Raw genomic sequence first — 104,043 nt, forward strand, 5'->3', positions numbered from 1 at the left:
GAGGGATTTTCACATTGGACAAGGGATGTGGTTACCAGGGAGAGGGGGTTGGGTTATACATTGATATCTATGATTACATGCGCTTTTGCCTCAGATCTTGCTTTGCTTAGCTGCTATCTTTTCATAACCAGTAAAAGTACTCTTAATTCTGGAACATGGAGTTAAGTGTTTTCTTCCTTGGTTACTGATGAAGGCTGCTGTGACATTAACCAAGATCTCAATTTTGCCCTCATCCCAGAGCTAACAACGTCCGAGGGGAGTGTAAGAAAAACCAAAATCTTCTAAAGAATATCCTACCCAGGCAGCAACCAAGAGGACGACATGGGTGCGGCTGCATCCTCCTGCCCCTTGGAGATGGAGCGAATGGGGAACTGAATTTGGAGGAATGATCCGTCCGCCCCAGGTGGTCATTGGGAGTGGGACAAAAATATGACCCTGAGGAAATTCCAGCTGGAGTTGCCACAAGGCGATATCAGTGGCCAGCAGCTGCTTGGCAGGATACCGATGAGGAGGATATGATGATGTCCCAAGCTATGAAAGAGGCTTGGGAGAAACGACGCTTACGTGAGAGCGGTTTCGAACGAGAAGCTGATCTCCCAGAACCAGAGGAGAGAATGGCAGAGGCTCTGTTCCAGCCAAGGGGGGCCCTGGGGGCTGACAGTGGAGCTCACCAGGATGAAGAAGCCCAGACACAGGCAGCAGCAGCAGTGGCCAGAGCCCTTCCAAGAGGGGGAGGGGCCCCCCGCAGACACTGGGCAGCTAAAGTTCCTCCACTTGGTGTAAAATTTGGTGGAGACTCAAAAGACTTAGGATTTTTCCTGGTCCAGGTCTGGAATTTAATGCAACAGTTTGGAGAGGATCTCCCCATGGAGGAAGCCAAGGTAAGAGTTGTTACCATGGCGCTGGACAATAAAGCAGCGGCTTGAATGGTTGCCCTGCATAACAATGATTCCCCCCTACTGAGAGACTATAATAGATTTATGGCCGCCCTGAGAAAATACTTTGATGATCCCATCATAGAGAGGAAAGCTAGAACCAGAATGAAAACCCTTACCCAGGGGAAAAGCCCAGTGGCTGAGTATATACAAGAGTTTCATGAATTATCTGTGTACATGCGGGAAGAGGCTTTAATCGACAACTTCATGGATGGCTTAAACAAAGATATATACCAGAACTGTGTAAACAGGGGTGCAACGCTGATACGAACTGGCAGCAGATGTGGAGATAGATCTAGCCAGAGACAAGTACCGTGAAGACAGTGAGAAAGAGAAAGCTACCCTTCCCAACCCCCCCAAGGAGTTCCCTAAAGAGGGAAAAGGTGGTCTACAAGCAAGCCCCGAACAATCACTTGCTTCTGCTGCAGAAGGGAGGGGCACCGGGCAGCAGATTGCCGTTCCAAGGTAGGCCCAAAAGCCCCTACTGGGGGGGAGGGAAAGAGAAAACCAGACAAACAATCCAGGAAGAGAAGGGACACTGCAATGAAAGGGGTGGAGCCTGCGGTGCAATTCCCTCCCAATCCAAGAGAAGAAGAACCATCTTCTTCATCGGAGGAAAGTGAAACCGAATCTGATGACGACCATCTGGTAAGTTCCCGATCGGGCCCCATGACCATCCCAGTTGAGCTTAAAGTGCCCTCTACTGGAGCCCAAGCAAAAATGCTGGTCCTTTTAGATTCAGGATGCACACGCTGCATTGTTAGCCCAGAAGTAGTGGAAAAACTGGGCTTAAAACTAAGAACTTTGAAAGTCCCCATTGCTTTTTGCCAACTAAACAGGTCTATAGCTGGGGGGGGGGGGAGGCTGCCCATTTTGTGACTGAACCAGTAGACATGTGGATGGGAGATCACCAAGAGACATTACGTTTTATTGTGGCGCCAGGAATGGACCGGCCTCTCATACTGGGCTTACCCTGGTTACGTAAATGGAACCCACACATCAACTGGAAGCAAGGGTGGTTGCGCATCCGATCTACAAAACCCCCTTGGGGAGAAGGGGGAGTTCCCAATATTGCCAACGCTGAACCTAACTTGGCAGCCACAGTGCAGGAAAAAATTGAGGGGGAGGAGAAAATCCCAAAAGAATATTGGGACCTAAGGGACGTTTTCAGTGAAAAATCTTCTGATAAATTACCCCCTCACCGAGCTACAGATTGCAGCATTGATATCCTCCCTGGGGTAAAACTTCCAAAACCCCAGATTTACTCAATGACCACACGCGAAATGGAAGAATTATGGAAGTTTATTGACAAAAATTTAAAAGGGGGGTTTATTGAACCTGCTAGGCCACGGGTGGCTGCCCCAGTGTTGTTCAGAGAAAAGAAAGATGTCTCCTTTCGTCTCTGTGAATTATAAGAACCTCAACACTGTATGCATGCAGAACGTTTATCCCCTCCCTCTAATGAAAGATATGTTGGCACAATTGGGTAAAGGAAGATCTTCACAAAATTGGACCTGAGAGAGGCCTACTACAGAGTTAGAATCAAGGAGGGTGTGGCCCGTCCGGAAGCGCCGTAGAAGGAGTTATCTATGGATTACATTGTTGAATTGCCAGAGAGTCTGAGGAATACCATGATTTGGGTTATCACCGACCTGTTTTCCAAACAAGTTCATTTTGTACCCTGTTCCAATATCCCTTTGGCTAAGGCTTTGGCCAAAATGTTTATTTCACATGTCTACCGGCTGCATGGAGTCCCTGAACACATAATTTTGGATAAGGGGGTCCAGTTCACCTCCCTCTTCTGTGTCAGGGGAAATTTTACCCTGAGCTAATGAGGTCTTAGACCTACAGCTTTTCCAAACAGCATATCTTCAAGAAAGCGAAAGTAAGATCCAGTAACAAGTTCTAATTAAAACAAACTTTTAATATGAAAATAAGAAAATAAACAAATCTATATAATTGTTATATTTTGGTAAGAGCAGTTTGTCGCCCACTTTCTTGGCAGACGAACAGAAGATCAAAAGTAAAGAAGTCTCTGGAATGTGTGTGAACAGGTGCAGTACATCATTTGCTGATAAGGCCTATGACCTGCCTATGACCTGCGCAATAACTCATCAGTTCGGCTAGCAAGCAATTAACGCAGTGACATTCTGGAAAGAATTTCTCAAGTTAATTGGGTCCATCCAGGGACTAAGCTCCACCCACCATCCTCAACTAACAGAGCTTGCGAACGGACTAATTCTGTTTTGGAACAGTACCTTCGGTGTTTCATTAATTATCAGCAAGATAACTGGGCTGAACTGTTACCACATGCTGAAGTAGCAAACAACTCTGTGCGCAGCAGTACCAGCTTGACCCCTTTTAGAGTTGTGTATGGACAGGACTTTGTACCGATTCCTGAATTACCTCAGGAAAAACCGAAAATATTGTCCCTCTCCGAGTGAAGTGACCGGCTCAGCAAAATTTGGCCCCTGACCCGCAAAGCGTTGGAGGCTGCTGACTGGGCACACAAGAAACAGGTTGACAAGAAAAGGGCGACACAGAGAGACTACAAAATAGGAGATCAAGTGTTTTTGTCCACCAAATTTCTCCACACTACCCAGAAATCAAAGAAGTTAGGGCCGAAGTACGTCAGTCCATTCCCTATAGTAAAAAATATTAACCCTGATTCTGTTCGATTGGAGTTACCGAAGCATCTTAACCGGATTTATCCGGTATTTGATGTAAACCTCTTGAAACCAGAACTTCTTTCTGTGTGCCCCTACCTCCACCCCCTGCCCCTCTTCTGATTGAGGGGGAGCAACATTTTGAGGTTAAGAAAATTTTGGATTCCAGGAAACATAGGAATCGAATCCAGTATCTTGTCTCCTGGAAGCATTTCCCCCTCTCCCATGTTGAATGGGTTGATAAATCCCATGTCAGGGCTCCTAGACTCTTGCGGAAGTTCTACGCTGCATACCCTGATAAGCCTTGAGCACAATGGAATTTTGCATTTCTTATGTTGTCTTGTTTTATTATTCTGTTTTCTTGCAGGGATGATTTCCTTTCCTGAAGGAGGGCTGGATGTCAGCCTCTGTATCGCTATTGCTTTCGGCTGCCGTTGAAACGGGGGGGGGGGGGAAGCATGGCATTTGGAAAGGGAAGTTTTAAGTACAGGAGGGAGTTTTGTTCTCACCATCTACTGAGCATGCTGGAGATAGTGGACGAGCCCGCCAAGGCCAGCTGTCCTGCATACCAACTTGATGATGTTTTTTGAAGATGGATCCCACATGACACCTGAGGGATTTTCACATTGGACAAGGGATGGGGTTACCAGGGGGAGGGGGTTGGGTTATACATTGATATCTATGATTACGTGCACTTTTGCCTCAGATCTTGCTTTGCTTAGCTGCTATCTTTTCATGACATTGCTCTTCAGGAGATTCAAGACGAAGCTGTGGAGTTGTAGTGCTTCGATTGTGGCCTGCAAATTCTGTCTCGCCATGTCTGGGGAAGACGATAGGATCAAGATGTCATCTAAATAACAGTTGATCCTTATTGGGATTGATCTGAGGGAGGCCACAATCACCGCTAGTAACTTCGTGAAGGTCTGCAGGGCCGATGAAAGGCCGAATGGAAATGGCGCCCGGCAAGCTGGAATTGCAGGAACCAGATATTGTTCCAGAATCCCAATCACCTTCTCCATTCCCCCATTGGTTTTGGGATGGTGCACCGAGGATAAACAAACCTGGACATCTAGAGCGGCCATCAGCCCTTTCCAGAACTGGGCCGTGAATTGTGTCCCACGATCTGATATGACCTGGTCAGGTAGGCCGTGCAGCCGGAACACATGCTGGATGAACATGTGGGCCGTGGCACGGGCTGTCGGCAACCTCCGACAGGGGATGAAATGCGCCATCTTGATGAGCATGTCCACCACCACAAGGACCGTGGTAAAACCTGATGACGGAGGCAGTTCCATCAAGAAGTCCATGGACACAGCCCCCCAGGGTCTGTCCGGGGTCGCCAATGGCTGCAACAAGGCTGGAGGAGCTCCCGTTACTGATTTGGCCTGTCGACACTGCACACACGACGTGACGTACGTCTGCACGTCATGTCGCAAGCGGGGCCACCAGAAAGTACGGGAGACCAGGTGCAATGTTTTGAAAAGGCCAAAATGTCCTGCTGCTGGAGTGTCATGACACTGGGAGAGAACCAGTCCACGGAGGGGCCCTGCAGGCACATAGAGACGGTCCCGATACCTCAAAAGGTCATCGTCAAAGGTCCACGTGGATGTCGGCCCTACCTCTGCCTGCCATTGTTCCACCCACTCGTTGTTCCACTGCGCATCCTATATCAGAGACTGTAAATCCACGGGTTCCTGAACTGCAGTGAACGACTCGACGGGTAGAACAGTCTGGGGTGGAAGTGAGTCTGCAGCGTCAGAGTACTCCGGTTTCCTAGACAGGGCCTCCGCCCTTTGATTCAACACAGTGGGGATGTACGTTACTTTGAAATTGAACCGGGCAAAGAACAGAGACCACCAGATTTGGCGTTGGTTCAGCTTACGCGCTGTCGTCAAAAACTCCAAATTCCGATGGTCCATCCGGACCCCAACCTGATGCCTGGCCCCCTCCAGGTGATGTCTCCAGGCCTCAAATGCCTCCTTGATAGCCAACAACTCCTTCTCCCAGATGGTGTAATTGCACTCGGAAGGATTGAGTTTCCGAGAGTAGTAAGCGCAAGGGAAAAGGGTACCATCAGGGGCGTGAGCCTGCAGTAACACCGCCCCCACCGTGATGTCAGACGCATCCGCCTCCACAACAAATGGATGATGGGGATCAGGGTGCTTCAGGATCAGCTCCCTCATAAAAGCGTGCTTCAGGGCCACGAACGCCTGTTGCTCCGTGGGCCCCCAACAAAATGGCACTTTCTTTTGCAGGAGCCGAGTGAGGGGCGTGGTCAAGAAAGCAAAGCTGGGGATGAAGGTCCGGTAATAGTTGGCAAACCTGAGGAGTCTCTGAACATCCTTCATATGTCGAGAAGGTTGCCAACTACGTAACGCCTCCACCTTGCCTGGCTCCATTGCAATTCCTTCAGGGGAGATATGGTGCCCCAGGAACTCGATGGTAGTCTGCCAGAACTGACACTTCTCCAGCTTGGCAAATAAACAATGTTCTCGGAATCGCTGCAAGACCAGATGCAAGTGATGTTGATGATCCCTCCGGGACGTCTAGTAGATCAAAATGTCATCCAGGTAAATGACGACAAACTGATCCAAAATGTCCCGGAAGATGTCATTTATGAAGCGTTGGAAGACTGCCGGGGCATTGGTCAACCCGAACGGCATGACCGTGTACTCAAAATGTCCGTACCGGGTGCCAAAGGCCATCTTCCATTCGTCCCCCGCCCTGACTCGGACCAGGTTGTAAGCCCCATGCAAGTCCAGTTTTGAGAACACCGTTGCCTCCCGGAGCCGCTCCAACAACTCAGGAATCAGGGGCAGCGGGTAACGGTTCCGTACCGTGATGGCATTCAGGCACCGGTAATTGCAACAGAGTCTCAGATCCCCAGTCTTCTTTTTTATGAACAAAACTGGGGCAGACAAGGGCGAGGACGAAGGCCGGATAAAGCCCCGGGCGAGGTTCTGGTCAAGAAAGTCCCGCAATGCCGCCAACTCCGGCTCAGACATGGAGTACAGACGACCCATTGGGAGTTTTGCATCAGGTACCAGGTCAATGGGACAGTCATAAGGCCGGTGCGGAGGCAGTTGATCCGCCTCCTGTTCGCTGAAGACATCCGCAAACTCCGCTAAATCCGGCGGCATGGTCACTTTGGGCGAGCTGGGTACCTGGGCCGCACAGACCTGCCGGGTGTGGTCAACGCATTGCAGGGATGGGAATGTGATCAGGTTCTGCGACCAGTAGATCTGAGGGTCGTGTGCCCGCAGCCAAGCCAAGCCCAACATCACGGGGAAATGCAGGCCCGAAGCCACGTAAAATTGGATGGCCTCCTCATGCTCCCCGAGGATCAGGCGCAAAGGCTGCGTGGTGGCCTTGATAGGCCCAGACAGAAGCACCCGGCCGTCAATGGTCTCAACACACATTGGTGGGTCCACCGGACACAGAGGGACATTGTATTTTGTAGCAAATGCCGCATCCATAAAGTTCGTGGTAACCCCGGAATTGAGCAAGGCATGGGCTGGAATTCCCTGCAGACTACCCAACAAGAGAATGTGCGCTGCTAAAATCATGTACTGTGGAGGCCCCTCCACCTCTGTTCCGGCCTAAAGTCTCCCTCAGATCGGGCTCACCCCGTTTCCCGACACGGTGGTCTGTCGCGGAGGGGAGGCTGCAGACCATGCAGCCCCCCTACCCTTTGGGGGACAAACCAAAGTCGGTGTCCAAGATCCCCACAGAAAAAAAAAACCCTGCATGCCGTCTGTCCATCTCCGTGCATGACAATCGGGGTTTGGCGGCACCCAACTCCATGGGCTCCTCCCGTGCAACTGTAGTCTCCTGAGAGACCGGCACCCTAGTAGTCTCCTGGGATGCTCGGTGAGGCCTCCGCCTCTGCAGCCGGCCGTCTATCCGGAGGCACAAGTGAACCAATGCGTCAAACGTCGGAGGCCTGTCCACCCTCACCAGCTCATCCTGCAGGTCATCTGACAGCCCATCCTGAAAAGTGTCTATGAGGGATGGCTCATTCCAAGCTGAGTCCTGACTAAGCAGCCGGAATTCGCTGACATAATCCTGCAAAGAGCCACGACCCTGCCGCAACAACTTGAGTAGTCTGGTGGCTGTTTCCCCCTTAATGGGATCCTCAAACATCAGCCTGAGATGGTTACATCCAGCAGAGGGCTCGGCTGAGAGAGCAACGGAGCGGCCCACCTAGCTGCTGTGCCTGAGAGCAAGCTGATAATAAATCCCACCTTCGTCCAGTCGGTGGGAAAGTCCTCCGCTCTCAAGCTGATAAACAGCTGGCATTGGCCCAAGAATGCTGCAAAGTTTTTAATTCCCATCAAACTTATCTGGTGTAGCCACTGGGCATTTCCTCCGTTGCTGGGGGGGGGGGGTGTTTAGCGGGTCCGTGAAGCTGAGAAACCTGAGCAGCCAGTAAAGCAAGCTGGTGAGCTAACTGAGCGTTCTCAGCCTGGAGCTGCTCCATTGTAGCTCGATGGAGTTTCGTGTGGGGCAGAAGTCAATCTGTTCTGACCGCCCTCTTCCACTGCAATCACAGACACACTTCGAGCCAAAGATACTTCACAAGGTTTATTGCATAGACAGACAGATCCTTGGCAGCAATCCAACACAACTTGACCTTCAGAACCCTCCGGCACTGATACGCAATAGCAGCTATCCAGCCTGCCACGCTCACAAGACTGTACTCCCACAATAGTTCCTGCGTTGACTTCTGCAAAGGGCGTGTGCACAAGCAGTCCTTTTATAGTCTGGAGAGGAGTCTAATTATCATCAGCTGAGAGCAATTACCTCCAGTAACTGCGCAATTGCTCCTGACACCGCTTAGCGTGCCGGTAACGAGCATTTAATAACTCACTGCTGATGTCTGACTCGCTGTCCTGTGACTCCTCCCCACTGCTCCAAGGTATGACATCAGGAGCACCCTCCCTTTGGCTTTCACCACTGCTCCATGCCTCAGGCGCCTCCTGGTGGCCGACCAGCCTCTCTGATCCCTGCTCGGGGTCAGAACCCTGCCCAGGGTCCTCCACATCCTCCAGAGCCGACTCATAGGGACCCTCGCTGTCGGAGTCTGGTGGCAGCTCTAACGGCTCCTGCTGGGCCACAACAGAGATGTATGAAGAATTAATAGTTATGGTAAAAAATATGTGTGACTCTTTACTAGATGATAAGGGGACAAAGGGATTGTTTAAAGATACAGAAAACAACTGCGGGGGGGGGGGGAGAAGAACATGACATACAAGAAATAGATGAGGAACTGGAAAAAACAGTGGAAAAGAAAAATCAAAATGAGTTGCAAAAAGTCAGGGAGAAAGAGGACAAAGGATTAATAAGTAGAAGACAATCATATATGTTTTAAAGATCTATAACAGAGCTGAGGAAAAAAGGGAAATATCTTCAAAAAAGAGAAAGTTTTGTGGGTGGGTGTTCAAGTAGAACAGCAGAAAGTGATAAAAGTTACTCAGAAGAGAAAATTTAGTAGGTATAAAAATCAAAGAGATACAAGATTTTAAGAAAGAAAAAAGCTGACTAAAAAGTTGATAAATGATGGAATTTCAAAGAGATTAAGAGATGATAGATAATAAGAAAATGTATTAATAAAAGGAGAAGATATACAAAGGTAAAATAGTAGTATATACATTAATAATATATATTTATTATAACCCAAATAAGTAATGATTAGTAGGTGGTAATTTAGGATTAGATAATGTAATTGTATTAATAATATTAATAATGTGTTAAAGTATATTGAGAATTTAAAATAGTAAGGAATAGAAATTATGGGGTGTTCAAAATATATTCCCAGGATTCATTAAATATTGTTAATTGGCATTATTAGTAACTCTACACATTCAGGACATTGAAGTTATGGTGGAATAATAAATAATTTTTAAAACTATTAAATGATATTACTTAGTAGGAGATAATAAATATAGGGCAAAAAGAAATGTTATTTATGTTTAAATGGACTATTGGAAAAATGGTAAAGGATTATTGAAAGAAACTAATATTGTTGAAGTTGGAAGATTTGAAGTTATATATTTATTTGCATTACTATTGTTTAAGTGGCTTAAAAAAGACTTGACCCAGTCAATGTACTGTCCATAAAATATGAATGTTTAATTTTTTATTATATATATATAATAAAAAGAAGTAATTGAACTTGGTCCTTGCCATTTTTGGAGACAGCCAGATCAGTCTGGCTAGCAACAGTGCTCAAAGTGCAGATCTTACCCATGGGGGGAATTGACCTGCAGCAAGCTCGCACACACTTGGATCCTTCATACAGCTCTACCCTTTCCAGCCCTCGCTGTGGCCCCAGGTCCTCTAGCAAGCCTTGCCTGCAGAGAGCTGCTTCTGCCTATGCCCACCAGCGACATGCAGCCCCCGCACTCCAAAGACTAGGGGTTGGGCTGGTCTCAGAAAGGACCATTTTGCAGGCAGCCAGAACTTGGCTCCTTGTCAGCCACATTGGTGAAGGAGCAGGGCAGGGTTCACAAGGCAAATCCTTCCAGCAGACACCCATACACAAAGGAGCCAAATGAACTGATGGCCACCCATGAAAGAGGGAAGGGGCGGGCAAGTGGGTCTGGGTGTAGCAGCCCTGACTCTGAGAAGACCTGAGGTCAGGGCTTAACCCCGACTTCTTTTGTGCCCCCACTCTGTTTCCACATTGCAGTACAATGCAATGCAGAGCTTGCCCCACCCACCACCGCCCAGATGCCATTTGCTTCCCCCAAGCATTTCTTTGCCTATCTGATTTCCAGCTCTGTTGCATTTCTACATCGCGTTTCTCACCATCATGTGCAAGGAAACAAGTTTGTGGGACTAAAAAAATTGTTCAATCAATTCCAACTTCTCGTGAGATCTTTTCTTGCGAAAAGTTGGAATTGATTGATTGAACTTTTTTTAAAAATCACTACCGTCACTGCCCATCACTGCTACCACCTATTGCCACCTCTGCACTCCCATTTTTGGCCTCTGTGCATCCTGTTTTTGGCCTCTGCAAGCCCCGTTTTCAGCCTCCGCATGCCCCATTTTGGCCCGCTGGGAACAGGCCAAAATGGGACATGTGGAGGTTGAAAATGGGCATGTAGAGGCCAAAAATGGGATGAACAGAAGCAAAAAAATGAGGTACATGGAGGCGGTGATGGCCGGTGGCAATCCTTGCAGCCTGGAACAGCTGCTAGGCGGTATTCCGGGAGGCAGATCCAACTGCCAATCAGCTGCTTGTGCTAAATCACTGAAGCTGACCAGGCTGTTTGCTGTTTGCTGCAAGGAGGCAAATTTCTTGGAGGCAGAGGAAGAATTTTTTTCTTGCTTTCCTCCCCAAAAGCTATGTGTGTCTTATAGTCTGGAGTGTCTCATAGTCCAAAAAATGCAGTAGGTTACAGGAAAGGTTTTTCAAAATGGATCTTCTTTACATACTCACCTTAAAGATATATTTTAAATAATCACAGAACAACAGATGTACTATTGTTTATGCCTGAGGCTTAAAAGTAATTACAGTGCTTTTAGACATACCAAAAAAAAATAAAAAAAAAATAGATGAGGCAATTGATTTTTGTCATCAAATCATACTCCCTGCTGAGTGCAAGTTTTCAGATTAAAGTGCCCTTGGCAGATGGTTGTGTAGTTTCTGCTTGAACACATCACATAAAAAGAAGCTTCTCAGTAATTGGTTCCACTATTGAATGGATCCCACCATTAGGAATGTTTACTAACATTCAATCGGTCCTGGAATTTAAAATCACTATTTTATATCCTGCTGCCTACATTGACAGAGAATAGGCCTTGAGCCTCTTCTATGCTATAATCTACTTCTTGAAGACCACAACCTACTTCTTGGTAAGTAGACCACAACCTACTTCTTGGTAAGTTAGAAAAAAGTGAGATAGACAGCATCACCATCAGATGGATTTGTAACTGGCTACCAAACTGTACTCAATGAGTAGTCCTTAATGGTATTACATCTACATGGAGGAAGCAGTGGGGTACCATAAGGTCCCATCTTAGGCCCAGTGTGTCAGAGTTCCAAGTAACAGCCCATAGGAAATCATGACTCCAAGGCAGGGTTCCTCAAAGTACAGATTTATTAGGCATGTCATATTGGCACAGCTGGTGAAACCCCAAATCTGAAGAAAACCCGGTTTTCTCCACGCAGATCAAATCCGAAATTCTTCCCCACATTACACATAACCATCACATGCCCCAATCAGATCTCTCTCCTCATCCTAGATGCCTCTCATTCACCCTCCACCAGGTGCTGGTGAGACTGTCGTTGGTTCCCAGGAGAATGTTATTTTGGCTAGATATCACCCTCTGCTATCTCTACTCCCCTCCCTTTCCCACAGCTCCAGTGAACCTCACTGTGGCAAACCTGAATGCTCTTCAAAGATGGCTCCAGGATTGACAGGCTGCCCCTCCTCATACAAAGAGGACATCCTAAAAAATGGAACACCATAGAGAATTAAACTGACCTCCCCCCTCAGCTTTCCCGACCTCCCCCAGACAGCTCCTTAGATTTCCGTGGGTACTTACCATGAAACTGCTTGACTAACCTGTCTGCTTTCACATCCCAGCTCTTAACCCAGGTGGCCTCAGACAGGGGGTAGCCCTTCCAGTGGACTAAATACTGTTGCCGACCCTTATGTAGGTGTGAATCCAAAGTTTTCTTCACTTCATAGTGGGTCTCTCCCTGTACTACCATAGGCTTTAGTGCTGCCTGGTCAACTGGCCTCAGCTGGGATCCTACTGCCAGCTTTAACAAGCTGTTATGAAAGACCAGATGCACTTTCCCTAGCAAGCATGGGAGACTAAGCTGAATGGTTACAGAGTTTATCACTTTCACAATCAGAAACGGCCCCAGGAATTTAGGTCCTAGCTTACTACTTGGCAACCTCAGCCTCAAGAACTTCATTGACAGGTACACTTTGTCACCAACTCGGAAAGGAGGTTGGAGGGAACAGCGCTTGTCAGCTTGTGTTTTATAGGTTTTCACTGCTTCCACTAGAGCTCATTTGGTATTCTCTCCCACCCTTCTTCAGGGATTCCATCCAGTCACTCAGGGACATGGATGTTGGTGGCTCCGTGGGTAGCTCTGGCATGGGGACAAACTCCATGCGGCTGTTAATCTGCGATGGGGTCAGGCTGTTGCTGCTATGCACCACATTATTGTAAGCCACATCCAAAAATGGCAGCACCTCTGCCCATTTAGATTGCTGGTAATCCACCTAGCACCTCAGGTATTGTTCTACCAGGGCATTTGTCTGTTCTGCCGCCCCATTTGTGCTCAGATGAAAAGCCAAGCTGAGATCCTGGGTGGACCCTATGGCTCTCAGGAACTCCCTCCAGAACTTCACGATGAATTGGATGCCCCTGTCAGAGATAACCCTGCGGGGGACCCCATGCAGCCAACAGATCTGTTTTATAAGCATCCAAGCAAACTTCTTGGCCAAGGGCAAGCCTTTGTAGGTGGTGAAATGGGCTTGCTTCAAGAATAAGTCAATCACAATCCAAATGACTCTGTTCTCGGGAGTTTGCCTATAAATTCCATGACAATTTATTCGCACAGCCGGGTTGGCTCTGCCACTTGTTGAAGGAGGCCAGGGGGTTTCCCTGGCTTCTTCATGGCAGTACAAGTAGCACAACTTTTTGTATAGTCCTCAATGTCCTTTTTCATTTTCGGCCACCAAAACTGCCACCTAGTTGGTGTAGAGTTTTTAGATAGCCGAAATGTCCCGCCTGTTTGGGGTCATGGCTGCGCTGCAGAATTTGGAATCTCAGGGCAGTGGGGATGTACAGCTTAGTCCCCTTCCAAGGCAAGCCATATTTCAGGGTTAGGACATCTTGTTGTCATTGAACCAAGGGTCCGTGGAGAGGGCCGCCTTCAGTGCCGCTGTTATCTGGTCTCCTCCAGTGGGTGGCTGTTGGACCCACCTGACTTGCTTGGAGGAGAGTTTGGGGGGCACCTTTAGTGACTCTAGGTTTTTGTGATCAGTCCAGACCTCAAATGGCACTTTGCTCCCTTCTGGGAAATGTCACTAGGTGAGGAGAGCCCAGCAGATGGCGTGGGCTTCTTTCTCCCACACCACCCATTGTCTCTCAGTGTCAATGAGTTTTTGGGAGGTGTAAGCACAGGGTTGTAGCTGTCACTGGGGGTTTACTTGGAATAGCACAGTTGCTAAGGCCACATCTCTGGCATCCTTTTGGATCACAAATGGGTGCTCTGGCTCTGGGTGCCTGAAATTGGTTCCTCGGCGAATCATTTCTTTAGGGTCTTGAAAGCTCATTGGCAATTTAGGGTCCAGGACAAGGGCTGACTGGGCTTCAACCTGGTACCCCCTCCTGTTTTTAACAGTTCCATGAGGGGGGAGTGTCACCTCAGAAAAAACAGGGATGAACTCTCAGTAGAAGTTGACAAACTAAAGGAAGCTCTGGTGCTGCTTGCGGGTGTATGGGAGTTGCCAGTCTAAGACGCTCTTTACTTTCCCTGGGTCCATCTCGATCCCTTCATTTGACACTCGGTAGCCTAAGTGGTCTAGGTACGTCTTGTGGAACTCGCATTTTAACAGCTTCGCGTAGAGCTTAGCTGTGAGGAGTTTCTTAAAGGCATGGCACAGTAGTTTGACATGTTCCTGTATGGTCTCACTGAAAATGAGAATGTCATCCAAATAGATGAGGACTCCTTTGTAGAGGTGATCATGCAGCACCTCATTGATTAGCTGCATGAAGACTGGGGGTTGGGGGCCCCTTGTAATCCAAATGACATTACTTTAAACTGGAAGCTGTCCACTCATCTTTTTCTTTAATGTGGACTCTGTAGTATGCCTCCTGTAGGTCAAGTTTGGTGAACACCTTCTCCTTCGCTAGGTGGGCTACCATGTACTTCATTAAGGTGTTTTCCATGCACACAGCATTAATTCCATGGAAGTCCACGCAGACCCTCATTGAGCCATCTTTTTTCTCCTTAAACAGCACCAGGGCTGCAACCCGGGACTTGGCTGGATTGATGAAACTGCTTGCTAAATTGGTGTCAATATAGCTCTGTAGCTCACCCATCTCCTTAGGGATCATGGAGTACATCTTGAGCTTAGGGAGCTTAGCCCGTGGCACCAACTCTATTGCACAGTCGGTCAGTTGGTGAGGGGGAAGGTCAGTGGTGTCTGTTGCCAGCAACACTATTCGGGATTTGATGGCAAGGGGGCGGATGGCTTCACTCACCACTGGGTTATCACAAGTCATTGGTGCTGTCCCCATTGGCTACAGGGGGGCTCCGGCAACTGGAGCCTCCTCGCTTCTGGCCAGGGGAGGGGACACTTTGACAGCTTGCTGGGTGAACTTCCCCTTCTTGGTGGGGTTCTCTTGGCACTCGCTGTTGCTGGGGTTCTGGTTTGCGGAACTGGAGCCAGGGCTAGACACTTGGATGCCTGGTCCCCTTGCTGGCCATACTTGAAGCACTTGATGGTTATGGTTTGCTCCTCCAGAGGCCATGAACTGGACCGACGGCCCAACATTTTATTCTGCTTTTTGGGGGAGCGGGCTTCCGGGGAGGGTGGACCTCTGGGTCAATGGCCATCACTATTTGGTACCACTCCTGTAGGGGGTCTGGGGTGCCTCAATAGGTGCACGGCCTTCTTGAAGTAATGGACAAAGAAGCGCTCCGCCCAGTCTCACAGTTTTTCCGCCCATTTCTGGAACTCCCAGACCAACTCTTTTATGGGGTGACCTCTTTGCTTTAGTTTATCTATCTCAGCCTCAGCTTCTTGCCCCTGGCTAATGTCTCCGAACTGGGCCTTCAGTTCTTCCACGAATTCGTCAGCATCATCTAGCTCAGGGGCTGGTCAGGTAGCTGGGCTACCCAATCGGCTGCGTTGTCTCCCCTGTTGTCAGCTACGGCTGAGACCATGTCATAATCAGATTGGTAGTGGTCCCCATAATGGTCAAGGTGGGACTGGATCCTCTTAAGAAAATATGCCAGCTTTCCTGGGGTTCCATCAGAGGTCATTCTGAAACATGGGTTTGCAACTGGTGGCGCTGGCAGCAAGTTGAGCCACTGCAGAAGGGATCGGGGCTGGCATCCATTGGCACTGCATCCACCACTGGCTGGGGTAGAAGGCCCAGCCAGGGGGAATCTGGCTAGCAGGTGGGAGCCTGGGGAGTGGCTGGCGTGGCTGCCCAATCGACCTCAGTAGTCCGGAAATTTCTCTTTGCAAAGGCAGGCTGGATTGGCTTACCGACCCAATCGCAGAGTTGATAGCTGTCAATCTGGTAGATTGGACCCATCGCGGGAAGCCTTGGTACAGTCTGCTCTGAGCTGAATGGAATGAAGGGGAAGTTCCCCTGGGGGTGTCAAGGTCCCCTGGCTTGGGAAGGTGAATATTGGCTGGGTCAGTACCATGAGCCCCTGGCCAGCCTGAGGTTGCTGACCCAGGCTGCTGACATGGAGTTGGGCGAATATCTCCAGTAGGCCCTCCAAGGTTCGGCTTCTCAGCAGTGGCTGAACTCCCCATTCCCAGGATTCATTGGAGTCAACTGGTGTCATAGACTTCCACTCGAATATGGCGGTGCACTTAGCCCACGCTGCAGCGACCTGACGCTCCTGGAGCACTTGCTGGCCAGCAAATTGCCCCTCTGCCTTTGCCTTCCAGTATGTCAGGATTGTGAATGTGCTGCCGGTGCCACACCAATGAAGTTTTCAGGTTGGCTCCCAAAGCCCGGGCTCCATGGGCCCAGCTGACACTTGAGTTCAGCGGCTGCTTTCTTGGCCGCTGAGGGCAATCCGAGGGTCCCAGAACTATCTGGTGAGCCCACTGGCTCCGACAGCTCCACCGGCAGTCGCTAGGTCATCCTCTAGCTGTTTCTTCTCTTCCATCTTCCCCGAGTCTTCTCGCTGCCCAGTAGACTGGGTAAGCAGCTGGAGCTCAGGACCCTGGACAAGCAGGGAACTGCGGTTTCTTTTTAAAAGGAGATTTGGGTTAATATCAGAGTTCCAAGTAACAGCCCATAGGAAATCACGACTCCAAGGCAGGGTTCCTCAAAGTACAGATTTATTAGGCATGTCATATTGGCACAGCTGGTGAAACCCCAAATCTGAAGAAAACCCAGTTTTCTCTATGCAGATCAAATCCTAAGTTTTTCCCCACATTACACACAACAATCACAGGCCCCAATCAGATCTCTCTCCTCATCCCGGATGCCTCCCATCCACACCCTACCAGGTGCTGGTGAGAGTGCCCTTGGTTCCCAGGAGAAAGAGTGTTATTTTGAATACATATCCCCCTCTGCTATCTCTACTCCCCCCTCCCTTTCCCACAGCTCCAGCAAGCCTCGCTGTGGCAACCCTGAAGACTCTTCAAAGATAGCTGCAGTACTCTTCGATATCTTCCTAAGTGACTTAGTTGAGGGAATAGAAGGGGAATTTATTAAATTTGCAGATGATACTAAGCTGGCAGGAATAGCTAACACCCTAGATGATAGGCTCAAGATCCAGAAAGATTTTGAGAGACTTGAACACTTGGCCCTAACTAAAATGAAATTCAATATAGAGAAAAGTAAAGTCTTACACTTAGACAAGAAAAACCAAAAGTACACATATAGACTGGGTGAAACCAGGGTTAATAGCAGTAACTGTGAGAGGGATCTTGGAGTCTTAGTGGACAACCAATTAAATATGAGCCAACAGTGGGTAGCAGCAGCCAAAAAAACCAATGCAATCCTAAATTGCATTAACAGAGGGATACAATCAAGATCAAGTGAGTACTAATACCACTATATAAAGCCTTAGTAAGGCCACACCTAGAATACTGCAACCAGTTTCGGTCACCACACTATAAAAAGATGTTGAAACTCTAGAAAGAGTGCAGATGATTAGGAGTGCACCAAGATGATTAGGAGACTGGAGGCTAAAACATATGATGAACAGTTGCAGAAACCGGGCATGGCTAGTCTAGTGAAGCGAAGGGTCAGGGGAGATGTGATAGCAGTGTTCCAATATTTGAGGGGCTGCCACAGAGAGGAAGAGGTCAAGCTATTTTCCAAAGCACCTGAAGGCCAAACAAGGAATAATGGATGGAAATTGAACAAGGAGAGGTTCAACCTGGAAATAAGGAGAAATTTCTGACAGTGAGAACAAACAACCAATGGAACAGCTTGCCTTCAGAAGCTGTGTGAACTTCATCAATGGAAACTTTCAAGAAAAGACTGGACTGCTATTTGTCAGAAATGATATAGCCTCCTGCTTGGGGGGGTGTTGTACTAGAATCACTAGATGACCTACAAAGTCCCTTCCAAGTCTTAATCTGTTAAAGTTGGATCTGTTATGCAATGTCTTTTTAAGTATTAGAAGTGTGTTATCATATCCTGATCAGTTATCAGCTAAGACCAACCCTCTCTTCCTAAGATATAGTTTTAAATTATTTTATACACTTCATTAGCCTAATTTAGAAGTATTACAATTTCTATGAATTCTTCTGGGCCCAGAATTATACAGTAGTTGAGATGGAGTCTGGCCAAAGCAGAATAGGGTGCAATGATTGTTTCATATAATTAAAAAATATGCTGATTCGATATATCCCTAAGTAGCATTTGCATTCTTTCAGCCACAAGAAATTCCTATTTGGAATCAGAACTATTCTAAGAGGTTTTTTTTTAAACAAATATTAATAACAGGTCAGGTATCCTCTATCCCCGTGATGGCGAACCTATGGCACGCGTGCCACAAGTGGCACGCGGAGCCATTTGTAAGGGCACGCGAGGCGCTGCCCTGTCAGCTGGCCAGCGCGCATGTGCGCGCTGGCCAGCTGAGTTCACCTTTTTAAAAGCTATTTTTCGCCTTCCCCAGGCTCCAGAGGCTTTATAGGAGCCTGGGGAGGGCGAAAAGAGCCTCCCCCGCCCCCCTGGGAGGCTTCAGGGACCGTCCCTGAAGACTTTGGAACGCTTAAAACCACCCTCTGAGCAAACCGGAAGTGACTTCCGGATTGCTCGGAGGGTGGTTTTAAGCGCTCCGAAGGCTTCATGGAAGCCTCCGGACAGTTCCTGAAGCCTCCGGAGGGCCTCCAGGGGGTCGGGGGAGGCTCTTTTCGCCCTCCCCAGGCTCCTATAAAGCCCCTGGAGCCTGGGGAGGGCAAAAAAAAAAGTAAAAATGGGGGGGGTTTCGCGCGTTGTGCGCGCATGCGCACTGGGGGGGGTTCGCGTGTTGCATTATGGGTGCGGCACGCCCACACTCGACCCCCCTGCGCTTCCCCCACTTGTGGCACGCGAGCCAAAAAAGGTTCGCCATCACTGCTCTATCCCAATGGTTTTCAACCAATGGTCTGCGGTCCGCAGGTTCACAGGACATCTACGGAGGCTTGAAGAAATGTTATGATTTAAATCTTGAGTTAAGTCTTGGTCTGTGGCCATTAAATACCTTTTAAAAGGTATTTAAAGGAGGTCTGTGAGGAAGAAAAGGTTAAGAATCCTTCTCTATCCCATATTTAAACATTCAGTAATGGTTTTCCAGAGGAAGAACTTTGAATACGTCAATGCTGAATTTGTTAATTTCATGCCATTTCTCTCGCCTGCTGAGATTATTTTGAATTCTATTTCTGCTTCCCGGCTACCCTACCCAATTACATCTGAAAATTTGATAAGGATGCTTTCCAATTTTGCATTCAAATAATTAATTAAAATATCCATTGTTATGCCATTCAGCCAACATTTAGCAAGCTTGATAATCAGTGTGTCAAGTAGTACATCAAAATCTTTATTGAAGATGGTACTAAATATACAGCATTCTCATACTTACACACCTCTTGTCCAAATATTTAGTATGATAGTTTAGTTTAGTGTAGTGTAGTGTTAAATCTGTTCTAGCTAAACTAAAACCGGGCACCAACACTTAACTATCTGAGAAGATAAAATAATTTTAAAAGTTGTGAATATTAGCCTCCTCTTAATTAAGAGCCTTGAGGTAACATGTAGTACACTTAAAACATATTCTTTTTTTCAAAATAAGAGGGTGCATAGTAAGCCTAAAGGACCAGCAGCTGCATTCAAAAGACAGAAATAAATGCCAAAAATGGGTGAAGCAATTTCAAGCAATCCCAAAGTGTTCTTTCAAATGTGGTGAACTTTGTCAACTTCTGCACTTATTCTTGCTTTTTGTGTTTTCATTGGTGGGATGAAAAGCACTTGCCCAAGTTTCTTTGCTGCTTTATGAATCTTCTGCCTATCTCCCTCTTGTCGCTGCTTTAACTGTGCCTTCAATCTTGCTTCTTTCTTTTTTAGAAAACTGATCAGATCACTGGCAGTGATTCCTTCACTGGCTTTGGTAGGTGCTGCTGTTCCAATAGCATCCATTTTACTGTTCTTTAAACACTTTTTTTTATAAACAAGTCTATATGGACCATGCAACATATTGCTTCCACAGGTATTATTATTGCACTTAAGGTCAGAGAATTTCAGCTCCACAATTTCTTGTACTTTCCTTACAGCCATGCAGACATCTTCCACTCCTTTTTCTTGCCTTGTTCTGACCTATAAAAAGGAAATTATAATTAGATTGGTAAATGTAGACTGTACAAGTGCAAAGATGGCATAGACACATCATGACTACCCAAGTGGTGGGTTCCAGGTGGTACGCCCCGATACAGGTGTACCAGTGCCTGTTGGGAGCAGCAGGCACCGTTCCTTTATGGTGCTTCGGAGGGCCCACCCGCCCACCTGTGTTCTTTAGCTGTATTTGACACAACTGGGCCATTTGTGCACACGCACGCAGCATATAGCGCCTGCATGATGCTCTGCCAAGCAGCTGGAGCATCAAGGGCAGTGGGTGCACATGCGTGCATGCATGTGGTGGACACCCGGCCCCGTTGTAGTGTACCAGTTGCGATGGGATCTGGAACCCACCACTGGACCCCACGAATCCTGATTAATGGAATAGTGCTATTCTGATTCTATTTATATGCAGTAATTTTTTGCTATCTGAAATTTTTAGATATTCAGGTGGCTGTTACACCTGAATAGAAGTCCCTCTATGAGGAAAATGGGTTGTTTCTAAATTTTAGAAATAAATATAAAAATAATCTAAAGATGCACAAAATATACATTATGAAGTTGTCATAATTTCCTATTATCATATTAGAACAAAGGTAACATATTTTTGTTAGTAATATGCACTGTTTGCCACTTCAGGGTTTAAAGCAAAAATAGGATATGCAGAGTTGAATATTTTTGAAGCTGAAATAAATTACTTTTTTGTTTTGATTTGTTTTAAGACCCTATTTTGAACATTGCATTAGGACAGCTATTGAGTTCTTTTCCTTTTTTCCAACCTAACCATGATGTCCCTACTATTATTATTGCTTTAAATAGGATGGAGGGTATGATAGTGGGAACAACAGAGGGAACAACATGATTGTGTGTGGGGAGAGGAGAGATTTACAGCTGAAAAATTGCTGTTCTGTTTGGTTAGTTACTACTGCTTTAGAAATTCATTGCCATAGGAAAGTTAAGAATTTATGCTGAGCTATATTATGTACTGTTCTTATTTTGGAAGTAAAGGATGCCTCCCACAAACATGGAGGTATGTTTATGTGTACAGCAGTATTTAACACAGAAATCTTGTATAGCTATTGAGATTGCATAAAGGAAAATATGATGTTTATTTACTTAGTTTAGTAAGATTTGAGTCTATGTGCATTATATCTGCATCTCTTGTGTCCTGTTGAACTTCCAGAGTGCATTTTAAAACTTAAAAGATTTAAAAGTTATTCAAATTATTTATTAAAGATATTTCTGCACCCCAAATGATATACTTCTGGGTGGTAGACAGAAGAATTCCAAAAAGCAATCTCCCAAATATATTAATTCATAACAATAAGGCAATCTGGAAGAAGTATACGATCTACAATCCATCTATGATCCATTTCAGTTAGGTTTAAGGATGGATCATAACACTGAAATGGCTTTGTTCACAATGGTGGATGATCTTTAATTGCCTCAAGATGGGTGCAATGCATCTACTCTACTCTAGCTTTCTTTGACCTCTCAACTGCCTTTGATTTCATTGGCTATGGTATTCTTCTCAACCAGCTTAGGACGATGGGAGTGGAGGGACCTTTTTGCAGTGGTTCTCCTCTTTTCATCATGCTGGCCTCCAGTTGATGTTTGTCGGGGTGATAAGTCTAGTCCATGATGCAGAGTACTTCAAAAATCTACTTTCTCTGCGCTTTTCTTTAACAGCTAAATAAAACCATTGGGAAAGGCCATCTGCCAGCATAGAGTACAATATCATCAGCAGGTTGATGATACTCAATTGTACATCTTTTTAAAATATATATATATTTATTATTTTTACATTTAAAAACAATACAATACCGTGGAGTCGGAGTGACCATACATTCACGTTATATACAGCTAGTTTCAACCATTAACAGTTAAACTACTTGATACATTGTCTATTCTTCTGTTCAATCACAATATATACATTTGTTCCAGTCTTGTCATCTTGTCTTATACCAATCATAAAATCTATTCCATACCACAAAATATTCTGATTCCTCTTTATTTTTAAGTTCAAGAGTGAGCCTATCTGCTTCTGCACAGGCCAACACTTTTCTGATTATATCTAGCTCTGATGGTGTATTTTCTTTTTTTCAATACTGTGCATAGGTTATGCACGCTGCAGTTAGTATATGTATAATTAGATAAAGTGTATCTTTCTTAAACCCCTCCAGTATTAGGAGAACTAGGAGAAAAGTTTCTGGTTTAAACATAATTTGTTCTCCCACCATTTGTTCTAACCATGATTGAATCATTTTCCAATATTTTTTTGCCTCATTGCACGTTCACCACATATGATAGAAAGTGCCTGGTGTTTTTTTACACTTCCAACAGTTTGGGACCAGATTTTTGAACATTTTGGAAAGCCGTGCTGGGGGGAGATGCCATCTGTAGAACATCTTATAAAGATTTTCTTTATACGCCGTAGCCAATGTTAGTTTCTGATTAAGTATCCAAAGTTTTTCCCACTTAGCCAATTCCACATTGTAACCGAAATTTTTCGCCCAAGCGACCATGGTTTCTTTGACATGTTCCTCCTCTAGCTTATATTCCAACAAGAATCTATACAGCACTTTGATCAGTCTATTTTCTGACTGTATCAAAAGTTTATCTAATATTGTGTAGTCTTTGGCAATACCTTTGTTCTTCCTATCCTGTGCATACCTTGATTGTATCTGTAAATAAGACCACCATTCTACTTGTACTCCTAGTGATGTCAATTCTGATCTAGTTTTGAGCTCCCCCTGTCTGTTCAATAACTCTTTATATGTGACTATATTTTCCATATTGATTAAATTTGGGTGTATGTGTATGCTGAGTACACAGAGGAATTCCATGACCTGGCATGTCACCTGGACTGGCCATAAAAAATTATTGTGAGCTACTTCAAAGATGGGGTCAACGACGTATATACCCCTGCATTGCGAGGGTCCCCCAGCCCGTCTCCATGACTGGTAAATGGTGGCTGAAGAATTGGAAATCGACCAGACCCGAAACAAGAATTGCTTAGCCCAGGCATGGAAGAAGTCATTCCTGGAGAGAAATTGAGAGGCGACCACAGCACAAGCCCAGCCAGCGTGATCCACCGCCTGCCCTCAAGTGTGGCAAAGAAGGTCACTGAGCTGCAGACTGCCACACCAACTGCCCAGCGAAGAAAGCAGAACAGAACCAAGGGGAAAAGCCCATGAAGCTGCCACACCACACAAGGGAAACGGCACTGAAAGGGGATGTCATATATTCACCCCCTCGCCCAAGAGGAAGGAGAGAATTCTGACCCTGCTGGACAATGACCCAGGGCTAACTGATACTAACTCCGATGAGGACTCTTTGGTAAGTGATCCAATTGTGCCTGTGACTATGCCCGCAGAACTCCACCCCCTGGGGTCAGAGCAGAAAGCAACCCTAAGGGCCCTTTTACACTCGGGCTGCACCAGGTGCCTAGTGAATCTGACACTGGTGGAGAAGCTAGGCATCTGGCTAAGAAGATTAAAAGTTCCAATCACATTCTGTCAGCTAGACTGTTCCGCCGCAGGAGGCATTCCTGCAATCTTTGCCACCGTACCCATAGATGCAGAGGGGAACCCACACTGAAACTTTAAGCTTTATAGTCATACTGGGGATGCAAACACTAGTTCTGAGGCTAGCCTGGTTGAAAAAGTGGAACCCATGTGTGAAGTTCCCAGAAGATTAATTTATTTATGAGCCTCGAGGCAAAGTTCAAAAGAAATCCATTCATTTATTAGGATCAATATTATGGCATGTCCTTCTGTGGAGCCGAAACTGATTTTCACTTAATGGCATCTGAACTTTACCCCCGTGTCCCCTCCCCTCTGCCTTGGTCATAAACCCCAAGAACTCATCATTGCTAATGTCAGAATTTAGGAAACTCAGTTGCTCACAATTACTGATATCACTTTCTTTGCTATCTTCATATATGATACTGGTACTATCTTCAGTTCCATCTAAGGAATTGCTAATGCCACATTTTTTGAATGACTGTGCAATGATTTTGTCCTTCACTGAGTGCCATGATGTTTTAACCCAGTGATGGCTAAACTTTTTTGCATTGAGTGCCCAAACGTGTACGCATACGTCGTAGCACCGGAAACCCGAAGACCAGTTGGTCAGCACGCATGTGTGCACTGGAAACCAGAAGAGCAGCTGGCAAAGGCACGGTTGCCCAGAGAGGGCTCTGCGTGCCACCTTTGGCACGCATGCCATAGGTTCACCCTCATCGTTTTAACCCATTCACAAACTTGAGTGATAGTGTACCTCTTCATTTGTCCAGTAGGTGTCAGGTCATGATTACCAGCAGCCATCCAGTTGTTCCACTCTTCTTGCATATAGACTTTAAATGGTTTGTTGATGGAAACGTCAAGAGGTTGCAACGGGCTGGTAAGACCCCTAGGAATTACAGCTAGATGAGTCTTTGCTTCTTTAAATCTCTTTTTTGTGGTTTTGCTAATATGTTCTCTAAACTGGTCGAGCACTAATAAAGCAGTTAGGACCACACTTTTTCAACCCATACTCTCATTCCAATTTTGTCCATGCACCGTTTCTCATGAATATGCATAACTCCTGATAGAATCACTTCTTTTGGAAAGGTTTTCCTTTTGAAAATTAACATCAGTGGCAATTTGGTGCTGTCTGCACAGCAGGACAACACAACCATGTAAAGTATTTTCTCATGTCCTGAGGTTTTATGTTATGGTTTTGGCACCTTTCAGATTAACAGTCTTATTTGATGGCACATCAAAGCTTAGCAGGTCTTAATCCACATTCCCAATCTGGCCAATTTCAAAATTATTTTTCTTTCTAGTGTCTATTACAAATTTATGAAAAACAGAATCTTAGATTCATATTATTTTTGCATTTTTATGCAATTCTAGTTTTGGTGCACATAGCAATGCTATATTGCCTCTTAAATCTGTAGCACCTAACTGTGGCCACTTTACATCAAGCCCACAAAAATTGTGCTTACTTTTATCTTTTACTTTTTGCAGCTGATCCACCTGTTGGAGGTGGCCCAAAATGTCTCTGCTGCTCTGTTTCCATGTTCCTCAGCATATTTCACTACTTCCAGTTTAAAAAAATGTTATATGCTAATCTTTTCTGGTTTGACATTCTTGTATGTAGCGCGAGGAGGTACCATAGTATTTTTCTGCAAGAAAGAACTGTCAGTGGTGCACTTTATTGTTATGAGTGCACTGTAGCTGAAAACATCAAGGAATTACACACTATTATAGGGCATCTGCTCCAGACATACTGTTATGGGGAACATGTTTAAAGTTTTACCTTTCTAGGGGAAAGTTTATAAAGAGAACACTTTATTAGAGGATACTTTCCTAGGTACTATTCATAGGACCGTATTTTGTTTCTGCAGTGCCCCTTACATCGCCATGTACCAGTATGCGTGTATGTGTGAAAGTAAAAACAAAGGAATGGTAGTCAGATTTCAGATTTTAACCGTGCCAGGTGAGCAGATGAGACTTTCCCCAATGGACGCTTGCTTAAATGGATGCTTGCTCCGATGATCCAGGCAGCTTGGATGGCCATTCTCCCTCCTCCGAGTGTCTCTGCCTTCCATTGCTGCCAGAGGTACCACAAAAGTGTCCAGCAAGCCTCCCGCAAGCCTCCCATGAGTCAGGCAGCTGGGATCGTCAACTCGCCTCCTTGGCTCGTGCATTATTGCACAAGGCTACCCTGCCTCACCCTGCTTCGACTGCTTGCCCTTGGCTAGTGGATCCTGGGCATTGTGCTGCAATAGAGAGGCAGGCATGAGGGAGAAACAAGGAGCAGGAAAAAGGAGAATGTGGCCTCCTTCCCTCAAGCTGGCTGCTCCGTTGCCCATTTCTCCATTACAGCGCAGTTCTTCTGTCCACAAAAGCCTCGTCTTTGATGACCAACGCTGAAAGACAGAGAAAGAGCTGCCAGGAAGAAGCCAGTCGGTGTTAGGTACTCTTCCTCCCCTGTACCATGCCACCTGCCACCCCCAAACTGCATCAATGACTAAGTGAGGGGCAGAAAGCCATGCCATGCCCAGCGATGGGGGATGAAAAAGGACAGCAAGAGGAGACCTGTCTCGCTACATGCACCCCAATGAAAGGCAGCAGCAATGCTGCCACTTGCAACCTCTTGATGTAGAGTATGCCCAGACCCACCAGTGGTGGGATCAACCAGTTCTCCAATCTGCAAACAAAGTTAAAAAACTGATTGGGCCGAACTGGCTGAATCCCTCTGCAATGCTACCTCAGCTGGGGAACATTGGAGCCTTTGCAGCCAATTGGCAGTTGGATGTACTCTTTCATTGATAAGAACCTAGCCCCGTGATGGCGAACCTATGGAACGCGTGCCACAAGTGGCACACGGAGCCATTTGTCAGGGCACGCGAGGCGCTGCGCTGTCAGCTGGCCAGCACGCATGTGCGCGCTGGCCAGCTGAGTTCACCTTTTAAAAAGTGACTTCCGGGTTGCTCGGAGGGTCGTTTTAAGCGTTCCGAAGGCTTCAGGGACCATCTGGACGGCGGAGGGAGGGGGGACTCTATAGCCTTCCTGCCATGCGTCCAGCACAGGAATCCGTCCCTCGGGGCTTTGCGCGGGCGTCGCAAGGATTAAGTCGAAAGGGAGGAGGACGGGGAAAGCGAAGGGGGCTTTGTTGTCTTCCTTCTCCTTCTCCTTCTCCTCCTTTCCCCCTCCGGCTCGAACACGGCACCGGGGCCCGGCAGGCAGCGAACGAGTCGGAACCTGCCGACCGGAGGAAGAGGGTGAGAGGCGGGTCCTGTGAACGGCGGCAGCAGCGGCGGCAATAGTCGCAACTCAGCGGCGGGCCGCCCCGTCTGGGAGGCAGGAGGGGAAAGGCAGCAGGCAGCCGACTTGCGACTATTGAGCACGATGCGGCACGGCGCCGCCCGAGGCCAGGATCGAGGCGGCTGCACGGCCTGCCTGGCGTGGCGCGGCTAGAGGAGGAGGAGGAGGAGGAGGAGGAGGCGAGGGTGGCGCGGCCGAGGCCTGACGGACTTCCCTTCGGCCGAGCCCGTCCTGGTGGCGGCGGCGGCAGCGATGTGAAGGCCGGGCCCTGGCGAGCGCGCCAAGGCTGGGCGGAGCGGTGCAAGGACGCCGGGCCTAAGGCGCCATGCGGCGGAGGCGATCCGGGCCCGGGCGATGGAGACGCACGTCTCGTCCCTGTGCAGGGACCATCCCGAGGCTCCCCTGAACCTTCGGAGCGCTTAAAACGACCCTCCGAGCAACCCGGAAGTCACTTCTGGGTTGCTCGGAGGGTGGTTTTAAGCGTTCCGAAGGCTTCAGGGAAGCCTCTGGACGTTCCCTGAAGCCTCCGGGGGCCGGGGGAGGCTCTTTTCGCCCTCCCCAGGTTCCTATAAAGCCTCTGGAGCCTGGGGAGGGCTAAAAAAGCATGCAAAAATGGGCGTGTTGTGCGCGCATGCGCACTGGGGGGGCGCGTTGCATTATCGGTGCGGCATGCCCGCACACGACCCCCCCGCGCTCCCCCCACATGTGGCACGCGAGCCAAAAAAGGTTCGCCATCGCTGACCTAGCCCATGAGTTCATCCAACCAGCATGACTCTGAGTAGCAGCCCGAGCTCTCTTCATAGAAAAAAAAAGATGGGTCTTTGGATGGGCTAAACACGGTCTGTTTGGAGAATATGTACCCCTTGCCCCTGATGAAGGACATGTTAACTCACCTAGAGAAGGGGAGGTCCTTTACTAAGCTTGACTTGCAAGAGGCATATTACAATGTCAGAATCAAGGAAAGGGAGAAGTGGAAGACCACATTTAGCTGCCTGCTCAGCTGCTTCCAATTTAGGGTACTTCCCTTTGGACTAAGGGGGCTCCCGTAGTTTCATGCAATTAATAAACAAAGTGATACACGAACATTTGTACAAAGGAGTGCTGGTTTACTTGGTGACATTTTAATCTACACCAAAACAAGGCAGAGCATGTGAAATTGGTTAGAGCAGTTCTCAAAAAACTGTGCACTACTAAACTTTATGCCAAGCTTTCCATCAAGATAAAATAAACTACTTGGGTTGCTTTTGTTGGCCCTCTGTAGTGGCAACATGAGCCACTGGAGTTCTCTTGCGTGGAGCCTCGCCCAGGGAACCACTGATATGCAGGAAATTATCTTGCCTAATAACTGGGACAGATGAAGTACTGGAACTCGCCTTTTCCCCTGTACCTTGAGAACTAGGGCCCTTAAGCTGTCTGACCTGTCCTGTGACAGGAAGATCCTGCAAGTTAAGATGTCTATTTCTGTGCCTAGGTGAAGGAGCCTGGTGGTTCAAACCAGGCTGGCTTTTCTCCAGGTTCACTGAAAACCCATGGGCTTGGAGACTGTTCATAGTGGTACGGAGCTCGCAGACCGCCTGTCACCTGGACGATGGCTGAATGAGGATGTCGTCCAGGTAACATACTAGTCTCACCGGCTCACCGGTGAGAGAATTTTAGTAAAGGTCCTGGGTGCTGACGACAGGCTGAAAGGCATGTCTCTGTACTGATAATGTCGGCCTGTGTACCTCAGGAACCTTCGATGATGAGGCCGAATTGGTATGAGTAGGTATGCCTCTCTGAGGTCTACCGATGTGAGTAGGTCCCCCTACCTTATCCTGGTGAGGATGGTTTGCAGGGATTGCCTTTTGAACCTCCTGTAAGTCACGTGGCAGTTGAGGTTCTTTAGGTCTAATATTGCTCACACACCCCCCCCCCCCCGAGCTCTTCGGTACCAGGAATAGGATGGAATAGAATCCCCTTCTTTCCTGATCTATGGGTACCAGTTCTATTGCATTGATTTCCAGGAGATATTGAATCTCCTTGTGCATGAGCTCTCTCTTGGATGGGCAAAAGGAAGTGGGACAGCAAATAAAGTTCTTTGGAGGAAGGGAGGTGAACTCCAGGGCGAGACCCTGCCTCACCGTCTGTAGAACCCAAGAGTCTGACATGGTGAGTTCCCACTGGTCAGCGAACTGCTGGAGCCATCCCCTGATGGAAGACAGAGTGTTGGTCACTTGGACTTGCGGAAGGGCCTCTGGGAGGCTCCTCCTCAGCTTGGCCTGCAGTACGGTACTGCTGCCTGCCACTATTTCGAAAGGACTGCCTGTCCTGAGGCCAGTCGGAAGGCTGGGAAAATGGTCTGTGGAAAGATGTGGTTTGAAAGGAAGAATCAGATGCCCGAAAGGGCTGCCTCCTGAAGTAAGACTGGTTCTTCCTCTCCTGCTTTTTGCTACTAGTGGGAAGAACCTTCCTCTTGTCCTTGGATTCGACCAGGACTGAATCCAAGGCCTCCCCAAACAACTTATCCCCTTTAAAGGGAGAAGTGGCCAATTTCCATTTTGATTTCTTATCAACTTGCCAGTGGCAAAGCCAGAGGTGTCGTCGAGACGTCACATTGGACGCCAGCACTCTGGAAGAAACTTCACCGCATTTAAGGAGATGTCAGCCCAATACTGGGCTGCTGCAATGATCTTATTCACGTCCTGTTAGAGACGTGTATCATCTGCTGGCAACTTGGCCTGAAGGTCCTTTAACCAAAGGATGGAAGCCCTGTTAAAGAAGGAGGCAGAAGTGGAAGCCTTAATGGCCCAGGTGGCCGCTTGGTGAGTTTTGTGACAAGCCTTCTCTGCCTTCCTATCTTCTGCCTTGAGACTCCCCATGAAGTCTGCTGGAAGAACCGAATTAGATGTTAAAGAAGCTACTGGAAGGTCTACAGGGGGTAATTTGAGAACATTCTCTAAGTTCGCCTCTACTGAATAGAGACTCTTATCACCTCCACTACGGGGAGCCAAGGAGCCAGGCTGGGACCACTGGCGTTGCACCACTTCCATAAACAATTCAGGCACAGGAACCAGTTCCTGAGCCAGAGCCTGTGCTTTGAACATACTGTCCCTGGGATTGGGAGCAGTCGCTCCAGGTGCCCCCTGTGCTTCCTGAGAGGCCGTGCCAAGTTGCATGATGGCTTTCGCCTTATGCAAAATGGACTTGAAAGTAGTGGGTTTGAACAACCCCGAAAAAGCCGGGCTGTCTAGAGGAAGGTCTTCATCCTCAGACAATTCCTGGTCATCTTGATCCTGCTCATCTCCTACAGAAACCTCACTGACAGCAGAGGATGCAAGAGATGGATGTTTCACCCTGCACGAGGAGCCCCCAGGATTCTCCCTGCATCTGCCTTCTGAGTGACTGCCCCTGTGCTGGAGTCCCTCAGCTATGCCCTGTGAGATGGCTCGTGCAATCACCTCCTGCACCTCAGAAGAAAGCATGAGGCCCCTATCCTCCCTAGGGCAATGCTTAGCCTGAAGAGGTGGGGAGGAAGGCTCAGGGCCTGAAAGCCTAGGGGGAGACTCAGGAGGTGGGTCCGGCTCTGAATGAAAGGAGCGGCCTGGGGAACTGGGGCCCACCACTGAGTTATCAAGGGATAACTCAAGAGGTTCGACCTCCTCCTCCAATGACTGCAGGGGAGTTGGGTGATGAACAGTGGAGGGAGGCCCCTCTGCCTGGATCCCAGGTGCTCTGCTCTATGGCTGGGCAGGTTGAGCAACCTCCCCTGAGGCCTTGTCTTTGCCTGCCATCCTGCTCCTCCCCTTGACTTTTCTCCTGGTATTGACCCCAGGCCGTCTCCGTCTACCGTCTCCGAGGGCCCAGGCTGCTCCGATGCAGAGGACGACTGTTTGTCATCCTGCCAGGCTCAGCCAATGTAGAGGGGAACAAAAGGGCCAATAAGGCTGTAAACAACCCTCGCCGAAGATAAAGCGAAAGGAGAGCAAACGTGCTAGGAAGCACTGCTGAGTCACCCAGCTAAAAGAGGCCAGCCGCGTATCTCGGACCGTTGCAGCCACATGACTCTGCTGCACTCATGCGGGAGGCAGGGACTGCATAGAAAGCAGCAGGCGAGTGGTAGAGGATCTGAGGAATGACCACGTAGTGGCCAAAACAATGAGGCTGCCTCATCAGTAAAGTGGGTGGAGGCGGTGTTGCCGGGGACCCAGACAAAGCCCACACACCACCAGGCGGCAATCTTCCCAGCAAATGAGCAGTGTGGCTGAAAAAGGCCAATAGCGCATGAAGCAGGGGCTTAAAAAGGCCACTGCACGCAGGGGGGGGGGTAATAGGGTGATTTGATTCTCTGCTGTTCTCACCAAAATCGCAAGCAGCAAAAAGGGGAAAGGAAAAAAAAACCCAGTTTCAAACGATGAATGGGGGGAACGGTGCGATACCGCCACTCCCCCCATGGCTCTATGCCTCTTAAGGCAGACCAACTAGCCAGTCCAGTCTCCAACCGGCAGTACAGAAGGCAGGGAGGCATCCCCCACTAGCTCACTCCTCTCTTCAGCAGGCAAGAAACAAAGAGGAAAATTGCAAAATCTTCCCCAACAAAAAAACCCAAAAGAGAAGGAAAATAAAAAGCTAAAATAACAAGCTTGTGCACAATTTGGAGTCCAAGCCTAATTATTCCAAAAACATAGCTGGAACTCCCTCAGTTTGCATCCTTTATGGGCCAGACTGAATTAAAAAACAGACTTTAAGGAGGAACAGGAGGCGTGGCTAAAGTATTTCAATTCAGTCCTAGGGCAACCAAACTAATTTAACCCATGCTTGGACTCTCCAAGCAGCATGCAGGGAAATGAATATACCTCTCTACATACTACCTCCAATCCTTACAGCCTTCCAAGAAGCTTGGACCAAAGTTTGTAGGACTGTTTCCCATCAAACGCATTATTAATCTAATCACAGTAGAACTAGACATGCCCAAATCCTTGTGGGAAATCTACCCAATTTTCTATTACAGTTTGTTAAAGCATGAAGTAGGATTGACAGGGAGATGTAGCTCCATAAAGGAGGACAACTATGTTCACCTTTACAAACAGATGGTCCAAGATTTCGGCAGATGGAAGAACCTACAACTCTCCCTTATGGGGAGAATAGCAGTTATTAAAATGTGTACTCTCCCCAAATGGCTATTTTTATTTCAATCGGCTCCTGTAAGATTGGAAAAGAAATTCTTTAATGAAATGAATAGAGCCGTCTCAAAATTTATTTGGCAAGGTAAAAAACCTAGAATTAAACTGAAAATGATGCAGGAACCTAGAATTAGAGGGGAATTTGGTCTGCCCAATTGGCAGCTTTATTATCAGGCGGCTTTATTAATTTGGATTAAAGAATGGATGACCCTGAGAACACGGCTCCTGACTATTGAAGGCTGGGGCCTACAGTATGGTTGGCACTATTATATTTGGCCCGGTTCAGAGCGACCCAAACACTTTAACGACCATCTGGTGCGTAGGACCTTGAGCCACTCTTGGGAGAAGTTGAGGAGGAAGTTATACTTGAAGGGGCCATGCTGGATCTCTACTCAGGAAGCCCTTGTTTATCCAACACGATATAGAGGGGAGAAGATCTTGACATATGAAGAGATCTTAGACCCACAGGGGAATTTGAAGACCAGGGAATCACTAGCTTCGCAAGGGTACCATATCGACTGGTGGCCATATTCCCAGATACTCTCAAGGTATAAAAAAGATCAGAAGACTGAAGGTATATATCCCTATAAACAAGAACTGGACAAGGTTCTTTTTGGAACAGAGAAAGGGATGCTTTCCAAGTGTTACGGATATCTATTGCTATTGGACGTAGGGGAAGAAGTGGTCAAAGACTGCATGATTGCTTGGGGATGGAATATAGGACGCACATTGGACTTTCAAAGTTGGGAAGAAATTTGGTTTAAAAATATGAAATTGACTATGGCAGCCTCGTATAAGGAAAATACATATAAAATGATATATCGGTGGCATCTACCACTGGCAAGACTTGCCAGAATGTTCCCTGGGATCATGCCTAATTGCTGGAAATGTGGTCACAGAGAGGGGACCTATTTCCATCAGTGGTGGACCTGCCCAATGGCGATTAAATACTGGAAAAAAATTAGGCGGTGGTTAATAGAAATCACCCAACATCAATTAGATTTGAAACCTGAAACCTTCCTGTTAGGACTCAAACCCCCAGATATCAACATCGAGATATGGTTCTTGGTGTTGCACATAATCATTGCAGCAAGATTGGCATTTGCCCAGGAATGGAAGAGCGAACAAATACCAATGGATAGGGCAGTAATAAATAAAATTAATGAATGCGCAGAATCGGATAGACTAACAAAATTAATTAAAGGAAAAAAGGACTCAGAATTCTATAACTCGTGGAAGAGGTGGTACGGGAACGACCGAATAATAACAACTGAAGCAATAATATATGTTTAAATCAGATACTGGTAAATAATATTAATCAGAAATTAAAGGACAAATAAGAATTGATGATGTAGGTACGCTGACTAGTTGGGCTGCATATAGTGTAAATGTTGGTGCTAAATATTAGGCCTATTATTAGGACGGTAATGTCAAGTTTAGTTATTTAAACGTTATGATTTCTTGCGCTGTGACGGCAATATGTTTGAAATTATGTTTTTATGACTTTATTTTTATAAGAATAAATAAAAATAATATTTTTTTAAAAAAAAGTAGTTTCATCTTTAACACCACTTCCCCCTCCTCTCCCTCAGCCATTCATAGTGGAAGGGAAACAGCACTTTGAAGGACAAGGGTGCTATCCAATACTTGGTAGCTTGGAAAGATTTTCCAGCCGCCCAAAACGAATGGGTAAAAAACTGACATGTTAGAGCCCCTAAGTTGCTCAAGCAGTTTCATAATCAATATCTTGTTAAACCTAAATAAGTCTAACATTCTATTTCTGTCTCCTGTTTGTTCTGTTTACCCTTGCAGGTGTGATGTCTCCTTTTTCAGGGGAGGGTGGCAGCATGTCAGGGCCCCATAGCAGTCACTGCCATTCTGGAGGAGGGGGGAGCAGGTTGCTAGAGCCGGATACTTTACATGCTTTCACTTTTGCTGTAGCACATGAGATCTAGGGGGAGGGGGAAGGTCTATGCGATGGATGGGCTTCCTCCCAGCCAGTTCCAACCTGCAACCTAGGTTGCAGCACCCTGAGAGTGAACTGCTATCAAACTGATGTGTCTAGGAATTATCATAACATCTTTGTGGCATATTATTGGCTACTGGTGGATTGGAGATCAGGTGGGGGTTGAAGAGGGAAAAATAGCTTAACGCTTTCAGCAGGAACTTCAAATTCCACCTGACTTTTCTGCAATCACTTTCTCTCAATAAAAGTTTCCTTTGAACTACCACTGTTTCAAGAGTCATGCTTTCCTGAGAAGATAGCTGAGGAAAGCATGACTCTTGAAACAGTACTATTTCCCTTCCACTATGAATGGCTGAGAGACAGGAGGGATAGCTAGTCTTAAACTACCTTAGGCTTTAACAAACTTCAATGGAAAATGGGGTAGACTTTCCACAAGGAAAGCTTCTTGGAAGGCTGTAAAGATTGGATGTAATGTGTAGAAAGGTATACTCAATGTCCCACATTAAACTTTTTATATTCAGACTGTTTTTTGTCAGCTTGCCTTTTGTAGGCATCTTTGGCTTTTTGAAGCGCCTTGTGCATTACTGGCCAGGTGTTTTGTAGCTGGCCAATCCATTCCTTCTGTTGCATAGAAAAAGGCATTAATATCAAATGACAACTTTTTGTTTTTTTCATGATAATATGAACAAGCCATTTCTATAAAGATCTATCAAGTACTTATGTTCTTTTCTTTAATCAAAATAGACAATTTTGCCATTTCAACCAACTCCATCAAAGTTTGCAACCATTCGTCCATGTTAGGAATCGAAGTGTCCTTCCATTTTTGTGCATATAATAGTAATGCTGCTGTCAACATATATCGTAACAAAATTTCATTTTTTTTCTCCAGGCCTTTTTCCATTAGACCCAAAATAAAGAATTGTGGTTTCAGCTTTATCGCCATTTTCAAAATTTTATGTATTAAAATATGAATCATATTCTACTTTCTTTGCCTTCTCGTATATTAACCATAGATGATAAAAAGTCCCTTCTTTACTTTTACACTTCCAATGTTCATTTGACATACCTTTATACATCTTAGATAGCTTATTTAGTGTTAAATACCAATGATACATCATCTTAGAATTTTTCTTTTACATTATAATTGAATGTAAATTTTAAACCCTTCACCCATATATTTCCCCATTGTTCAAGCATCACATTATATCCAAAAGTCCTTGCTCACTGAATTATACAATGTTTTATATATTCATTTTCCAAATTCAATTTCAATAACATTTCATAGATCCTAGCAATAATATGTCCATCATTTCCACATAATAAAATTTACAATTCATTTTTAACAAAGTTACATCCATAGCACTTTTTATCCAGTTTAAATCTTTCTTTCAGCTGTTGATAAATAAACCAATGGCAAACATAACCTTTTGATTCAAGTTCTTCCCTCAGCTCTAATATTGTGTCACCTGCGTTAAAAGATAAGATTTTGCCATATGTATAGTGGTTGTCAACCTTTCTATGTGCTCTGATGTGATGGTCTGTTCTAGTTGTTCCTTGAGAGTTGACATAGTGTGCTAATATTTGTTTAGTCTAAGATGTGCAGCTGTGCTCATGAGCCATATTGTTTTTTGCCCATTTTCTAGAGCTATTTTCTATCCAGCTGTGTAGTTTATTGAAGGTTTGTATTGGAACTAATAAGTGTCAAAATATTGGAATTTTGTAAATTCATTTTCAACATTTATACTATATATGTATACTGTATCAATTGTGTGCGTGTGTTTCAGTGGTGGGTTCCTCCCGGATCGCACCGGATCACGCGCGCTCCCTTTCAGCGCTCCACCTGGCTTGCGCGCTCCCTTTCAGCGCTCCACCTGGCTTGCGCGCTCCCTTTCAGCGCTCCACCTGGCTTGCGCGCTTCCTTTCAGCGCTCCACCTGGCTCTCGCGCTCCCTTCCGGCGCTGAAACCGGAAGTACAGTTTTGCCCGGCCCTGGCGAAGCAACGACGCCTGTCTGCGCTCCACCAGCTCGGCTGGGAACGGAGATGTTTCCTCAGCGGAGCGGAGCGCCTGAAAAGTCTTTTCAGGCGCTCCGCTCCGCTGAGGAAACATCTCCGTTCCCAGCCGAGCTGGTGGAGCGCAGGCAGGCGTCGTTGCTTCGCCAGGGGCGGGGCAAGACTGTACTTCCGGTTTCAGCGCCGGAAGGGAGCGTGAGAGCCAGGTGGAGCGCTGAAAGGGAGCGCGCAAGCCAGGTGGAGCGCTGAAAGGGAGCGCGCAAGCCAGGTGGAGCGCTGAAAGGGAGCGCGCGCGATCCGGTGCGATCCAGCAGGAACCCACCACTGGTGTGTTTGATACACACATTTGGTAATGCCAGTAAGTCACAATCTTAAATATATGCAAATGTATTCCTTCATTAGCAAAAAACGTAACTTAAACTTCCCACCCAGAAGGTTAAAAACAAATTAACATTAGAAGTTGAAAAAGAGGAAGTCTTAATCCCAACTGGATTTCTAACAGGTCTTACCTTTCCATAGCAAGCCTGTTTCCTGAGGGTTATATGCTCACACAACTCCTGGCACAGACTCAGAAGGTCTTTCTTACATTTGTCAACTTCTTCCATAATTCTGGTAACACCATGGCATCCCAGATCAGAACCTGGCAAAAGACAGTCCTTGTAACACATAGTCTGGTTCTGGGTATCTTCTATTACCATATCCAAAACAGTCTCCTGTGAGGGAGGAGGAAAGTTCCAAAGCTCTATTAATTTTTCATAACTATAATCTGCAACAGAAATTCAATGCCTCATTTACTCTACAAAATGTAAAGTACACCTAGTTCTACCTGAAGATTATACTGGACAAACATATATAAATTACAGTGTATGGTATTCTTAAATAAAATAGATTCAACTAGAAAATACTGAAAAATGAACATTACTAGAACAAAGATGTCCCCAGCAAGTAATATTACAATTAATTTTATTAGATTATAGTTCAAAACATAGATGTGTATCATATCCAGAATTTGATTTTCTTCCTGCAAAAAGTCTTTATTTAGTTTTACAGGATTTCAAAATTAGAACAGTTTTATCCATATGGATAGAATTTATGTAGTTAAGAATTTCATTCTGTGATTTATGATTTGCTTAAAGCTTAATCATGATTTTCAGGTTTTTAAAACAATATAATTATATGTCACACAATTGATATCAAGAGCAAGTACAGGTAGTCCTCAATTTACAACAGTTCATTTAATGACTGTTCAAAGTTACAACTTCACTGAAAAAAGAAACTTGGCAACTGATTCAGTGGTGAGATTCAATTTTTTTTTATTACCGGTTCTGTGGGCATGGTTTGGTGGGTGTGGCATGGTTTGGTGGGTATGGCTTCGTGGGCATGGCAGGGAAAGGATATTGTAAAATCTCCATTTCCTCCCAACCAGCTGGGACTTGGGAGGCAGAGAATAGATGGGGGTAGGGCCAGTCAGAGGTGGTATTTACCGGTTCTCAAAACTACTCAAAATTTCCACTACCGGTTCTCTAGAACTGGTCAGAACCTGTTGAAAACCACCTCTGAACTGATTTCTATTTATGACCTTTGCAGTGTCTTGGGATCATGTGATCAGCTTTTACGATCTTCTGACAAGCAAAATCAATAAGGGAAGTCAGACTCACTTAACAACTGTGCTACTAACTTAACAACTGCCATGATCAACTTAATAATTGGGGCAAGGAAAGTTGTAAAATAGGGCAAAACTCACTTAACAAATATCTCACTCAACAACATAAATGTTGGGCTCAGCTGTGGTGGTAAGTCAAGGACTATCTATAATCCAATCCTCTGTACATCTCTGTCTTAGCGTAATATATGTAAAGTATATAATATATGCTAACTCTGTTATGGGAAGTACTTGACACGCATCTCTGTCTTAGAGTCTTCAGACTAGTTTACTCTAAAACTTAAACCAAATATTTGATTAATTTGACTGTGGTCTCCATGACTCACCAACTACAACCAAGTACAGAACAGGAAGGTAGATCGGCAGGCAAATAAGAACTATCCTTACAGCACATGCAAACACCCAGAAATCTGATTTCCGTATTCCAACTGGAGCTCCTATGGTCCTTCCATTTATACACAAATCCAATACTAATTACCTAGAAAATTTCCATTTTAGCAACCAAATTTAAGATGCTTAAAAACATTCTGTATAGATAGCAAATTACCAATTCCTTTTAACCTCAACAAGAGCTCAAACTTAAATATAGTATATTGACAAGCATTAAAGAAGCACTTGACAAACACCTAACTGGTAGCTATACCGATAATTTTGTTCAATTTTGTAGGGGGAATTTTTATAAACAAATCTTGGCTGAAAAGGGAAATTTAAAAAAAATATGTAACTTTTTATAACCACATTATTGAGCCATACCATCCAATGCCAATAAAGGGATTCCATAGGCTTCCATTTCAAAAATGCTTCTAGACGGGAGCAATCAGATTCCACAAAATGCACCAACTGTAGAAATGAAGAACAAACTATATTTAATTATTGCAATATAATAGAAAGTAATATGGCTTCTGTAAGGTAATAGGCATGTCTAGCAGTGCAAGCTTTTAGATGAGCAACATACCCCCAATTGATTTGTAGACAAAACAATTCTACATGTATTGTAAAACTACAGCATAATCTCTGAGCAAGAATTCTCCCCTGCCTCCCAAATCCCTGTGTGAAATAGCCACAGAAGAGTTGCAGAAGACTTTTATTCTAAATTTCCTTGGCTATGGTAAAAGCAAAAAAGAAATAAGCCCCACACTCACCTCTGTTCTCATATCACAATATGAGGTTAAACATTCAAGGACTCAGAAAGAGATACAAGTCATACAAACCTATAAGTGCAATGAGCATTGAGACTCAAAGGATGTTTGAGGATTGATTTTAGTTAGTGTATATTCAAACCCCAGTTTTCTTTAAGGTAGCTTTTTCTTGAGAACTAATCACTATTTTTTTTTAAAGCAAAAACCCATTCATGTATGTCAGGAGTGAAATCAACTTATCTTCACTACCTTTTCACAAATGGGCAGACGTTGCACAGAGTGTCAAAAAGGGGACGTGATGACGTCCAGGTGGTTGGGCGGAACCTTCTGCTGCCACCAGTACCGGTTCACCCGAACCGATAGAACCGGTTGAATTTCACCTCTGATGTATCTTAATATTCTAAATTGTATAGGTGGTACCTGGTTCAACAAAGTAATTGAGAGAGGGATCTAACAGTCCTAGTGGACAATCACTTAAATATGAGCCATTAGTGCGGTACAGCTGCCAAAAAGGCCAACACAGTCCTAGGCTACATCAACTGATAGTATCAAGATTACATAAAGTGTTAGTATAGCTTTATATTGCAATAGTAAGACCATACTTGGAATACTGCATCCAGTTTTGATCATCACAATACAAAAAAGATGTTGAGAGTGTAGAAAGAGTGCAAGAAAGAGCAATAAAGATGATTAAGGAGACTGGAGGATAAAATATAAGATGAATGGTTGCAATAGTTGGGTATGTCTAGTCTAATGAAGAGAAGGAAAAGAGGTGACTTGACAGCAGTCTTCCAACATTTGAGGGGCTGCCACAGAGGAGAGGGTTGACCTATTCTCCAAAGCACCCGAGGGCAGGACAAGAAAGAATACAGGTAGTCCTCGAGTTATGAATGGAATGGAGCCTGCCCATTCCATTCATAACCTGAAGATTTGTGGGAGTGAATGTTGTAGCTTGAATGTGATCACTCCCTCCTTTTGCCCATGCATTTGATAATAATATGTGCGGATTGTTAAGTGCACATGAGATATCTCGGAGTGGAGAAGGTGTAGTGATGGAGGTCACCTGAAGGCCACCTGCTTCAGACCACATGCGGTCTTCCCGGCCTTCTTTTTCATCACCGAAGGCCTCGTCAAGCAGATCGCCAAAGAGAAAGGAGGCCTGGAATCCACGTGTGGCCCTCTGGGCCTCCTTTCTCATCGCCAAAGCGCTTGAGGATTGCATTCCTTTAGGCTTCAGCAGCCCTTTTCAAAAAGCTTTTGCCGATAGGAACAGAGCTTCAGAGGGACGCACCTGCTTCTCCCAAGCTCCGCTAGTGCCAACAAAAGCTTTTTGCAAAGAGCTGCCAAAGCCTACAGGAACACAATCCCCCTACATGCTTCGGCAAGGAAACAGCAAACGGAGGGAAGGTTTAAAGGACTAAAGCCTTCCATCTGTTTGCAGATGGACAGGCCTCAATTCGCAGAGAATAGAGGTCTAAAGTGCAATGTCACGCAAGATCAGTAGCAAGAGATATCATGCTACTGATCTGTTAGGTCTCTGTTCTCCGAGACGCACTGAAAGCCTGAAGTAATGAAGAAAGCACGACAGAGAGGAGATCTTCACAAGGTGAGTCTCCACAGGCAAAGTGCCTGTGAAGACCCGTCTGGGAGAGGGGAGGAATAGGAGGGGCGAATGTTGCAGAGCCTCTGCAGTCATTCATAAGTTTAACAACTGCCATGGTGCTACAATATTCATAATTTTGGGACTTGTTTGTAAACGCTAGGGGGCACTAATCACGTAACTTTGAATGTACACTAAGGGAAAGTTTGTAACCCAGAGATTACCTGTAATTGGAAACTTAGCAAAGAGTGAGCCAACCTACAACTAAAAATAAATGTCCTGACAGTGAGAACAATTAATCAATGGAATGGCTTGTCTCCAGAAGTTGTGGGTACTCCCATCATTGGAGGTTTTAAAAAGAGATTGGACAGCCATTTGTCCAGAATGCTATTGGTCTTCGGCTTGGGTAGAGGACCTCCAAGTTCCCTGCCAAATGTTATATTGTTACTGAATTTTAAGCTGTTATTTCTAGTGGTCGCTGTTATGATGGGCCTGTAACCTGATAACATACCTCAGAAGGTGCAAACATCTCCAGACTGACTTACTAGAATAAATTTAGGGTGTGTCATTTAATGGGGTGAAAATTAATTTTTGAATTTTTTTTTCAGTAAGGTATTCTAAAAATGTGTGTTTTTACACCAAGAACTCAAATCTGCTGTTATTTTTGCAATTGCACAATGTTTAGCTTGGTAAATCCACATCTGATCATATACCCCATAAAAGTCTGCTGTAATCCAAATGCTATTAACTTTATCTTCTCAAAATTACACCTTTTGCTACAAAAATTAAAGTTTTTTTCTGCATGAATCTTATCTAGCTAAGCAAAAAAATAATCCAGGCAATCCATAAACTAACATCAGAAAGCAATTATCTGAGTTACAAAAATGTTTAAGTGAGTTTCATCAAGCCTTGCTTTGATTCGTTCTTGCCGCAAGTTTGATTCAACTTGCTTCTTGGCCTATGATATGACCTTCATATTTCTCATGTGTATACACTCTGCTTGCTGCCTCTGGGACCTTTTTCACACATCTCATTGGGCCGTGATAGGGCCACTGTGATACTTGCATTGGTTTCTCAATGTAGTCAGTTTGCACATCAAAGGTGGCTCATGTATACCTTCAGACCATTCAAACACCTCCAGCAGAGTGGATGCTCTGGCATTGATTAAAAGCATTTTTCTTGCATGTAAAGAAAATTCTCCCAGTGTATCATCATCTGCAGAAGAGTACCTGGCTTATCATTTTAGTGAAAGCATACCATGCTGAGTGCTGAATGGTTAGCAAACAGCATCTACTACAGCCTTCTTTTGCAGTCTGACTTGCTGCAGCTGGAACAACACATGAAGGCAGGCCTTCAATCCAGAAATGTTTACTTTGATGCTGAACCAGCAAGAGTAGTGCACACCAACAATGTATTCCACTATCATTCTTACATTTTGGAGCGTTTTGCCTTTAAAGCCACGTATTGAAACCCATATTTGACAAAGCCTATTTGCAGTTGTCAACCAGCGTGAATGGCTTATGGGGCCAATTTCCAGAAGAGCCAGATCTGTGGGAAGTTCTCCTGTCCTTATTGCCTGAGTGATCCTATATCCATATGTTTGATCAGTAGAGGGATCATTTACAACAATGTGTCTCAGTAAAATGAGAGGCTCACCGATTGAAAATCTGGTGAATGAAGGATCAATGTCAAGTTCTGTTGCAGTGTCTACCATGTTGCCAATTTTATCTGCCCATTTGTTGTTAGACAAGATCTTCCCATCCAATTTTGTGATCAAGTGTCATAGGTGTAACTCATTTGTGTGGAATGCACACACCAACCAGATCAACTTCCGGTCAAGCTTGATCTCTACCCAGTGCATGGCACCACCTTCACAGCCAGTATTAACATTTATAGAATCTTCATCAATTGTCTTCAAGCTTTTGTCAATGCCTTTCTTCTTCATGAAATAAACGAGAAACCTGCTCAAGTGATTGCTGATAATCACCCGAGCAGGTTTCCTTGTTTTTGAGACTTTCTTTGGAGTGAAATGATAAAGATATTTTTTTTCACCCTGCTCACTGCACACAGAATAAAGTTCTTCTTTGATGGTACTGGGGAGTTTGCTGGTCTGAATTGTTTTTGCTTTCAGCATAACTTTAGCTGTATCTATACGGCCATTGAAGATGTATTCTATTTCACTCTTCTTACAGACAGAGCTCATCAAATTCTTGATCTAGGGACTTCATAATTTTTTTCCTGGGTTGTCTTGACTTTATTGTGGTCAACTACAAGTCTCTTGTCTTCTCTGGAGACCAAGCCAGCATCTATGAAGTTGGGTGTGGTAATGGCAGCAGTGGCACGTAGACCAACACCATAACTTATGGTCTGCATAGCGACATTTGTTATTTCTAATCTATTGTATTTTATCTTTTCTTTTGAAGTAGAGGATACGTGTGTTTGGTCTAAGGCCTCTTCATAACTTCCATCACATTCCTCTTAATCTTCATCATCAGTCTGTCCTTCATTTTCGTCATAAGTGATAATTACTTCATTTGTCAGTATCAAAATGTATGAAATATTTTTCTGCTTATATTTAGCAAGCTTCAGTCTCTAATCATCTTGCCACATTTGCCTTTTGACTAGTCGTTTCTCCTTGGGACATCTAGCAAAACAATCTGGTGCAATCCAAAAGAACCAATCTTGTCTCTCTGACCTTTAATGACAGCAAGTTCCTTCAATGGTATCTTCATCTCCTTAGGGCAAGTATAGTTAATGTGAGCTTCTTTTTTGCAGCTAGCAGGGCAGCCGAATTCGGCACACAGAACAATTTGACACTTGTAGTTGAGGATGCCAAACAGTTTGTGAAGTTTCACAGAGAAAGTTTCTTTGACCTCTAGCTTTCCTCTACCAAGAGATATGTTTTTGGCTTGATCCCAGCTCTCTTGGACTTGTTCAAGACTGTCACTCTTGAATTTACAACAGGGATCACAAAAGAACTGTTTGCTTGTTCCCACTTTTCAAGTACTTTTGGATATATGTCTCCTGCAACACTGGCTGCTGGTTAGTTTCTAGCATCATTACTACTTTGTTCTCTTAACAGTAGGCCATATCTGAGAATGTCTTGCACTGTTGGGAGTTCAGACAGCAACAAGTCTCTGCCAGTCCCAATTAGGTTGCTCAAATTAGTAACGTTCCCAGACTTGTTCTTTTTTAAGAAGCCATTACAGATCAGTTATCACATTCACAGGAAATAAGGCCAGCAGTATTAACATTCTCAGACAAAATATCATTTAGCAGAAAGAAAATTACTGTGAAATGAAACAAACAAAATGTTAAGTTATGATATTTATGTAGTTATTTACCAAGCACTTCTAAATTATATTAAAATAACCAATATATCTTTACAATTCCCAAGGCATGTCACAACTTTTGAGCACCCCTAATGTTTGCAACCTGAAAGTTGAAAAATTTGACATGACCTAGATCCTTGCTTAAGAATATTTATTTCAAACCTGCAACTTCTCCATACGCCTCAATTTCTCCTATCAATTTAGGTGCAGATTGAAATGGCTCCTCAAGAATGAAGACTAAATCGTCACCAAATGCTTGCAGCTTATATTCTTCCTTTTTAATAGTCATTCCCTTTATTTCTTCCTCTTCTCTAATCTTTCTATTTAGTACTTCTACTGTTACAACAAAAAGCAGTGGTGATAGTGGACAGCCTTGTCTCGTACCTCTTTTAATTTCGATTGGATCCGTCAGTTCTCCATTTATCATTATCTTGGCTGTTTGCTTGTAGTATATCATTTGTATGGCTTGAATAAAGTTCTTACCAAAGTTCATTTGTTCCATTTGTTGTATCATAAACATCCAATTCACATTATCGAAGGCTTTCTGCACATCCAGAAACATCAAGGCCATTTGCTTCCCAGAGTGGACCATATAATATTCCAAGGTATCCAAAATTGTCCTTATGTTGTCTCTAATTTGCCTCTTTGGTAAAAAGCCATTTTGGTCCGGGTGAATGAACCCATTTATAGCTCCCAGAACTCCCTCCGCGAACTAGGCCAGGACCTAATGGTGGGGATGACCGCTGTCTCCACCTGCCTCGAGAAGGGGCGTATCAGGTAAGAACCAACGCCCCAGTCTCCAACGTTGGTGGAGACAGCAGTCATGCATGGGATTTACCAAAGCTGGGCATGTCCCCTGGTGGGAATGAGACTGGGCTAGGAGCTTGAAGAGGGAAGAACCTGTTGAAGGACCCGCCGTCCGAATGCCGCAACCACCAACGCGTATCTATCCACCTTATAATGGCGGATAAAGGAAGTAGGAGTTGCCCAGGTGGCCGCCTCTCTTCCACTGAGGCCTGCCTTGTCCATGCTGCTGACGTAGCCGCGCTGTGTGTGGAATGCGCTGTGATATTGGATGGAGGCGTGAGGTGATGTGCCAGGTAAGCTCTAGTTATGGTTGACTGGATCCAGCGCCCAACCATAGACAGAGAGGCCTTCAGACCCTTGTTTGTGGGATGGAAAGACACAAAGAGCGCTTCGGTGCACCTGAAGACAGCCGTCTTGGCAATATAGATCGTCTAACCTGTGCCATTTGCACTCGAGACTTGTGAGAAGGATTAGGGCAAACGTTCGGTAGAGTGAGATCTAGAGATCGATGAAAAGCCAAATTGACCTTTGGAACAAAGGTGGGATCAAGTTGAAGGACCATGTGGTCTGAGCAAAAGGTACACAAGTCGGAATGGATGGAAAGGATGAGACCCGTCGTGCAGATGTGATGGCCACCAGAAAGGTTGTTTTCATTGTGAGGTGATGCAGGGAGGCCGACCTAAGAGGCTTGAAGGGTGGTCCAATGAGAAAGTCAAGGACCTTGGTTAGATTCCACGAGGGGAAGCGGTGAATGACAGGAGGTTAGAGATTAGACATGCCCTTAATGAAGCAGTGCAAGGAGAGGGTGCAAGGAGAGACTCATCCCGGTGAAGAGAGAGAACCGAAGAGAGAGCCGACACCTGCCTCTGTAAGGTGCTAGGTGCGAGTCCTTTATCTAGTCCCTGTTGCAGGAACTCCAAAACCTGGGGGACCAAAGCCTCCAGGGGCAAAACCTCTCTAGAAAGGCACCAAGTGCTGAAAGTCTGCCACGTTGATTCGTAGATTCTATTAGTGGCTGGGCATTGAGAAGCCTGAATAGTTTGAATTACAGTCTCAGAAAGGTTTGCCGCCTTCAAGACCGCCCGCTCAGCCTCCATGCGGTTAGGCGGAGCCAAGATAGGTCGGGATGGTGAATAGATCCCTGGTGAAGAAGGGACGGTGTCAGGGGGAGACACCACGCTGGGCCCACTGAGAGGTTGACTAGGTCCGCGAACCATGGCGGCGCGGCCAATGGGGGGCGAGTAGAATGAGTTCGGCCTCTTCTATCATTTTCTGAATGACCCTCTGCATCAGGGGGAAGGGAGGGAAGGCGTACAGGAGACAGTGGGGTCACCTGCACCTTAAGGTATCCGTCCCTTCCGCGCCTGGTGTCATGTAGTGAGACAGGCACCTGGGCAGCTGATTGTTGGATGCCGTTGCGAAGAGATCTAGCACCGGGGTCCCGTACCTCGTCGACAGCTGTTTGAAGATGCGACGGTTGAGGGTCCACTCCACAGGATCGATTGTTGTGCAGCTCAACCAATCTGCTCTGGTGTTGTCAGAGCCCGAGATGTGTTCGGCGTGGAGAGAGAGAAAGTTGGCTTCCGCCCAGATCCCTAGGTGAAAAGCAGATTCAATGAGGGATACTGCTCTTGTCCCCCCCTGGCGGTTGACATGCGCCTTGGCTGTTATGTTGTCTGTCCAAATTAGCACATGTGTATTGCGGATTGAAGATTGGAACTGAAGGACAGCTAGATGGATGGCCCTCAACTCTAGCCAATTCATACTGTGGGAAAGGTCGGAGTCGGACCAGAGACCCTGAGCTATCTGATCTTCCAGGTGAGCGCCCCAACCCATCAAACTCGCATTTGTCATAACTACGAGATGACGGGATCCCTGAAAAGGGACTCCTGAGAGATGGCCAGGGAGATCCACCAGTCCAGAGAGCATAAGACCTCTGGAGTCAACCTGACCTTCACTAGGGAACAGCTGCTGTTGGTCTTCTGGAATGGCAGAATAAACCACTGGAGGCAGCGACTATGAAGCCGCGCCCAAGGAATGATGGAAAAGCAAGAGACCATCTTCCCCAGCAGTTGAGGCAGCCAGAGAAGAGGGACCTGCTGTCTCCTCCGTACCTTGAAAGCTAATTCCCTGAGGCTGATCTGTCGTTCCCGAGACAGGAAAACTTTCCCCTGAGCGAAGACGATGAGGGCTCCCAAGTACACTAGACGAGAGGTGGGAACAAGGTGACTTTTCTCCTGATTGATGAAGAATCCCACCTCCCGAAGCACCTGCAAGGTGTCCTGGAGATCCCGAAGGGCCTGGTTGTGTGACCTGGACAACAGGAGAATGTCGTCCAGGTAGCATAAGATCCGAATGGGTCTGGCACGTAAGTGGGCTGCTACAACTGACAGGAGCTTGGTGAAGACCCTTGGGGCTGATGATAGCCCGAAGGGGAGGGCCCGATACTGAAAGTGACGGCCCGCATAGACAAAGCAGAGGAACCGTCTGTGTTGCTTGTGAATGGGTACGTGGAGGTAAGCCTCCGTGAGGTCCACTGAAGTGAGGAGATCGTGTCTGTGCACGCCCTCTAGGATTGATAGGAGAGAGTACATTTTGAACCTCCTGTACCTGATGAATCAATTTAGGAATTTGAGATCAAGGATTGCTCTCCAGCCCCCCGAAGACTTTGGCACGATAAAGAGATGAGAGTAGAACCCCCGTCACACCTGGCCTGAAGGCACAGGTTGAATGGCCTGAATGAGGAGCAGATGATGGATGGCCTGCTGTAGGAGCCTCTTTTGAGGGTCCTCTTTTGAGGGTCCCTGGAGATGGGGCACGGGACAAAGTGGTTCGGAGGGCTGGACGCAAGTCCAAGAGAAGGCCGAATCTGATCGTGGACCTGACACACACGTCGTTGGTGATGTCGTCCCAACGATCCGCGAAGGTTGACAGACATCCCCCTATGGGGAGATCCTCCAAGCAGTCACTTCTGCCTCTTGTAGGAACGGTTGTTATTGTCCCTGAATGACTTTCTGTGCTGGAATCTCTGGTTGTTTCTGCCTGATCTGTTGGAAAAGGAAGGGCCCTGTCTGGGGGGAGCCTGACATTGCGGACCGGAGCTGGAGGAACCCCCGTCCTGACCATGAAAGGGCTGCCTGCAATAAAAGGATTGACTGTGGCCCTCTTGCTTCTTAGTGCTGGCTGCAAGACCTTCCGCTTATCCTTGGACTCTACCAATAAAGGATCAAATGGGGGGCCAAAGAGAAGGGAGGAAGAATAGGGAGAGGAGGCTCCACTTGGCTCGGGCTTCCTCCTGCCACTGCTTTAGCCAAAGCAGACGACGGGTGGAGATGGAGGATGCTATGGCCTTGGACGCAAAATGGGCCGCATCCAAGGAGGCATCTGGAGCGTATTCTAGGGCCACCTTTATTTTGTTAATATCCCTGCAAGCCCTAGAATCCCTGGCAGGGAGCCTCGCTTGAAGTTGCCTTAGCCATAAGAGAGCAGAGCGACTAAAGAACGAAGCAGAGATACCCGCCCTAATGGCCCAAGCTGAGGCCTGGTGACTCTTGACCAGAGTTTGTTCTATCCTCTTGTCATCGGAGCGAAGAGCCTTCTCAGGAGCTGCTGAGGCTGCGTTAGGAGAAGAAAGGACAATTATAGGTAAGTCGATAGAAGATACCTCTAAAGCCTTGGTGAGTTCTGGTCCCACGTTATACAGGCGCTTGTCCAAGGTTTTGGGGAGGGGACCTGTATCTGGTGATGCCTATTGGTTTTGGACCACATCTATGAAGAGTCTGGGAGACAGAATCACCTCCTTTTCCACCTTAGGCTGGATGAAGAGGGGGTCAGTAGTGTCTGCCTTGTCCGCTTCCGTTCCTTGAGGTGCTTTAGGGGAAGGGATGCCAGCGATCCTCTTGGCCTTAAAAAGGAGAGAGCGAAAGACAGCAGGTTTGAACAAACCGACAAAAGGCAGGTGGGTGAGGGGGAAGACCCTCATCTTCCGAGATATCTGAATCTCTTGCCGGACGTTTTCTCCAAAAACCAAAGGTTGAGTGGACCTGCCAGGGAGCTCATGTGACGAAGAAGCCGAGAGATCACCATCCCTGCGTCTGGAACCAGAAGAAGAAGCAGACCTACATGGAGTAGAGTGGTTAGAAGAACTATGTTTAAGGGATGCTGCTACGCCACGTTCAATGGCCTCAGATATCATATCAGCCATGCCAGGTAAGAGCGGCGGGGTAGGGGAGAAATTTCCTCCTGGTAGAGGGGCTCCTCATCCAGAGTGATGCTCCTGCCACCCTCAGATTCATCCCCATTGCAGGCCAGATCGCCTGGCATCCTCAGGTTGAATGATGGATGCAGCAGGGGAGAGATCATCCTCCGAATCAGAAGATAGGTCTGGAGGAGGACTAGGAGGAGTAGGCCTCTGGGCCTGAAATAGATGGGATTCAGTATGGTTGGTCTTGGCCTTGGCCTTGCTGGGAGGAGCCTGGGTGGCACTATCTTTTGCCTGTGGATTGGCTTTACCCCTATGGGACGCCCTGGGCGTCTTGGAAGAGGGCTCAATGGGGGAGGCTTCTCGGGCAGGCCTGTGCTTGTGGGTCCCAGAAGAAGGGGTTTCGTTGGTGGGTGGAGGCACCTGTGGCTCAGGGGCAGGAGATGAGGCCATGGTCTGTACTCACGACTCCTTGAAGTACCCAAAATGGCCGCTGGAGATCTTCGTGCCAAAACAAAATGGCCACTGAGGCTACAGAGCCTATAGGCCGGACGCACAAGGTAGCCGAAACTGCAGAACGAGGGAGGGCGTCGAAGGCCCTGAAGAGAGGCTGCGGAGGCTGAAGAGAGCAGCAGCGGCGATCCAGTGGAGGCGGGAGCGCTGAGGGGCGGCGGAGTGTGGCAGTGTCACTTCCCAGTGGCGGCGGTGACTGCTGGCGGCATTTTAGTGGCTGCTGGCAGCTTTTGGTGGCACTAGGAGGCGGCTGAGGGCTTGGCGGCAAGAGGAAAGGCCCAGAGGCCAGCAGAGGCGGCAGCGCTGAGCAGAGCCTCCAACGGCCATGCTAGGAGGCGCTGCTTGCAGGAGAGCATCTGAAATTGCCGCTAAGCTCAGGAGGCAGAAGCCTCGAGCAAGCCCTGGTGAGTCTCTTCAAGAAGCCCCGGGGGCTAATTGAGAGAACTAGCTCTGAAGAGCTATACAGTAATTCTTCCCAATTTGGATGTAATTTAGGTAAAATTTAGGAAAAAATCAATTAAAGGTAATTATAATATCTTTGAAAGTTGAGGAGAAAGCAGTTAGCACAGCCAGTTCGGATCAAACCAAGTCTAAAAAAGGGGGAGGACACTCCTCAGAGGCAATGACATCACTTTGGTATACTCCAGTGCTTCTCAATTATTTTCTGTCATGCCCCCCCTAGGAAGAAGAAAACATTTCGCGCCCCCCCCCGCGCGACTGTAAATAGTATAATTTGTCTATAAAATTGTTATAAGTACACTTCTGCATAACATAGCACACCAGTCTTTCCTCGTCTCCCACCGTAGTCACATGCTTTCTTTCCTCTTTCCCTCTTACTTGTCTATCCTTCCTTCCACCCTCCCTTCCTCCTTCCCTTCCTTCCTGCCTCCCTTCCAGTTCCCTCCTTCCTCTTTCCCCCTGCCTGCCTGCCTTCTTTCCTCTTTCCCTATCCTCCTATCCTTCCTTTCTCCCTCCCTCCTTCCCTGCCTCCCTTCCAGTTCCATTCTTCCCTCCTTCCTTCTGCCTCCTTCCTGCCTGCTTGCCTTCTTTCCTCTTTCCCTCTTGCTTGTCTATCCTTCCTTCCACCCTCCCTTCCTCCTTCCCTTCCTTCCTGCCTCCCTTCCAGTTCCCTCCTTCCTCTTTCCCCCTGCCTGCCTGCCTTCTTTCCTCTTTCCCTATCCTCCTATCCTTCCTTTCTCTCTCCCTCCTTCCCTGCCTCCCTTCCAGTTCCATTCTTCCCTCCTTCCTTCTGCCTCCTTCCTGCCTGCTTGCCTTCTTTCCTCTTTCCCTCTTGCTTGTCTATCCTTCCTTCCACCCTCCCTTCCTCCTTCCCTTCCTTCCTGCCTCCCTTCCAGTTCCCTCCTTCCTCTTTCCCCCTGCCTGCCTGCCTTCTTTCCTCTTTCCCTATCCTCCTATCCTTCCTTTCTCCCTCCCTCTTTCCCTGCCTCCCTTCCAGTTCCATTCTTCCCTCCTTCCTTCTGCCTCCTTCCTGCCTGCTTGCCTTCTTTCCTCTTTCCCTCTTGCTTGTCTATCCTTCCTTCCACCCTCCCTTCCTCCTTCCCTTCCTTCCTGCCTCCCTTCCAGTTCCCTCCTTCCTCTTTCCCCCTGCCTGCCTGCCTTCTTTCCTCTTTCCCTATCCTCCTATCCTTCCTTTCTCCCTCCCTCCTTCCTGCCTCCCTTCCAGTTCCATTCTTCCCTCCTTCCTTCTGCCTCCTTCCTGCCTGCTTGCCTTCTTTCCTCTTTCCCTCTTGCTTGTCTATCCTTCCTTCCACCCTCCCTTCCTCCTTCCCTTCCTTCCTGCCTCCCTTCCAGTTCCCTCCTTCCTCTTTCCCCCTGCCTGCCTGCCTTCTTTCCTCTTTCCCTATCCTCCTATCCTTCCTTTCTCCCTCCCTCCTTCCCTGCCTCCCTTCCAGTTCCATTCTTCCCTCCTTCCTTCTGCCTCCTTCCTCGCTGCTTGCCTTCTTTCCTCTTTCCCTCTTGCTTGTCTATCCTTCCTTCCACCCTCCCTTCCTCCTTCCCTTCCTTCCTGCCTCCCTTCCAGTTCCCTCCTTCCTCTTTCCCCCTGCCTGCCTGCCTTCTTTCCTCTTTCCCTATCCTCCTATCCTTCCTTTCTCCCTCCCTCTTTCCCTGCCTCCCTTCCAGTTCCATTCTTCCCTCCTTCCTTCTGCCTCCTTCCTGCCTGCTTGCCTTCTTTCCTCTTTCCCTCTTGCTTGTCTATCCTTCCTTCCACCCTCCCTTCCTCCTTCCCTTCCTTCCTGCCTCCCTTCCAGTTCCCTCCTTCCTCTTTCCCCCTGCCTGCCTGCCTTCTTTCCTCTTTCCCTATCCTCCTATCCTTCCTTTCTCCCTCCCTCTTTCCCTGCCTCCCTTCCAGTTCCATTCTTCCCTCCTTCCTTCTGCCTCCTTCCTGCCTGCTTGCCTTCTTTCCTCTTTCCCTCTTGCTTGTCTATCCTTCCTTCCACCCTCCCTTCCTCCTTCCCTTCCTTCCTGCCTCCCTTCCAGTTCCCTCCTTCCTCTTTCCCCCTGCCCGCCTGCCTTCTTTCCTCTTTCCCTATCCTCCTATCCTTCCTTTCTCCCTCCCTCCTTCCCTGCCTCCCTTCCAGTTCCATTCTTCCCTCCTTCCTTCTGCCTCCTTCCTGCCTGCTTGCCTTCTTTCCTCTTTCCCTCTTGCTTGTCTATCCTTACTCCCTCCTCCCTTTCTTCCCTCCCTCCCTGCCAGCAGCTCCTCCAGCATCCCAGCTGGAAGCAGCAGCACAACAGTCGCCGTTACCAGGGGCGAAGGGGTGGCGGTGGCAAGATCGGGCGACCGCCGCCCCTTTGTCCCTTCCCCAACAGCGGCTGTTGCGCTTCCGCTTCCAGACGGAATGCTGGCGGTGGAGCTGCTGGCGGGGAGGCGAGCTACCTGCATAAAGACGCCGCCGAGGGCATGGCAGAATATATCCCGGCTTGAAGTGGCAGCGCTGGGGACTGCTCAGAGACTCATCAGAGCCGCAGGCTGGAGCTGTGCAAAAAGTCTGCTTGGGCTGGGGGGGGGAAGGGAGGGAAGCCTGGGACAGCCATGCTTCCCTCCCTCCCACCCCCGCCCGAGCAGGCTTCTTGCACAGCTCCAGCCCGCGGCTCCAATGAAAATCCACAGTCAGAAGTGCTGCCACTTCCAGGTGGGATATATTATGCCTCGCCCACGCCGCCGCCGTTGCACCCAGATGGAAAGGGAGCCTTCGCGCCCCCCTTTATGGAGCCTCGCGCCCCCCCAGGGGAGCGCGCCCCACTATTTGAGAACCGCTGGTATACTCAGTTCTATTGGTTACTGAGTTAACCAATGCTTGACCGCTGTCTCCACCAACGTTGGAGAAGGTATGGGTTCTCCACTCACATGGCATTAATTCCACAAAAATCCACACAAAGCCTCACCCCACCGTCCTTTTTCTCCTTAAATAGCACAGGTGACGCCACTTTGGACTTTGTCGGCTGGATAAATACAGATTGGCATCCACGTATTTCCTTAGTTCTTTCATTTCTTTTGGGGTCATGGAGTACATCTTTGGCTTAGGCAGCTTAGCCCCCAATACGAATTCAATCATGCAGTCTGTTGGGCAGTGAGGAGGGAGGAAGTTACAGACTTCCTTGCTGAAGACCTCCGACAGGTCCCGGTATTCCCTTGGCACTTGTGGGCTGCCAGGTGTGGCAGGGGCTGCAGTTTTGGGCTTGCTGGCGCCGCCGGGGTGCATGGCTTTTTAACAACTGTCCGGCTTAACTGGTGGTAGTGACCCTATGCCTATTCTTAGCTTCAGCTAGCTTTCACATGATGGTGGGTCCCCATTTGTCCAGCCATGTGAGGCTCAATATAACTGATTCAGTCATTTTTTAGCAATGACGAATAGGATGAGTTCTCGGTGCCGGTCGATTTCTAGCCTTACAAGTTCTATCACTAGCGTGGCTGGGACTCCACCTATTAGTGTTCCATCGACTTGCTCAAAGCGGATGGAGTGCACCAGGGGCCTCATGCTTATGCCTAGCTGTTTGACTATGTGGAGTATCATTAGACATCTGATGCAGCCATTGTCTATGACGGCTTCTATTTACCCCTGGGCTCCCATTTCTGGTACTACTATCCGGGTCTTGATAGTAAAAGGGTGGATGGGTGCACTTACCATCGGGTTGTCATCTCCACGGTCTTGCTAGTTTCTTTATAGTCGGCTTCCTATGGGGGTTGATCTCCAGAACCATGGCCACTGCTGTGCTGTACCATGCTTGTAGGTGTTCTGGGACCCCTTGGATCCTCAAGCTTTTCGGAGTTCTAGGTAGAGGGCCTCTTTGAAATGGTGAATGAGGAGGCGTTCTGGCCAGTCCCTCAGTTTCCCGGCCAGTCTTCGAAACTCCCAAACCAACTCCTTGGGAGGTCATCCCGCTTGATTCAACGCCTTGATTTGGGCCTCGGCTTCAACTCGATGGGCCATGTCCTCGAATTGGCTTCGGAGCAGTTGAACAAATTAGCCCGCGTTGTCTAGCTCAGAGGATAACTCATCATGGAGCTCAGCTATCCACTCCGTCACTTCTCCCTCATTCATGCCACCCACAATCACCAAAATCAGCTCCCTATTGGTTGGGTATTGGTCCCCATACTGATCAGTGTGCACCCAGATTCGATTGAGGAAATAGGCTAGCCACCCCAGTGTCCCATCAAAGGTCATTCTAAATCATGGAGGAAGAGGGGCTGGCAGGGCCAGTTGCTGAGCCGGCACGGGCTGCTGGGCTGACACAGGCTCTTGGGCTGTTATTGGCGGTGGGGCAGCGACTGGTGGTGGGAGTTGCACTGGTTGCTGGACAGGCACTTGTGGCGGGGGCCAGACCTATGGCTGGACCAGCACTGGCTGCTGGACCGGTATCTGTGGGGGGACCATGGCTGGTGGCTGGAATTGCACTAGTTGCTGGATTTCTATAGGCTGCAGAATTGGAGCGGGTGTCCATTAGTACTGCACTCATCCCTGGCCGGGGTAAATTATAAGACCAGGTCTTATTTTCAGGAAAATATGGGTAGGATGTAGCTGAAGCTTGGAAATTCTACAGAAAGCAGGTTTCTCTGAATTACTAATATACCATTATGCTATAGAAAGAGGATTACCTGCTTATATCTTTCTGATTGTCTTCCAACATCAACTTCTATGACTGAGAAATGGTCAATAACAGGGTCAATATGAGAACCTATTGTGTAGGAATGTACCTAGTAGAGAAACATATGGTTAGAAACAGTATCTAAAACTAAATGTATTGTCTATAAAAGCAACCATGTAACACATTGTTGCTTGTAAAGGTAATGCACTTAAATGTGTAGTTTTAGGTATTAGATTACAGGTAGTCCTCGAATTAACCACCACAATTGGGACTGGAATTTCAATTCTGAGTCATGGCCTCACACTACTGGACTAGATTTTATGTGTTTTATGATTATTGTTAAGTGACTCACTGAAATCATTAAGCAAACGACATGGTAGTATGAAACCATTTTATCCAAAGGGCATTTTTGCTTGAAAATCTTCATAAAGAAACCAAATCCCAAGGCTATTAGGCAAGAGAACTTCCTGCATGCTTCCCACCACTAAATCAGTGGAGAAGTTGGCAGGAAGTTCCAAGTGGCTCGAAACCAGGACAGCAGGCAGGAAAATGGTTGTTGCCTGTTGGTGGTTAGAATTAGGGTTTCATAGAGCTACAGTACATGAGATAAAACTAGCATACTTCAGTAGGCCAGACAGATATCATGCTGCCTATAGATAAAAATTCAAAAACAATGTATTCTAATTCTCAGTAAAAAAGCAGTAAGTGGGAAAAGGTTTACCACAAAAACCAAAAGTTGCTTTCCATGTTTTGCCCATGTATCTTTGCTTGGAAGATTTAATTGCTTACACTAATAACAATTTTCTGTCTCAGAAGGCGAAGTGATACTAATAGACATTTTGTCTACCATTTTGCTCCATTTTGTACCTCTCACTGAAAATCAATTGTGAAACATTAAGTTGGAGCTCTACTGATCCTTACCATATACAGGTGAAACTCAAAAAATTAGAATATCGTGCAAAAGTTCATTTATTTCAGTAATGCAACTTAAAAGGTGAAACTAATATATGAGATAAGATTCATTACATGCAAAGCAAGATAGTTCAAGCCGTGATTTGTCATAATTGCGATGATTATGGCTCACAGCTCATGAAAACCCCAAATCCACAATCTCAGAAAATAGAATATTATGAAAAGGTGCAATATTCTAGGCTCAAAGTGTCAAACTCTAATCAGCTAATTAAGCCATAACATCTGTAAAGGGTTCCTGAGCCTTTAAATGGTCTCTCAGTCTGGTTCGGTAGGAATCACAATCATGGGAAAGACTGCTGACCTGAAAGTTGTGCAGAAAACCATTATTGACACCCTCCATAAGGAGGGAAAGCCTCAAAAGGTAATTGCAAAAGAAGTTGGATGTTCCCAAAGTGCTGTATCAAAGCACATTAATACCGTGTTGTCCTGACAATAAAGCCATGCCACATTTTTCTGGTGGGCAAAAATATAAGCCCTCCCCCGCAAATAAGCCCCCTGGACAGCCCCCACTTCCAGCCAGGCAAAGTGCCGCTCACCAACCTAGCGGTATCCCAAAGGTGCCAAGCCGCAGGAACCAGGGGGGAGGCAAAGGTGATCGCGTTGCTTAGCACCTTCGGGATACCGCTAGGTTGGTGAGTGGCTCTGTGCCCAGTTGAAGAGGGGGGTTGCCGGTCGGTTGCTCTCTTGCGAGCGGGCTCCCAAAGAGCCGGGCACATCCTCATGGGCGAATGGCTGTGTTGCGCTGTCGTAGCAGCGCAGCACAGCAGTCATGAAGTGACCACACTCATGAGCAGCCACCCGGCAAACCCCCTTTCCAGCCGGTCACAGCACCATTCACTAACCTAGAGGTATCGCCAAGCCGCGTGAGCGCCTGTTCACCACCATCCGGCTCCCGCGGGTTGGCGCCTTCGAAATGGCAGTGAATGGTGCTCTGCATGGCTGGAGGGGGGGTTGCACGAGTGGCTGTTCCACTCTCGCTCACACACCTGCCAGCCTCACAATGCCCTTGCCCAGCTCTCTCCACAGATCCAGGGCACCTCCGCCGCCGCATGGCTTTTTCTGCGGCTTCCAAACCGAGTCTTCCGGCAATGGCCGCTCTGGGTGTACGCTCTATGGTTGTATGCTCTGCTGGCAGCTGACCACAACCATAGAGCCTACACCCAGAGCAGCCATTGTCGGAAGACTCAGTTTGGAAGCCGCAGAAAAAGCTATGTGGCAGCGGCAGCAACGGCGGTCCCCTGGCTCTGTGGAGAGAGCTGGGCCAGGGCATCGTGAGGCTGGCAGGTGCGTGAGCAAGAGCAGAACAGCCGCTCGCACAACCCCCCCTCCAGCCGTGCAGAGCGCTATTCACTGCCATTTCGAAGACGCCAAGTCCCGGGAGCCAGACAGCGGCGAACAGGCGCTCACGCGGATTGGCAATACCCCTAGGTGAATGAATGGCGCTGTGCCTGGTTAGAAAGGGGGTTTGCCAGGTGGCTGCTCATGAGTGTGGTCGCTTCATGGCTGCTGTGTTGCGCTGTCACAGCAGCTCTTTGGGAGTCTGCTCGCAAGAGAGCAGCCGCCCGGCAACCCCAAAACAATAAACCCTCCCTCATAATAAGGCCCAAGCCATATTTTGTGTGTAAAAAGAAAATAAGACCCTGTTGTCAGGCCTGTAGTTATGTTTTTTTTAGGATCTTTGGCCTGCCATACTTTCTTATAATTTTCTATGCTGTTTCAATAGTGTAGTAGTTGGGAGGGGGGAATAGAAAGGAGTAGGATTGTAGAATGTATTGTTGACATTCTTTTATAGAAGCCAAGGTCATCTTTTGTCTCCGCACCTCGACACCTGACTGGAACCAGAGGGGTGTAGATGCCAGCGTGGAAGATGATGATTGGAACATGTGATGGATTTGTGGGTGTGGGGATAGATCATGAACTTTCAACTGGGTGGAATTTCAGGATGTAATTCAGAGTTGGAATTTTTCCATAGAGGTGCTAAATTGCCTGTAGAATAAATTGGACCTTTAAGGATGTTTTGTCTTGGACAATGATTTATTTCTGCATGGTATTTAGAACCCTAACATTATTCCAACTCTCCCCTTTAAAATAATTCACTAGCACCCTCCCCCTCTCAAGGGGGAAGAGCTGGTGATGGGGGTTGCGGCATTCCCAACACTGACCGGGACACCGTAAATATCAGCGAAGAATTTATGAGAAGCTTTTGGTGATAAGAAGCTGAGTGCCGGAACTTCAAAGGCAATGGAATGCTGCTTCCAGTTTAATTGCATCTGGAGGAATGCAGGAGGAGACATGACAAGACGAAGAAAAGTCTCAGACCAAACTTCTTCAGCAAAACGTGAGTGCATGCTCCCCCTCCTTCCCCCCAGCTTGGAAGCAAGGCTTGGAGAAAAAAAAAACCTAGAACGGAGGTTTGGGCTCCTTCCAGACGGCAATAAATGAAATGGCTTATTACCCTGCAACTAACTGGGAGAAAGATTCCCTTTCAAAATGGGAATTTCAACCGAGGCAGGAAGAAGGGATTTCGCCAGCATCTTTCACTTGCAAGCCACCACAAATGGGGCTGCAACCAGTAAATGAAGCAAAACCAGATTGGGTTTTCTTCCCAGATTTTGGATGGATGAGATGCCACTGGCCACCTCCTTTGCCATCAGCATGGGAAAATGATCCAAGCCAGCAGAGGGCACCTACTTGGCCCATAACTCCTCCAAGCCAGCAGAGGGCACCTACTTGGCCCATAACTCCTCCAAGCCAGCAGGAGGGTCCTTGGCACAATCACCCCCCTAGCTAGCCATCATTGGTTGAGCTGCAACCTGTGAAGCAGGCAACCCCGGGATGGGTCTTAGCCCCAAGTCATGGATGGAAGGGATGCCAGTGGGCACCTGCCCTTCCTCAGCAGATGGCACCATGGCAGAAAGCTGGGCAGTGGCCAACCGAGGGATTGACCTCCCCACCGGTTCCAGTCTTCCCTGCAAGGCCCAAAAAGGTTCTTACCAGACCTTCCTACAGAGAAGAAATCTCCATGGAAGAAGGGATTACCAAACAGAGGCCTGCAGTGTGGATGGCGGGAAAATATGCACCTGCAAGGCCCCAAGTGGTTCTTACCCCACCTTCCTACAGAGTAGCAATCACCAACATGGAAGAAGGGATTACCAAAGCCAGGCCTGCAAGATGGGAAGCGGGACAAGGTGCATCTGCAAATGCCCAAAAGGTTCTTACCCCACATTCCTACAGAGAAGCAATCTCCACCATGGAAGAAGGGTTTACCAAGGGGGAAGCTGCAAGTTGGAGAGCAGGGCAGTGTGATGAAACGGTTCCTAAGTTTAGAGATGTAACTAGGTTCCATTCCTCGTGGGGGCCAATTAAATGCCACCATTGTTGTCAACTTGGCCACAGAGCGTCAGAGTGCTTGGCTCCAGCCCCAATGCCACAAATGTGTGTACCAATCGCCATGGTGGTAAAGAGAGGGCCCCAGATGCCAGCACAGAAAAGTCATCTGGGCCAACAGCCTCTGGAAGAGGATCCCCAACTTAAGGTGACAAAGTGTCCTACCAAGGGGGAGGCCTCGGAAGAGGAAAAGGGCAAACAATCTCCGGAGGAGGATCCCCAACTGAATGTGACAAAGAGTCCAACTAAGGGGGAGGCCTCGGAGGGGGAAATGCCCAACTGACCTCTGGAAGAGGATCCCCAACTTCAGGTGGCGAAGAGTCCTACCAAGGGGGAGGCCTCGGAGGAGGAAAAATGCCAGCCGTGAATGATTGAATCCAAGAGCCCAGAACCTACAGCACCTGCAGCAGAGAGCCCTAAACGGCCATGGGAAGAGGTCGCAATGGACTTCATCGTGGAACTCCCAGACAGCAGTGGGCATAAAGTAATTTGGACTGTTATTGATTTGTTTTCTAAGCAGGCATACTTCATTGCTTGCTCAGGATTGCCATCTGCAAACGAATTAGCGAAAATGTTTGTGAAACACATTTATCGCCTGCACGGAGTACCCAAGAAGATCATTTCAGACCACGGAGTCCAGTTCACAGCCAAGTTCTGGAGAGAGGTCCTGAGATCCATTGGGTCCACACAAGAACTAAGCTCAGAGGTTCATCCCAGCATGAACGGCGCAGCAGAGGAAGTCAATGCGGTGGTGGAACAATACATCCGGTGTTTTGTGGACTATCAGCGAGACAACTGGTCGGACTTGCTACCCTTCGCCGAAGTGGCGTACAATGATGCGGTCCACAGCAGCACAGGATTAGCGGGTTTCCAGATTACCAGTGGCATGGAAGTTGTTGCCATGCCTGAGTTGCCTAGAGAACCTCCTTCCTTCATGTCTTTGAGTGAATGGATGGACATGCTAAAGAAAGGATGGGAGAATACGAAGAAGGGTCTAGCAGTTGCGGCCGAAGCCTACCAGAAGCAAGATGATCAACATCGCTCGCTCCAAAACCCCTACCGTGTGGGGGACAATGTTTTTGTATCTACCAAATACATAAGATTAGAAATGCTTAGCAAGGAATTGGGTCCAAAATTTCTAGGTCCATTCCCAATAGTGAAGATAGTTAACCCAGTTACAGTTCAACTCAGTCTACCCAGAAGTCTAGGGGAAATTGACCCAGAATTTCATTGTAGCTTGTTGAAACCAGTAATTGGTTCTAACAGAAGAGCATCCAGCCAAGTTCAATCTCCTCCTGTAGTGATAGAAGGGGAAACACAATCTGAGGTGGGAAAAATTGTAGACTCCAGGCTGAATAGGGGTCGCTTACAGTACTTAGTGCATTGGAGAGGTTACCCTTGGTCTGAAGATAATTGGGTGAACAATGGGAACCTAAAAGTGGAGAAGTTAGTAAAGCAATTCAATGGGAAGTTTCCTGAGAAGTCAAAGGGTTCCCCTGGGTGGAGAAGAGGTGGTTAATTTTGTTATGTTAACTTTTATGTTATTCTCTTTGCAGGAAACGTTTTTCTTTTGAGGAGAGGCCGCCTGTCAGGCCTGTAGTTATGTTCTTTTTAGGATCTTTGGCCTGCCACACTTTCTTATAATTTTCTATGCTGTTTCAATAGTGTAGTAGTTGGGAGGGGGGAATAGAAAGGAGTAGGATTGTAGAATGTATTGTTGACATTCTTTTATAGAAGCCAAGGTCATCTTTTGTCTCCGCACCTCGACACCTGACCGGAACCAGAGGGGTGTAGATGCCAGCGTGGAAGATGATGATTGGAACATGTGATGGATTTGTGGGTGTGGGGATAGATCATGAACTTTCAACTGGGTGGAATTTCAGGATGTAATTCAGAGTTGGAATTTTTCCATAGAGGTGCTAAATTGCCTGTAGAATAAATTGGACCTTTAAGGATGTTTTGCCTTGGACAATGATTTATTTCTGCATGGTATTTAGAACCCTAACACCTGTCTTATTTTCGGGAAACACAGTAGAAAGTTATGTGGAAGGGAAAATTGTGGAAGAAAAAGGTGCAAAAGCAGCAGGGATGACCGCAGCCTGGAGAGGATTGTCAGGAAAAGGCCATTCAAAGTGTTGGGGACTTTCACAAGGAGTGGACTGAGGCTGGAGTCAGTGCCACCACACACAGACGGAACCTGGACATGGGCTTCAAATGTCGTATTCCTCTTGTCAAGCCGCTCCTGAACAAACAACGTCAGAAGCGGCTTACCTGGGCTAAAGAAAAACAGACCTGATCTGTTGCTCAGTGGTCCAAAATCCTCTTCTCTGATGAGAGCAACGTTTGCATCTCATTTGGAAACCAAGGAACCAGAGTATGGAGGAAGAATGGAGAGACACACACTGCAAGATGCTTGAAGTCCAGTGTGAAGTTTCCACAGTCTGTGTTGATTTGGGGAGCCATGTCATCTGCTGGTATTGGTCCACTGTGCTTCACTAAGTCCAGGGTCAACGCAGCCATCTACCAGGAGATTTTGGAGCACTTCATGCTTCCTTCCGCAGACGAGCTTTATGGGGGTGCTGATTTCATTTTCCAGCAGGACTTGGCACCTGCCCACACTGCCAAAGCACCAAAACCTGGTTCAATGACCGTGGGATTACTGTGCTTGATTGGCCAGCAAACTCACCTGACCTGAATCCCATAGAGAATCTATGGGGCATTGCCAAGAGAAAGATGAGAGACATGAGACCGAACAATGCAGAAGAGCTGTAGGCCGCTATTGAAGCATCCTGGTCTTCCATAACACCTCAGCACTGCCACAGGCTGATAGCTTCCGTGCCACGCCGCATTGAGGCAGTAATTGCTGCAAAAGGGGCCCAAACCAAGTTCTAAGTATATATGCATGCTTATACTTTTCAGAGGTCCGATATTGTTCTATGCACAATCCTTGTTTTATTGATTGCATGTAATATTCTAATTTTCTGAGATTGTGGATTTGGGGTTTTTATGAGCTGTATGCCATAATCATCACAATTATGACAAATCCCAGCTTGAACTATCTTGCTTTGCTTGTAATGAGTCTATTATTATAAATAATATTTATTTATTATAAATAAGCCTACTAAGCCTACACCGCCCCGAGTCCCTACGGAGAGAGGGGGCGGTTTATAAATTAAATAAACCTTAAATAAACCTTAAACTATGGCCTCTTGCAGCAGAAGTCTAAATTTCAATTATAGCTTGGCTGCAAACTAACTCCCAGTTCAGCTCAATGGCTAAACTATGAACTAAAACCTGGAACTATGGCACGAGTGGGAGGTAATATCCAAGCTGGAGCCTCTTCAGAACTCATAATGTCAAACCACAATTAACTGTTATAAGCAGAATAAACTGAATATGAATCTACAGTGGTTTCAGGCTTATGAACTTTCCATTCATTTTAATACCTAATAACCTTGGAACTAGAAAATAAAAAAATATCATCACCATGTAAAGAAAATATATCCATTCTTCTTGCTACAAACATTGGCTTAAAAAAATTAGATAAAGACACAATCTTAAGCCCTATTTTGTTTTGAAACCGCTTCTGAAACTTATAGAATCAAGACCAGAGAAGGATAATGTCACAAAATATAAACTTCTGCAGCCCAAGTTCTACTTACCTTATGAAGTAACTTGCATTGCTCTTCCTGGTCAGAGTGGTAACTCCGCCACTGGAGTTTCAGGCGGCCATTCAACCACTGAAGGTATTGGACATCTTTTTGGCCTTTAATGTGAGGTTTTGAAAAAAGGCTTTTCCCATCTTGCGGACATTTTAGAGGATTGCACTAAGAAGGAAAATAATAACAAAATATCTAAAAATGATTTTTGCTCTGTACCAACTCAGTTTTTCACAGTATTCAAGGTTTATTACGTGAGCTTAGAGAGTATTTCTGTAGATGTTTAGTATTCGTTGTTGCCTAGAAATTTTAGCAGAATTTCTAAAGATGCTATTGATAGAAAAATGTCTCATTACTCAAGTTTGATGAAATGCATTCCTCTAGGAACAGTCATATATGTAGAGCTCTTTTTTATTATTCTCTTTCTTTCTTGATTGTATTCTATCTCTATATCATAACTTGAAAGGAAGTTCTCATAAACAGAATTTTTCCCTTTTCTGCTCTGGGTTATCACATTCAAGCAACAACATACATATTTTCATAAAAAGGCATCAAAGATTCTCCAAAAATATACATATTAAAGATATCAAATTCAAGAAATATCAAGAATGTTAAAATAAATGAAGCTCTCCGGAAAAACAATTGACTTTATCAGACTATCTAAATTTCCTGAATATTTCATGAAAAATACCTGCAAAAAAGATTGATATAGGGAATGTAACTGGGAGCCTAAACACTGAGATTCATTATCTAAAATGGCTGCAAGACATCAAGCTTAACTGCTCCTAACATATTCAAATATTCTAGTCTTTGAAAATGTGCCACTTTGATCAACATCCCCTTATCAACAGCGCTAATGCTTTATTCTATCCAATACAGTGGAATATTGGAAAGAAATTGTGTAAAGTGTAAAGTGATTTGGGAATGTACCATCAGGTTAAGTATCCAAACATTGAACAGAACCAAATGTTGTATGGTGGAGAAAAAAATCTTGTAATTCATCATAGAAAGAGGAAATTGCTCTTCTCTCCTTCTAGGCTTTATGCCTGGCAGCTTTAGGATTAGGTTGGCTTATGTAGGCATTATGCAGACCAGATTTTTGCCCTTAAAGAGATCTGTAAAAAATGCATGAATGTGACAAAGCAAATTTATGATATATTTTTTTATTGAAAGAAAGTATGTTAAAGTAAACAGCCTTGAATTGTAAAATGTTTGGAGCAGAATCCAAAATTAGTTGCTGAATGCAGTAACAGCAGTGTGCAATAAATCTAAACCATAGCTGAGAATAAATGAAAAGGTTGGCAAATGTTTCATATTAGCAGGAGTAGGAGAAGGATTAAGATGGTGCATTGGGTGTTTTAATATAAAAGTAAAGGTAAATGTTCCCCCCGCACATATGTGCTAGTCGTTCCTGACTCTAGGGGGCAGTGCTCATTTCCATTTGAAAGCTGAAGAGCCAGCCCTGTCTGAAGATGTCTCCGTGGTCATGTGGCTAACATGACTAAACGCCAAAGATGCACAAAATGCTATTACCTTCCAATCAAAGGTAGTCCCTATTTTTCTACTTGCATTTTTTACGTGCTTTTGAATTGCTAGATTGGCAAAAGCTGGGACAAGTAACAGGAGCTGACTGCATTACGCAGCACTAGGGATTCGAACTGCTGAACTGCTGACCTTTTGATCGACAAGCTCAGTGTCTTAGCCATTGAGCCAACCCGTCCCTTTAGTTTCAATATATACCTTTTCCAGTGACGTGCGGTGAGGTTTATGACTGGTGAGGCACTGACACAGTGCTGGGTTTCAAATATTTTTAGACTTGTGGACTTCAACTCCCAGAATTCCACAGCCAGGCATGCTCAGTTCCAATCTAAAGCGACAGCATTTGTTTTTCTCCTTTGTGAAATAAGTTTCCTTTTTTCCTTTTTCTTCTTCTCCCTTCCCCTCCTTCCTCCCTCTCCCTTCCTCCCCCTCTCTCAAACACACACACACACACACACACACACAGAACTTGGATTGGACTATCTCTCCTACCCCTTCCCTCTCTCACTCACTCTCAAACAAACCCACACACACACAAAAGTTGGATTGGATATCTTTTCCAGTGGCTTGAAAGCAGCTCCTCTGCCATCCCCCCCCCCCCCATTCCCCTGCTGCCTTTCCCAAACACCTTCACCATTGCAAATGCAGCCTGCTGTCTGGGTGGGAAATGCCTGGAACACAATAAAGCCCACCCACCACCTCCTGCTGGCAGGCTGGGGTGAGAGGGGAGGCAGAGAAGCCGGAGGGGAGCCTTCCAAAAGAAAGAGGCTGGGGGGAAGTGTTTGTACTACAGCATGGCTCTTTGCCTGGCTTCCTGCCTCCTCCTGTGGTCTCCTCAGTGCTCGCTTGTGCTCTCCCTCCCCAAGTGTAGTTTGATTGCAGGTGGAGCCACGTTGCCTTTTCAAACTTGTAATCAGTGAAGATGGGCTAGATTTTTGTATAGTTTTATCCAGCTGTGTGTGTGAGAGAGAGAAATGAATGGGGGCCTGGGGAGGAAGTCACTACACTTGGGGAGGGAGAGCACCAGTGAGGTTAAGCAGAGTCATCCACGGTGAGGCAGCAACTAGCTCAGCTTTTTCCTTTTAATTTTTTTTTCATGATGAGAGTGGTGAGGCTGTGCCTCACTTGCCTCACCTGACTGCACGTCACTGACCTTTTCATTTACTTTATTTATTCCATATACACTATATATATGGAATGCTTGTGCTGATATAGAGGTGTGATGCTTGATACATGGATGTATATAAATGTATAAGAAGCTAACAAAGAAGCTGTGAACTCATACGTAAATCATGGTATTATATTATACAATACTACTATACTATACTATACTATACTATACTATACTATACTATATTTCTAAATTCGTTTTATTAGAAATCAGGACAAATATTAAGTTTGCATGGATAAACTAGTAATAAGTTTATAAGTAACTAGCTGAATACCCATTATCCACTACGAAACTATGTGATCAGGTGTTGATAAATCGACACTTACGGCTTGAAAATTAATGAGTAGTTACCATCAGCGTCTCCTCTTCCCTTCTCCCCCTCAGGTTTACCCCACAGAATCCTCCCCTATCTTACCCCTTTCTCTCCCTCAGGTTTGCTCCACAGAAACTTCCCATATCCTATCCCCTTCACTCCCTCAGGCTTGCCCCACAGAAACATCCCCTATCCTATCCCCTTCTCTCTCTCAGCCTTGCCCCACAGAATTCTCCCCTATCCTATCCCCTTCTCTCCCTCAGCCTTGCCCCAAACCTCTATCTTATCACCTTCTCTTCCTCAGGCTCCTCTCCAAACTCCCAGCCAGCAGGCCAGATGAGTCACGGGTTAGCCACGCTCATGTCCAAGTTTTCAGGTTGGGAACATCTAACTCCTTAGCATCAGAACATGTTAATAATAATATAAAGAAATACTAATGATCTTATGGTCATTTCAAAAAATCCTTTCTAAGTGAGCACCTAGAAGCCAAGAGGATCATACGTGCCACATTTCAGGTTTGTAAGCTTTATGATTCTGGAGATTTCATGATCCAGTGTGAGTGGCTTTCGCTTTAATATATAGAGATTATGTGTAAGTGGCCACTAATCCTGGATACCAAATCATAGTAGATATGCTACTATATCTCAATTCCAAAGTCCAGATTTTGAAATCAAATCTGAGTAGTCCTGTGCTACAAAGGTTTCTGTTTTTGGTCTCACTCAATATTTTATGTATATTTCATAGCTGTTAAATTCCAAGATAAAACCTTATTGCTTAGCCAGCTCAAAAAATAAAAAGCAGTGCTTTAATTATGCAAAAATAGATGAACAGTTAATGTATTTGGTATCACAATATTTAAGGCTTCTTTTCGGGGAAGGGAGAGGGAGAGGAATGAGGGAAAATTTGAAATTCTGTAAGTAGAAAATCACTTATTTTATTAAATATAGTATAGATATGCATAATTCTGTTACTTAATAAAAGTATATTTTGGCTACTGAAAACGATTACATATTCACTGATTGCACTTATTTTGAAAATAAGGAATACCTTCCTGGGAAGCAGGAAGGCAAAAGGTAATGTTGAAAATAGAAAAATCAATTAAACCCGATAAAACAGGCAAACTCCTGTTTTAATGGAGATACAACCATTCATTTTTACTGCCATGATTGTACTGTGAATTTATACTCAGTTTGCAGTCAATTATTCCTATATATCACAAGTGTCAAATTCACGGATTCATCCGGCCAGCAGCCATCAGTTTGACACCCCTGATAGGTAGGTAGGTAGGTAGGTAGGTAGGTAGGTAGGTGGGTAGGTGGGTAGGCAGGCAGGCAGGCAGGCAGGCAGGGAGGCAGAGATATCCATAGTATTGTTACTAAATTGCATATTCCCCATTTTATATGTGGATTTATTTTCAGCAGATTTCTCTACAGTATCTAAATCTGTTTGAATTTCATTTGTGTCTTGTACATTTAGACACCCAACTTTATATTTTCTGCAAATTCATAAAATTCTCTTTAAAGTTTATAATAAAATAATCTTTACAGAGTGCCTCCCTCCCTCATATGATATGAAACCATTGATTACTACTCTTTGGAGTACAATTTTTGAAACATGTCAAATGTAGATGGCATGTCAAGTCAATTGGGTAGAAAATTAATATTTAACTAACTTGTTAATCAGAATGTCATGATATACTTTGTTAAACGATTTGCTGAAATCAAGACATATAACAAAGCATTCCTACAAATAATGCTATATTTCATCAAAGTGTAAGAAAAATAACAAAACAAGCAAAAAAATATTCTACAATTCTACTGGACTATTTCTAACTAGAGTTAGTCAACAACAGAGTTGGAGAACCCAAAGGCCAAAAAAGGGAGATGTCTGCAGTTCAGACGTCTTTCTATAAGGAAGGCAAATATTTTAAATTAGCGTAATTTCTAATATGCCTGGAACAACTTTTGCACTTTAGCTCTAGATAAAATGGTATGCATTCAATTCTTTAAGCCATTTGTCTCTTAAACAATTTCCACAAAGTATGCTGGGAACATGTTGGAATACATTAAAAATAATCTGTCTCTATTGCCACTCTCAAAAAAAAATCAATTGACCCATTCTCTCTCATTATTTAGCTGCCAATGAACATTATTCTTGAGCCCTTGAACTCACCATGCATACTTTTGCTTCATCCCAAAGTTTAAATCTATTTAGTATCAATAACTTTTCCATTAGAGCTATTCTGCAAAGGAACCAAGAGAGTGCCAATAGCAATTCTCTGCTTGCTTCTGAACCATCAGCAGGAAGCTGATAAAATTTTAGTCTTCTATATCCATTGCTCAAGGCGGCATATTTGACAAATCTGACTTGGGTACCTAAAGAGGAGATAAGGTAAATCTTGATTATTTATTACCATTCAAGTAACCACAAATTCATCAAAAAGAGTGCCAAATGCTAAAGCAAGTAGAACCAACATTTGGGAGGCAAGGAGATAAAATCGTATCACCTCAGGAGTTAATTTATACATAGTAGCCTAGGAGGACATGTTCAATTTCCTCCTTTTAAACAAATCTGACATTCAAGGTTAGAGCCTCTGACAGTAATAATTATGTACTAGCCTCTCAGTACCAAGTCAGCTTCCCCAATAATAAATTATTTCTTAAAATGAAAAGAAAGTGATCTCCCATTATCCCTGAATTCATTGAATTATTAAACAAAGGCTTTGTAAAATTATAAAAAAGAAGAAACCATTAAGTCCAATATCTTGCTATACTTAGAATATTTATTCTAAAATAAATATTAAAGTATTTATATAAAATGACTGTCCAAATTCTGTTCAAACATCTCCAGTGAAGAGAACCTCACCAACGTTTTGAGTAATTCATTCAATTGTCAAATTATAATGGTTACTGTTGATTCTTCTACATTTAACTGGAGCCATTATATAACTATAGCCCATTCTTCTATAGGAAATCCTTTCAGATACTTAAAGGCTGCTATCATAAATTTTACAGTAATTATTATTTCTTGAGGGAAGACTAGAGAGTATCACATATGCTTTCTAATTTAGACAGCATCATTCCTGGAATGAAATAGTAATATACAATTAATCTATAACAGATTGCCAGTAGGGCTTTCTGCCTAAACAGTTTTGCACTTTTTAGAACAAAGAAAGAAAGAAATTATCTATTTCAGGTTTTGTCCTGTCTTAGATGCTAAAGTCATTTAGGTGATCTTGAGCTAATCACTTTCGTTTACTCCTAAAAAAGCAATGGCAAACTGTTTCTGAAAACATTGCCAAAAAACCTGCATGGACTTATCCGGACAGTTGCCGTAAGTCGAAACTGACTGAAGGCATCCATAAACAAATAAATGTATTTATATCAATATGTTACGTAGAGTTCACTATATAAAAACTACAGCAACTCTGTCTGGAATCAAAGTAATGTACAGTACATGAGCTAATAAAACTAAACACAGTAATTTAATACTCTGACAGTATAAATATGTAATAAAACCATTATCAGATGCTTTTTGAGACTTCATGTGAAAGCTGCCTGAAACAATCCAATTGTAATTTCATAGAGTTGCAGTCATTCATTTCTCAATGTATGTTTGCCCAGCATCAGAGTAGGATATACCATTGGTAAGATCTTACCTCTGAGTGTGAGAGAGTAGTATAATGGTGGGACAATTGAATCAATCATTATTCCTTGGTGAAGCAGTTCTCAAAGCACTAGTGCTCCCCAGCAGTGAGTAAAAAAAACTATTCCTAGAGGCTGGATTGATTATTCTGATCAAATAGTGAAGCAAATACAGCTATCAATATGGTTGCACCTAAGTACCTTCTCCAATGCTGTGGAAGTTTAAAAATATCTGATTTTTTGAAACAGGTTTGATAACAGATGGAGCACTTGTAAGAATTACAGGTATAAGGCTTACTATGAGAATGACTGAACCCATATCAAAACACATTGCTACTTTTCGCTATGAGAGCAGCAAAGAAACATTTACCTTGCAAAGCTTGCTGCATCATCAAATATTATCAATAATCACCCAATTGGAATTTGCGTTAAAGCAAGTGGCAAGTGCCATCCCTTCAACATTCATTTGACACCACCATAATTTCAGTGCCAAGCAAAGATTTTCAAAGGTCTTAATATATCAGGAGATGTTATACTTGTACTGTTTTTATTCAAATACTTATAACTGCACAAACTTTTATCGTTTTATAGTTCATGTACCATTTTATAGACTGAGGCTGTCAATAAATTTCATTAAAAAATTACAGTTTTGTTACTTTCATTCTCCCTCACCCTACAAAATTGAACATGTTCCCCACATTCACAGTAATTTGCTACCTGTATCAGCAGACTTTATCTGTTCTCCACCATGGATATGATTCAGGAGATGATATAGTAGCTTCCAGAATGTTAAACTCTGTTTAAAATAGAGAACACTGAAGACATTTGCTGTAGTTTACATGACTTTGCTTGAACCCCCAACCTTTGTTTCATTCTATGCCCTTGTCAAATATATAAATACTAGATGGTTCTCCTTTAAAAGAAATCTTTTTAAAACCTTCAACTATAACAAATTTATGTCTAGAGTCAGAAAACCAAGTAGGTCAGGTCTGACTAGTACTTGAATGGGACATCACCAGGGAATATCAAAGCTGCAAGGTAGACTGGAAGGTCGAAAAAATTCAGAAAAAGATAATGCCAAATCACTTCAAATTGATACATCAAGAAAAGTACATGGTATATCTATGTAATCACTAGAAGTTGAGCTTGACATGAACCTATGGGGAAAGAAGACAGCCTTTCTTAAAGAGACAAACAGCAGTAGCCATAAAAATAAAGGACTTGTGGAATGATACACCCATCAATTAATAGCAGTGTCAAATTTGTCACCTGAGAGCAAATGAGATGTAATGCAAGTTAGTTTGAATGCAGTAATCCTTTTCCATTTTCAAATCTTTTTTTCTGAAATATCTAAAATATCTATTTGGATCTACTTTGTTGTTAATTTTTCATATATACTTCTTTTCCAAAACTTTTTATCCTGAGGTGTTATTTATGTATTTACATTCTTTATTATTTTATAAATAACTCAAGACTCCTTCTTCTACCTATCCTCTTCAAAACGACTCTGTAAGGTGAGTTGGGCTGGGAGAATGCCTTGCCCAAAGTTACCCGGCACCTGTCATACCTAAGGTAGAGCTCACAGTCCCTTGGTTTATAGCTTAGATGAAACTTGTTCTCATTGTTGTGGTGATAAAAAACAGAACATAAGCAATATAAGCAAAAGTACAGTCTCTCACACACAAAGCAAAATTGGAGGAAGGAACATTAGGTATCTTCTCCACATTGAGTTACTTATAAAATAAATAATAGCAAGCATTCAAGCTTATCTCTATTTGTATCCATCCATCCATCCATCCATTCATCCAAACAAGCAAAGAAAGAAAGAAAGAAAGAAAGAAAGAAAGAAAGAAAGAAAGAAAGAAAGAAAGAAAGAAGCTTTTCTAGATTCTAATTCAATTGTAAGGGTCAAAAGATAAACAATAGTAAATTGTTTGATTCATAAGGTACCACCAGATATTTTTTCTTAAAATATGGTATTTAACAGCTAGGCACTTTTTATGGCTCCCCAATTGATTGCCATTGAAAGTGCAGATTATCCAATTTATTTATTATTTATTTATTTGATTTGATTTCTAGACCGCCCCCTCTCCCCGAAGGATATTTCAACTGCAGAATGTTCAAAGAAACTAATCTTGATTTTAGAGAATATTGAAACTGAATTAATTCAGAGATATAATTTTCATATTTCAATGTATCAACAAATGTGCATCTAATATCTATATACAGTGGGATATGAGCATTTTGGGGTATATTCACAAGTAAATGTTAAGTTTTTAAACTTCATTAGCTGTTTAGTGATGGAATATTTTTTGTATGTTACCACGATTTTGCATGGTTTTTCGTTTTCTATTCTTACTTGGTGCTCTCTATTCACCTATACGTTACCAAATTTCTCTTAAAAACATTAGCAGCAGCTGACAAAATAAATTAGTACATTGGAGTTTCGTTTTAAAAACTCGAGCCTCTCAATAGACATGGTTATACTATTCTGTCGAGCACATAAAATCAACTCTGTACAGTCGGAAGCTCAGAATAAGGAAGTGAGACCGTTTCCTAGGATATAGTCCCTGAATGGAAGAAAGCCCTCTTCAGAGAAAAACACCATCGCCGCTGTCATTTTCTACTGAAAAGCTGCCAACCAGGCGCTTTTCCTAGTCCATCCGCCCGGAGGGCTACTAGTCAAAGGCAGCAGTTACCCTACCACAGCATCTTTCAGTCTCAGCCGCTTTAAGATGTCTGGGTTGCAACAACTCTCAGAATTCCCCAGCCCTACACGTTTTAAAAGTATATGAGGCTGAGACACTTTGTCCTACACTGTTGAGGACTAGTCTCGTTTTTTTAAGCTGCCTAATATGTCTCGCACAGTGTCGGTAAACATAAATTCGTGCTCAGTGTCTGAACGTGCCACCCAGTTAAGTGGCAGAAAGAGCGGCCAGGAGCGTGTACTTCCCCTTTCCCCTACTCACCACCTGAGGTTGATCGAATTTGGCTTGCCGGAAAGTCTCTGGAGAAACATGCGAGCCAGGCAGGCTCAGGCTCAGCGCTGCAATAGCTGCAGGCAGGTAAGCGGATGCCGGTCGTTGGCAGTTCATTATCTTCTTTATTGGCCTTATTTCCGCGCCTCGCGCTCTCTCAAAAGCGGCAGGACGTTACGGAGCTTGACAGGAAGTAAGCGTCAAGTGCGCATGCACAGCAGTGAATCTGAAACTCAGTCGCTTCCCGAAACTCTCATCATGCCCTTTACCATAGAGAAAAAAGAGAATTAAGCATAGCCTTTCAGACTTCTTAATTCTGAGATTTTTTTTTTAAAAAGTCTGATCTCTCTTTGGAATGATTGTCGAGTCGTCCGTTAAAGAAAAGCTATGATTGCTTAGCAGATATCGAACGGGCAGTCACCACGAAACTGAGAAGAGTGTTTGCTTTTTCTACTTCAAATTTTATTTCGAATATTCTAATTATTTAGATTTGCACACTGAAAAATTAGATCACACCGATGATCTAATTATATTTTTTGGGACACTGGGGCAAGGAATTATTTTGAGGAATTATTCAATTTTTCTTCAGTTATTTTGTCTAAATCAAAGATATAAATGTGAAGGCATTTTTTAAATTTCATGCCTTGTATATAGTTAATTGATAATTCAAACTATACGATTTGTATTATATAGAAAACTATAAAAGCTGTTTTTATTTTTGCACCATTTTTTATTTTTATTTTTTATCAAGTTGTTTTCAACATCCCACTTTTCTACTCATTTAGAAAGTTAGCACCCACATTTTAGGAAATATTAAATAATATTTAATATTATATTTTCCCTAGAGGAGAAACATCTTTAGAGACAGAAACTCAAAGCCTCAGCTCCCTGCCCCCAGCAGATATTTGGTGCCTATTCAGAAAGACTGGGCCAGCCTATCTACAAAACAAGCTCCAGGGTAAATGGGATTAAGACATGACCATCAGAACATAATAGGATTTGCCTTAAATCTACATTTACACCAGCTATATTCACTCTAGCAAGTGTGCTACTATGCTGTAGCAAGAATGACAAACTCTTTATATGTATAAAGTAATTTATATGTTTATTACAGCCAGAACTTATCTGAGTTAAGGAAATCTTTTGAACAGTTCTGATAGACAGCAGAGCATGCACAAGCTTCTGGCCTTTCTTAAATTCAGGTTGTAGAGTAAGAATGATGTACCTTCCCAGAAAGTAAGAACTACAGTCAATATTTGTTGACAAAAGTATATCCTATGGCTTGTCAGCCAAAAATTCAGTCTGCCCAATATCTACTAATAAGCCCTAACTGGACAACTGGTATATAGGAAGCCTTAGTAGGAATAGCTTATACAACTACCACTGTTCATGAAGAATCAGAATAGAGTTGGAAGGGACCTTGGAGGTCTTCTAGTCCAGTCCTTTGCTCAAGCAGATCCTATACCCGTGATGGCAAACCTATGGCATGCATGCCACAGGTGGCATGCAGCACCCTTGTCTGTGGGCACGCAAGCCATCGCCCCAGTTCAGCTCTGCCGTGCATGCATGCGTACCTCCCATTAACCAGCTGATTGTCAGGTCTCCCGTGCATGTGCGGGGGCAGAGCATGTGCAGGGGCCACGTGCGCATTGTATTTGGGGGGCTTGGGGGCACGTGCGCATTGTATTGGGGGAACTTGGGGGCACGTGCATTTGTGTGAATGTGCGCATGCTTTGAGCACTCAGTCTGGAAAAGGTTAGCCATCACTGTCCTATACTATTTCAGACAAGTGATTGTCCAGTCTCTTCTTAAAAACCTCCAGTGATGAAGCATCCACAACTTCGGAAGGCAAGTTGTTCCACTGGTTAATTGTTCTCACTGTTAGGAAGCTTCTCCTTAATTCCAGGTTGCTTCTGCCCTTGATTAGTTTCCAACCATTGGTTCTTGTGTAGCCTGTTGGTGCTTTGGAAAATAAATTGACCACCCCTCTCTTTGTGGCAGCCTCTCAAATACTACTATCATGTCCTCACTAATCCTTCTTTTCTTGAGACTAGCCAAACCCAAATCCTGCAACTGTTCTTCATGTGTTTTAGTCTCCAGGCCTTTAATTGTCTTAGTTGCTCTTCTTTGCACTTTTTCCAAAGTTCTCAACATCTTTTTTGTAATGTGGTGATCAAAACTGGATATAGTGTGGTCTTACTAAGGGATTATAAAGCGATACTAATACTTTATGTGGTTTAGATTCTATGCATCTGTTTATACAACCAAGAACCCTTTTTATGCAGCCAAAGAGCCAAAGAGTATTAGCTTTTTGGCTGCCGTTACACACTGCTGACTCATGTTTAAATGATCGTCCACTAGGACTCCAAGGTCCTTCTCACAGTTACTGTTTTTGAGCCAGATTTTGCCTAATTTGTACTTTTGATTTTTCCTGCCCAGGTGTAGAACCTTGCTTTTCTCCACATTAAATTTCATTTTTTGGATAGGTCACATTGTTCAAGTCTGTTAAGATCTTTTTCGATCCTGAGTTTGTCTTCTGCAGTATTGGCTACTCCTGCAAATTTGATGAGTTCCCCTTCTATTCCCTTATCTAACTAATTTATGAAGATATTGAAGAGTATTGGCCTAAGACGAAATCTTGTGGTACCCCACTGCTTCCTTCCTTCCATGTAGATGTAGTACCATGAAGGACTACTCATTGAGTATAGTTTGTCAGCCAGTTACAAATCCATGTGGTGATGCTGTCTATCCCACATTTTTCTAACTTATCAAGAAGTAGGTTGTGGTCTACTTTGTCAAATACCTTGCTGAAGTCTAAATATATTATAGTATGTCCCCAGTATTTTGCTGGTCTACTAATTTAGTCTTTTTGTCAAAGAATGAAATAAGATTGGTGTCAACTCACAAAGCATCCCTGGCCTGCACTCAAGTTGCCATGGGCAAGGGGGATGGGGAGCTGCCAACGCAGAAAGGCAGCCACAAACAGAAGCACATTCTATGCATATCTTTCTCAAGACTATCTCCCAGGTTACCCGCAGCAGCCGGAGGGGCGTAATCTCTACAGCCCACGAAGGTGCTCCATTGGAGAATGTGATTTATGACACATCCTGGGGGGAGGGGGGAAACAGGGTCATAATTGGGTCATAAATTATGTAGGGTCAGAGTTGGCATCACTTGGGTACGTGCCGACATGTTGCTCCGAATAAATAACTGGATGTCTTTTTTTAAAAAAATATTTTTTTGAAAAATATGACAAACACAACACACACAAAAAATCATCCTTTGTTACATATTGTAGAAGTGTGTCGATTGGTTACAAATAACTTGTGCATCTCTTCCACAGACATTACTTATAATTCAAATCATATTATGTATTTTAAATAAAAAATCTTTATATATCTTACTATCAACCTACCACACTTCTTATTTGACTGTGGTTGTTTTTGCATGAAATAGTCCAAAATTAAAAAACACAAGCACATTTCATTAATTATTTCTAATATCATCTAATAACATTGCCCCTTTATAGCATATTCTAAGTAAAAATTAGTTATGTTTGATAACAAGGTTTCTAATCCTCCTTTCCAAATTGCTGTTTACAATTTATATCCCAATTCCTTTTATTAAACCAGTACATATATATATTGTTCACTATATCCCTTGTCATTTCATTGTTATTATAGATATTATTTATTAACAAAAATTCATTCGTTAATTATATCAAATTTCCTCTCATCAAGCCAACACATGTAGGTCAATTATTTATTTAACATAGCACTCTAGAAATTACTAAATTACCAATCACTAATTACCGTGTTTCCCCGAAAATACAACCTGTCCCGAAACTAAAGCCTTGCCACATTTTTCACATGGGCAAAAATATAAGCCCATCCCCGAAAACAAACCCCCTGGACAACCCCCCCCTCCGACCAGGCAGAGCACCACTCACTGACCTAGCGTTATCCCGAAAGTGTCAAGTCGCAGGAGCGGGGGGAGCGCTCACGTTGCTTGCCGCCTTCGGGATACCGCTAGGTTGGGGAGTGGCATTCTGCCTGGCTGGAGGGGAGAGTTGCCGGGCGGCTGCTCCCTTGTGAACTGGCTCCCGAAGAGCCGGGCACAGCCTCAGGGGCGAAGTAGCCATGAGGTAACCATGCTCACGAGCAGCTGCCCGGCAAATCCCCTCTCCAGCCGGGCAGAGCGCCATTCACTGACCTAGGGGGTATCCCTAAGGTGTCGAGCCATGTGATGCTTTGCCCGCCCCACAGCTCCCGCGGCTTGGCACATTCAGGATACTCCCTAGGTCAGTGCATGAAGCTCTGCCCGGCTGGAGAAGGGGGTTGTGCAAGCGGCTGTTCTGCCCACAGCCTCACCAAGCCCTTGCGCAGCTCTCCCAGGCCACCGCCGCTGGCCGCTGCTGCCTGCCGCTGCCCCGCTCGGAGCATAACTTCCAAACTCCAAAACTCAGGGCCGAGTCTTCCAGCACCGGCCGCTCTAGGAGTGCTCTCTATGGTGGGCCGGCTGCTGGAAGACTCTCTGTCCGGAAGACTCTCTGTCCGGCAGAGAGTTTGGAAGTTATGCTCAGAGCGGGGCAAGATGTATTCTTCCTGTTCACTGTCTCTACGGGAGACAGTTTAATAACTGGATGTCTTTTGAAGCTTGGCTCGAGATTCATGGTTTAATCAGGGCATCCTGCGGAATCCTTTGGCATGAACAATTGGTTTGGCATGATCTGTTTTTAACAAACCTATGCTGGCTACTAGTTATAATTTTACTTGTTTCTAGATCTTCACAGATCTGTTTTTTAATTATTTTTTCCAGTCTCTTCTCAGGTATAGATATTAGGCTGATTGATCTGTAGTTTCCTCAGTCTATATTTCTTTTTTTCCTCTTTTTGAATATGGGAACCATATCAGCTTTTTTCCAATCCTCTGGTAGTTCCCCAGTGCTCCAAGATTTTAAAAGATATGATAAAATGGTTTGAAGATTACATCTGCCATCTCCTTCAGAACTCTAGGATGTAATCCATCAGGTCCTGGTGATTTATATTCATCAAAGCCAGGCAGGTATTCTAGTCTATTTTTTACAGTTATGTTTTTATAGGTTTCTTTTTGTGTGAAGATTGATGTAAAGAATGAGTTAAGCAGTTCTGCCTTCTTCTACTGCCTGTCCTTGCCATCTTCTCTCTTTAGTGGATCGATTGTTTCCTTTTTCCTGTTGTTTATATGTTGAAAGAAACTTTTTATTATCTTTGACTTTTGTTGGGGAGGTTGAAGGTGATGTGGATTAACCTCCCTTTGATTTTGTCTTGCAGGAATTCCTTCTCAACAGAGAGGGGGCAGCTGCCATCTTGGGTGCATCTTCAGGGCTGCCACAGTGAGGCCGGTTGGAGCTGTGGGAACATGAGGGGGGAGATGGAGATAGCTGGAATGGGGAATGTGCAGAAAAATAACATTCTTTCCCTTGGGAGCCAAGGATGCTCTGCCAAGTTTGGAGGGGTATGGACAAGAGCCAGCCAGAGCTGGGACTGCAACCTGATTGGGCCATGTGATGGACTTGTGACTTGGAGGCAAGAACTTGGGGCTTTGATTTGGATGGGGAAAACACTGGGTTTTCACCAGCTGTGCCAATATGACATTCCTAATAAATTCATACTTTGAGGAAACTCTAGGCCTCAGGGTTTTGATTGCTTTGGGTCTATTACTTGGAACCCTGGCACTAACCCGACTGGAGAGCTACAAGCCCCCTGGATCTCAGTGAGTCCAGAGAATGGAACATCCAGCCACCATCGAGAAGTTAGTCCCTGGCTGGACTGCCAGAGACTGGAGAGCTACAAGCCCCCTGGATCTCAGTGAGTCCAGAGAATGGAACATCCAGCCACCATCGAGAAGTTAGTCCCTGGCTGGACTGCCAGAGAGATTCGGTCAGTTGAGTGTCAGCAGCCTGGGCCAGCTTCCCCTAGGTCAGGGGTCAGCAACCCATGGCTCTGGAGCCAGATGTGGCTCTTTCATCCCTCTGTTGTGGCTCCCTGTCTCTGGTCGGCGCCACAATTTTGAGAGGAGCTTCTGTTTGGGAGGGGGAGCAAAGGAGGAGACTCTATGACAAGGAGCCAGTTTTCTGATCAGCTCTATAATTGATAGGGCTTTTGGTTAGGACAGGTAGAGGAAAAAGGATGCCGCGCTAGAAGGAGACTCTATGATGGGGAAACCAGACTTCCGGTTGGCTACAGAATTGAACAGGGGGCTTCTGGTTAGGACTTTTCTGGCTCTTTGAGTGTTTAAGGTTGCCGACCCCTGCCCTAGGTGATTAGCCTGGCATGGTCCTGGCCTAACCAACATTCACCTTCCCTGGCCAAGGGAACGTGACCGGCCAGAGTTGAGTTTCCTCCTCATTCCACTTGGCGCAGAGTGGATTGCGCCTCATCCTCCCTTGCCAGGTCTGATCTACCAGGATGACAGCTCAAAACTGTGACTGCTGTCAGCCAGTGGCCAGGGCCCCTAGGTCAGTCCAGTCCAGTACTGTGGCAAGGAGCCATGGGCCTACCGAGCCACCCCTCAGGCTGCCACTGGTGGACCAAATCCCTCCCAGTTGGGCATACTTCCCTGGTCAGAGATAGATCTAGTGACAGTGGGTGCCAGCACCATTCCCCTGCCGGTCCCAGCACTACCACCACCACCTGCCTCACTGGCCTAACCCTAACCCTCACCACTTTTTATGGGAATCTTGGGAAGCTACCATATTTTTTTACCTGGATCTGGTCCCGCCTCAATTCCTACGGAGGCCAATACCAGTCCAACCAGGATGATTTCAGCAATTATTTAAAAAAAATAATGGAATGTTCAGAAATGGACAGGTTAATGCTAAAAATTTAAAAAAGAAGATTCTGAATATTTTATAAGATGAGAAGCTTTTTACAAATGGTTAATCAATAGATTGAGATCAAATGGATGGATCTGTGAAATATGGAGTATACGAGAAAGAAAAATTGATTAGTAAACATTTTGATGCTCATATAATTGATGTCAATATGGAAAATAATATACTTTATAACAATGATTAATAGTATCTACTATATGATACGATACTACAATAGGGATGTGAAGGCTCAGTGGCTAAGACCTCAAGCTTGTCAATCAGCAAGGTCAGCACTTCAGCAGTTCTAATCCGTAGTGTCGGGTAACGGAGTGAGCTCTCATTATTTGTCCCAACTTCTGCCAACCTAGCAATTCAACAGCACGTAAAAAATGCAAGTAGAAAAATAGGGACCACTTTGGTGGGAAGGTAACAGAGTTCTGTGTGCCTTTAGCATTTAGTCATGTTGGCCACATGACCACGGAGACATCTTCGGACAGCAGTAACTCTTTGGCTTTCAAATGGAGATGAGCACCATCTCCTGGAATCAGGAACGACTAGCACCTATGTGTGAGAAGAACCTTTACTATAGGTTTGTATGTTGATATGATCATAATATTATGAGGATGTTTAAATTTTAACACTTTTGTTACCTAGAAGACACACTGCTCAATTTAAAAATGGAATTTGCAATATAAAAACAATAAAAATATATTACTACGTATAATAAAAAAAACCATGGAGGGTGAGGCAGCCAAGTGAGTGGCCCAATTACATGACGAGGAGGCTCGTGAGCTTGAGAACACCAGTTTCTGCAGCTACTGAGGATCCGGTTTGAATACACATCCCAGGGACAAGAGGAAGAGGCTGAGATCCCAGACCTCAAGCTAAAGGCTGCCCCGTGAAGGAACTAGTGGTGGGAAAGCTGAAAGACTGGCCAGAATGCCACTCCAAGGAGGCCCTAAACAAGGACCTCCATAGTCTTGCACCTTCTGGATGGGCTCAGCACGTATACAAGCTGAGGGCATATAGGAGTGGGACCGGATTGCAGGGGCCATGAACCTCAAGATCCACCTGCACTGAAAAGCAACACTGGACAAAAAGCCTAAATAAACCTTGGGCTGCTGAGCCAGCACAAGGCAGCCAGAAGACAAAAGCCGATCTCAACTGTGGCCATTAAGTGCTTCAGGTGAGGCCAGCAAGACCACCGAATGTCAGCTTCTACTTTTCTTGCTTGCTGTTGGCTGCCATAGTAATGGGGAAGGGTGGGGGCTCATGGTATTTGGGGGGGGGGGAAGAGTGCAGATGGAGATATCTCGAGAAGGGAGGTTTGTTCTCAACATCTTCAGTGCATGCTGATGGCTCATGTTTGGGCTTGGTCAAGGTCAACTGTCTCTGCATACCAGCTGAATGAGGTCACTTGAAGATGCATCCAACATGACACCTTTGGGAGTTGCAGATTGGACATTGTGTTGGGGTAACTAGGGGAGGGATGCTGGATAAACGTTTGATATGTATACGTTTACACTTCTTTGCTTCAGATCTTGCTTCACTTTTGTTGTTTTCATTTCATGTCCAGTAAAAGTACCTTTATCTCTATTCAAATGGAATTGGGGTTTTCTTTCTTGGATACTGAATGAGACACACCTGACATTAAGCAAGATCTCACTTCGCACCCATCCTGGAGTTAAAAGCTACCATTGGGGGTGCATCAACATGTCTAACCCCTGCAGTGACCAGGGGGACATGGGGGCCGCTGGATCCTCCCCTCCTTTGGAAACAGAATGGATGGCTGAACTGAATCTGGAAGAAAAATTGGCCCAACCCAGATGGTCGCTGGGAGTGGGACAGATAAATGATCCCGAGGAGATGCCAGCGGGAGTTATAACCATCCGGCGCTGGCAACCAGAGGCTGCCTGGCAGGAAGCCGAAAAAGAGGATCTCATGATGACCCATGCTTTACAACTTTTACAAGAGGTTTGGGGGAATCACCAGATGTGTGAAAGTCACACCGAGAGAGAGATTGGAACAGCTGAGGAGGCGGAGGGGGGACCAAATGCCCTGGCTAATCCCGAAATGGCCCTGGGAGCTGCTCCAGGAACCGGGCAAGCCAGAGGAGTTCCAGCGGCAGCTGCCACTACAGTAGTTCAAGCTCCCCAAAAGGGGGCTGGGCCCCACGAAGGCATCGAATTCCAAAGATTCCTCCTCTTGGAGTGAGGAGGTAGATCCCAAAGCACTGGTATTTTTTTTGGTTCAAGTTTGGAATTACATGCAAGAGTATGGAGAGGATTTCCCATCAGAGGTTGCCAAAGTGAGAAGTGTTACTATGGCATTGGAGGGCAAAGCAGCTGACTGGATGGTTTGTTTGTTTTATTTGTTTTGTTTTTATTGGATTTATATGCCTCCCTTCTCCCAAAGGACTCAGGGCGGCGTACAACATTAAAAAACACACATCCCGAAAGTTAAAAAGAGATTAAATACATATCCAAAAAAACAAACCCAATTTATAGGACAATACATTTAAAAAATGAGTTAAAATTAACACTAACAGGCCAGGCCGGCTTGCTGGAAAAGCCAACTTTTTAGGACGCGTCGGAAGGACCGGAGGTCAGGGATTATGCAAAGTTCCGGGGGCAGCTCATTCCAGAGGGAAGGCGCTCCCACAGAGAAGGCTCTCCCCCTGGGGGTCACCAGCCGACACTGTCTGGCCGATGGCACCCTGAGGAGGCCAACTCTGTGGGATCGTACTGGACTGTGGGAGGCTACTGGTGGCAGTAGGTGGTCTCACAGGTACCCTGGGCCTAAGCCATGGAGCGCTTGGCCCAGGGTACCTGCCCAAGGTCATAATTAATACCTTGAATCGCACCCGAAAAACAACCGGCAACCAGTGCAGGCCGCCTAAAAGGGGTGTAACCTAGGAGCACCTAGGTACCTCCATGACAACCCGTGCGGCCGCATTCTGGACCAGCTGAAGCCTCCGGGTGCTCTTCAAGGGCAGCCCCATGTAGAGAGCCTTGCAGTAGTCCAGGCGAGAAAGGACGAGGGCATGAGTGACTGTGCACAGAGCATCCCGATCCAGGAAGGAGTGCAACTGACGTACCAAACGAACCTGATAAAAGGCCCCCCTGGTCACGGCCGTCAGGTGTTCTTCTAAACTAAGCCGCGTATCCAGGAGGACTCCCATATTGCGAGCCTTCTCTGAGGGGTCTAAAATTTCTCCCCCTATCATCAAAGATGGAACAAGATGTACAAATCGGGATGACGGAAACCACAGCCACTCAGTCTTGGAGGGATTGAGCTTGAGCCTGTTCCTCCCCATCCAGATCCGCACAGCCTCCAGGCATCGGGACATCACGTCGAGGGCATCGTTTGGGTGGCTTGGGGTAGAGATGAAAAGTTGGGTATCATCAGCATATTGATGATACCGTACCCCCAAACCACGGATGATCTCACCCAGCAGTTTCATATATATGTTGAACAGAAGGGGTGAGAGAACCGACCCCTGGGGCACCCCACAAGTGACGCGCCTGGGGGTCGATCTCTGCCCCCCAGTCAACACAAACTGCGACCGATCCGATAGGTAGGAGGAGAACCACCGTAAAACGGTGCCCCCCACTCCCAACCCCCCGAGTCGTTGCAGTAGGATACCATGGTCAATGGTATCGAAAGCCGCCGAGAGGTCTAATAGGACCAGGACAGAGGAGCAGCCCCTGTCCCGGGCCCGCCAGAGATCATCGACCAACGCGACCAATGCCGTCTCCGTGCTGTACCCGGGCCTGAAACCCGACTGAAACGGATCCAGGTAGACAGCTTCATCCAGGTACTGTGGAAGCTGACGTGCTACCACACTCTCGACAACCTTTGCTACAAAGCGAAGGTTGGAGACCGGACGATAGTTGGCTAAAGAAGCTGGGTCACGGGTCCAACACACAAGTGGCAGCACTGAGTCTCCCCATAATCCTGTCCATGCCTTCGGGGGTCACAGGGTCAAACTCATCCCAGATTGTCTCCTCAAGATTCATCCCCGTCGGCTTGCCCGAAACTACCATAATAATCATAATGATGATTCCCCCCAGCTGAGAGATTACATGTTTAAGATGGCCTTGAGGGCACGCTTGATGATCCCCTCACAAATCGGAAGGCAAGAACCAGGATGAAAACTTTAACCCAGGGACAGAGGTCTGTGGCAGAGTATACTCAGGAGTTTTGCGAGCTATCTGTGCACATGCGAAGGTGGTTTTAGGAGGCATTGATAGACAGCTACATGGACGGCCTTAACGATGTGTACCAGAGCTGTGTGAAAAGGGGGGGGGGCTGACCTGTAACTTTGGTATGTGCTGGCTGCTGATGTGGAAATTGACCTAGCCAGAAACCGATACCATGGAGGCAGCAGCTGGAATTTAAAAAAAAAACCTATCCCAAAAGACGCACCAAGAGCAGAGAAAGGGGAGGCAGCAACCAAGCCCAGAACAACAGCGTGATTCTGATGTGGAAAGGAGGGGCATCGAGCTGCCGACTGCTGCTCTAAGTTGGGCCCAAAACCATTTTCGGCTGGAGGGATGAAACCCAACAAGCAGCCAGGGAAACGCCACGAAACAGCCCTGAAAGTTGTGGAAGTCGCTGATTTCCTTCCTCCAGGCCAGGAGGAGAAGGGAAAAAAACCCTGACTCCGATGATGACTCTGTGGTAAGTCCTCATGTGGGTGCCATGACCATCCCAGTAGAACTAAAAGTACCCTCGACAGGTGCCCAGGGGAAGATGCTGGCCTTTTCAGATTCTGGCTGCACCAGATGTGTTATTAGCCCAGAGGTGGTGGAAAAAATGGGTTTAAGACTAAGAACTATGAAAGTATCCATCACCTTTTTCCAGTTGGATGGGTCAGTTACTGGGGTGGGTGTGGCCCATTTTGTAACCTAACCAGTAGAGATGTGGATGGGGGACCACCAAGAATCCTTGAGTGGTGCCAGGGATGGAATGGCCCCTCATACTGGGATTACTTTGGCTACAGAAATGGAACCCTCAGGTGAACTGGCGAAAGAGATGGCTACCAGATGTGGCCATCTGGATCCCATTGCAAATGGTATGGTGTAACGGGGCTGGGTGTCCACCACATGCATGCACGCAGCACACGTGCAGTGCATGCGTGTGTACTTACCACCTATGACACTCCACAATGCTCCAGCTGCTCGGCAGGGCATCGCACAGGCACCGTACGCTCCGTGCGTGTAAGGCCCGATTGGCTCAGGTAAGGACGGTTGGTGGTTGATGGGCCCTCCGTACCGTACCGGTACGGTACCTGGTGCTCCCAGCAGACACCGGTACGCCAGTACTGGAGCGCACTGGTCATATCTCAACACTGGTAGCTATGCATCCATTCAGCTAAGCTGACGGAAGGGCGGGAGAGACTTCCCACCTAGCCAGAGCCGTAACAGACCTGGTAGCCCTTTTGCACGAAAAAATTGAGGGGGAGGAAAAAATTCTGAAAGAATACTGGGATCTTAAAGAGGCTTTCAGCGGATTCGGCCGGAAATTCTCCAGCTGGACAGACGAGGGAGGTGTGAGCTCTGAAGAGTTTCACATGAACTCTGTCTGACAAACCAATTCCGAGATCCTTTTTGGATCAGAACTCCCCTTGGGGTGTGTGAAGAAGGGGCAGCGTCTCATCAGACCCAGAGGGAGTGCAACAGGTCTCTCATAGGTCAGAGATTTGCCCACTGAATCAGAGTTGGGGCGGCAGCATGACAACATGGCTGCACAAGAAGCTGGCTTTCAGCCAAAGCAACTGAATAGGAGCATCCAGGATGAGATGAAAGCCCAGTGAGAAGATCTAATTAACCCACAGTCATAAATCAGAACTTGGAAAAGGCAAAGAACCTTGTGAGTATAAATAATGTTAATGGACAGGCTTTGGCAAAAAGAAAGAAGGGGAAAAATGGAGGGTTGAACCACTAGCCCAAAAAGAGCCATTTGCTTGAAATGCATGTGGACAGAAATCTGGACAGAAAAGGAGAAAGTAAAGAAGTGACAAACCCACTCAAATATCAACTCTAAATTTGGTCTTGGATTTGAAAAGACTGTCTTTTTAAAACAGAGTAGGAGGTTGAAATGAAAATCAAAACATACTGAGTAGATTTGCTCCGTTTGAATTTCTTCTAACTAACATATCTCAAGCAATTACAATTAATGAGAGGTGGAATGTAACAAGGGGAAAAATCAAGAATCAGTCGCTGTTTTCTCACTGATAATCTAACCTTGCCTATGCGGCAAATGGAATGTGAAACCCTAAGCAGGAAAATTAAATTAACCATTTGCCATAAATCAGAATTTGGAACAGCAGGAGGTGAAGAGAAACATACCGGAATTTGGCTGTATGCAAGTTTGTTCCAATTAATATATTTTGAGCAACTATATCCAATGAGAGGTGGAATGTAACAAGGGGAAAATAATAAAATTAAGAACTAGGAAAATATGAAGATTTTTCTCTCTGCAAAAGATCAAGATGGCTCCCGCTTCTCTTCCTTTTTACATTAGCTGAATTAGCTAAATTTAAGGTGGACCAGAACTTTGAAATGAGAACAGACAATTTTGGAACTGGACATAAAGGAAGAACTAAAGATTAAGATGGCTCCCATCTTTCTTCCTCTTCACATCAGCTGAACTAGCCAAATTTAAGATGGACCAGAACTCTGCAATAAGAACTGTATAACTAACTGCAATTTTGGAACTGGACATTATGGAAAGGTGGGAATTTGAAGAACTACGTGAAATTATTAAAAATATGCATAAATCATTAAAATCAAGTCTAAATAGAATTTTGAACTCAGAGAAGCAGGAACTGAAGGAAGAAGTGAAGGAAGAAGGGGGGAGGGATAATGAAGGGGTAGAAATGGTGGAAAATAAAAAGAGACAAAAAACTTCATTGGGTTTGATAGTGTTATAGGCAAAATTGAAAAGAGGGGGAATGTGTCCCAACAAAAGGAAATAAAAAGCAGACAAAAGATTTTATTGAGTTTGCCTCAACAAAGGGAAATACAAAATATTTCATTAGGTTTGACAGTGGCTTGGGGAAAATTGATGAGGGTGGACACGTCAAAACAAAGAAAACGGAGAAGACAGGAATAGAGAAGTGGGACAAAAGACTTACTAGGAAAAAATCAGATAATTAGAAACTTGTCAGCATTCCAAATATCATGCAGAATTAAATCATTGTCCAAGGCAAAGTAGTCCTGAAAACTACAATTTAATAAGACAGGCATGTTGGCATTAAGCTGGTGAATTTCAACTCTAATGTACATCCGGTGAATTCACCCAGTTAAAAGTTCATCATTTTTCCCCACACCCCATAATTCATCACATGGTCCAATCTTCATCTTCCACACTGGCATGTACACCCCTCTTCTTCTGGCCAGGTGTCGAGGTGCGGAGACAAAAGACGACCTTGAGCTTCTAAGAAAATCCATAACAATACATTCCACAATCCTACTCCTTTCTATTCCCCCCTCCCAACTACTATACCAATGAAACAGCATAATATATATATATGTTTTAAATATGTGGCAGGCCAAAGATCCTAAAAGGAACAGAATTACAGGCCTGACAGGCGGCCTCTCCTCAATAGAAAAACGTTTCCTGAAAAGAGAATAACATAAAAGTTAACCTATTAAAATTTAACCACCTCTTCCTCCCCCAGGGGGACCCTTTGGCTTATCAGGGAACTTCTCATGGAATTGCTTCACTAATTTATCTGCTTTCAGATCCCAACTTTTCACCCATGTAGCTTCTGACAAAGGGTATCCCTTCCAATGCACTAAATATTGTAAGCGACCCCTATACAGCCTGGAATCTAATATTTTTTTCACTTCATAATGTGTTTCCCCTTCTACCACTACGGGAGGAGGTGGAGTTTGGGTGGATGGTCTCATGCTAGATTCCCTTACTGGCTTCAATAAGCTACAATGGAATACCGGGTAAATTTTCCCTAAGAGTCTGGGTAGGCTGAGTCGAACTGTAACTGGGTTAATTATCTTTTCTATTGGGAAAGGACCTAGAAATTTTGGACCTAATTTCTTACTAGGCATCTTTAATCTTATGTATTTAGTAGACAAAAAAACTTTGTCCCCCACTCGAAAGGGGGGTTGTAGGGAACGATGTTTATCAGCTTGCTTCTTGTAGGCTTCTGCCGCATCTGTTAGCGCCTTTTTGGTATTCTCCCATCCCTTCTTTAGTGCCTCCAGCCATTCATTCAGGGACATGGATGAGGGAGGTTCCTTAGGTAGTTCAGGCATGGGAACGAATTCCATGCCACTGGTAATCTGGAAAGGAGTTAATCCGGTACTGCTGTGAACCGCATTATTATATGCTACTTCAGCGAAAGGTAGCAAGTCCGACCAATTGTCTTGCTGATAGTCCACATAACACCGGATATACTGTTCCACCATCGCATTGGCCCTCTCTGCTGCCCCATTTGTGCTGGGATGAAATGCTGAGCTGAGTCCCTGCGTGGACCCGATCGATTTTAGGAATTCTCTCCAGAACTTGGCGGTGAATTGAACTCCGCGATCTGAAATGATCCTTTTTGGAACTCCATGTAGGCGATAAATGTGTTTCACAAACATTTTCGCTAATTTCTTTGCGGATGGTAGGCTTGAACAAGCGATAAAGTGTGCTTGCTTGGAAAACAAATCAATAACTGTCCAGATTACTTTATTACCACTGCTATCTGGAAGTTCGACAATGAAGTCCATTGCTATCTCTTCCCATGGTCGGCTAGGGTTGGCCACTTGTTGTAGTAGTCCAGGGGGCTTTCCCGGATGGGTTTTCATTGTTGCACAAGAAGCACAGCTTCTTACATAATCTTCCACCTCCGACCTCATCTTTGGCCACCAAAATTGATGTCTAGCGAGGTGGAGAGTTTTCAGGAATCCAAAATGACCTCCTAGTTTCGCATCATGACTCCGCTGTAGCACTTGCAATCTCATTTCTGCAGGGACGTACAGTTTGGATCCCTTCCAGGCTACGCCATCATTAATCGTTAGGATGTCTTTGTTGTTGTTGAACCATGGGTCTGTCTGGAGGGCTGCTTTCAGTTCGGTTCTCAGTTTATCTTGGCTTCGACTGGTGACTTGAGCCGCCTTTTGGTGAGAAGGAGATATGATGGGGTGGAAAATTTCTTCCTTCTTACTGTCAAACTGGTTTTTCTCGACAGTGCATCTGCTAACAAGTTCTTCCCTGCGGGGATGTGTTTAATTTCAAATTTGAACCTTTGGAAATATTGGGCCCAACGGACCTGTTTGGGGGATAACTTTCGATGGGCAAGGAGAGTTTCGAGGTTTTTATGATCAGTCCATACCTCGAACGGTATATCCCCCCCTTCCAGGAGATGCCTCCAGGTGAGCATGCTCCACTTGATCGCGAACGCCTCCTTCTCCCAAATGGACCACCTTCTTTCCGTAGTGGTGAGTTTCTTGGAGATGTAAGCGCATGGTAAGAGGTGGCCTTCTTTATTCTTTTGTAGTAGCACCGCGGCTATCGCGACATCACTGGCATCCGTTTGGATTATGAAAGGTCGCTCTGGATCGGGGTGTTGCAATATGGGTTCTTGGGCAAAGAGACGTTTTAATTTCTCAAAAGCCTTTTGACAGTCGATTGTCCATTTTAATGGTTGGTTTGCTTTTGGTTTAGTAGGAGAAGGCCCTGTTCTTAATAGGTCAGTCAATGGTAGGGCAATTTCAGCAAAGGTTGGAATAAACTGCCTATAAAAGTTTGCAAATCCAAGGAAGCTTTGTAATTGTTTGCGAGTGCTCGGAGGTTTCCAATCTAACACCGCTTTCACTTTTTCTGGGTCCATTTCTACTCCTTCATTGGAGATACGATATCCCAGATAATCTAGCGAGGTCTTGTGGAATTCACACTTTGACAATTTTGCATAAAGTTTGGCAGCTAGAAGTTTTTTCAGGACTTGCCGTACCAGTTTCACATGTTCTTCCATGGTCTCAGAGAAGATCAAGATGTCATCTAAATAAACGAGTACTCTGCGGTACAGGTGGTCGTGTAGCACTTCATTTATGTACTGCATGAATACTGCGGGTGCTCCTTGTAGTCCGAAAGGCATGACTTTATATTGGAAGCTGCCTAAGGGAGTATTAAAAGCGGTCTTCCACTCATCCCCTTTCCGGATTCGTATACGGTAATACGCCTCTCTCAAATCCAGCTTGGTGAAGATCTTGCCCTTAGCCAAGTGGTTCAACATATCTTTCATGAGAGGGAGGGGATAGGTATTCTTTTCGCATACCGCATTCAAAGCTCGTAAGTCCACACAGAGGCGAACCCCCCCATCTTTCTTTTCCCTGAAGAGCACTGGGGCCGCTACTTTTGATTTTGCTGGTTCAATAAACCCTCTTTTCAAATTGGTGTCAATGTACTTCCTCAATTCTATCATCTCTTTAGGCGTCATAGAGTACATTTTGGGCTTTGGTAAGGTTACCCCAGGTTTGAACTCTATGGCACAATCTGTGGCGCGGTGAGGTGGAAGGTAGTTTCCGTCTTCCGCACTGAACACCTCCGCCAGATCCCAATAGATCTTTGGGACTCGTTGGATTCCCGGAAGTTTAGTGTCTGCTGCGGTTGCTGCAGGTTCTGGATGGGTTGGGCTGTTAGGTTCCAATGTTCCTGGGAGGCCTTTTGGTTCCACCGGTGGTAACGGCCCAAGTCCAATAGTCACCTTTCTAACACCATCCTCCCACTTTATGGTAGGTTCCCACTTGTCCAACCATGCAAGTCCTAGGATAACTGACTCCTGCATTCCGGGGGCCACGATGAATCTGAGGAACTCATAGTGGCGGCCTATCACCAGTTTTACTAACTCAGTGATCTTTGTAGCCGGAGCTCCCCCAATTAGGGTTCCATCCACTTGTTCAAACGGAATGGGTTGTTTCAGGGGTCTGGTGCGTATACCTAGTTGCTCCACTATTGACATGCTGATTAAGCATCGGGTGCAGCCGGTATCTATAATCACCCCAACTTCCCCTTCTACCCCCGTTTTCGGTATTTGGAGTTTGGCTTTTATTTGGAAGGGGCGGATAGGTGCACTCACCATTGGGTCGTCTTCTGGGTTTCCTTCCTCTTCCTCCTCTGAGGTGGCCAGGGTGTTTTCAGTGGCTCCGCTCTCTGCCCCTGCTGGCTGTTGTGCCAGACGACTTTTTTCTGGTGGTTTTCTGGGGGTTTTCTTGACTGTGCTGGCAGGTGGTTGGCGTGGTTGTGGAACTGGGGCTGGAGCCCAGCATGTAGATGCCCGGTGGCCAAGCTGACCACAACGGTAGCACTTTATTTTGGGGCCCCAGGAACGCGGGGTTGGCGGGAGCTTTTCAGTTTGCTGCCTCTGCGTTCGGTGGGCTAACGTTTTTTTTTCAGGGGTTCTGGTACCTGGCTTTGGATAGGTGTTAATCTCGTGGTCCAGTATGATTGCAGTGGTGTACCATTCTTGGATACGATCTGGGGTCCCCCTTATGGCACAAGCTTGTTTCAGTTTGGGATCTAAGGCCTTTTTGAACGTATAGACCAATAGTCTCTCTGGCCAGTAACGTAGTCTTCCAGCTATTCTCCGGAATTCCCAAACTAATTCTTTGACTGGCCGACCCCCCTGTCGTAATTCCTGGATCTGGTCTTCAGCATCTACCTGTTGGGCCACATCGTAAAATCGGGCCCGCATCAGCTGGATGAACCCCGTTATGTCATCTAACTCAGGAGCTGCTTCTTCATGGAGTTCCGCTATCCATTGTGCTGCCTCTCCCTCATTCATCCCCTCTGCTATTTCTTGGATCAGTTCTCGATCCGTCAGGTATTGTGGGCCTACTTGGTCAACGTATGCCAACACTCGATTCATAAAGTAAGCTAGTTTGTCTCGGCTGCCATCATAGGTTGCACGGAACCTTGGGGGTGTGGGAGGAGGAGGGGGTGATGGTGGTTGAACCGGAGCAACCTGTCGGCCTGCTGCTTGGGGTGGTAAGCTTCTTTGTGGGGCCACACCCATCGGTTGGGCAAAAGCCTGCTGAGGCATTGGTGGGGGTCTGGGCCCTGTGGTGGTCCCAGTCCCTGGCTCTGCCTCTGGGCAGCTATTTGGGGTGGCGCCATTAGTTGGGAAGGGGCAGGCGTCCACTGGCATTGAGCCCATCCATGACCCGGGAAGAAAGCCCAACCTGAATTGGCTTGATTGATGGGTCCAGAGCCACCGCTTTGCAGAGGGGGGGAGGTGAAAGTGTTCCAGGCCCCTTTCGGCTGGTTAAGTTTTACTTCCCAACTTTTTTTCACTCCAGGAGGGGGGGGTGCTGATTCGCTGATGGCTGTGTGGAAAGACCCAAGGTCTCCGCTCCACTGTGCAGCAGTTTCTCTGCTGGGGAAGGATAATGTGGGCTTTGCTAGCCTCCACCCAGGTGGTTCTGGGGGCCCCAGGGGTTTTTGTTCACTCACATTTAGGCATAGGAATTGGTCCTGAAGGCCCATCAAAGACTGGCTGCGTGAGAGTGACTGAGATCTCCATTCATTTGCTCTTCTCCCCATGCTCCAGCCGTCTGTCAGAGTTCCCTTGGGGGGGCCCCCTCCTTCCAGCAGGCATTCCTGAGAAGCAATAAATCCCGAAACTCCCTCTCGCAGGTCTAACTCCGTCTGTGAGGAAAATCTTGGTTTCGGTTCCTTTTCCCTCGCCTCTGCCTGTTGAACTATTTCTTTAGAAGGTGCATAGATAGTCTCGACAAAAATAAGCGATCCATCATCCTTAGCTTTCTCTGCTGCATTCTTTCCCTCCTCCATCTTCACTGAAATTTCGTCCTGCCCAGGGTTGGGTCAGAACTGGGATTCAGTACCCCGATGAAAGAAAAAATTTTATGGGAGAGTTGAAATAATGTCAGCGTTCCAAATATCACGCAGAATTAAATCATTGTCCAAGGCAAAGTAGTCCTTAAAACTCCAATTTAATAAGACAGGCATGTTGGCATTATGCTGTTGAATTTCAACTCTAATGTACATCCGGTGAATTCACCCAGTTAAAAGTTCATTATTTTTCCCCACACCCCATAATTCATCACATGGTCCAATCTTCATCTTCCACGCTGGCATGCACACCCCTCTTCTTCCGGCCAGGTGTCGAGGTGCGGAGACAAAAGACGACCTTGAGCTTCTAAGAAATTCATAACAATACATTCCACAATCCTACTCCTTTCTATTCCCCCCTCCCAACTACTATACCAATGAAACAGCATAATATATATATGTTTTAATTATGTGGCAGGCCAAAGATCCTAAAAGGAACAGAATTACAGGCCTGACAAAACTGTTATATAGGGAAATATAAAACTGAGATATGTGGTTTACTCCTATACATGATAATAAAATTGAGTTGCTAACTGATTGAATATGATAATGGAAAGATAATTAAATAAAGGTTAAAATATATGGAATAGGGGCAAATATGAAACTGTTATGGGGAGAATGTAAAGCAGAGGTATGTGATGCACTTTTATACATGATAATTAAACTGAGTTGCTAATTGATTGAATATGACAATGGAAGGACAATTAAGTATGGGTTAAAATATATGAAACATGGATACATATAGAACTCCTAAAATGATGAACAAAGTGAGATGTGTTATTCTATATAGTAGATTAAGGGAATTGTAATGAACATTGAACAGTAAAGATTGTTATTTAAAAACAATTAAGGCTAACCTAAGCCAAGATATGGAAAAATGGAGAGGGAACATGAAATAACTACAAGGGGAAATTATTGAGATTACAAAGACAGAATCACAAATTTGGGGCGTGTAAGGATGCATAATTATATAATGATGAGAATAGCTTGGAATTATAACCAGGTCTACATCTCGCCCAAAAATAGGCTGTGGGGAGGTGTTAAAAATACAATTATATATATATATGTATATTCTTTTTTTCTCTTTTAAAAAAGAGAGAGGAAGATATGTTAAAATTAAATATGTATATTGAAAAGGAATTATAAATATCATCAACATAAAATGGAGATCACGCAGAAGCTGAAATACACCAAGTAAATGAGATGAAGAGTGTGAAGTAGAGGAGAGAGATAAGGGAAGAAGAGAGGGATAGAAGAGAGGGCAGGGGGGAAGAGGAGGAGAGAAAGGAGGAGTGAAAAGGGGAGAGAGGAGAAGAATAGAGGAAGGGGAAGTAGAGAAGGGTGATAGACGGAAGGAAGGAGGGAGGGAGGGTGAGGAGAGAGGGAGAAGAAAGTGACAAATATGGTGTATGGAGAGCAGAAGAAACAATAATTGTTTTTGGGAGTTGATGGTAAGATGAATTGATGTAAACAGTTAATAATTTTGGTTATGTAATAGTATACATGTATACATAGAGGCTTTCAGCGAAAAGGCTTCTGACAAGCTCCCCCTCCCACCACATCACCAACTGCAGCATAGAAATCCTCCCAGGGGAGAAACTTTCTAAACCACACTTTTACTCAATGACCCCACTTGAACTAGAGGAAGTACGCAACTTCATTGATAAAAAATTAAAGAGGGCGTTCATCCAGCCTACTAGGCCACATGTGGCCACGCCTGTCTTATTTCGAGAGAAGATGGCTCTCTTTGCTTATGTGTGAACTATAAAAACTTGAATGCCATTTGCGTGGAAAACGTGTACCCTTTACCCCTCATGAAGTACATGCTAGCTCACTTGGCAATGGGGAATTTTTTCACTAAATTAGATCTAAGGGAGGCCTACTACAGAGTCTGAATAAAAGCAGGAAATGAGTGGAAGACTGCTTTCAACTGCTCACTGGGGTGTTTCCAGTTTAGAGTACTCCCATTCGGACTGCAGGGGGTGCCAGCCATTTTTATGCAGTTGATTAATGAGGTACTGCATGAATGCCTGTATAAGGGGATGTTAGTTTACCTTGATGACATCCTCGGATGGAAACACTAGAGGAACATGTAAAACTTGTGCACTCAGTCCTGAAAAAACTCAGAGCCACTGAACTTTATGCCAAATTGTCTAAGTGTGAATTCCGCCAGGAAAAAATTGACTATTTGGGGTATCATATTTCTCATGAGGGTATTGAAATGGATTTGGAAAAAGTCCGTGCTGTTAAAGAATGGGCGCCCCCCCCCCCGCAAGCAGCTACATAGTTTTTTGGGATTTGCCCAATTTTACAGCCAATTTATTCCCGCACTGCCCTGCCAATTACAAACCGCCTAAAATCAAAGGGAGAAGCAAAACCAAGGCCTAATAAGCCTTTGAAGTGGACTATGGAATGTCAAGCAACCTTTGAGAAATTGAAATGGCTGTTTGCAGCTGAACCTGTTTTAAAACATCCCAACATGGATGCACCATTTGTGGTCCAAGCAGATGCAAGTGATGTGGCCTTGGGGCAGTGTTACTTTAAATGAATGCAGATAGCAACCTGTAACCCTGCACCTACACCTCCCAAAAATTAACAGAGACAGAAAGAAGATGGGCAATTTGGGAGAAAGAAGCTTTTGCAGTCTGGTGGACCCTACTAACCTGGCAATATTTCCTCGAGGGGGCTAAGCACCCATTTGAGGTATGGACTGATCATAAAAACCTTGAAGCATTAAAAATGCCACAGAAATTGTCACCCAAATAAGTTCGCTGGGCACAGCATTTTAACCGGTTTAACTTTACACTGAAATACTTTCCTGGAGGAAAGAACTTTATGGTTGATGCCTTATCCAGGCTACCCCAGTACAACAGTGCCAGGTTGGTGGTGATTCATCCAGTCATTCCTGCCAAACACCTAGCATCTTCAGTGGTCACCAGGAGCCAGGGGAAAGTGGATTTGGAGGTGCCCACGGATTTGAAGAGGCTGAGGGAGGGCCTTGCATCTGATGAATGGTTCAAGTTACACTCCAATGAGTGCACCATGCAGGATGGCCTTGCGTGGGTAGGAGCCAAGCTCTATGTACCCGCTAGTCTAAAAAGTGTTGTCCTCCAACAGGCCCATGACTCAAAAATGGCTGGACATTTTGGGTTCGTAAAAACATTACATTTAGTTAAAAGACAGTTCTGGTGGCCTTCTCTGAAAAAAGATATAGAATCCTACATTGCTAGTTCTCCTGTTTGTGCTGCAGCAAAGATACCACCAGGTAAACCTCAAGGATTACTTCAAAGTGTCGCCCGACCTGGTGCACCGTGGAAGGAGATATCAATGGATTTTATTGTCGAGTTACCAGAAAGCCTTGGAAATACTGTCATCTGGGTGATCACAGATTTGTTCTCCAAGCAAGTGCATTTTGTGCCCTGCTCCAAGATTCCATCGGCAAAAACACTGGCTAAACTGTTTATCCTACACATGTATAGGTTACATGGAGTTCCTGAATGCATTATTTCAGGTAAGTGGTTGGCGGCGCGGCAGTAGCTCCCAGTGGTCACTCAATAGTGGTGTTATTTTTATGTTGTATCCTATCCCACGAAACATGTGGATGTCAGAGCAACTGGCGTTTATGTGTACCTTCGGAAGACACTATGGAGACACAGAAACAACTCCAACACCATTAATGATGATTTGCAGAAGAAGCTGCATAACCTTGGCTTGCTCTGAGGTCCAGGCCCTCAGACCCTGGCATCACCAGAAGCCAATGGATGGAGGACGGGAAGCGGTGCAAGAGGAAGCGGAAGCGCGGAAAGCGAACAGGGGTTAACGCTAGCCTAAAGGCAAACCCTAGCCAGCCTGCTTTACCAACCATCCTGCTAGCAAATGTCTGCTCCCTGGACAATAAATTAGATTACATCAGACTCCAGCAAGCTACACGGCGTGAGTACAGACACTGCTGCATCTTTGTTTTCAAAGACATGGCTGAGTGATAGAGTTCCGGATGCTGCTATTCAGCTGGACAGGTTAACTGTGTTTCGTGCCAACAGAAATGGCGCTCTGTGCGGTAAGACTCGTGGTGGCGGACTGTGTATATACATCAACACAGAATGGTGTAAAAACTCTGTCCTAGTTTGCACCTACTGCTTACCGTTTGTGGAGTTTATGCTTGTGAGACGTAGACCATTTTATCTACCCAGGGAATTCACCACTGCTATTATACTTGGCGTGTATATCCCACCTAGAGCTAATGCTAAGGAAATGCACTGTATACTTCACCGGACCATCAACGAACTGCAGAATATACACCCTGATGGATTGTTTATTGTTGCTGGAGATTTTAATCATGCAAATCTCAGGACTGTGCTCCCTGAATTTCATCAGAATGTGGACTTTGCAACCAGAGGGGAAAACACGCTGGATGTTGTTTATACAAACACCCCAGGTGCATACCAGGCGAAGCCCTGCCCCCATCTTGTTTACTCAAACCACATCTCTGTTATGCTAATTCCAGCATATAGACCACTCATCAGGCGTTCAAGACCAGTTTGGAAGCAGATGAGGACCTGGCCAGCAGGAGCCATCTCTGCTCTTCAGGACTGCTTTGAATGCATGGACTGGGACATGTTCAGGGAGTCTGCAACCAATGGTGACTCCATTGACTTGGAGGAGTACACATCGTCAGTGACCGGCTACATCAGCAAGTGTATTGATGATGTCACAGACATCCAAGAAAATTATCTCACATCCCAACCAAAGCCATGGATAATTGGAGAGGTATGTGCTCTACTAAAAACCCGAGATTCTGCATTCAGGGTGTGATAAAGTAGCCTTAAGAACAGTGAGAGTCAATCTGTCCCAGTCATCAGAAAAGCAAAGCGTGCACATGCCCAGAGCATCCATCAACACTTCACGAACAGCAGCAACACATGGCGTATATGGCAGGGCATCCAAGCCATCACTAATTACAGAACATCACCACCTGCCTGTAAGAGTGATGGCTCACTTCCAGATGTGTTAAACAGCTTCTATGCCCGTTTCGAAGCACAGAACGACGTGACAGCAAGGAAGACCACACCTCCTTCCAACGACCAGATACTTTGTCTCTCCACTACTGACGTGAGGAAAGCTCTAAGCAGAGTCAACCCACGGAAAGCTGCAAGAGCAGACAATATTCCTGGCAGAGTGCTCAGAGGATGTGCAGACCAACCGGCAAATGTTTTCACCGACATCTTCAACATCTCTCTGAGCACCACTGTTGTCCCAAAGTGTTTCAAGACAACGACCATCGTCCCCGTGCTGAAGAAACCATCAGTGTCCTGCCTCAATGACTACTGTCTCGTTGCACTTACTCCCATCATCATGAAGTGCTTTGAGCGGCTTGTCATGAGGCACATAAAGACCCTGTTGCCCGTAACATTGGATCCACTGCAGTTTGCATACCTCTTGAATCGCTCCACCGATGACGCCACCTCCACTACACTCCATCTAGCTGTCACTCACCTAGAAAACAAAGACTCATACATACGAATGCTGTTCATAGACTTTAGTTCAGCATTCAACACTATCATTCCTCAACACCTGATGGGGAAGCTGACCCTTTTGGGCCTGAATACCTCCCTCTGTAACTGGATTGTGGACTTTTTGACTGGAAGACCTCAGACAGTCCGGATCGTGAACAATACTTCTAATACCATCATACTGCGCACTGAAGCCCTCAGGGCTGTGTGCTCAGTCCCCTGTTGTTCACCCTGCTGATGCACGACTGTGTAGCAATGCACAGTTCAAATCACATCATAAAGTTCACTGATGACACGACCATGGTAGGTCTTATCAGCAAGAATGACGAGATGCTTTTTACTCTCCTGCCATCTGGAAAAAGGTACAGAAGCATTCGGGCCCGCACAAACAGACTGTGTAACAGTTTCTTTCCACAAGCCATCAGACTCCTCAACGCAAAGAAACTAAAACCATACATACTTGTGTATTTAGCTTGTGCATTTTTTCTCTCTAAGTTCTAGATTTAGAGCTATATGTAGCTGTGTCCTGCTCTTTTTATTTTTTATGTATGTTGTCTGATGTAGCACCTTGGTCCTGGGGAAACATTGTTTCATTTCACTGTGTAGTGTACTGTATATTGTTGAAATGACAATAAAACTTGACTTGACTTGACTTGAGATAGGAGGAGTCCAATTCACCTTCCTCTTCTGGAAGGAGTTCCTGAAGTTAATAGGCTCTGCCCAGCGTCTAAGCTCCACCCACCATCCACAGACAAATGGGGCTTGTGAACAGGCTAACTCGGTTCTAGAGCAGTATCTTAGATGCTCTGTCAATTATCAACAGGATATTGGACTGACCTCTTGCCCTATGCAGAGATAGTGTACAACAATTCGGTACATAGCAGTACTGGATTGACCCCTTTCAAAGTAGTATTCGGCCAGGATTTTGTGCCTAATCCTGAATTGCCTCAGGAGAAACCACAAAACCTTTTCTTTGTCTGAGTGGGTTGATCAGCTTCAACATTTCTGGCCTATGACTCGTAAAGCCTTAGAGGCTCACCAAGCACACAATAGACAAGCCGATAAAAAAGGTTGAAACCAAAAGAATACCAGGTTGGGGATCGGGTGTTCTTGTCAAGTTTCTCCAGACTACTCAAAAGTCAAAGAAACTTGGCCCTAAATATGTGGGTCCTTTCCCAATTGTTAAAATTGTGAATGTTGTCACAGTGCAATTGGAATTGCCAAAAGCCTTTAGGAGAATCCATCCTGTGTTCCATGTAAACTTACTGAAACCAGAACACACATCTTTAATGCGTTCATCCCAACCCCCACCTCCTGTCCCCTCCTTGTTGAATGGGAACAACATTTTGAGGTAAAGGAGATCCTGGATTCCAGGAAACATAGGGGGAGAGCACAGTACTTAATGGCCTGGAAACATTTCCCTCCACCCCATGCTGAGTGGGTGAATAAGTCTGATGTCAGAGCTCCCAAACTCTTGCAAAAGTTCCATTCTAGATAGCCTGATAAATCCTAATGGTGATGTATATGTGTTTTGTTATTGTTGTTTGATTTATCTTTTACTCCGGGGATGATGTCCTTTCAAATGTCAGCCTCTACTTTGCTTGCTTGGTGTCGGCTGCCTTAGTAATGGGGAGGGTGGGGGCTCATGGTGTTTGTGGGGGAAGAATCAGGTGGAGATATCTCGAGAAGGGAGGTTTGTTCTCAACATCTTCTGCGCATTCTGATGGCTTGTGTTTGGGCTTGGTCAAGGTCAACTTTCTCTGCATACCAGCTGAATGAGGCCACTTGAAGATGCACCCAACATAACACCTTTGGGAGTTGCAGATTGGACATTGGGTTGGGGTAACTGGGGGGGGGGGTAAACGTTTGATAAGTACAGGTTTGCGCTGTTTTGCTTCAGATCTTGCTTCACTTTTGTTGTTTTCATTTCATGTCCAGTAAAAGTACCTTTATCTCTATTCAAATGGCGTTGGGGCTTTTCTTTCTTGGATACTGAATGAGGCATGCCTGACAACTAGGTTCAGAGTGCCTAGCTGCAGCATCAGTCCCACAGGCACGGATGTCAGCGGGGCCCAAGGCAAAGAGGACCCCGTGCAAGCCAGCAGACCAGGGGAGATTCATCCGGCAAGCTGTTTAGGTTGCCTCCCCCTCTGCTGAAGGGGTAAAAACTCCAGCTTCAAAAGGCCCACTAGCAGCCATGAGTGAAAGCAGTGAGAGGAGTGAAGACGACCCAATGGTAAGTGAGGCCATCCACTCCTTCGCCATAGGATTGTGAATAGTTGTGCCCAGGATGGAGATCACTTCCAGTCCCCGAAGGAGACGGACGTTCGCGTCCCCTGCTTGTCTTCTCGGTGGGCTCCCCTTAAGCTTAGGGGGAGCACAGGGAGCCTTGGAGGGGCCTCCTGCCATAGGGCGGCTTGTTGGGACCCCCTGAATCGATGGCGGCCACAGGGGGGTCTCCAGCTTTGCCCCAGGAGCCGGGGAGCGTGGGGGGTGCGCAACAGCACGCCTTCACCGAGCGGAGCCTGGAAGGAAACAACTAATCGGATGTTACAGCTGAAATGCAATGAGGTGGGAAGCTTCCCTCAATCTCCTTTTTAGCTACTTAATTGATGAACAGCAGCCTCTTTTAAACTCTGGTTTCAATCTTTTGAAGTGTTAAGACTGGAGGGGGTATTTTTCAACCCCCCCTCAGAAAAGCGGCAATTGGAAAATCCCTCTCTCTTGGAAGAGAGAGAGTTAAAAGTTACTTTCTCTTCCTTTAAGCAATGGGAGGATGACTTCTTGCTACAATTGCAAAGGAGGATTGCTGAGTTGATTCTTTTAAACTACTTTATGGAAACTTTGGACGCTGCTTTCTGATCTCCTGTGAAGGTGGAGCCAAGATAGCCAACTTCCTCCTTCTTCTTGCACTTATGAATGAAATTTCCCTTTTGAAAGAATTTCTGGCTTTGTACTATATCACACCCTAGAGATCTCCAGGAGCCTCTCCTTGCATGTATCTCCCTTGGATTTGGAACATTGATTTATATCACCTGGCTTGGACCTGTATAGAGACCTACGCTCTCCTCTGGACTTGCTTGCCTTGTGACTTCTCCCATTTGTGTCTTTCCACAGACGCCATTTCTTTGTGCAGACTTACAGCTATCTCTGAACCTAATATGGGTCCTAAAAAATTACCGCCTGGTAAGCTGTCTTCGGCCCCAACATCTTCTACGTCCAGCCCGGTTACCCAAAAGACACCATTGGCTTCATTTTTACAACTGAAAGCGACTGAAGAAAGCTCAAAGGAACTATCTGTTGATCAAATGTTTCAAACTCTCTTAAAGGGACAGGACGAACTGAAAAAACAATTGGCAGACTTAAGTGATCAGCTCAGAGAAACGCAACAACAAACAACACAAAATAAACAGAGAATAGGGGTGCTGGAGGAGGGCACGACTGGGTTGAGGGAAGAGGTTAAGACAATCCAGAAGGGGAATGTAGAATTTGAAAACCATATGATAAAGGTGGAATTTGAGAGAATGTCTTTTTTTCTTAGATTTCAAAACTTGCCAGAAACAGAGAATGAAGATCTCAAGGAGATTATGACCACAATTTTAGCAGAATATATTAAAAGAGAAAAACAACAGTTATGGTGGGATATTGATCTGATTTATAGGATTAATTCAGCATACGCTAGAACACACAACGTGCCAAGGGAAGTACATGTTAAATTTCTTAGAAAGACCACAAGAGATGAGGTCTTAGGAGCTCAAAGGGTGGGACCACTAAAATATAAAGACAAAGAAATAACCATTCTTAAACAGATTCCAAAGAAAGTAAGAGATAAGAGGAAGAAATACTCCTCTTTAGCAAAGAAATTATATAACAATGGAATCTGGTTTAAATGGTTGTTGCCAGAAGGAATGCTGATTTTCTGGGAGGGCAGTAGAATTAGAATTAACACAGTTGTGGAGGCGGAGGCCTTCATTAAAAAAATAGTGCCCTCCTAGATCAAACAGGGGACAGTACACAAGATATGAAAGAGGGAGGGGCCATGGCTCTGCCAGCAGACAGGGGGGAGGATGCAACACTTAGAAGACTCAGATCACAAAAATTAGTTGAAACATTATTGCAATTGTTGTTATAATGTAACTTTTGGAAGTGATACAAAAGATGATTGAATATATTGATGATTGAATGTAAAAACAAAAAGCTGCCAATGTTTATTCAAATTTTGATGTTTTTTCTCTTCTTTTTTGTTAAAGTTGTGAGATTCGGGGGGTTTTCTACCTCCCACATGATGTAGCTGTCAAAATTTTCTATACCTATTTACCTTTTTCCCTAAAACATTTGTAAAAAACCAATAAAAAATTTACAATTAAAAAAATAGTTGTGCCCAGGATGGGAGCTCAAGGGAATATAGAGGTCATCATAGGCATCAGATGTCTAATCAGCCTCCCCACAGTCCAGAAGCTAGGGATAAGCATGATGCCTCTGGCATGCCCCATATGCTTTGATGGGACATTGATAAGCAGATCCCCAGCTGCCCTAATCACCGAGCCAGTAAGGCTTGAAGTGGGCCGCCACTGGGAGCTCCTATTTGTGGTTGCACCAAGAATGACAGAGTCAGTCATCCTGGGCCTTGCCTGGCTGGACAAGTTTGTTCCAGCCATCACGTGGGAGAATGGTTATAGAAAATTAAAAATAGGAGTGGGACCATTGCCGCCCTGCCTTAGTGACAAGACCCAACAATCAGAACCGGCACCTATGACAAAGCTACTGCTGGCACTGACTCGCCGCTAGGTTGCCCCCAAGTTCCCAAATAATACCAAGACCTGGCTGACACATTCAGTGAGCCAGAAAGCAATATCTTAACCCCCCACCAACCTACTGACTGGACAATAGAGTTTGTGCTGGGAGGTAAGCCATGACCCCCATGGAAATGGACAAGGTGAGGCAATACATCGACACCAACCTAGCCAGGGGATCTACGGTGGCTGCCCTGGGGCTCTTCAAAGAGAAAAAAGATGGGCCAATGAAGGTCTGCGTTGATTTTAGAGGATTTTAGAGGAAAATACCTACCCTCTGTCCTTGATCAAGGACATGCTAAGCCAACTGGCAAAGGATTCACCAAGCGAGACCTAGGAGCTCACTACGGGGTGCAAATCAAAGACAACAGATGAATGGAAGACAATCTTCAACTGCCTGTTAGGCAGCTTCCAGTTCAAAGTGATGCCATTCGGACTGCAAGGCCCCCCGCAGTCTTCATGCAATTGAGTGTGGTGCGAATACGGTCATCTGGACCTTGATCGACTTATTCTCAAACCAAGCCCACTTCACAGCCTGCTCAGGGCTACTCTCAGCCAAGAAACTAGGTAGAATGTTCATAAAGCAGATATACAGGCAACATGGGGTGCCATGCAGGATTATCTCCAATAGGAGCGTCCAATTCACTTCAAAATTCTTGAGGGAATTCCTATGTGCAATAGGGTCCGTCCAGGGACTCAGCTTGGCCTTTCATCCGAGCACAAATGTGGCAGTAGAATGAAAGAAGAGTACCTGAGGTGTTATGTGGACTACCAGCAATCCATGTGGGCAGACTTGCGGCCTTTTGCGGAGGTAACCTACAACACAGTGCATAGTAGCACTGAACTGACCCCTTTCCAGGTCACTAGTCCCATGGAGTTTGTCCCCATGCCTGAATTACCCAGGGAGTCGCCCTACAACACCCCAACAACATCCAAACAGTTAGACAAAATGCATATATAACATTTTAGCTAAAACAGTATTACAACAGAATATGCAATGAGTGCTCCAGCTACCTATGTGTACAAAAGAGGTCGAAAGTAATAACTGGAGTAGTAAAAAAATTACATTATTAGTGTAAAATTCAGGTAATTATGGGCAAATAAAACACTAAAATAATCCCAAAGGTTTTGTAAACTTGTTTACATTTTCCTGTCAGACTTGATAATATATACAAGAGTAACTGATATGGCATGTAGTCCTGTATTCCCCTAGATCAGCGATGGCAAACCTTTTTTGGCTTGCGTGCCATAAGTGGGGGGAGCGCAGGGGGGTCGTGTGCGGGCGTGCTGCACCCATAATGCAATGTGCAACCCCCCCAGTGCTCATGCACGCACAAGCCCCCCCCCATTTTTACATACTTTTTTCGCCCTCCCTAGGCTCCAGAGGCTTTATAGGAGCCTGGGGAGGGCGAAAACAGCCTCCTCCGCCCCCCTTGGACGCCCTCCGGAGGCTTCAGGGACCGTCCGGAGGCCTCCCAGACGCCTTCAGAGCGCTCAAAACGACCCTCCGAGCAAACACTTTCGGTTTGCTCGGAGGGTCGTTTTAAGCGTTCCAAAGGCTTCAGGGAAGCCTCCGGACAGTCCCTGAAGCCTTTGGAGCGCTCAAAACGACCCTTCGAGCAAACCGGAAGTCTGTTCCCGAACTTCCGGTTTGCCTGTAGGGCCGGTTTTTTACGCTTCGGAGGCTTCATGGAAGCTCATGAAGCCTCCGGGGGGCGGGGGAGGCTCTTTTCACCCTCCCCAGGCTCCTATAAAGCCTCTGGAGCCTGGGAAGGGCGAAAAATGGGTTTAAAAAAGGGTGAACTTAGCTGGCCAGTGCACACATGTGCGCTGGCAAGCTGACAGGGCAGCGCCTTGCGTGCCCTGACAAATGGCTCCGCGTGCCACCTGTGGCACGCGT

At 45.6% G+C, this 104,043-nt stretch overlaps 1 protein-coding gene across 2 annotated transcripts; it reads right to left on the reverse strand.

Moving 5' to 3' along the window:
* Positions 1-19,337: 19,337 nt before the first annotated feature.
* TEDC1 (tubulin epsilon and delta complex 1) lies at positions 19,338-72,323 on the reverse strand. 2 transcript variants are annotated; one of them, XM_081947988.1, is made up of 8 exons: positions 72,119-72,322; positions 69,867-69,945; positions 67,678-67,880; positions 62,486-62,650; positions 54,475-54,573; positions 38,517-38,603; positions 36,610-36,813; positions 19,338-20,131 (listed from the first exon to the last, which is right to left on the reverse strand). In XM_081947988.1, exons 1-8 carry the CDS (start codon positions 72,242-72,244, stop codon positions 19,712-19,714), a joined length of 1,383 nt encoding a protein of 460 aa, XP_081804114.1. In that variant the 5' UTR covers positions 72,245-72,322; the 3' UTR covers positions 19,338-19,711. The 2 variants fall into 2 exon arrangements, with proteins under 2 accessions (XP_081804114.1, XP_081804115.1); XM_081947989.1 differs by lacking the exons at positions 67,678-67,880; positions 69,867-69,945 and having other exon boundaries at positions 72,119-72,323.
* Positions 72,324-104,043: the final 31,720 nt, after the last annotated feature.

This window comes from Natrix helvetica, assembly GCF_964273705.1.
Source record: "Natrix helvetica genome assembly, chromosome: 3".
Taxonomy (NCBI): Eukaryota; Metazoa; Chordata; class Lepidosauria; order Squamata; family Natricidae; genus Natrix; species Natrix helvetica.

Coding starts and splice junctions, on each gene's coding strand:
- TEDC1 (XM_081947988.1), bottom strand. CDS start 72,244: ATGAACTGCCAACGACCGGCATCCGCTTACCTGCCTGCAGCTATTGCA. Junction 69,946..72,118: donor AATTCGATCAACCTCAGGTG/GTGAGTAGGGGA, acceptor TATTTTAAACAG/AGTTTAACATTCTGGAAGCT. Junction 54,574..62,485: donor AATGCAAGTTACTTCATAAG/GTAAGTAGAACT, acceptor TTTCTCTACTAG/GTACATTCCTACACAATAGG.